Source organism: Rhinolophus ferrumequinum, assembly GCF_004115265.2.
Source record: "Rhinolophus ferrumequinum isolate MPI-CBG mRhiFer1 chromosome 5 unlocalized genomic scaffold, mRhiFer1_v1.p scaffold_110_arrow_ctg1, whole genome shotgun sequence".
Classification (NCBI taxonomy): Eukaryota; Metazoa; Chordata; class Mammalia; order Chiroptera; family Rhinolophidae; genus Rhinolophus; species Rhinolophus ferrumequinum.
Genome location: NW_022680355.1, coordinates 2,599,570 through 2,727,050, shown reverse-complemented (window position 1 = coordinate 2,727,050; position 127,481 = coordinate 2,599,570). Strand labels below are relative to the sequence as shown.

The window sequence follows — 127,481 nt, the reverse complement described above, 5'->3', positions numbered from 1 at the left end:
TCAGGTTCCTGATGAATATGAAGGACCATAGTTTATCATGTCACCGGAGAACTGACTAAGGATTTCAACAGATTTTTGAGTTAGTCACAGGAAGTGGCGGGGGTACCTGTGTAGTGAATCTCCACTCTTCCGCTCAGTCCTCCCTATTGCTTATTTCCAGTGGCACTGATAAATACTGTAATTGTCATTGCAAAGGGATTCTAATGCTATAGATACGCTCCTATTGCTTCAAAGTCTTTCTGTGACCGTGAAGAGATTTAAATGCTGAGCTTCACTGTGCTGCCATACTTGAAACTTCATTTTTTCTAAGAAAGCTGGTGTGGAAAACCCTCAAAGAAAGAAAATCAGCAAGTCAATTGTCTCCCTTATTCAGACTCTCTTTTACTAGTTTAAACCACCTAGATTTATTCTTGCGTTTTTATCTTCTTGACTCCATTTCTGTTTTTGTCCTGAAATAGTATTTATGTTTCCCCTTTTGTATCATGTACTGTTGATCACTTTGTAAGAGCAGTTTGATTTTTTTTTTTTTTTTTTGCTGGTGGATAAGTGTGTTACCTTTTGAATGGTTTCTGGTCTCAGGTATTAATGTACCCATCACAGGGATGGCATTACCATCCACTGAACCCATTTCAAGTTCATTTGCATTGTGCAATTCTTATTACTATATTTGCGAGCATATCTAAAAGGAGCATAAGATCATTAAAATTTGTCCTATACTGCATGATCAAAAATCTTCAGAAAATTCATTGGCTGTCTCAGGAGTACTAAATGCTTTCATCATATACTTGTCTATATTTTTGAAATTATTACACGTAAATATCCAATGACCTACTACAAACTAAATTAAGGAGTTACTAGAGCTGAAATAAATACTCTTAATTATAAGTAACCAATTAAATGTGAAGGGAGAAAAGTGATTTTTTATATTTAGAGTAAGTTGATCAGTGCTTGCAATTCACAGGGGTGCATATAATTGTTAAATTTTTATATGAGTAGTTCCTGGTGTTTATGAATATTTTTATCAAATGGTATACGCAGTCATTTTCTATTTTCAAAATTGGAGATTTAAGTGTGAGTTAGTTCACTTCCTACTTGCTCAAGGTTGTGTTTTTATAAGAGTAGTAATACTTTTATATCTGTAGTAATTCATGAGTAAAAACATTGTAGGCATCTGCCAAATCGTTTAACTTTTTTTTTCTATAGTTAATCACATTTGACCGATCTGTTCAAATTACGTACTAAAAAGCAACAGAAATGTGGAAATTTGTTTGCATTTTTTTCACTAAGCTTCATCCCTCTAGTCATACTCTTTACTGCACTTTTGATTTTTATTTGAAAGTGAGTTGTCACCTCCGGTTTAAACTCCACTCTCTGCTTTTTATCCCATTCATTCTATCCTTGCTGACTGTGTATTTTCTGGGAGTGGCATTTGCCTCTTATTCAACTTGGCTTTCTTTGAACGAATTTCAAGACCTACTAGGGTTGGTAAGCGGAATTAGATTTGGGCTACTGGGAAGTTAAAGAGGACTTGTGGCCATTTATGCAGAGCCTGGCATCCCGTGCTTCAGTAATTCTGCTTTCTGGTCATGCGGACAGTGAGGAAGTTATTGTTTCTGGGCAGAGTGGTGACACGCTCTGAGCAGGGGCTGAAGGAAGATGATTTAAATGCTATGGATGAGGTGGTTTGGAGATGGGAGAGCTGGAGGGAGAGGAAATGGACAGCAAAGTCCAGTTCTCTTCTTGCATGTTTTAAATTAAATTAAATTGAACACATTAATGAGAAGATAATAGAAGCGACTTATCCAGAGAATTCATTCTAACTAGTGCAGTCAAACAGTAGATAACAGATTAGATTAGGGCCTTCTCAGCTTGTTATGAATTTCTTAAGGAAAAGTTCATTTTATAGTTTAGACCTCATGAATGATTTTCTCTGAGAACCACACTTGTCCTAAAACTTCTTTTAATTAGCTTCTTTTTTTTTTTTTTCACTTTTCTGTTCAAGGCCTTAAAGAAAAAAAAAAAAAAGCCCCTGTGAATGCCACCCTCAGTCCTGGATGAAATGGGCAAAGAGAGCCAATCAGTGGTCTGTGTAATTCTAGAACAAATGTTCACATGTACTAGGGTGCCAAAATCATGTTCTGGGGTTTTGACGAAGAAACCGTCATGGGTGGTCCATATCGGGCTCTCTTTATCTGGCTATTAAGGTCTTCTGCCCACCCACAAAAAACGAACAAATCCTTAAGAAGAAATGTAAAAGAAGTCTCATATGTAGATGTAGATATAGATTTACCTAGATAGATATAGATAGTTGGGAATCAAGACATATTTGAAAATATATACACACCCAAGTATAAATGCATGATGGCAGCTATTGTATAATTGAAAGATTCGGGCGGTCCTCTAACTTAGCCAATAGCTTTAAATTTTCCTTTGTGAAAAGTCATAAGGGCGCCCACTGATCGTAACATAAGCAATTTGGCTTCTATTCCCGCCTCTGTGAAGTTGTTGGATGACTGGAATGGTCCAGAGAAGGCAGTGGCAGGAAGAAAAGACGGAAACACCCAGAATGATTAGCGTCGGTGGAGTGGCTCACAGCTCAGAATATTCCTGTCTGCTGATGAGCGTTAGCAGGGCCTGAGTGAAGCCACAGACCCTTAGTATATATTGACAAGTAGGAGGATGACCACTTGGGTCTTGAGATACTGGAAAAATAAAACCACAAAACTCTGACCAAGTAGGACCAACTTTACTGACTTTCTCCACTTTCTATGGCCAAAGATAATTAATTAAATTATAAATCATATAATTTATAATACGATTAAATTTATAATAATTTATAATACAGTTTTCCCACTTTCAATGGGAAACACTGAAGTAAGTATACAATTATTTATGTGAAGCATACAACACTGGTTAATTTTGTCTCATTTATTCTTTTTACAAATCTACACTACCTCCACAATTTATTTTTAGGATCATGGTTTCCAATTACATCTAATTTTGTATAGTTTAAGACTATCCCTAAGAGATTGCCTCCATTAGGGAAAAGCTGATGTATCTGTTCGCCTACAAAAACCCAAGGGACACAATATTTATTCACAGGACATATTGTTCATATTTGAAGGTGAGTTGCTCTGGGTTATACTCACGTAGGAGTGGGGCTGAGTGCAACTGTCACTTGGCATTCATGCCTCCTGCAGCCTAAGTACTCTTAGAACCAGATTCTAGAAAATGAGCTGCTCTTGGCCTTGGCCTAGTCTGGCTTTCTGTAACATCACCTCTCAGAATGCATGTGCTTTAGATTTTTAAGACAAAACAAATCAGGCAAAACAACAAAACGATCACAATTCTTATCACTGTCTTTGCAGTTGATCGGTCCGTTGCACAGCTTTTGAGCTGCGTCCCTGTAACATATCTTTCTCTTGAAGTTCCTTACAGTCTAATGGCAGCTGCTTTTAATTTCTTGGATTCTCCCGTCTACCTTGTATGACTGAGTTATCGTGACCATAGAGTAGTCCTCCCATGATCCATGGGGGATATATTCCGAGACCCCCGGTGGAGGCCCGAAATCATGAACCGTACCAAACCCTAGCTCTACTATGTTTTTTTCTGTACATACCTACCTATGTAAAGTTTAATTTATAAGTTAGGTGCCATAAGAGAGTGACAACAATAAATAACAAAATAGAACAGTGATAACAAAATACTATACTAAAAGTTATATGACTGTGAGCCCTCTCTTTCTCTTTCAAAGTACCGTACTGTAGTCACTCTTATTCTTATGATGAGGTGAGATGATGCAGTGCTTACGTGAGGAGATGAAGTGAGGCGAATGGCATAGGTATTGTGACACGCATTAGGCTACCGTAAGAGACACTTGAACACAAGCCCTGCAATACCATGACAGTCGATCTGATACCTGAGACAGTTGCTAAGTGACTAACGTGTGGGGAGAATCCACATTGTGGAGATGTTGGACAAAGGGATGATTCATGTCCTGGGTGGGACAGAGCAGGTTGGTGTGAGAATTTTTCATTGTGCTACCCAGAATGGCATGCAATTTAAACCTTAATAGTTTATTTCCAGAAGTTTCCATTTAATATTTTTGGACCACAGTTGACCTCCGGTAACTGAAAGTGCAGAAAGGAAAACCTTGGGTAAGAGGGGACCACTGCAGCTCAGAGGACTTGCCAATCTCTTACATTAAGTAGAGACAAAGGACCAAACATTCAACCCATAGCAAGCAAATATAAAATATCATTTCCATACTAGAGATTTCATCCTTCTTTTGATTGGTATAGCAAGAATTTGAGACCAACTTGAAGCCATATATTGTAACAGAGTCTTATGTAATATGCTAGTTACCATCTCCATCTGGCTATTTGATAATTTTCTGACAACACACTTGCCAAGCTAGCTTTCCAACTCCCTATCTTCTATGGAGAGTTTTGTGTTGAAATTTCCCCACTGAGTGTGGTTGTGACTTAGTCTCCTTCAGAGTGATTGCTCTTCTGGCTGACTATGCAAAGAGCCTTCTCTGGCGTGTTTTCTTGGTTGAAAGTCGTCATCGACAGTCACAGTTCTGAATAACTACTTCAGTGATTCTTAAATATGCTTGCAACTTGTTGACTTGGGGACTTTCCAGAGGATGGAACAAGTTCTAATGCTTCTTATTGGGTTCTAAATATGAAACTGTGTCTATCAAACTGCAGTGAATTGAAATGACCTTGCTAGGAAACTCTTTTCTTTCTTTGGAGGAGGGTAAAGTGATCCTTATTTTGAGTTTTGTCTGACGTTTTATATTATAGAAGAATACACATAGTCAACTCTCCTGGACAACTTTTCTATTCTTTCTAGTTTTGTCTAAATTTGTAATACTTATTGTTCATTTGATGCCATTTGTCTTAAATCTGACCCTTTAGCTTCCTTACTAAGCCTTGTGTTCTACTATCCAATTCATAAACATATACACTACTCAGTAGTCCTACAATATGCTAAGGTGAATGTTGACATTTCTTGGACTCTCTTATGCGTTGAGTGTCATTGTATTAATATGCCTTAACTCATTTAATCTTCACAACAGCCCTATGATTTAGTTGTTAGCGTTATTCCCATTTTATAGAAAAGAAAATTAAGTGTCAGGGAGACTACGTAACTTTCATAGCTACTAAACGAGGAAGGCAGAATTCAAATTAAGATCCATCTCATTGCAAAGCTTCAAGTTGTGATCCCGTAACTCCCAGCAGACCCTTTTTGTCAGGAAATCTACAATTCTTCAGTCAAAAGGGGTGTTTGTTCTGAAATACAATTTGGAGACCCAGAAATTATAGAAAAATAGGTGATCCAGTCTCAATTTTTTTACACTTTTTAATCTATTTCTCTAGATAGCCCTTGGGTTGGTTAATTTTTTTTTCCTGTTGTAAGAAATCTATTTCTGTTTAAGTGCCGCTGGAGTTGGAAATCATTGTCATGACTAAATTTTTTTTTTTTTTTTTTGCCTAAGAAGAGCCCAGTGTAGGGCTATGCTGCCAACGGGTGCTCAGTAAAGATTAATGGATGGCCATGCACGGGTGTGTGGGAGTCATGTGCGTAGGATCTGCTCAATTCTCCAAAAGAGACAGAAAGCATGTGGGGAAGGTGAAAATCACAGGATCATCACCCAATTCAGATCTTGGGTTTCTTTGTTTGACTTTATTGCTTAAGGGTCTCCAAGGTCCAGGTGCAGAAGAAATGGGAATATGGAGCCTGGTGTTTTCTTGAGAAATGATTGGGAAGTGCTGTGAAAATTAGATTTCAGTGTCTACTTCCAAAATTAATATCAACTAGGAGAGAAAACTTGGTTCTCTGATGAGGACTGAAGAGAGTCAAATATATTTTTTAATCGACACATTTTCTATTATTATATACATATAAAGAGGATGAGTAATATGCCATATCAGATGGTGTATTCAAACTGTCAGAATCAGGGCTGAAGCGTGAGTAACTTTCCAGAGAGATTTAAGCAGTGGAAAGTGGCAGTAACCAGCCATAAATTTATCTACTACCCAGGCATCCCTGTAAATCTTGGAGGAACAAAAAAGTCCCTCCCAAATTACAAGGGGGGACATTTCTAGAAGAAAGGACGGGGACCAATCATTTCAATGTCACTGAAAAACCAAATGTCTACACACTGCCTGGGTGTGTGCACTCAGTAGCACTGGGGTCAGCCATGGACCTGGGAGATGATGAATGATGACTTCTGAGCACCTTTCCAAATCTCAGGAGAACTTTAAGGCGTTACAGCCCTCACTAGCAAAGTCAAGTTTTGCTTTGGCATCCGAGAACATGGAAAGAGGAAGCCCTCCATTACTGGGACCAGTACCGTAGGTCTCAAGCTGGATGGGATGTGTCTATATTGCAGTGTAGAGGAAAGTTACAGGCATACCTCATAGATATTGTGGGTTTGGTTCCAGACCACCACAATGAAATGAATATTGTAATAAAGCAAGGCACACAAATTTCTTGGTTTCCCAGTGCATATGAAAGTTCTGTTTACATTATACTATAGTCTATTAAATGTGCAAAAGCATATCTAAATATTATTATATCTAAATATTATATATATATATATATATATATATATATATATATATATATATATAATAAGATACTTTATTCCTAAAACATGCTAACCATCATCTGAACCTTCAGTGAGTGGTAATCTTTTAGTTGGCAGTTGTCACAAATCTTCAATGTGTACAAAACACAATTGACCTGTGAAGTGCAATCAAATGAGTTGTGCTGTACTGGCATTGGATGGCCCTGAATCTGCTCACACCTCTGTGTCGCCATCTCAGCATCTTTAAAGTGAGCAGGTGACTAGCTTTCTGGGGTCAATTCCAACACTACCATTTCATGTCATCCATGATGGGTTTCTCTACGAGATGGGAATTCTTCAATGGGGAAACACATGTATCTTGAGGTTTTCGATGACAATGGATTTATACAATTCCACCTTTAAAAAAAAAAAAAAAACCTCCGTTTTTATCTCCCACTAAACTCTCTTGAGCTATAAAGGGGTTTTATCAAGTTTGATAATTTGGTGTATGAGAGAAGAGTTTATTTCATTAATACAGTACCCTCTATTGCTGGCACCACACTTTACTTTTCTTTTTCCCCCAAAAGGTGACTTTTGAGAAGCAATCCAGAAGGTGTATTAGGAAATAGGCATTGTGGCCAGGAGAGAACTTACTTGCAGCTTAAACATATGAAAATAAGGTAGCTCCTAGGAACAGAAGAAGTATTGTGAAATATATGTGTAATTATGCCCAAGATATAGACGCACATTTATAAATAATAAAATTGAAGGGTTTGAGAAGTAGGAAGGACTGTTTGCAGTAGCAGGAGCATCTCAGCAGCCAGGCAGAGAGATAACATGGAGACCTGGGCCAGGCTTAGTCATACTGCCTGACTCTCAGGGTTGATTCTCCCAGGAAAGACCTGAAGGAGCTGCTGACATTTCTCTTCAAAGAATCAATGAATCTTTGTTTCCTTCAGCCTGCTCATTTGACCTTATTTAGTTTTGAAACAGAGAAGAAGGAAATAAAGAATGAGACCAGTGGGGTGGGGTGGGGGTACGCAGAAAGAACAGAGAGGGAGGTGTTGTGCTGTTGACGCCACAGATAAGATCATCACCCGGGATGTTATGGTTTGCTTGCTGTAGTCTTATTTGTTTCTGCTTCTCATTTCACATTCTCGCCCTGATGTAATAAGTCACCATCTTCCCAGCCATCATCCTCGTATTGACAAGCAAATGTCACCCATGTTTGATTGACATCCATTGCTCCTGAATGCAAAAGTATGATTTACGAATCAATTCTACTTGTTTATTTCAAGCTGTTCTTGTGTGTCTTGTGTATGTGTTCCTGGGATAACTTGCTTAATATCTACTCGGGGGGCTTTCCATTAATATTATAAACCCAGGCTCTTCTGTCTCCTGCACTCCCACTGCAAATGTGGCTCTTCTTTCTCATATTTTTTCTACTTCCCCCATCCCCCAACATACAGGTAGGAAATGGGCTATGGAGCTTATAGGACTTGCCACATCTTAGGAAAAGATCTTGTCCAGTACTTGGTAAATGTTGCTTGCTTTATCTTAAGACTTTTGAAGGCATTTTGACAAGCGATAATTTCTCATGCAGGCAGCACCTTTAAGTAAATGCAACCTGAGGTCAATGGCTGTAGCTCCTGAAAGCTTGCTAGAATGTTAAGCCTGGAAGTGGAGTGCAGATGTGTACATTCACCACTTATAGCATTTGTAAAAAGAACTATACTCCTCCCCTTATGCGTTGGGCATTTTCATTTAAAATCATGGAACTATCCTTTGGCTTTCCAACACACCTTACTGCTCTCTGGATAACATCTTACTTCATTTTAGAAGGCTGGAGAGGAAAACCACAGGTTAAAAAAAAAATCCCATCTACCATCTGGAATATTCTAAAGGGCCTTCCTTATGTTAAAAGTGGCATTTTGAAAAACACCTGAAGCACTGATTGTGGGTGAGCCTGTAGAGAAATATTGTCAACCAAGCCACCCTCCTTTCAACCTTCTCCACCTTCCAACTGGCGCTGCTGGCAGTGGGGACATAGGGGACTTAGGTGTGACCCTTGTGTTCTGAAGGCTACTGCACATTTGTCTCCCCCCTGCCCCCCCATGTATGTCTAGAGAGAGCGCTGCCATCGCCTGGGTTCAGCAAGGGAGTAGTCAGGATCTCACTGTTCATCCATTTGCAGAGAGGGAAAAAAGAGAGAGAGAGAAAAAGAGAGAGAGGCCGAAAAAAAAAAAATCCCACATTGTCAGAGTAATGCCAAACTCCGTCTGAGTGGGATGAGCAGAGCAGATGCTGCAATGAGATGCCAAAGCGGCTCCCCTTCCTCTGTGCCTTGGGTGCCTATAAATTGCTCCGGCGCGCGTTTTCAGCCTCCTCTTCTCCTGGCAGGTGGTACCCAGGCAGAATTCTGCGTTCAGTCTCGCTCTCGCTCGGTTCCCGGCCGTGAGGCACTCGCCGCTGCTCGCTAGCTCCTCCGCTCCAGCCCGGGGTCTCCCAGAGCTACCCTGTGCGCTGCTCCACGCATGGGGGTGGCTGGCCCCAGCTTGCGCCTCCCGTGCGGGTCTTTGGGGGTGCGCGTCTATTAGAGTTGTGGTGGTTGCAAAGGAGGAAGAAAAAAAAAAGGCAGAGGAAGGGCCAACAGAGCGAGGGAAAGAAGAGGAGAAGGAAGCAGAAAAAGGCAACTTCAGACGGAAAGTTGGTGCGAACTGGCGCAGTCTGCAAAAACCGAAAAGTCGATCGCAGGCGGCGGCATAAAAGTGTGAGCGGCCCGAGTGAGCGCTAGAGGTGGCTGCTGGCTTTGCCCTCCTGGTGGTGGGTGGCCACCGGGAGCCACAGGTGCGAAGGGGCTCCTGGGCTCCCAGGAGGCGAGAGGGTGCCCTGCGCACCCCTCCCCCAGCCTCCACCCCCAGCTTGGGACTTCAGATCAAGTCACTTGGCATTCGAGCTCCCTCCCCAGCCGCAGCCTCAGAGGGGGGAGCAGGAGCAGCTGAGGAGCGGCCAGCGCGCACCCGCCCAGGGGAGTTGGGGTTCGCAGGGGGTTGTTTTCGGCTCTGAAGAGGTCCCCGCCCAACCTTCAAAATTTTGTCCAAAAGCAGACAAGAGGATCGCCCCGCGCTGAGCCGGCTGGTGGGCAGCAGGAGGCGCCTGATCGCCGCCGGGGCGCTGGGGGTGGTGATGGTGCTGCTCTTGGTCATCCTCATCCCGGTGCTGGTGAGCTCTGCCGGCACGTCGGCGCACTATGAGATGCTGGGCACCTGCCGCATGGTCTGCGACCCCTACGGGGGCACCAAGGCGCCCAGCACCGCCGCCACTCCGGACCGCGGCCTCATGCAGTCCCTGCCCACCTTCATCCAGGGCCCCAAAGGCGAGGCCGGCAGGCCCGGGAAGGCGGGCCCACGTGGGCCCCCCGGTGAGCCCGGGCCACCGGGCCCCGTGGGTCCCCCGGGCGAGAAGGGCGAGCCCGGCCGCCAAGGCCTGCCGGGCCCGCCCGGGGCGCCCGGCCTGAACGCAGCCGGGGCCATCAGCGCTGCCACCTACAGCACGGTGCCTAAGATCGCCTTCTACGCCGGCCTCAAGCGGCAGCACGAAGGCTATGAGGTGCTCAAGTTCGACGACGTGGTCACCAACCTCGGTAACCACTACGATCCCACCACGGGCAAGTTCACCTGCTCTATCCCGGGCATCTACTTCTTCACCTACCACGTCCTGATGCGAGGAGGGGATGGCACCAGCATGTGGGCTGATCTCTGCAAAAACAACCAGGTGAGTGCGGGCAGGCACGGGGAGGGCGGGGAAGGAACGCGGGAAGGTGCAGGCGAGAGGGAGGAGACCCCGGAAATGGGGTGGGAGCCCTGGGAGGAAGGGCGCGGCAGCCGGGCTCCCGGGAGCGCTGTGAAGGCGGACGCTGTTCCACCCTGGGGAGGCGGAGGTCCTAAGCCAGAGAGGGTTCCCTGCGCCCAGAGAGGGCGGCTCCGAGGCGAGGACCTAAATTCGTGCAAGCGAGGAAGAGCTAGACCCTTCAGGGACCAGAAGCCAGGAGCTAGGTCCCCTGCACAGTTTGTGTGCGTGGAAGTCCAAGAGCAGCAGGAAGCTACCCCGGCTGTGGGCTCCTCAACAGCTTAGAGAGGCTCAGAAGCTTTGGCGGGAATGGGAGTGTCCGGAACGGGCGTGCCAGGGCAACACACCCAAACCCCGGGGAGAAAGACAAGGGCTCCAGGGAGAAAGAAAGGCCCCGAAGGAGCGAGTCCAAGCAGGACCTTGGCACCTGCAGTCACATGGTCCCAGCAGTGTCTCAGAGCTGGAAACCCACGGAGAGTCAAATTCAGGGCACAAACTCCGGTTCAGTTTTCAGCGGAAGAAGAAGGGGGAAAGGTAAAGAGTGCTGATGACAAAGGGGAAAGTTGACGCTCACGAGTTTACACCCTAAAACAGGCTCCCAAACACAGAACTCAAACTTCGCTTACTGGAGTAGGTTCTAGGACGCACAGGCAGGTGGCAAGGAGGGCAAGAAGCCGAGCCCAGCCCTGCGGGTAGGGCCTCAGGGCCAGTGAGCCCCAGGGTGCCTGAGTGAGAGCGCCAGCTTTCGCTCGCACACCCGGCAGCGGCCTCGGCCTTGACTATGAAATAGCCTCAGATTAGCCCCGGGCCAGGAGGTTTTGCCCTCTTGAGCTAGTCAGTGCTGCCACAAGTGCCACAGGGCTACAGTTTTATGCAGGGGACCCTTTCCTGTTTGCTTGAAAAACTCGCGGTCATTGCAAAACCAAGGTGTGTGATTTCTTAGAAGAGGAAAATAATATTTGTAACTGCCTAAAAGTGTAATTTGACCCTCTGCACACCCTGAATCAGCAGCCTCTGGAGGCAGAGTTCTTGTAGCCTGAAGTCTGGAGTCTAGGCTGAGTTCTTGGGCTGGAACTTTGCTTACTGGGTAGCACAGGCGCGGCCCTCCCCCTGCCATTGCCAACTTTAATTTAACGGGCTCTTGGGCTTCAGGTCACTAGCCCCTTGAATTCACAACTTTTTAGCTAGAACATGGGTTTTTATTAAGCCGTATTAAAGCTGGATTTCTTCCAAAGACTTAATTCAGTGTCAGAATTCTTTGAAAAGGGAAAGACAAGTATTTTGAATGTACGAGAGCAAGAAAGGACAAAAAAATCCTGTCCTGTCCCTTCTCCTTGCTACCACACCTTCCTTCTAAAGAAATTTAGAAGTAGTAAGTCCTCAGGAATCGTGGAACAAAAGAGGAAAAGTGGCCACCAGGAGGCACTGATAGGGTTGTTTATTACAGTTATTATGCATGAAAATAATATTAAGATAAATAAAAATTAGTCACAGAGCACTGGGATAGTTATAGGTAAATGGATAAAAAGGGTATGACTCACTGTACCAATATAGAGCTATTGTGTCACACTTACAAAATGGTTTATGAACAGCCCCTCAGTAGGCAGCGATGAGGCGCCCATTTATTTACAAATTGGCTCTCTTCTGACTCAAAGGTTAGGTCTGGAAAATACTGTCACCCTGAAAAGATTGTTTTTTGAGGTATTCATTAAAATGGAATAAGATTCGAGTTTTATCAGCCAATGTAGAAACGTGCTCACATCTTTAAATATCTAGAAATTACAGTTGCATGAAAAAACCCAGGGAACAATACATTTAAATTAGTTTAAACATTGATGTCTAGACTGCTAAGCCCAGGTATGTTCCATTGATTCCGAGATCCCCATCCCACATATGTGTTCTGTGTGCATTTTGTTTTTAAATGAGCTCATTGTTTGGAGTGTAGACTGCTCCTTTGTATCATCCCAGCCTGTACATTCTTTGAGGATCAGGAAAAAAGAACAAGGCAGAATATCTGACCTTAAATGAGTAATGCTTTCCATTGGCATTCTTAATCTGCTGCTCTGCAAAGGTGTGCAACAAGTAATTCAGAAAAAATAAATATAGTAGCAAACAGTATATTTTCAAGTTCCCCCGTAGGCTATTTGGGGGAATGGTTATTACAATCTTACTATTAAGGAATTTTATCTCTAGTATAGAACCATTTTGTAGAGTCTGGTCTGCAGGCAGTTGCAAAGGAGAAATCTTATAAAAATCTTTCTTTATTACTATTAACTAAATAGTTTATCCTTGATTTTCAATTATGCTCTTCTCTCATCACTTCTTAGAATGGCAGTTTCCCCCTCTGAGCTGACCTAATTTGTTTTCATAAAACAGAAACTCAGAGATCCATGTCAGTGGAATACTCTGTGGTTTAAGTGGATTTGAGAAGCACAAAAATTAAACTAAAAATGCAGTTCACTCTAGAATAGAGGAATGCTTTTGGACAGTTACCGTATGAGGACCATTTTATTTATGCTTCGAGTTAACGCAGGATCACAGATGGAAACATCAAAGACCAGTAAATTAACATGATGCACCACTTAACCTTTTGTTTATGATTCCACAGAAGTACAATGAAAATGAAATTATGAGCACATCAGTAGCAATTAATTCAATTAGCAAATGTTACCATAAATATTGTCTCTAATGATAAACCCTCACTAATATGATAATGCTAAAGCTACACAACTTATTACATTGTCACAAACACATCACTGAAAGCAATGTGGTTCTCAAATTCCTCATGAAACCATCAACCTAAATTTAATCTTACCATTTGCTGACAGCCCATGATAGTGCATCTGAAAGGTAAAAACTGGACTCAAATAGCCTTACCTAGAAACAGGAAACATTTTTAATGTGTTTGTATACTTTTAGCAGAAAACCTGAATAAAAAATATTGCTATTGGAATACAGTCACTGTAAACTACGATAATAAGCCACTATAAAAAAAAAAACCTAAAACTAGCTCAAGATTAGAACTATATAACAATTAAAGACCAATTTTTACTCTAAGAATGTATTAGTTATAGCACCAGTGAACAAGAGATACAAGTATATTGTAAACAGTGAATAGTTTGTAGGTTGATATTCTTTTGTTAGCAAGATGAGTAAAATGTCAAATTCATTATCTTTTTAGGGGCCATGAAACATGCACTAAAGATCAAGCAGAATCTAAATACTTAACTTATGATATGAAAAGATACTGGCATACATTTAGGTAGAAATGGGTATATCGAGCTAAGGAAAGGATGCTTCGTATTTCCAGAGAAAACACTGAAATCAGTGTACACGCAGGAACCTGAAAATAGCCTCCAGGGTGGTTGCGTTACCTCCCTCAATAGTTTGATGGCTTAAAGGGAGAATCATTGGAAGTCAGTGAGCTGGAGACTAGAGCTTGAAATTTCAAGTTCTATTATACTTTTAGAGTATGAGCAGGTGAGCAGGCATACCAAAGTCATGCAAAGTATACTGGAATATGGCAGGTATTTAATGAGGAAAGTCTTACGGTACAGTATAGGTAAAAATCTTAGAGAATCACTTTCATTGAAAAGCAATCACACTGGCTTTATCCAACAAAGGAAGTGAAAACCGTAAGGGAAACTTCCAGTCTGTGGGATCCCACTAATGCCATTTACAGGTTTTTGTGGTTACCACTACTGAACAGAAATGGTGATATTGCCATGGGTTTGTGGTTATACCCTACAGAATAAAGACTACATTATACATATTTTTAAGATTATTGTCTCTAAATCAAGTGATTTTAATGAGTCCTTGTCTTCAAATGCCTTCATATAGAAAACAGTGTTAAAACATAATACCCATAGAATATATACTAAATGCCTAAAGCACTAAATAAAATGTGTCTGGTTTATTAATAATAGCTGAAAATATATTATGGATTGATGATATTTTGCTAATATGACTAATTATTATTTTGTATTTAAATTGTTCTCACCCATTAAAAATCCACACATAAAAAAATGTATCAGGTCAAAATAGCACTGGCTTCCTTGTTGATTTTTTTCCCCCTGGGAATTAATGACTAAATGAAATTTAATGAATCAAAGCACTCAACTCCTACAAATTGTGATTAACTCCTAGGAAATATCATGACATGAAATTGTATTATTACTTAATAGTCAAAAAAGATCAGCTCACTAAATTGGTGTATACATTTGAGTCAGTGCTTCTGAATGTAATTGAATGGTATATTGCTTTTATTATATTAGTGTCAATTAGCCCAGTGTTAAACAATGCTAAATCCTGTAAGTCCTTTTCTCCTTTTGCTATATGATATCCAAAAAGAAATTTTTAAAATGCTACTCAAATTACTTGACAAGTTCAGCAGTGTCAAAGAGCCTTCTCCTTTTTTAACATCTCAGCATTAATGTGAGAACATACCACATGAAACTTTAATTTGAAAACCTATCATTTACATTTTGAAAGACATGCATGGAAATTCTTGACTTATGTCTCATTTCCCTCATTTTGCCAAGTGATAAAATCTGGCATATTGTACCCCAACTCATGCATTATTACATAGTGCAGGTTTATAAAACCACTAAATCACTTGCTATGTTATTCAGGGAAATATCATTAGACGGGAACAGAAACAAGCCACAAACTAGAAGATATTTTACTGAAATAAATCAAATACAAGTCTGCCTACTGGCAAGTTTTTTCCAAGGCAGAATCAAAATACAGCTACATGGACATGAAGCCTAATTTGAGTTGAGGATATGACAGAATGTCCACGTTACTTGATATGATAGGCAATTTGACTGTTTGCAAATGTCTATCAACTCACTAATGAGATCACAGGCTCAACATGAGTGGATTTATAAGCAAGCTCCATCTTCAGAGCAAACCCCACATTTAGAACACTGAAATATAAAAGGGTGTTCAATGACATCATTCAAAACTTCTAGCAATTGGAGAGACCTCAAATCATGGAAATTTAGCTCCTTCTATAACTTTTAGATATGTTGAAATTAGGTTATTTAAGTGCACACATCACAATTAAGTGATAAAAAGGCACAGATAAGAAAAAAAAAACCTCTAAAAAATTGGGTGACATAGCTAAAGATGTTTAAATAAGTTAACCTATAGTAAAAGGGGCTTTACTTGAATGAGATTTTGAAAGCCCCAAATCAAAAGGCTTTCTTCCTCCTATGTAGCAGAGTTAGAGTAGTGCTATTTCTCTGAGTCTGTACCTACTGTGGGTCTCAATCTTCCAATAACGTGAGGACTACCTGAAGTTTCGATTGAAGTTATATATTCATCAACACCTGGTTAGAATATTGCTATTTGGCTTAAATTAAAATGCAAAAAAGTTTTTACTATAATATTATTTCCACTGAATGAAGGGACTGTGTATAGAGATGCAGGCAGTAGGACAAGTAGTGATTTAGGAAGAGAATACATTGATAGGCATTGTTTATAATATATCATATGAGGAGACTGCTGGCAAGATCCTCACAAAAGCACTATTTTCTCCTTTCCACTCCCCCTTTCCAATAACAGTTGAAACGGTTACAGAAATGTCCTTGCAGAGCTCTGAGGCCGAGGACTGTTTTGTGCTCAATTCTGGGCGATGGCAGCGCATCGGCTTCTGCTGCTGTGTGACTGGCAAAGAAGAAAACTTGAGAATGCTCTCTGACAGCTTCTAATTCTCATCTCTTCCACGTAGGTGCGTGCCAGTGCGATTGCCCAGGACGCTGATCAGAATTACGACTACGCCAGCAACAGCGTGGTCCTCCATTTGGAGCCAGGAGATGAAGTCTACATCAAATTAGATGGCGGGAAAGCCCACGGAGGAAACAACAACAAATACAGCACATTTTCTGGATTTATTATTTACGCTGACTGATAGTGCAGACACTAAGCTTAGGATTCTGAGTTTGGACACTGGATTCGTGTGGCTAACGTCAGTGCATCAAGGATCCCAGGGGAATGCCAGTTGTGGGGCACCTCAGTTGTGTATATGTGGGGCATTCCAAGGCTACCTGACTCACATCTGTATACTCAGAAACACTATGTAACAAAACAAAAAATATTAAAAGCAAGATAAACAGATGTGTGATCCACTACCGCCAAAGCAAATACTCCTTATTGTAAGTGTCCATGTGAATGAAATCCTATATAGATCACAAATTTTTATAGAAAAATCTAAGACACTGAATTATTTCTTCAATATATACGATCCTTTGGTGTACCGTGATCCTGCTGCTCTACCCATGTCAGCTTTGGTTCTTGTGAGTGTACCTACTTATTATACTTGGAGTCCGACATCCATAGTGTGTGGGAGAGGAATGATTTTACCCTGCAGAAGGTCTAACTGAAATGATGCTGCTTGTCCCCAAAGAAATGGTTTGCCTTGTACTCTTGTTAACTTTAGAGCTAGACCTGGGAAGGATTCAACTTCAAGCCTTAACCTGGAATTTTCTGGATGTGAGGGAATTCCCAAGCCTGTGCTCATTTTCCCGTTTTCTTTTTCTTAGGAACTTTCTTTTCTCTCTTTTCTGGTGATAATCTTTAACAACGGAGGTTGAAATTGTATCATAGGATTACCCTATATAAGTGTGAGAACGTGTAATTATGTACGGTATTTAGAAAATCCCCTATGTGTCCATTTTGTCCATAGAATGCATTTAGATCTACTTGGGAAGTCAGAGAAATTTATTCTGTAGTGTTAAATCAGGCTGAAGCTTTTGCCTTCTTTGGAACAGAAGATTATTCATAACCCAATGCACAGAGGTTTAATTTGAGCTACTGCATGAATCACCAAGAGGACACTAAGTTAGGCCTTCAAATAGTTACTTACTGTACGCTGTGGCCTAAGGTTATTCCAAAACAAACAATTTCACATACAACCAGTATGACAACAAAGTGTATATATTTTATACAAATACTTGCTAAATGTATGTGTGTGTGCATATATATGTACACACATACACACACATATACACATATATATGTTAGATGAAATATAATATATATATGGCTTCAGCCCATAGGCACAGTGGCTGGTGCAGCCTCAAAAATTTAATTTAAATAAAAATGTACGTGTACACACACATACCAACACACACGAATTATTTGATTTTGGATTGAAATATATTTTGGATGACAAAAAATATAGAGGATAGCAAAATTATTTAAATGACTTCTCTTTTAAGAGTTATCCAGAAAATTAAATTTTATTAGGTTAAAATGCTCTATACATCACATGTCTATAAATTAAGCCTATGGCTTCTCTATTACCCTCTGCCAATCAATACTTTTCACTGCATTCTGTGGCCGATGGTTAATATTAGAACTGCTGCAACGAAGTGGCTCTTCTTTCCAATGTTTATGAATTGTATGCATTTGAGTTTTCAATTTTTCCTTTTTTTTTTCTCAGGTGGATTGAAGCTGACAGTAAAGTAGATTTTGAGAGTAGTACTGCAAATCTGTTCTCTCTGGTTAAAATATACTGCCAAAAGTCATCTCTTTAAATCTAAGAAAAAAATTAAAAATGCATCTTGATAGATCCTAACTATCCGACAACTTCCACTATTACAATGAAAAATCTGTTCCCCTCTCCGCTGCCTTTGAAGACTCTTTGACAAGTAGATTTCAAAAACAGAGATTTAAAAATCTGCTTGTTTTAGTGGTGAAGGATATTTGCATTTTTTCATTTAAAAGAATTAGTCTGTTCTCCTGGCTCATTTCTCTTGGGTTCTTTCTGTTCTGATACACAGGAAGCTTGATCATCTTTGAGCCTCAGAAATATTTTTTATTTAGCAAACCTCACCTTTCCAAAAGAGTTATGCATGGTGTTCCCAACTGAAGGTCCTGTTTGCTTGGTTTAAATGCCTTTGTCTGAGTAACTGTCATGATTCATATGGTCAAAAACACTTAGCCCATTCACCAAGAATAATGACTAATTCTGTTTGGCCTTTCTAATATGTAAGATAACTCATAAAGGACTTGCAATGGACTTTTTTTCTATTCAACAGTATATACTTATTAAAGAAGAATTGATAACAAGGGTTTGGAGATTTTTTTTTTTTTTTTGAACAGCAGAGTGAAGATTCAGGCAAAAGATTAATTTATAAACAGCAGTGCACATCAATGGAGAGTTTTAACTAAGAGTTTGTAAAAAGGCTTTATTTACACAAAACATCAGGGCTGTATACCTTTTAAAGAGTAGGCCCTAGAATCAGACTGTCATTTCTAATACATACGACCTTTTCTTCAGATAAATAAGCATTATTTTCTCTGTTTAGGCCCAAAGAAAAACAAATAAAAGGTAAAGGAAATAAAGAGAATATATATATATATATATAAGGCAAACATTTTTCTTTTTTTGCATTATACATTATTAACTAAATTGTGGCCTTTGTTATTATAAATGTAATGATTCATTAAACTATATTATGTAATATATTTTGACTTTTATGATTGAATTTTTATAATTCAGTACTATATATGTGTCTGTGCCCCTTTATACAAATTTTTCAAAATACAACAAAATTTAGAGTAAAAATGGGTACCAGAAAGCCACAGGCAACACAATTGGTTTATTATAAGTATATATAGATGGGTGGACAGCATATAATTAACCTTCCACGATATGGGTAACATTGTGAATTAGTTGGTAATTGTCTTACAGTATCTGTTGGAAAAAAAAGTCTCAAAATTTAACTTCCCTTGCTGCAGAAGCTCTTTTAAAGTGCCATATTATTCATTAAACATTAATTAAAGAACAGCAGGATAATTAGTAGGATCATCAATATTACAAGAAACATTAGATTGCTCCAGAAGGGGGTAATTTAACTAGAAACACTTTAAATTTTCTCAAGTAGTGCAGCTGACAGATTAAGAAAACAAAACAAACTCTACTAAAGGGATATAGAGTGTAAATCATTGTTTGGAAATAGGTACTTCTGTATTTATTTTGTTAAGGCAAAGCAATAGGGCTCAGTGAGGCTCACTAACTCCCTAAAGGTGCAGATGTAATAGCCAGTTTCTGAGAAGGCAAAACTCCTAATTCTCATCAAAAGGAAATGATCCATCATTAGTCCTACTTAGCTCTGATTAATGTCTCACAGTGGGTTTGAAATCACTGAGACTGTTCTCGTTAAGCTTTATACACAAGGTGTGAATTCATAACCATCCTATTTGAAAGTTAGCCATTGCTTAGGGTTCTCTATTAGTATCTTATCAAGTGCGTTCTCGGTTATACCTCTGAGCAACATTTTAGGAACAATGTTGGTGAGTATGTGAGAATAGCCGTGACCTCCATATTTCATCAGCCGATGCTTCGTGTGTATGTCATGTGCCATCAGAATTCGATCTTCATAGCCCTCATCCACCAGAAGACGCACCCTGTGAATAAACGTTAACTCATTATACGGCATTTGTCTCACATTTACAATTCTCAAGGTGCTTTAAACTTCTTACTCATAAACCTATTGTGCTCGTCGTATGGCATGTGTACTGGGAGACCCTTAATAAATATTGTGTGTTGATGGTAAAGATATTACTGCATTGTGGTAGGAACCTGATCCTTATTCCATGCACACAGAAACTTGTAGCCTGTGATATTTTATAACAATGCCTGGCAATACTGCATAAAAGATAGCTTCTAACAGGAGGTGTCCATTTGAATGAATGGCCTTTCACTAAATAACTTTCTTCTGCATTTGCAGCCAGCTGTCCACTCTGAAATGCCTCTTGTAGTGGGCCCATTTTTCAGATCTCATTTTCTCTCCTTTTTTCCTAGCAAATAACATCCGTGACTATTTGTGATCAAAATGGGAAACAAAAGGAACCTTCATACAAGTGAAAAATTCTAGGAGTAAAGTCAGTTGGTTTGAAAGTGAAGGGCACACTGATAAGCTAGGCAGTCATTTTAAAAAGGTCAACAACAGTCCCTTTGTATTTTGAGCATTTGTCTCTTGAAGTCTATGGGAACTTTGACTTACTCTTGTAGCATTCAGTTGACCCATAAAAATTTCCATTTCAACAAGATTGTTGTACATAATGAGCTGTTCCTTTAAATTTAATGTCAGTTGACTAAAGGACTTTGCTATTGTCCAAACATCGAATCCTCTTTGCTTTGTTAAATGCTGTAATCTGTAGTGTACATCACCTCCGACAGCCACCATCTGTATATGTCTGGACTCTGGGCAGTGTCTGTCGTGACTTCCATGGGTCTCTGATGGCAGTGATGCAACTTGGAGACAGTGGCTCTTCTGTGGCATTTGCTAGATTGTCTTGTCAGACTCTAGATTCCCAAATGGATCTAGGTATCCTTTTTGCTTCTATAGTATTTCTTGGCATTTCTAGTGCATGAGTCATTTAATAGCTAGTATAGTAAGCAAAATGTGGGGCACTCCCTAAAAAACTCAAGCACAAAGCCCTGCCCTCTGAGAACATACATTTTAAAATAAATTATAAATTGAAGATTAGATCACGTGTTTTCAGGTCAAAGGGATACAGGTGCCGGAAAAGAAGACCCAACAAAGGCATTTTGTCTAAAACTCTGCATTCATGTCACATGCATCCCATGTGTGTCCCATAAGTACATGGAATGCTAATTGTGCCACCACAATTCTTTGCCTCCTTAAAATTTCTGTAATGTCCACATGTTCTGATGTGAAGTTACTTTTGGAACAAACTCTCCACCAGGAATTAACTAAGAGAGTTATGTGATCACTTATGAAGAAGAGAAAGAGTTGACTACATAGTACTGAAACTTATTGTGACAAAGCTTGCTCCACAACCAAAAAGGAGTATTACATTACAGGAAATTTTAGGGTACACTTTCCCCCTTATGTCTTCTGAGCATCCCCTCCAAGTTTTTGTCTCTTTTCTTTGAGGGTTAAAAAAAAGATATCTCGTTACTTACAGAGGCATATCATATGGATAAACAAATTCCTGAAGAAGGCCTTATGTCATAGCCTGAATTACAAAGTTATTGAATTGTGAAGTAGTATGGAAAGACGATAATGGGTAGGACACTCATTGGAAAATGGGAACCCTTAGAACTCATTAAGTCAAGAATCTGGAGACTAGTTGTCTCATGAGAAAGATAATGTTATATGGCTCTAGAAACAATTACATCCAGACTATCAAGAAAATTGCCTGGTCACTCCTAAAATGAACTCATCTGTCACGCTATGCCATTGAACGGAAGAACAGGAGTTCCAGAGATGCCGCCAGAAGGAAGGAACCACTACAGATGAGAAGACAAAAAATCATAGTAATTATAGAAATACAAATGAGTTAGTGTTTTGCAAACAAATATTAGAGAGAGACTGCAAAGTGTGAAAAGGAAGAGATATAATAAGATTTGAGAAATGGAGCATAAGATTGAAAACAGGTGTTAGACACAGAATTTCTGGTGCTGAAAACCAGAGGTAGGCAGACGCGTGCTTGTATATTATTGCACTTCAGAGCTTTAAGACCACTAGGGCTTAGGGAAGGACTGCCAATGAACGGTGGAAATGAAGTGCCCAAGAGGTGAGGAACACAGGCACTGGGACACACACAACCCAAAGGTCATTCAGTAACTACTGTGAGCTGACCTGAGTCAGACGATCTAACCCCTGGTTTTAATTTAAGGAAGATTAAGTATATATACATACATACACATATATATAGGTATACGTAAGCGCACATATATATATATACACACACACATAAACACATACACATATTATATATATATATATATATCCATACATCTAGAATGTTTACATTTGGTGCAATGAAATCTAACAAAATTAAATTCTTGTTCTTGAATTAATAACCAAAAGGAGCTGAGAACGAATAGTGGGGGAGCTGTTGGTCATCCTTCCCCCATATCGCCTGCATAGATTCCTTCTCTGCAGATCCCCTCTCTCTTATTCCAGAAGGTCTTGGAGCCTCGTGGAAGGCATAGGGGTACAAAAGATACACCTCACTGCCACAAAGGAAGCAGGTCCTGGGAGCTAACTTCCTGTTTCTAAGATGAATTATAAAACATGTGTTGGGGATATTCATCAGGAAATCATGGTTTTGAGATCATGAAAGATGATGAAAACCTACCATAGCACTCTATTTTAATTCCAGACAATACTCACCTGTGAATATGGCATAAGCTAGTAGGGCCCTAGGGAAAACTGCCTGCATTGAATGAGGCTTCTGGACAATAATTGGAATCATACAATTAAACAAAGAAATAATAAATCTATCAAACTGGTTTGAGTAGGAAAGAAGGAAGGAAGGACGGAAGGCAGGAAGGAAGGAAGGAAGGAAGGAAGGAAGGAAGGAAAGAAGGAAGGAAGGAAAGAAGGAAGGAAGGAAGGAAGGAAGGAAGGAAGGAAGGAAGGAAGGAAGGAAAGAAGGAAGGCAGGAAGGAAGGAAGGAAGGAAGGAAGGAAGGAAGGAAGGAAGGAAGGAAGGAAGAAGGAAGGAAGAGGAAGAAAGAAGGAAGGCAGGAAGGAAGGAAGGAAGGACGGAAGGCAGGAAGGAAGGAAGGAAGGAAGGAAGGAAGGAAGGAAGGAAAGAAGGAAGGAAGGAAGGAAGGAAGGAAGGAAAGAAGGAAGGAAGGAAAGAAGGAAGGAAGGAAGGAAGGAAGGAAGGAAGGAAAGAAGGAAGGAAGGAAGGAAGGAAGGAAGGAAAGAAGGAAGGCAGGAAGGAAGGAAGGAAGGACGGAAGGCAGGCAGGAAGGAAGGAAGGAAGGAAGGAAGGAAGGAAAGAAGGAAGGCAGGAAGGAAGGAAGGAAGGAAGGAAGGAAGGAAGGAAGGAAGGCAAAACAAAGAAAGAAAGACCTAGCTTCATTGGTCAGGACTTCAGAGCAGTTTGCTTATGTAGAGCTGAGTGTCCCCATTTTTACATAATTAGTGTAACGTTGATCAACTAGCTCTCTCTAATGAAAATAAACTGGCAGTATATTTTCCTGTGAGTGAGGTCATCGAGGGGAGCCAATACACAGGGACAGCGCAAGGCACACAGATATGAAGGTCGACTTCTCAGGGCAAAGATCCTCAGGCTGTCCCAGCTGTGGCCACAGCTCAAGTGCTTCCCCTCATCCCCAGGGTGCATATGTTCAATTATTGCTACTTGAGCCTCAGAGTTTCTGGACATCATTTCTCTACTCCAGTTGTGCTTCCTCCTTTCCTTTTCCACCAGTTTTCTACACTCATAACCATATTCTGGTCCTTGTTGTCATGGAGAACTTCCTCTCCGAAATGTCAATCTTCAGTTTCCCACTCTGACCACCAGTGAAATCTTTCTACTTTGTCACTCACCCTTTTCTACTATCTGTATTTATCCATTTCATTAAAGCTTCCGGTTATTTGGCCCTGCTGCATATTTTCCCATCTCTCTCTCTCTGTTTTCTTCCCTCCAGCTTGGACCTCATGACCTTCATGTCAACCCCTCCCTTATTCCCACGGCTTTGGACCATGTTTCAGACAGAATCTCAACCCCCGACCTCTCCAACTTTTCACTTTTTTGTTCCTACTCACAAAGCTTCTTTGCTCCTACTACCAAAATACAAAACATTTTTGAGAAAATAATCACCAAATCACGTGTGCCTTGGCCCCAATATGCAGCCATGCAGTCATGATCTCTAGTCTCCACTGGGTCTTCCACAGACAGTCCCTCGTCATATCTCTTTCATTCACTCGACATCCCTTTCCAGCCTACATCCTCCTCTGCAAGGTCCAGCCCTGCATCGACTCCTTTCTCAGGAGATGACTGTCTACTTCACGGGCATGTTAGAGAACATATGTATATAGAGGCTGTATATTCTCAGTTTCCTGTTCTTCCCATCCAGACATTTATCTGTATTCATCCCGTTACTTGCCTCTCCTCTTCTCATTTCAATGGAGAAAGTATCCCTCCTTTCAACCAACTTTCTATCTGCCTCCCAGATTCCACCTATTTGTCTTCTTAGGAGACTTGCTTTGTATCTCTTATCTCTCCAGATTTTTTAAAGTTAACATTGACTGACCACTTACCTATTCTGTACCAGACACTCAGCTAAAAACCTGGTATATTTGGTTTCAAATAAATTCTATAACAATGCTGTAGAATAGGTACCACTTACTTCCATGGATTCTCTCTCTCTCTCTCTCTCTCTCTCTCTCTCTCTCTGCTCTTGCTTTCAGCAACATAAACGTTGCTCAACTCCTAACAAAACCTTCCCTTGATCCTGTCTTGTCTTCTAGCTTTAACCCTACACCCCATTTCCCTTTACTGCCAAGCTTCTTGAAAGTAAAACCTCCACATTGTCTCTCTCTCATTGCCTACTTCTTCCTCAATCCTTTTCCACCAAGACTGCACTTACTGATTGTGAAATAAGAACCTGCTTATTGTGAAATCCAATGGATTCTTTTCAGTCTTTATCTCAGGTGTTATCCCACCTATTACAAGTGTTCAAGCCCTTCTGCTCTCAGCATTCTTCTTCACCAACTTCCATAAAAACGTGTTTCCCTGATATTCTTATCACTTTGCAAACTTCTCAACCTGTCCTTGAGTGACTGTTCCTATCCCTTCAACGTGTGTGTTCCCCAGGGCTCTGTCCTCATTCTCTTCTCTGAGTGATCTCATTTATTCCCACACTTCCAGCTATCACATACCAACCAACGATGTCTAGATTTACGTCTCAGTCCAAGTCTCGGCCCTAAGCTTCACACTCTTATCCAAGGGCCCCACTGGGTAGCAACACGGAGATATTCTCAAACTAAAGTCATTCTTGTCAATCTCAAGTCTCTTTCTCCTCCCAGGTTCCCTAACTTAGTTCAATCGATGTTCATATCACCATGGAACCAAGACAAACCCGGTAGCCATCTATCCTTGATTCCCCAAATCCTCCACTCGGTCACAGAGAATGACTTGTACAATTGTTTGCTTTCACCACATATTAGACAATTTCAAAAGGTTGGATTTTATATGATATTGGGTCTTTAGACATTATATTTACAACACGTAAGTTGCCATCAACCCTTTAGTGAATATTTTTAACAAAACATTTCAAAACCTCATTGTATGACATTATGACTTGAGCATGGTCAACCTGGGGAAGAAATTGCTTACTTCATTAGGGATAAGAAGAGGAAAATGTCGTTTGTTCTCTTATTGTCATGGCAGGGGTTGCGTGTTATCTGTGTTTCTTGTCAGCTAGCTGCCCATCTGCACTGAAGTCTCTGCTAAGCTTTTGCCAATTTAGGATGACTCATTTTCTTCTTGAAATAATATAGAGAGACTTTACTCCCTGCAACAGCGTTGATGTATTTTTTTCTGCAAGTCTCTGGTTCTGCCCGCTTATCGTTTTCTGAATCTTTGCTAATACCCACCCAGGTATGAACATCAAATGGGCTGGTAAAAGGGAACTATGAGAGATTTAATCATATTTACCTTCTAATTCTTTTATTGTCATCGGGCATGTCGATATCCGGGTTGAATTGGTAATGAAGGAGTTCGGTACCAAAGAGATCATATTCCAAGTAACAGCCAAATTGAGCAAACTCCAGTAGTTCCTTCTTATCAAGTATTGTCCTAGAGACAACAAGACAGATGTGTCATTATTATCGAGAGCCTCTTTTCCACACACTCAGATTAAACGTTTTCAACACATTATGCACTGAAACATAGTTTAAGTAACAGAACTTTTGAATTGGCTCTTACGATGTGACTAAAAAATATAAGTGCACTGTGTTACCAGAAATGAGAGAATTTACCCCTCCAAAAGGGAATTTCCCCTTTCAAAGTACTTGGGAACTATAGACATTTTAATGATGCTACCTACCATTACTCAAAAACAACTTTGTAATTCTTCTACAGAATTGTCTTCAGGATACGGTCCGTATGAGTTTGAAAATCCTTAGTGGGACTGCTGTGAACTGTGGAAACTATCCAAGACATCGGGCGTGGTGAATTAGGTGAGGAAGAGTAACCTGCATAAGACCTGAAGCTAAGGTAAGGTAACAGGGTCCTTTCTTGTGGAGATCATGACGTGGTTCTAAAATTCATTTCAAAGTCTGTGTGAATATCATTGCAATTTTTTTTAAAGGGGCGATACTCCGACAGACATTTCTGTTCTGGTGTGCTTATTTCTTTAAATACAATGCATTACTTTACAATGATTTTTGTGGATATCTTCTCATTTCAATCGAAGTCACAGTAAGAATGTCACTAGTTATGATGTAAAACTATGTAAATGAATGGGAAAGGAGAAAATTGTAAGTAAGTAGACAGTAAATAGCCAGAGGAGTGGAGTCTGGAGCAAGAGTAGATGATCTCAAGAAATTTCGATTATAACAAATAAAAAGGGATGCATTAAGTTAGCCCCCAAGATACCATGGTAGAAATAAAAAAGAAAGACAAAAAACACATTCTACCGAAAGACAACAAATCTGGAAACAATGTGAGGGGAAAATACACCCATTAGACATTGTGTAAAGGGAATTAAGGACCTAGAAAAAGGAAGTGATTATTTGGGAGCCAAGATTGGTCAGGAGAAGAGTTAGAATGTCAGACATTCATTGTCTTATTAAGCTTTAATCTGCTCTAATATACTATTACTTTGGCAACTCCATGATACGAGGATTAAAGCACTATTTTATGTCTATACATCTGCTTTTAAGAAACCAGAAGTATTTTCAAAGCCTTTCTTCCAAGCCATAGGAAGACCAATTAAGCCTTTGTGTGTCATGAGTGCAAGAGGTTTCTGCTGTCCTGAGATGCTTTCCGGGAGTTCACTATTGCCTTTCACTCCAAGCAATCGCATTGTAACTGGCTCCTTTTTATTCTATTCACCAATTTAGCATAACTTATAGCTCACAATGTTATTTTAGGCAGGGAAGCTAAAATATCTTTCCTTTATACTATAAAATACACATTAGTTCTGTGATATCTTCTATTAATACTACTCCTTTTCCATCTTCTTACCATGGAGACCATCTTTTGCCTCCAAAATTTCTAGGCTAAAAGTTTGTGTTTCTCTACTCGTATAGTAAACATATTCTGTTTTCCCCAATTAGCCATACTTAAAAACAAAATTTACACAATTAAAATAACATAAGGGGGAAGAGATGAGTTTAGTATTTTTCCTTTTGAGTCAATTCATTCAGTCTGTTAATTACCAATATAAGCAAGGTACTGGCAGATGGGCAGGGACTCAAGACGAGGAATGGTGGTACCAATAACAGGTTGGATAGACTCTTATTTATGCTCCTAATGCCTGTTTCCTTCAAGGCCTAAAGTCTTGAGACTAAGTTTCCTAAATGTGAAGTGATCTATCAAGGAATATATTCAATAAAAAGTACATGGTAAATGAAAAAAACATAGGAAAATCTTTGGTCTCAGATCCAACTGAAAACAATAAATAAAGTTGCTTATCATAATAACTGAACATGATGAGAACTTACTGTGTGTCTGCCAGCATGCTAAGTGCTTTATATAAATTTAGTATCTTACTTAATATTCCCACAATTCCATCACACTGTGATTCTACAGATGAGGAAACTGGGATTTAAGACATTAGATACTCGAGATAATCTGCTGAAGTATAAATTCATTTCAAGGCTAGAATCTACTCTCTTAACTATCATATACTATACGACTTCTTTCACTTAATATTTTGTACTCAAAAGATATTTTCCGTAATTGTATTGACTGTGCACATCATGTTTTTTCATTTTTATTTTGAAATTTAATTTCCTCCCCACCATACCCTCAAATTGAACTTTAAAAAATGGGAATTTACCATCAAAGGGGGTGATAAACCCCAACAGTAAGAAAGGATTACTTTGTGGAGGTCTGTAATTGCTAGTTCAGAGAGTAACCATCAGTTACTTCAGACAATGTGAATGACACTGTCAAAGGAGAAGGAACTATTAATCATGCCCAATGCTTACCTTCTTACTAGGAGCCTGGCAATGCTCTAAGCCTCTTACATACAAGGAGTAAGGGGCACATATTAACGGTCTTCTACCACCAGGTCAGACCTCTCTCCTGAAATCCAGTCTTGCATGTCTCTTTGCCTGCTTGTCATCTCCACTTGGGTGTCTAACAGACAGCTCAATTTCAACATGTCTCAAACTGAACCCCTCACCTGCCACCCTAAACCAGGCTTTCCAACACCCTTCCCTATCTCGGTTGATGGCAATTACCATCCATCCAGTTGCTCAGGCCCAAAACTTGTAATCACCCTTGACTGCTTGCTTTCTTTCATACTTCACATCTAGCCCCCAGGACAGACATTTGGCTTGACTTTCAAAGTACGAGCAGAATCCAGACAGGTCACCACCTCCCTGCCACCCTTCTGGTCCAAATCACCATCATCTCTTGCAGGATCCCTGCAATAGATTGCCAACTATTCTCCTCTCTTCTACGTTCCTTCTACTACAGTCTATTCAAATACAGCAACCAAAGTTTATCTTCATGCCCAAGTCAAATCAGGTCCCTGCTTTGCTCGGAACCCACCAATGGCTTCCCATCTCCCTCAGAGAAAAAGCCGAGGACTTCGAGTACTTGGTCTCTTTGGAGATGGTCTTACAACAGCCTCATCTAAAAGAGGAATGGGGAATGTGTAGGGATCCAGATCTCTAGATGTCAGTTATGTATAAATGCTACTTACACTATCAGTGTTATCTGAAGAATATCACCATAGGTAGAGGTATCTTTCTAGAGGAAGGCTAACAGATTCCATAAGATTTATCTACACATATGTTTCAAGAGTAACCCCTGGGAATTCTTATCCTGTGGAATGGCATATAGAAAGAAATGTGACTTTGAGGGAAACGGCCCCTCTGTAAAACACTTAAAAACTTTACAGTCATATGTAGGGGAGAAGATTTCTTCAGAAGAGAAGCAATTATTCTGCTTTTTGGACATTAGGAAAATGCAGTTAAAAAAAGGAGGCAGACAAATTTGCTATCATTAAGAATTACACACACACACACACACACACACACACATTTAAGTATTATTTTTTTACTGACATTTAGTCATATGACACCCTCTGGATAACTGAACATTAGTGTCTAGAAAATTAAGAAATGAATTCACTTAAATTCTCCGTACTGAACTACCAAATTGATGGGGAGAAAATAGTGTTAGTGATCATGCATATTTTTCATAGAGAAGTCCTGGAAAAGAAAAGAATTTGGAATTATATGTTAACGAGGGGTAGGAGGGGAGAAGCAGGTGAGGCAAGACTAGTAAAACCCTTAGTCATCACCAGGTATTGAGAGCAGCCCTCCCCATCTAATCCCTACAAACACTATATGAGGAAAGTATGATCGTCCCATTTTATAGATGAGGAAACTCTCAGAAAAGATAAGCAACTCAACTTCCAAAATGAGGAGTTGGGAACAAACCCAGATTGCGTTTGTCTTCAGAAGCTATGCTCTTAGATCGCTCTGCCCCTTTGGTGATGAGAGGATCCACCTACCCACCCACCGCCGTTCCATTCCTTCTCACCAGCACTTCCCCATGGAGAAATCCACCCCATTATAAAGACCTCTCGGAGCACCCTGCACCGTGAATGTCTAACAAGGTGACTTAACCACATGAAATTGGCATTCAGTTGGATGACTTCCAGGGACTGTCAAGGTGCGACTGAAGTTGCATTTATGCAAGTGACTTTTTTTTCACTTGGAGAAAGGATTGACCCCAGATGTCAGAATTGTACCGTGGGACAATGTACTCCACTTGACGTCTTTCAGATAAGGATTAAACAGAGGTCCTGCCCCTCCCAGGCATCAATGATCTCACAGCACTTCTCCTATGAGTGGAGGTGTCAACCTCAGCCCGTTCTGCTCATTCAATATTCTTTATCCATAATAATTATGTGCTTTCTTATTCCAATCTTCCCCAGGCTTTAAGGTAAGTATTTTTCACCTCTTGCCCTAAACAATCAGTGAGGTGATTGTGAGATGCAAAAGAGCCATTGCATTTCACACTGGAGAAAGTTCCTTCTTCAAGGTGGATGAAGTGATTGCAATGTCATTTGTAAAATATCCTGGGATTTCCCAGAAAGAAGAGAGATTTTTGTATGAAGTATTTTTTCTTGGCCTTCCTATTATATTATTTCTTCTGTTGCGTGTTTTGCACTTTTGCTCCTCATCTAATAAACAAATTCTCTCTATATAAAGAACAGGCATAAATTTATGACAAACATATTGCCCTTAGCTAAGAAAATGGTATCTAAAGTGATTTGGCTACCTTTATTTTCAGAATATGGTTATCATTTCCTAGTGTTTTCAGGCTGGCACTAAAAGGCAGGACAGTTGATTCTCTTTTTCATACCTCTTTATATTCTAGATCTTATCCAAGTGCTGAGGGGTTTAGTTTAATGTCAAAATGCACCCTGAGAGAGAGCAAGGAAGTCTGTGTGAAGTGATAACTTAGGCAAGGGTCTGCGGGTTATTTAGGTAGAAAGAACTAAGGAGCAGAGGAAAGGATGTGATTCGTGGGTGTGATCAAGAGGATAACAATGCCTTACATCTGTCTTGGGCTTTACGGTTTTAAAGAACTCTCAGACACATTATTTCATTTCATGCATCCCAACACACTCTCCTGAATGAATTCAGCAAACATCTACTCTCTTACACTGTTACCTACCATGTGCTCACCTCGGTGCTGGGAATACAGATACGAATAAGAAATGTAAAGTGCTGTCTGAAGGAACTTAAAGTCTAGGGAAGGAGATAGATATTTAAACTAACAATTGCCACTAAATGTGTTGAAGTCTTTTTATAGTACAAGTAAATACAAAGTATTATGAAATAATGAAAGGAGTGACTCATTTGAGGTGAGTCTTGAAGAAGACTATTCAGATAAAAGTTGGTGGCGTTCAAGTGTTGGGTGAGGGATGGACAATATTGAAAATAACCACCTGAGAGGCAGTAAAAGAGCTTGTTGTTCCTTAAGTAAGGTTGTAATTGTCAGAGCTAAAGTGCATGAGGGAAGAAGCATCATCCATTGCCCCAGCTATCCATCCATCCATCCATCCATCCATCCACCCATCCACCCATCCATCCGATATCCATCCATCCATTCACCCATTTCATCCATCTAATAAGAAGTTGTTGATCATCTACTTACCACGAGATATAAGCTAGAAAAACACAGACAAATAACACACAGTCCCATCCTTCAAGAATTGCAGTGTCAATGAGGGAAAAGAGACATGGAAACAAATAATTGCTTTGCAGACCTTACTCAGTATAATAATAAAAGCTCTACTAGGAATTGGGCTGGCACAAAAAAAGGAGATGGCAAACAGTGCTTGTCTTCTTCAGGAAAAGCTTTGTAGAGAATAAAACCTCTGATGAGCTGCATATTGAAGAAAGATTCTGTTGAGTAGACAAGGGAAAATGGGATATTCACAGCAGAGGGACTAACTTGTGTGAGAAGAAGCATGTGAGAACAATCAGCACAGAACACTCAAAGTCATGGTCAGTTTGGCGTTAGCCCGAATTTTGTGTGTGTATTAGAGACAATGGCAGATGAGGGGGAGGGATGGGTGTGGGATCAGAGAACCAAGATGTTTGGATTTTGTGCTGAGGATGAAGGGGAACAAATAAACGGCTGTAAATCGGGGTGGAGGGATGTAATCATATTTGCATTTGGAAAGCTCAAAATGGTGACAATGTGGAGACTAGATGAGGGAGTAAGGCTAAGGGAGTGGCTCCTGTTTGAAGACTACTACGATAGTGCAGGTGACAAACGAGGGCCTGAATTAAGTTGACAGCATAGGGATGGATAAGAGGGGTTGTATACTGAGCTCTTAGTGCGGCAGACAGGTCTTACCATGTGTGGGTGCAGGGGTGGGAGGAATCGAAGCTAACGTCTGGCTGGGTAATGCTGTTGTCAATGCGGAGAGCAGGGGAAGAGTAAGCCATGAGGCTCTGTCCCCATCCTGATAGCACTGGATAAGGAGAATTAAGCCTGTCTTGGGCAGTTGATTAGATATTGGCGTCATTAAATGATACCAAGAACGTGGGAGAAACAGGTTCTGAAACTCATAATGAACCGGTGAAATAATTATGCCACATCTTAACAGTATTCCATACATGAAGAAACTAAAGCTCGGGTCTTCTAAGTGATCAAGAACCCAGGTATTCCTACTCGTAGTCTAGTGCACTTTCCAGTATATTGCACTGTGACTTGGTTGCAGTTCATCTGCCATTCTTTATTTTTTTTAATTAAATTTATTGGGGTGATAATGGATAAGAAAATTATATAGGTTTCAAGTGTACATTTTTGTAATACATCATCTATCTATCGCATTGTGTGTTCACCACCCAGAGTCAGTTCTCCTTCTATCAGCCATTCTGACCTGTGAATTCCTGGGCCTAGAAGGGTGAGCAGTATGAGGGCAGCTCTAATTTGAGACCAGACTAGCAGAGCCTGAAACATGGAGAAACACAGAATATAGTCAATGCTAAAACTTATGAACTTGACCAAATACATTTTTTTAATTGACATTCAAATACACTAATAAATGGATGCTTACATACAACTGACTTATTCCAAACAATGTTGATTTTCAATGACTTATTATTATAAAAATGTATTGACACCCTTCACCACTGAATTCCTCAATATAAAACCAATGGATAGTTGTACAGTGTTATGGGGGGATTCTTTAATATTTTATGAGTTTTTCAACTACTTAAAAGATTTACTGAACTCACCTAGGACTATTCATGTAATAATCTAAAATGAATTTTAAAATATTTCTAATGCAATGTTCAGAAGAAATCAATACATAAGTTACTATAATTTAATAAAGTAAATGCTGATATAATTCTAAAACACTATTCATGTATATTATACTGCTAATGGCAGTTCCACCATAATTATAAAACCTGAAAAATTAATCAATAAATTTCAATTAATTTATTTTAATGTCAAAATAGAAACTACTAAATAAAATGAGGTAAGTTTTTAATGTGTGACCTCAACACTGTCTATGGTTAGAAAGTATAATTTGTTACTTCAGTGAAATATTTACCAGCTACTTTGGTTTCACTCAAACTCAAAACCTTCAATTAGAATAGTGCGTTGACATTAATACACAAGTTTATCACCAGTTATGTAGGTATTTTAAAGATTTATTCATCTTTTTTTTATAGGATTCTTTCTGAGTTAAGGCATTACTTTTATGGAATAATCTTTTCAATATTGGAGAGTAACTAGGAATGAAAAGTAATAGGAAAATAATTTAGATTGCCATGCATTGATTTTATTCTTCAGTATCTAAACACTCATCTTTCCCCTCATTTTCAGTTCTCTGACTGCTTGGGTCCATACCATACAGAGATGTTTAATGACATCATAGGAAAGGCTGATGTCATACTTTCAATATTATGACTTAAGTGTAGGCTTCAGCAAAAGGAACAGATGGCTGCAGGAGAGAAACCCCTTGTTTAAATTAGACTAACACCCGAAGTTGGCTCTGAATTGTGAAAATATAATTAAAATATTATTTTAAAATACATTTTGTTGTTTATACAGCTTTTTACCATATGAACTTTCCAGCTGCCACATAGCACAAAAGAGGCTGCGTTTTTCATGTAAGGCAATACACAGTTCAAGGAATGATGGTATTGAAGAGAGTGAAGATAAATCTCGTAGACATGGCAATCCGATTTGTTAAAATGTCACATTTCATGGGAATGGTGTCAGAGTCATGAAAAATTGCTTTAGAAGAAAAAAATTACTAGTGGAAGGTTTTGGTGTGTAAAATGTACTTGAGAGAATGCATGACCAGTGCCTGTGTTCGCCCTGACCTTGGGCTGGTCTGCCCAAATGTCTGTTCAAGAGTGCAGTTTGAGCTATTCAACAGATATCAATATCGGCATGCCTTAATTGTATTTTATTCGGCACTCATATACACATTGCAGAGCTTTTCTACATTTCAGTTGTCAAATATTTGTCTGGATTTTCTTTGTAAACAGGCCCTGAAAGGAAGTCCACGATAAATCATAAAGGAGGACATTTGCATAACACTTAAAAGGTTAAAAATAACTTTTCTTAACCCCTTTTGAGAGATGAGCAAAAAGTTGGAGGCTTATGTGACCTGCTCAAGGTCACGCAGCAAGAAAGTGCTGGTGGCAGAACTAAAATTAGGCCTGGTAACCCCAGCACCCCCTATTTCTCCATTGTCCCATGCAGGCAGAGACTAGTCACTGCATTCATGAAAGCATAGCTGTGGCAATGTCATCCCACAGTTTCAACCTGAAATGGATCCAAGGTGTGTGTTTCTGTCAGTGAGTACTCTTTGCAAACCATCGTAGGTTTTACGTAAAATCTAACCATAGTCAAACCCAAGAACGTATACCAGTAGCCACGATGACACGTTTGAAAGGTTTTTATTTCCTATTTTCCTATCATCTGCTGTAGTGATAACAGAAGAATTGTCAGTGGACACGAGTAAATGGAAATAACGAAGTGTTCTTAGTAAATATTGTCTTTGAGAAATGTTTCCTTGCTTATCAGGCTCCTCCTTTGTTGCCAGAGTGACTTTCTTAATTTCTCATTCTGTGGTTGGATCTAAGCCAATATGACTAGATAAATTGTGCACAATGTATATACTGTACAGTGCATACTATACATAATGCCTGCACATACATAACCCTAATAATAAACTGTTAGGAAAGACAGAACCGTACACACAGGATTCTAAATGTTTAAACCATTTCATGTGTCAAACATTCCAATTGTTCATTTGAAAAGTGCCACTCTTTAAATATATAAAAATGTTTTGCTCAATTTAAGTTTGCCAAAAATTTGCCTGGAATTGTTTTTGACTGATTTCATATTCAATAGTATTCACAGGAATTAAAAGTCTACAGTTCCGAGGATACCAGATAATCATTTTCTAGTGGCTTTTCAAAGACAATCTTAAGGTTAAAAGTCACCATAATTATAATTAAATAATCATTTTGAAGGCAGAGAATGGGTCTTGCTCTCTGCTACCTCCCAGGGTCTAGTTTATGGTAATTAGGCACAAAAATAAATATTTGTGGAAGTGAGGGAGGGAGGAAGGAAGGAAGAGGGGAAGGAAAAGAAGAAGGAAGGAAGCAAACGAAGGAATATTCCATTCATTTCATCTCATTAACAGCATGAAAAAAAATGTATCAAAATTGTATCCTTTGAGAGTTGGGCAGATTTGGCAGGAATCATCGGGGTAAAGAGAATAAAAGGTGTTGTTAGCCCATCATCTGTGTTCTCTCTTCTCCCCTGTCAGAAACACTTGGGTCAAATTCTTCCACCTTCCACATGGAGCAATTTTCAAAGAGATGTGCTATTTTCCTGTGCTTAATTTATTATTTTCCCCCTCCTCAAACTCGAAGCCCTGGATTTCCATCAAAGCCCTTTGGTTTGTTAAATAGATAACCAATTAGAAAAAGACTGAGGCATAGCACCTGTCTGATGCCTTCCTGGGGCCTCAAAATGTAATCAGTCAATAGTTAGTACCCAAATACCTTCCAGCCATGTTGTTTTACCCAAGTATCCTTGGTAAGGAAAGAATTGTGTTGTCATAAAAACACCTATAGCTACGCTACAGCATATTAAGGATGAAACGTCCTTGGAAATGGATCTCAAAAAGACTATCTGTGTGGTGTCTTCTTCAATCACATAATCCCTATTAGACTGAGGGCTGAGGCAGTGCTGTGAAAATATGCCACCTGGAAATGTGGGTAGAGTTTTAACAGGTAGTAAAATCAGAATAAATGATTAAAAGGTATAAAGCCTTTATAGATTAACAGCCCTAAAAAGAACACCTCAGTGCTGGTCTTCTTTTGCAATGAATGTTGACTTTGGGCAACTGTAACTGTCAAGGGCAGCCCCCTACGAGGTTCCCTCGGGTTAAATTCACAGCAGTCCACGGCACTTCCACAGGCCCATATTTCTTAAAGAGAACAGATGGTTAGGGGAGGGCCTAGACACAGAAGCAGATTTATCTTGTCAGGCTGTTATCTCCAGGTAAATGACCTTAAGCAGGTCACAAATGGTCACATGACAGCAGTGTGGTTCAGAGGTGTCCTAAGGTGATGGCCATTTGTTAACTCTTCCCTCTCGGGGTCCCAACTGCTCCTTTTGGACAGACAGGCATACAGCAGTTTTGTTGTTGTTGCTGCTGCTGCTGTGTGTGTGTGTGTGTGTGTGTGCGCGCGCGTGTGTATTTTAAGGTTAAATGCCTTATGCATGAATGCTAGTGAAGATTTATATATTTTCAAAAACATTTAATTGCTTCATTGTGATTGTAGACATCCTGGAATATTTTATTTTGTTTTCTCAACAATAAAAATCCTACATTTAAGTGGATAAATGAACGCTTTTACAGATAGTCAAGGCTGAGCGTCAGTCTGGCTAAAAGGGACTGCAGGGCACAGCCAATACCTTGACTGGTTACCTCACAATCACAATAGCCTGTGGGTTCAGAACCTTCTCCTTTAAGCCCGAAAAACATGGTGGGAGAAACAAAATGATTTTCTGTTTTTGTTTTTGTTTTCCTGGAGGCCTTGTTTTCAGGATGCTTTCCTCTTTGTATGTCATCTGTGCACTTTGTTGCATGAAATACATGCCCTTTTGTGATTTGTCCCCATTATAAAAGCTGAAGTCCTTGCCCGCTCAGTACAGATCAGATTGTGTGTGTAACCCAGCAGACCTCAGAGAGTCTGTGAAAGGCTGACCTAGTCAAACTTCAGCCTGGCAACGTCTTGCTGTGAACAGTCACATCAAAAGGCTAAAGTTGACTGCATCTGCCTCCCTGATTATTTTTTTCTGTTACTTTATCCAGTTTGTTTTGCCAAATGCACTGCTTTTTCTAAAGGCATTTTCCCCAGTTGCCTTTCTACTGAAATGTTCATACTTCTATGTACAGAGGATGCCCAAAAAATATAAACACGCTTTAAAAAAGGAAAAGACTGTATTAAAATTGTAATAATATATACCAATAACAAAAGATGAATAAAGTCACGTGTATACATTTTTTTGGTACCCCCAGTATTTCTTTGCCAGGTACCGGAACCCTGAAATATCCCTAATAGAGACACAGAATGGGGTCTAGAAATGGCCTCAGTATTTTCTAGGATGCACAGAGTTTGTATGATGTCAGGTCAACCTCCCCATTTCATCCGGAGACATTCTAGAGGGAGGTATTGACATGGTAGTCAATGAAAATCAGATAACGTAGCTTTATTGTTTAAAAGAAAGTACATACACATATGTGTGTACACATATATGTTTGATTTTATGAGCAAGGGACAGACATATATATTTACTTTATATTATTTTATGAGCAAGGACTAAACATTGTTTGTATTTACGTATGAGCAAGGAAGTTCTACTGTGCTAGGAATTAAGGTTTATTTGACAATTTCCAATGAAAGTGTATTTCTTTTTTGTGCCAAGCATAAGTTTTTAACTTACCTACATGTCTAACTGTAAATAGTGCTAGGAAGATTCTTCTTTAAGGATCATCACGAGCCGGTTTTAGCAGGATGGCAGACTAAACGTTCACAGAAAACCTTCCAGGCATAGTATATGTAAAATACTGACTACATGGAAGGGAGAGAAATCATAGTTTTAAATGCTTGGTTGAGCTGGTGGGAAAGTAAAGGGCTTGCTCAGGGGGCAAAAACAAGAGAGGAGAGAAAATGAGGAGTAAGGGGAAATCCAGAACTACCACAGTCCTTGGGGGTTTTATGGGGCCTGGTAACAGAAAGCCAGGGCCGGAATACGGTGGGAGAAATTGGACACACAGCCTCTGCCTGCACATAAAGGAACAACTCCTCTCACCCAGAGACAACACTCATGTGGGTGGACTAGGTTAAAACTGGCCCACAAAGGGAGTCTTTAGAGATTATATGTCTTTCTCAGTCTTGTCCTCTGGCAAATGGGAGGCAGGTTGAGAAAAACATCCCGCCTGAGAATCCATAACCCCAACCTGTACTCACTGAGTTTAGGGGCCAGAAATCACAGCACCTGTGTAGTTCTGAACGCCTCAAGTCAAAAGTTTAGTTTAAAAAGTCACAAGAAGACAAATACTGAATCATTTTCCTTGTACTCGTATGAGGTTCCTCGAGTTGTCAAATTCATAAAGAGGGATGGTAGAATGGGGTTGCCATAGGCCAGGGGCAGAGGGCATGGGGAACTGTCGTTTCATGGGTATAGTTTCAGCTTTGCCAGATAAAAAGCGTTCTGGAGATTGGTTGCACAACAATGCGAATGTACTTACTACTGAACTGTACATTTAAAAATGGTTAAGATGGTAAATTTTATGTTATGTGTATCTTAGCCCAATTAATTTTTTTTTTAATTTAGTTTAGAGTAATTCCAGGTTGCTAGTGCCCCTAACTGCCTACAAGAAATAAATAAACAAACAAAAAAACAGGAAAAAAAAAAGCAAAAAACTCCAAGCCAGACTCATGATAATTTCTAAGGAATCTAACATCACAATAAAAGAAAATTTTAATACAAGGAAATAATCTCACATTAATGAAAGCCAGAAGAATCAACAAACTATAAATCACAGTAAAAAGAATAGAAATTAGGTTTATTAATTACAAGGTAAACATTGTATGCTTAATATGTTTTAACGATTGAATTGAAAACTTGTTGAAGGAAAAAAAAAATTAACACAATTAACCAAGCAGATTTGAAAAGTAACACATAGAACTTACAGAAATAAAGAAGAAATAATAGTTCTTAGTATTATAAACCAAATTGATAGGCTAAGCAACAGATTGATTCCGCTGGAGAGAGAAGTGGTAAATGGGAAGACAGAATTGAAGAAGTTACAACTCAAAGATGCAAATGAATGGAAATATGAAGGAGATGTTAAGAGACATGGAGGATAGGTAATTAGATCCCACATATACCAAATTGCAGCTTATGATGCAAATATAAAGAAAATATGTGAAGCAATATTTGAAGAGAATGCCCAAGTTTTCGAGAAACAATGAAAGATAGATCCTCATCTCCAGGAATCCCAGCTTAGAAGTGACTGCAGTGTATTATTAGTCACATTGGTACTGTGTTCATTCCTTAATTGATTCAATCTAAAGGCTAATGTGTACCCTTTACAACATTGTTAGGCTTGCTCATAAAATTAACTGCAGGCAACATCTGTTTATATAGTCAGTTATTTTGCTGGCCCCTACATAGCTAATCATCCATAATCATTTGGTAGTTTGCTCTCCTTTGTACATAGTCTGCTTACCTGTCAAGGTGCGACATAACTGTTTTGGAGATGTCTGCACCTGCTTCTTGCAATACTCGGATAATCTGAAAGGGCGCACTTGGATTCCTTCCCGGATGAATAATAACAGGACAGCCAAGCTGAGCCTGGGCATGAGCTGTGGCCTGAAGAACCCTTCTTTCGCTCTCAGTCAGAGGCCAGGAGCAACCAATTTCTCCAATAACACCACACTTGATACTGGTTCCATCAGCTCCATGGAGAATTTCATTCATGAGGACATCAGTAAGCTAATGGAAGGGTGGGAATGAAAATACGTTACAGACTGCGGAATTTGTCAACATAGAGTCACCACAGCATGTGAATGAATTTATTCATTTAGTCATTCATTGTTTTCAAAATGTATTCATCATTTATTCAACTCATAATTGGTCAAAGAAAAAGGCATTTTGCTGGCCAGATCTCAAATTCAACAAGTTATTCTAAATCAAAGATTCAGTAATATCTCACTGTGATTATTCAACAAGAAAGTCATGGCTTTGGGGGGCAGCCGACTGACTCAGTGGTTAGAGCGCAGCGCTCATAACACCAAGGTCGCCGGTTCGATTCCCACATGGGTCAGTGAGCTGCGCCCTTCACAACTAGATTGAAAACAACGACTTGACATGGAGCTCATGGTTCCTGGAAAAACACACTGTTCCCCAATATTCCCCAATAAAAAAAAAAAATTAAAAAAAAAAAGTCATGGCTTTGGGAAGCTATAGGAAAAACAAACAAACAAACAAAAAAGCATGACTTAATGAAAATATATTCAACTGAGAAAAAAAAATCTGTAATTTAACCTTAAAAGCATCTAGAACATAAAAAGAGTGCCCTTGAATCTGTATCAACAGTACCAAGTAATTCTTTAATTCTCCCTTATTGATGCGGTCCTTTATCCTGCATAGCGTAGAAAGTTCACAGCACACAATACTCATGTTACATTTTTGGTCATGTGTAGCTACTGCTACGAGTGGCTGGAATACTGTGCAATAGCTGACATTGTGATAGTCCTCGGATAATACAAATATATAAAAAAAGGAAAGGCCTGATTAAAAAACAATGCAGATAAAATTTTGAAATAAAAGTGTTTTAAAGATTAAGTGATTCTTTGCAAAGACTGCAGCTTGACACGCTATGCCTATGAAGCAGGCAATGGAGGATACATACAAATATGTATAAACACATACCTGTATGTATAGAAAGAGAGCACATACACGTGCAAAAAAACGGCTTACTGTTTACTTGTTCTTTTTGTCCCTGAAAGATTTGCTTCTTCCTGCCCATTCTTGCTTAAAATCTTATTATGACAAAAACAGGGGAATGGATTTTCTTCCACCCCTCCTGTTTTGTAAAAGGCAAAGGAAACATATTCGCAAATGTGCCAAGTCTCTGCCTGCCAAGTTTCACCCTACAGTGAATTTTTATTGCTGGTTATTATAAAATCCAGAAAGAAAATTGAGGTTGTATAACTGAAGCTTATCATGGGAAACTGAGGTTTACAAACAGCCTGGGGCACCACCACTGAGCATGGATATGACATACCCTCATACGAATCTAAGTATGAACACGTTGAGGTTTTCAGTGACCAATCACTTTTTCGTTGTAAAATGAAATGTTCCCAATTTGAGTCTCAATGGGCAGATGTCTTTGTTAGCTAACAAATTTCTGTAGCATGCCCTGCTAGCTCGGAGCCCATGACATTTCCCAATGTGGATGACACGTGGGGATAATCCAACCTCTGAAGTTCTGGCTATTCAGAATGTATACACAAACATTGTTAAAGAACTTAAGGCTTTTTACCTGCTCCACTGACATGGCTCTGGTCTCTGCAGAGTGAGTTGCATCCACATAAAACCCAGCTCCGGATATGATATGAACGCCCGTCTCTTCTGCAAGCCACTTCAAAGTCTGCACATCCCGGCTAATCCCGGTGGTTGTGTTCTCCACCAAAGCCCCTCCACCTCTGGCTTTAAAATACAACAATTCTTCCTTGATGGCTTCCGTCTCCTGATTCAACTGAAGATTCTCTTTATGGGAATAAGGGTTTTTCTGTATCCAAAACAAATTTTTCATCATAATAGGTTCCTTAGAGGTAGCTTCGTGACATAGAGGAGGTGGGTAGTAACAGCAGTCAAAGGTCATTGTCAAATGTTCATGGCTCAGGGTGCGGCCCAGTCTGTTTGGCTCCACCAGGCCCAAAACAGTTTGGACTTTCCCACTTAAGGAAGACATTTCTGATGGTACCAGGAGATTCTTTAAAAAGAGTGTTTTCTGGAAAAAAAGAAAACAATAATCAGCAAATTTAACACACACATAAATTCTTTACATAGGGAATAGGAGGCTGTGAATGTACCCCTGTGTAAGAAAGAATCAATGAAACCAGAGATACGATCTCACTTATCATCCTGCGACAGTCAGAGTCTGTCCCTTGTAAATTGTGTAAGTTCACTGCAGCTCTAAGTGACATGCAAGGTGTTAAATGTCCCCCAACCACTTCCACTGGGACTCCTCTGCCTGATTAAATCCCCACCTCATCTACTGGAAATATGTCTTGATATTCAGTTCACATTTTTCTTTTGCTTAATTTTATCTCATTAGTCATAGCTATACTTCCTTGGATAATTCAGCAGTAATCACCATTAAAAAAAAAACTCTTCATAATCAATAACATATCAAAACCAGCCATGTATCAGAACTGTTTCATTTGTCATTTTTCAGCTAAATTAAATGTACTGGGGTTACTGATCTTCATTCACTATCCGACTGAACAAACTTCTCTTGAAGGTCCACCATGTGTCAGCAATCAGAGATAGAAAGAGGCATGAGACAAAAATCTCTCACCTTGATGATTTCCCAGTTTATTCCCCGCAAAATAACCGAGGGGAGCACGCCTAGGTTTACTAATGAAAAAACCACAACAAACAAGCCTCTCCACTCTAGATATTTTATTTTGTTTTGGGCACACAGTCAGAAATGTACTTCAAAAATAATTAAAAGCAAAATGCAATATACAGAGGATGTATTACAGAATTGTACTGGAAACCTATATAATTTTATTAACCAATGGCACCCCAATAAATGTAATTAAAACAGCAAAAACCCTTAGTTAAAATGAAAGCAACTGTGATTTATTGAAACTGAAACCTGCTGTCTTTAAAAAAAGAGTAAATACCTCTCTATTTATCCTCTATTCACTTTCATGTGTAACACAAATTAAGTTTTCCCCAAGTTTCCATCAGTGACAGCAAGAACCCCAATTCCGAATGAAACTTCATTCGAAAGTACCTTTCCTAAATGAAGGGATTTCACTTGGAGAGGAAAAAAAGGCACCAATGAAGGTGGCCAAGAGCAAAACCCCTGCCAGAAACCAGTGTTCCACACTGAGCACCCACCAGACACATTCAGAGGACGGTGACAAAAACTGACTGGGAACTGGGTAAAAGACAGTGCCTTTGGAAGCTCTCAAATTATTCCTTTAAAAGACATTCTGAAATGATGTTTCCCTATATCCCTTTGAAAGACTTCTCTGACTTTCTGAGCATCAGTTTTCTCATCTGTAAATTAGAGTAAAAACGTACATTTCATAGGCTTTCATAAGAATTAAATTAGGTACCACAGGTAAAAAGACCTGTTAAAGAATTTGGCACATACCGTGTTTCCCCAAAATTAAGACCTAGTTGGATAATCAGCTCTAATGCATCTTTTGGAGCAAAAATTAATAAAAGACCCGGTCTAATTTTACTATAAAACCGAGTTAATATAATATAATATAATATAATATAGGATAGGATAATATAATATAATACCTGGTATAATATAATACTGGGTCTTATATAATATAATATAAAATAATATAATATAATATAATATAATATAATATAATATAATATAATATAATATAATATAATACTGGGTCTTATATTAATTTTTGCTCCAAAGGACGCATTAGAGCTGAGCTGATTGTCTGCCTAGGTCTTATTTTCGGGGAAACATGGTAGCACACACTCAACAAATAGATTTGTTACACTAGTTCTAGGAGCTATCATGTATCTCCTAGGTTATTTCTTTTCACAAAGAGTGGTTGATTAGAAAAGAAGTCACGTGGGGGAGCAGTGGGGATAAGACAAATTTTTAATGGACAAAATGCCTACATAAGGCAAGGCAAGGGTTGGGGAAAAGAGAGCACTGAGTTAAAGGCCAGTTTGCATCAAGCTACTGCGATTATCTGGAACTTAGGCGTGTGATGCATATTGGCCCAAGATGTGCAAATGATTGACTTAGACTGTGTACCGGAGAACTTTAGCACTTGTGGCTGGCATGGCCATTCGTGGTTGGTTGACAGTACTCTTTGGCAAGCCAAGTTTCCAACATCTAAATAATTCACATGGCGGCCATGATGACAGAAGATGGCAGCTGTTTAGAGAATCACTGTAGCTGACTGTCACAACACAGGGCAATATTTTTCACTGATGGTGGCTAGGAACTACTTTTCAATTCTTTATTCCCTCTTACTGAGAGCAAGAGGTACATAACTAGTTCTTTTAGTCGATGAACTCACAGTACCATTAATAATCGATTCAGTCTTTCATGGCCGTTCGTTTGTTCTTTCCTTCCTTTTGGCTGAGTATCTTATAGATGTGTTCCTAGAGAGTCACTGGGGGCCAGAAGACTGATAAAAACACTATCACTTTTACTAGCAAACTACCAAACTGCATATTTAATTGACATACATTTGAAAGAGCAGTGTTGCTAAGTTTCAAGCTCACAAGCTGTGAGTCTTTGTGGGGGGAAAAATCACTTAAGAAATGTCACCTCTTCTGGGAAATTCCTCTAAACCCTCTCAGACAGAACTAGTTGGAGCTTCCTATGATCACACACAAGGTAACCCCTACTTAAAGGATAAGAAAAGATTAAGGAACAAACTGTAGCCAGCACGGCTCTAAGCTGGAATGTATCTTGTAGTGGGATAAAATATGTTTGTAGAGCTCATGGTTTCTGTGCAGCTAGGGAATACTCTTTGGTCCACACTCAGTCTGGAAGTTGTTTTCTTCTCCAAATACAGGCCAGCGTCTATTAAGGGCCTTCCATCATAGAGATGAGGGTTCCCTAGACACAGAGGACAGTAATGGACAATGAGAGCTGCAGTGACCCCCAGACAGGAGTGACCCCCAACAATAAAATGCAGGCTTCTGACATTTTGCTGAAAATCCATGGAAGCTTTGCTCAGCATTAACACGTCCAGCATTAATACAGAAGGTAGTGGGAAAGGAATAACTGGAGCTATAAACACGTGTGTCAAAGCTTTGTTGTACTTCAAAGCAGAAATCTGAGTGGATGGAGAGGCTGAGCATGGTCAGCAATTACTATTACAGCCTGGTCAAAAGATACAACCCTTCTAATTCCAATGGGTACAGACTCAAAAAAGAACATTAAAAACGGGGTGGGGCAGGGAGAACAATAAGAGAAGAGAATGAGAAAACAGTATTTCAACACTGAGCTAGAAACCAGAGACAACAGGTAGGATTTGTCAATTTTGAAAATATGGGCATAAATTCACTTTTATAGAATATATAGCAAATTTGCCAAAGTATTGAAAATTGGGTGGTAGGTGGGTAGTCCGGGGGCAATTTTAGTTTCACTGAGACTTTTGCCACAGCTATTTCACCCTGGCCATGCTGCTGAGAATTTTTTTGTCTACCTAGGCTGAATATCCATTTCAGTTACATTTCACCTTTCAGAAGGTAGGCCTTCCTGAATATTCTATGTATGAATGAGCGGAGTTTTGAATGCATTTTGCTGTCCTCCGTATGTCACAGACATTTACCCTCTTCCTGGCTCTGGTGCATCGGGTCCTATAGACCTGGTGAAAGATCCCTGCGGTGCAATTTTACATGTACTGGTCAAATTGGCAAGTTGATGTTTGGCAAATTGGTTTTCAGTTCACCTACCTAACAGGGGTGTAAACTCTAATCTCTATAATAAATCCCTGAGTTCATTTCATTTATAGTTGTTTTCTTTCCTGATCAAACCCTAACTGATCAAAAATGGGAAGGCATTCCAGAGTTTTATGCAGGAGGCGGTATGAACTGAATAATCTGGCAGCCCCTTGGAGCATGGACAGAAGGAGGTTCAGTGGGTGTTGCCAGAATTTGGGAAAAAAATCAGGTGGTGGCTTGTTTTAAGATGACACCAGTGGAGATGGTGAGGAAGCAGCAGCAGTTAAGAGGTACAGCAGATGGAAGTTTCTAACCGGTCTTGCTGGCGCTATAAAAGTTCCCCCACATAAATGGACGCCTAAGAAAAAAGTCCCGGCTGATGCAAATATGTGGGCACTCCTATTTTTTTAAGGGTTGCATCACACCACAGAGCGACGGTACTCTCTGAACACTGCCCTTAAAGCTGACTTTGATTTGTGACTGAAATATTTTAAAAACCACGTACTATTTGTTAAAGCTCTTTTGAATACTTCTGCCACATGCAGGTTCAAGCCTGTGACATGTGTCCTCTCAAACAGCGTGGGTCTGGTGGCGGAACCGCGGTGACACAAGGATTTCCTCCTTGCACACATTACATGTCCACTTGCTCAGATATTTATGGTTAAATGGCCCTACTGCATGGAGATTTATAACTTTTCATATTAAATATTGTCAAAAAAAATCAATAATCATGTTCTGGATAAAGAGAAAGAAATCCAACCACTTCAGTACACCGAACAATAACGGGCCCCAGCAAGTTCTTCCAGCTATGACATAAATAAAACAAAACCACTCAGAGATATGAATGAGCAGCTTGTATCTTGTATTGAAAGAAAAATGGTAGGTTTCATTCCCAAGCCTTTGTTTTTGTGTTGTGTTTTTTTTTCTCTCTGTGACTAAAGAAGTAGGACATACAACCTGGGGATATTTCCAAATTCCAAATAACAAATATACAGATGGTGGCCGAGATGTACCTAGGATGTGACACTCCTGGAAAAAGGCTTTCACAGACGGGTCTGCCAGGGGAAGGTGCCCTCCTCTGGGTCAGCTCAAGCCTTTCCTGCCCTGCACTCTTTGAGGTGAATAGTTCATCTAAACTGACAGGACAGTTAAGTCAAGTGATTTTTAAAGTCAGAAATCACATCGGGCTGCTCATTTGAAGGCATCAGGCTTGTGGCTTAACTGACTCTAGTCAAACCCTGTGCTAACTGGCCAACCCTTCAAGTCACACACACACACACACACTATAACGTTTGTTGGTCAATAGCATTAGTATGACGTTTAGGGCAACAGTGGACCACATATACGACAGCGGTCCTATAAGATTTTAATGGAGCTGAAACATTCCTACCCGTTAGTGATGTTGTAGCCTCCTAATGTGGTAATGCAATGCCTCACTCTCCTGTGTGTAGTGATTCTGGTGGAAACAACCCTACTGGGCTGCCAGTCATGGAAAAGCACAGCACAGGTAATTATGTACAGTACCTAATGCTTGATAATGATAATACACAACTGTGGTACTGTTTATCTAGTTGCTATACTTGTAATTGTTATTTTAGAGTGTACTCTTTCTACGTATAGTTTTTTAAAAAGTGTACTGTAAAACAGTATGCTGTGTCAGGCCAGCAGCAGCCTCCTGCATTTCATCTTTACTGCGTTTCTTCATCACATCATTTCTCTTGTGTTTTAGTCGCATGTCGTTTTGGACAGTCACATGCTGTACAGACTTGCAGCCTAGGAGCAACAGGCTGCACCATAGAGCCTGGGGGTGTGGTAGGCTGGACCATCCAGGTTTGTGTAAGTGCACTCTGGGATGTTCGCACGACGAAATCACCCTAATGTCTCATTTCTCAGAACGTATCCCCATCATTAAGCGGTACATCACTGTACTGGCTTCTTAAATTTGTTATCTGTCAACAAACTGAAAATGTTTTCTCCTTAATAAAAGAAAAGGTGAGAGGGAGGAGGAGGGGAAGGAAGAAGGAGAGTGGAGGGGAGGAGAGGGTGGGAGGAAAAAGCCACTCTCTCTACTCAGGTCAAAATTCAGCATTCCTCACCACATATAATACTGTGTTTCCCTGAAAATAAGACCTAGCTGGAGAATCAGCTCTAATGTGTCTTTTGGAGCAAAAATTAATATAAGACCCAGTATTATATTGTATTATACTGTACTATATTATATTATATTAAAGATCCAGTCTTATAGTAAAATAAGACCGGGTCTTAGATTAATTTTTGCTCCAAAAGACGCATTAGGGCTGATTGTCCGGCAAGGTCTTATTTTTGGGGAAACAGTAGTAACATCCAAGAGTTGGGACAAGTGCAGTATTGTCAAAACACTGTCTATGAAACTGACCTTTATGTGTTTCTTCACTTGGAAAACTGAGATCTAGCTCATCTTAGCTCTTCTCATTCTCACAAGAAGGTTACACACTCAGTACTGTGAGAATGTGTGATGTAAATTTGATGTTGCTACTCACATATAATCCTGGGAGTGACACATATACCACGCTGCTTTATACAGCAGTTACAACTTCCTTTTCTTCATAAAGACCTCTCCACATTGAAGTGAGTTCTCAGCTTTTTATAGAGAATTTTCTCTTCCATGGATTTCTAGCAATAGGTTGTCTCCTATTTTGAGCAAATTACACAGCTGGCCCTTAACTGTATTTAGTCATTAAAGAGCTTAAAATTTGTGTTAAATTCCTGGAAAATCACAAATTAATGTTTAAAACATACAAAACACCTATATTTCTCATACAATTTCACTTGGAAGGCTATTCTTGAGGTGGTTTGGTTTTGTTGAAAGAACCTTTAGTTTGGATCAAGAGCTCTTGGCTCTTCCACTAAGTAGCTGTGTGACTTTGGGCAAGTTTCTTGACCACTCTGAGCCTGTTTTCCCACTTGTGAAATGAAGGGGTTGAACCAGATGACTTCCAGATGACATCCATGCTTCTGTGATATCCTTTAACTGGAAATGGATAGTATTGACTTTCTATAGATTATTTACTCTCCACAAAGGCTATACTTTAAGAACAGTTTTTCAAATGTATATTTTATACAAGTGCATACATAACATACATGTACATGAAGAGAGAGTGAGAGAGAGAGAGATTGAGATTATATGAATGAATTTAAGTCTTAGATCCTTCTAAGTTTAAATGAGAACTGTAGGAGGGATGAATAACCCTGAACTGGGAGTCCAGGCTCCAATGTTCTCTAGCTGTGTGATTGTAAAAGCTTATAATTGTCACCCCAATAAACGTTAATCAAAAAAAAAAAAAAAAAAAAGCTTACAGTGAGTTAGTTTCCTCACTTGAAAACTGGAATAATATCTACTGCATAAGATTTGGAATGAAAAACAGGCAAGATGATACATAAAAGCACTACCTAAATTACCATGTTTCCCCAAAAATAAGACCTAACTGGAAAATAAGCTGTAGCATGATTTTTCAGGGTGCTCATAATATAAAATAAGCCCTAATGCGTCTTTTGGAGCAAAAATAATATAAGACCCAGTCTTATTTTTGGGGAAATACGGTAGGAGTTATTTTATATTACAAGCATCCTGGAAAATCATGCTAGGGCTTATTTTCCGATTAGGTCTTATTTTCGGGGAAACATGGTATAAATGTCCAGAATTACTACACTCCACACTTCAACTTATTTTCCAAATATTTTCTGAGTATCCTTAGGCAAATGAATCTAAACTTGTTCTTTAAAAAAAACAGTAAGGGGCTGAAGTCTCTGATCAAACTGAGGCTCTAATTTTGCTTATAAATGAATTCTTTCATATGAGGCCTGGGGTTGTTCAAAGCAGTTTGACTTCACGCTTGACATCTCAGCTCATTAGGTTTTTGGAAATGACCCACAGAAGTGATTACAGCTATAGGAGGTCATTGTTCTCTGTGGATAACTGGTATTGGGAGTGCCTTTTTAAATGAATGCACATAGTACAGTGTTAGCTGGTCTCCACGGAGGCCTTTCGGTGAACCGTGCCTTCCAATAGTCATGTCCTCATGGAGGCCCCTTCCACGCTGAACCTGAGCTCACCTGTGACTTGTTTTAACCAATAGAGTGTGACAAGAGGGATGCTACATGTCAGCTTGGGACCTAAATCTTTGGAAGTAGCTTCTGCTTTTGTGCTTTGGGGAACCTTGAGATGCAATGTAGGAAGTCCGGCTACCCTCCCATGTGGAGAAGGAGAGACCACGTGGAGAGAGATCCTACCTCCCCACCCGTCACCCTAGGGTGCCCACTGAACTCAGCCTTGTCAAGAGATTAGAAAAGTGAGTGAGTTATCTTGAACATTCTGACCCAGCCCAGATCCCACATGACTGCAGGCCCAGCTACAGCCAACCCGGCAGAGTCTCGCCCATCCGCAGAATTATGAGAGATAATAAATGGTTGTTGTTTGAAACTAGTGTTTTGGGGATGGTTTGTTACACAGCAAGAGATAACCAAAATATATGGAGACCAATGCTGAGCCACATTTAAAGGACTTGATTAAGATTTCAAATTAGGAAAATAAAATAAATCTGACAAAAAGAAGTCATAATTATAAATATGTCCTAATTCTTAGAACAAAGAATTAGTTGAATGTTGGAATTTTGGGGAGGACAAAATTATGTGATATGACATCCTTTACTTGACTCTTGCACACCAGTGATGAAAAAGGTTATTTTTGTAAATACATTTCATTTTTTTTTTTTTACCAAGGTCCTCTTATTAACCAATTGTTATGTAACTAAATATTCAGAAGCACTTACCCTGACACTTTCTGTGCCAGTTTTTCCTCTTGGGCTGTCAAGAGTCTAAGACTGTCACATCCTCATTGGGCTTCATATGTGGGTTAGGATTTCTCCAATGTTACTTTTATCAACTCCATAACAAACTGGATCTTCTAAAGAAAGTTTGCTTTGCAATCTATTCACATCTTATTACTTGATATTTATGCACGTTTATTGTAATCAGCCAGCGATGAAGAAAAGGATGCTGGGATGCTAGGCAGGAACAGAAATTAGTATAAGTAGGAGTGCTTGAATGGGGATTCACGTTTGAGTGGTCAGTTCATTAGTGCATCGATTTGGTTTACCTCTTAACTCAGGCCGGGGGCACATGTATTGAAGATACCATATAACGAGATTTAACCGTATCTCCCAGCACATGTCACATTGTACTGAATTGATCTGTTAAGGGATTTGACTCTGTTTAACTGTGTGCTCAGTGTGTGTGTGTGTGTGTGTGTGTGTGTGTGTGTGTGTGTAGGAGCGGAACGGGGGGTGGGGGTCTCTCTTTCATCCCCTATACTTACATAGTCTCTAGCATTTGGTTTCCATCTGTGAAACTGAACTGAGAGAAAGAAAGTACAGTTGATTCTTGAACAATGAGAGGGTTACGGGTGCCAACCGCCACACAGTTGAACATCCAAGTATAACTTTTGACTCCCCCCAAATTTAACTACAGTCATCCCTCGATATCAGAGGGGGACTGGGTCCAGGACCCCCACGGATTCCAAAATCCCCAGGTGCTCCAGTCTCTATGTAGAACAACGCATAGAGTCAGCTCTTCCCATCCTTGGATTCAACCAAACAGGAATTGAAAACAGTATTTTGGATCCAGGATTGGGAACCTAAGGATGTGAAAGTGAGATATGGATGGCCGACTGTATATTTATTGAAAAAAAAATCCATGTATAGGCGGATCCAGGTAGTTCAAACCCATGTTGTTCAAGGGTCAACTGTAATTAATTTGTGCCTTAATTAAAGAATGAGTGAAATAGCCAAAATTTCATTGTAAAATGAATAAAGTAAGATTTAGTATAAATCTGAAATGACAATAAGATGAAAGTTTCCCTTTTTTGTTGTTGAAGTTTGCAAGTGAAACGCACATGTAATATATAGAATCAGACTCCAAATCCAAATTTGTAGAATGAAAATATCCTACAAATAATTACTTTTCCTTTTATATACAAACATCACAGTCTAGTTGAAATTACACATTCTTAGTGATAGATGAAGAGCATAGTGGGTACATACATAAACTTCTCGTGCCTACAAATTAAACCTGAAGCATGGTGTATTTTTCAAAAAATAATTCCAGATGATACAACATAATGGAATACTGTATAAACTTCAAATAACTGTCCAAATACCAAATAACAATTAACTCAGATATTTATTTGGAAGTACTGCTGCCAGAGAAACCCCAAAACATAGTGGGAGAGAGGTATGCTTGATTTTATTTTCTCATGAATAGTGCTAAGGAATAAAATCATTTGCAATGTATAACACATTTAAGAAACTTAACTTGCACTTGAAACACAGGAAGCATCCAATAACCATTTGGAGTTTTTCATGACTAGAAACCTGGCTTCACACTTCAGGGAAAAAGCTGTCCACTTACATGCCAGCTTAGTCCTAAAAGTTAACAGACGCGGTTATGTTGTGAGGATCCAACAGAAAGCATCATTTAGGAGACACTTAAAACTACGTAATATAATATTGTCAATTATAGCTAAAGAAAAGACATCCAGCTGCTTACTGATTGGTTTGTGAAAAATAAGAAAGAGGGACCCTAGAGAGGGTGGTGGTGCAATGGCAGTCCATATACAATACCGGCAAAAATACACAATACTGGCAAAAATGCAAATTTGTCCAACTTTTCTGAAAAGCAGTTTAGCAGTCTGCACCTAGAGTCCTAAAACATTACTTTGCCTCTAGGAATCTGTCTTAAGGAAATCTTTAGACACGTGTAAGAAATATTTATGTACAAATGTTTCACTACGGCATTATTTAGAATAGAGACCAAAACAGCCTACAACATGGGCCTGTTTACCTATACGATGAAACATTATGCAAACGTTCAAGTTATATTTTCAAAGACTATTTAATGGTGGAGGAAAATGCCCTTACTATAACATAAGAAAAACCAAAATACAAAACTATTGAACGTATTATAAATTTATGGAGAGTGTATATAGCTACACATATGTAGAGCTTAAGTAGAAATATTAAAATGTTACGTGTGTCTTTGGGTGGTAGAAGGAGCAAAGATAGATACTTTTTTTCTTTGATGCAATTTAATGTATTTTTCAGATTTTTATGTTTATCTATTTCATTTATAATAAGTAAAAGGCAATAAAATGGGAAAAGATCAATGTTACCAGTATAAACCTATCTGATGCTTATACTAATATCACAGGTAAAATAATAGAATATAGATCTTGAACCCTCCAACTAAAATACACAGACAGGCAAAGGTTTATGAACTCAAGAGCTATTTCAAATCCTTCTTTATTATCACAGAATTGCTAATTTGCCAATCATGCCTGAGATTTGATGTTGTTCGTGTGCAAATATTTCTGATCAAATTACAGGTCTTTGCAGGGGCTCTGGTTCACTTTGATTAAATTCAGATTGTCTGACCAAGTCCTTCATGGACTGATCTAGATTCTAGTGGAAGTCCTGAAGCCCAGCGAGAATTCTGGCAAAGGTTCAGCAGCCTGAGTAATTTTTATCACAGTCAAACCACACAAGGACCAAGATCCCTCTATTGAATACGCTCCTGTATGGGGGTAGGCATGCAGATGGGGGTTGTCAAGGAGATGTTTCAGAGGAAAGAAATTATAAAGTATGGGTCATCATTTATTTATCAGTGAAAAAGAAGGAGCACAAGAAATAAATGTTAAGTAAAGATAGACCATATAAAAAGAAAACCGTAAAAAGAATCTTTTTTTTTTTTTTTAGGAGGGTTAACAGCATTTGGCAGTTTAGCAGAAAAACAGTAAGAAAGATAAAATAAAAACAGTTATCATAGATTCAATAAATATTTATCTGGCATCTCTTAAGTATAAGACTGGATGCTAGGCAAGTGTGGCCAATGGGATATACAAAGGTAAGAGAGAATGCCCACTCTTATTTGGAGGCTGGGAACCAACGGTGGGTGATGCCTTTGATTCGTTTACTAAGCTATTATTTACTGAGCTCCTACTGTGTATTGGGTACCACACAAAGCATGTTATATTTATCTCAAATGTGTCTGGGTTGGTATTCTATAAGGAAATTGAGGCCAAGAAAAGTGAAGAAACATATCTACAGTCACAGAGCTGGAACGTTGCAATTGGAATCTGGGTCTGTGTGGAGAATGCCAAAGATGGATTCTGGTCGGCACGTCACAGAGTTCTGCTGGGATTCAGCAGACCAGTTTAGCCAACGATTACAACAACAGCAACCTTACTGGGTAACTACTGTGAGTCGAGGACAGCACATAACAATTTACTTAGGTCACCATATTTAGTCCTCAGACAGAATTTAGACGACTGCATTCTCTACTCTTTTTCTGACATCACCTCTACCTAACTGCCCGTGTCAAAAAATAACCCAAGTTTCATCCAAGACTTCGGCCTCACTCCCACATACTTGTTTCTAAATGCCATACATCCCACCACTTGCTAGCTCTTTAATTCACCTTTCCCTCTTCATCCTCTTAACCACTGCCTTAGTTGGAACCACTGTCATCTCTCAGATGGATCACAGTAAGAGCTTCTAAACACGGGTGCCACATGCCTTTCTGATCTGCCTTCACCCTGCCTTACAGATCTGGACATATCTCTTGGATAGCCTTCATTCCAACCCTGAGAAACAAATCTGAACCTGGAGCCTGGTGGTACCCCTTCCACCCACGGAGGGCTCCGGCCATGTTGAACTGCCCATCCTTCGCTGAAGTCAACATGTCTGCATTGGTCTCAGGTCTTTGAATGTGTTTCTGCCTCTTTTTCCTGAGCTTACAAACCCAATCCACTCCCACACCGCTTCCCCAACCCTTTTCCTTTCCTGGCTAACTTTCACTGGACCTTCAGGGTGAGGCTTTGGCGCCATTTCTAATTAGAAGCATTTCCAGACGTTCTTCCTTGTTGTTTAAGCAATCTGGGTGAGATGCTGATTTTAGGTTCTCTCCTAGCACTTCAAGTTTAACCTTGAAACTCAACCTCGTACACTGTCTCTATTAGACTTTGAGCTCCTTCAGGGCAGAGCACATGTGTAACTTCTCAGTTCCCATCTTCCTGCAATGCCCGGCATATAGTGGGTACTTAACTCACATTTATATGCTTGCTTTTTTAATCAAGCTTTATTCCACAAAGAAATTGAGGTAACTCGCACAGAACACACATATGGTGAAGAAAACAAATATTAGAGCAGGAGCAGGGACATTAGAAATGGAAGAAAAATCAGGACCAGAAAGGAAGAACAGGTTAGCAAAGGACTAAAAAAATTGTCCTGGGATATTTATTTAATATATTTCTGACAGTAGATAATTCTGAGATCAAAACACACCCCTTTATGGCATATCACATAATGTCCCTAAGTCAAAACAGCTGAAAACTATGAAAAACCATGGCAAATGTTTTCCCCAACTTTTTGAGCTATGGATTTTGATACCATGTTTGGTTTTACAACTTTCCTGGATCTTTATACTCCTAGCTCTCAGATGGTCATGAACATGCTGTTTTAGGTTATTCATCTGTGCCCAACACAATACCACATAGGAATACATATGCTTTTTAATTTTTTTAAACTTTCCGTTACTAAATAAGAGTAAAACTCTAGAACATATAAAAACAACAGTAAGTGACTTTCTCTTCAAGGGCATTTCCTATCTGAATGGGTAATAGCCAATTATAAATCAGGAAACTAAAAATACTTAGTAAAATTACAGTAGGTGATTCATAGCAGGAACCATTTCTTTACAGGAGAAACACTAGATAATGGCTGTTAGGCTAGTTTTTTAGATGTATCGACCATCCACACTAATTTCTTTTTAAGGTGGTTTAATTTTTAAACTATCTTCCTTGAATCACAAAGAGCATTTCAGTTGCACGAATTAACTATATATCTAAAAGGTATTCCCCACAAAATCATCTCAGGTTCTTTATTTTGAAGACTGCACAGTAGACTCTCTTTGGAAAGTCTTGACTTTCGCTATCCTGCTTAACTAATTCAGAGTTTAAAAGAATCAGTGAGGTGTGTGTGCTTTCAGATTGTCAGGCCTACTCTGTTTCATGTAAAACACGGTAGTAGTTAGGCAGAAAAATGGTTGAGAGTCACTGTAAGGAAATCTCTTCCATCCTGATTCTAGCCCTTCTTGTCTTGTTCTGCTGATTTCCAAACACGGCCTGCTGCCTACCTGGACACCTGAATGACAAATGCCATCCATGCTTGATGAAAAGGAGAGTCTCACCTGTAACTAGTTTTTGTTCTGGTAACCACTTTAATCCCATGCCACCCACAGAGAAGTAGGTACCAACTGAGCTATGTTAGCAGTTGGCAAAGAAGCAGATATTCTTTAAGTGTCTGTTCAACCTATGAACAGTTTTCGTTCTGTCCCTGCTTCAGCTCCACACTGGGGGCCAAAAGCAGTCTGATGTTTTCATGAGCATCTTGGCTTCCTTATAGTCGTGTAACCAGCTAGTGTTATTCTCCTTGAAATATTGAGAAAAGCTGCTTTGATTTATAGGTTTGAGGGGATATCATGAGCCTTAAATTCTCAGAGCATAGGAAGGGAACATAAAGAAGTTGCTTTCCAGGCACCCACAGATTTCAGCTGAATACCTTTCACGTCAATGTGGCAAATGTTTGCTGAGGATCTACTATGTCCAAAGGAGGATACTATGGGAAACAAAGATGAAAAAGAAACAACCTTGCCCTAGAGAGCTGAAGAGCCACACCATACCCTCCCCCGCACCCTAAACACAGCCTGGCACATGGTGAGCATTCAATGTAGGATTGATATTTTTTTATATATTAGTGGGACCCCTATGATATAAAACAGAGTGCAGTAAATGTTAGAAAAGAGGTCCAAAGCAAGTGCATCGAGGCATGGCGTCTAGACATTCACTACTACTGGAGGGATTGGAAAGGCTTCCTGGAGGAGGTGACATTTCAGCTAGGCCACAGAACATTAAGAGAAATTTTACAAGGAGGCACTCTGGTGACAGGAACAATGGAGGGCATGTTTCCGGATTTGCAGAGTCTCAAACACAGGTTGTATGTCAGGTCCATAGTGGAAAACACAGACTCCTGGGCTGGCCCCGAAGGATGAGACCTGTATGAGGACGGGAGTGAAAAGAGCAGGATGAGTACAGACCCGATGCTGGAGACAGGAGGCCAGGAGATGATTTAGGAAACTAAAGCACTTTTCATTGTTCCTCAGGGATTTTAAGAGTAGGACTACATTTTCAGGGCGCAGGAAACCTAGAAGAGCACTCTTTCTTTTTCCCCCTCTTCTAACCTACAAAAGCGTTACAATGACAGCTGTATAAGTTACTTTTCACAACCATAGTTTGGAAACCAAATTGGAAAGTCCTAAAAGTTAACTAAAATCAGCACGACTTCACTATAGAGGGACCTCTTAAATGTGCTATTTATAGATGGGAAACAATTTAATCGAAACATCTACAACAATGAGAAAGTTCACGGTAATTGAACCGTCAACTCTCAAACCCACACCATGACCACTATTAATACAGCACAGTACGAATGTGTCTTCATGAAACACTAACTGTCGTGGAGTCTAGCTTCCTATATTGCTGGTTTCATTCCCTTCAAGAGATGATGGAATTTTAAAGTATTATCTACAATAAGAAGGCTGTGTGCTTCTCTGAAGAACAGAAGGCACTCTACACACTAATTAAATCTCCTAACGTCCCTGTGAAGTAGGCATGGGATCCGCAGAAGGTGAGTCACCGAAAAGTACCCAACTAGACGACTGGACCATAGGACATAGGATGATATCCACTTTTATTATTATTGTTCCCATTTCACCACCAAGGAAATGGGGGGATTATTCAGACAAGGATGATGGCCTAGCTTCCGTTTTCACTGAAGGCAGAACACAGGCTCTGTAGGCTCTGTAAGCATCCCTTGGGAGACGTTAAAAAACAGTATAAAAACCGTGATCTCTAAGGTTTCTCTTTGGAGAGTTGACTGACACTTAACAAAATGAGCACCTAAAATGTGCACTGAAGAAAATATACATCGCCCTTTTCTCACAAAAGAACACAGGACAAGAATCGTCTTTAGCTTTGATTGACTGGTTCCTCAGGAGCTCAGCAGGGTGCTGCCCACGGCTTCCTTCCCTACGCGCCCAGGAGAGAGGAGTGGGCACCAGTCTTAAGGGGGTCATATTGGGAGCAGAGTGGGTTATGCTAAAGACACAGTATAAATTGCAGGGCTAGACAAAATGGAAAGGAGTAGAAAACTAAACTAGTCCTGAGCCTTGGTTCTACCCTTTGGGTAATATTAATAGTACCGACTCTAAAGTCAACCTCTGTGAAACCAACACCTGTACACTTATCTTATATGAGCTAGTGGATAAACCAACTCCACTATTTATAAAGGAAATGAAAGGGCCCAAACCACTTTACCAGAGTGTGACACCACTCTCCCAATCTATCCACCTCCTGACATCCCAGAAAATATACTCATGGCTCCCAGGAAGCAGAGATCCCAGTGTGTGTGTGTGTGGGTGGGGGTGGAGAATCGTAAAGAAGATAAATGCTATTATTTAATAATAATCTTGTATCACTGAAGTCTGAAAAACAAATACAGATACAAATAATGATATCCTATGGCAGTATTTGGTTGTCAGAAGGTTGTATTCATCTAGAATATACTTAAAATTATTTAGATTATCATAAAAATGAAAACACAGAATCAAAAATTTTGTGGAGACTTTGTAGATCCTCACGTTTGAGAAACTGTTTTAAGATAGTGTTTATTAATGGGTCTAGAAAAGAAGACAACAAAGTTTGCCTAGTCCTAAAAGAGTGCGGCACCTGACACCAGAACCTCTTTTAGGGGAAGACTAGTATTTAATGTACTAAAAATAAACTTACAAAGAGCTTATTTTCTCTCCTGAAAACTGATTTACTGCAACAAAATCAGGGGCAAATTTGTAATAATTACACGTGGTGTAGAGGAATAATCACTCTTTCCCAATCTGAGATGAAAAAAAAAAAAATCTAATGGATTCTCTAGATTAAAACAAACTTCCAAAATTAGGAAAATTCCCTACAGCCAAATAAATGTTAACTAATTCCTTGTCACCTATATGCATTTAAACATAAAGGGGATGTGATTTCTTATATATTTCCCCATGAAAAATAAAGTGCCATAAAAGATTTAGAAAGATTTGTCTGGCACTGTATTTTAACTTGGTACCTTAATCATTGCTATCACCTGCTTCCTAAGAATTCACAGAAAGAACATATTTCAAATATTATTCAATATAACTATTTATATACTTGTATAATTGTGCAAAAGTTTCCTTTCTAACTGTCCTTTAACAATATTGCAGGTAGACCAAAGGAATATACTTTTAATCTTTGGATTAGATTTATATCTGCAACTTTAATAATGTTAATAAATTTCCTAAATTAAAAATAAATTTAAGTTAAATTACAAATCTGCTAAGACACATCACATTATTAAATAAGGTATGGTTTTGAATTAAGATGAATGGTTTTCAAGTAAGTAAAATATATTTATTAAATATTAATATGAATAATACTGTATTTATAATTAAAATAGGTAAGTTTCAGTTAATGGTAAATGCTATTTGATCTCATAATTTTTGAACTGAAAGGGTCTATGGAGATACACCACTTAATTCAATGACTATTTTTAGATGCAAACACTGAGTCCCTATTCTTTTGAAGGCCAGATTAGAACCCAAGCTCCCAACGGGAAAAATGTTTCTTTTATTTAACCATGTTGATATTTACTATAAACATCACATAAGTCATGCTCGTGTCCATTAATATGGAGGGACTATTCAGAGGTGGCATCACTCACTGGCCTAAGGAAGAAGCTATGATTATCTAGGACCGGAAAAGCTAACACCAACTCCACCGGTGACATGAAGAAGCAAGCCATTTAATTGCACTGTGCTTTCATTTTTCTTAATTACGAAAAATTACCTGAGTAATTTAGACTTCCCTCCTTAAATTGGTTGTTGCCAAAAGTGGTAATAAAAATAACTGTAAAGCATACAGCATATCTAAGTGAGAACTAAATACTTAATAAAAACAACTCATCTTCTCTATATTTAAACCAAGGAGTAATAACTACTTTGAATCATAATTAAGAGGGAGTATATATTAGCTAGTGTGTGTCCTATGTATATTAGCTAGTGTATATATTAGCTAGTGTATGAACAAGTTAATGCAGGGGTATATCTAACAAGTTTAATTGCTCCTAAATTTTCCTAGTTTTTCATAACCTGTCTTTAGGTTGACCTAAGCCATAGAGTAACTATCAGTTGAGAACAAACTACAACTCTTTGCACCATTCAATCGTAAACAGAGGGAAGTGTTAATAAGCTGCCCCATCATGTTGCTCTCAGAATCTGAAAAGTTGACTATAGAACTATCCTGTAACTGATATATGCGGGGCATAAATCCTGCCAAATACCGTTCCCTAACAGTAAAATATAGTGTCCTGGGTGACATGTAAAATCTTCCAGCTTGAGCTGACCTTTAAAAAACAAACAAAAACTTATCAACTGGATTCCCCTGAATAAGAAATAGATCTTACAACTGGGAGGGAGGCGAAGAATGAATACTTATGTTTTAAAAGAATTGTATAATGCACCTTTTTGAAGCAAAAAAATAATACACACCGGTACTATACACAGGAATAGTCTGAAAGAAAATACCGAGAGATGCTCATGCAGCTCATTTCTAGGGAGTAACATTTTTTTTTCTTCTTTGTGCTTATCTGTTTAGTCTGATTTTGGACATGGATTAATTCTGTTGTAGTTTTGAAAAGGTTACTTTTCGTGGGAAAAAAAGAATAATTTGCTTTCATCTCTTGGATTGAAGGAGGTAAGGTACAATCATACCCACTTCGAAAATGAAAACAAGAAGGCTTGAAATGTCAAGTGGTGGTAGTGATGGAAATGGGAGTTAGATCCAGGGTCCTTGTGTCCTGATCGTGGTTTGGGTTACTGAGAGGGCCAGCGGAGAGGGAGACAGTCTGGGGAGGCCCCTGAGCTGAGAGCTTTCACGCCTCTCGTAAGTACTAAAGGGCAGAGTAGTAAATGGTTTCTACCCAATCCTAAGCTTACACTTGGCATTCATTCCTTCCCCCCCGTTTTCATTTCTGGATTGCAGGTCTCCCCGTCTTAAATTTAAACAAGCATTGCTTCCAGTGTTTAATTACAATTTAATGGAAATACTACTTGCATTCCAATTAGCTTTTAGTTTTCACATCACGAAAAGTGCATCCAAGTTATTGTGTCATTATAATTTCATGTTATAATGGCTTCATAATGCAAGTCCCTGTAGAGTTCAATTAGTAGTTTCCTATGGTAATCGCCCATCACTATAATATTGTAATCACATAACACAGTCCCCACGTGCTTCCACTGCAATCATTTTGACATTGTAAGAGCATTTTAATAGTATTAGCATAGATTCTCCGGAGAAATCATCTCGTCACCGCATTACCATATAAGATTAATTATGATGGAGCCATGTTGTTATGACACGAAAGCTTAAAAAAAATGGCGCTCAGCAATAAAGCATTTCACGTCTCAAAAGGTCAGTGCATTTTGCAGTCAGGTTTGCCACACAACCCTTGACTGAATAGACGTTCTTTCACAGGATGTAAGGTTTTTGTTTTGGTTTGTTCTTTTTGTTTGTTGGCTTAGTACTCAAACCACAGTAATAAATTAGGTCAGGCCCTCTCTGGGGTATTGAAAGAAAAAGCACAGTGTGTTATATAGATGATGTATTACACAATTGTACACTTGAAACCTATGTAATTTTCCTGACCATTGTCAGCCCAATAAACTTTAATTAAAAAAAATAAAACGAAAGAAAGAAAGAAAAAGCAGACATGGTCCCTGTCTTCAAGGAGTTTCCAATGTAATCAGGTTTATAACAAATGATACACAGCGTGTCGGTAAATGCAATTAAGACTCTTGGGATAAACCAAGTCCTATGGAGAAACTGGTATTACCCAGATGTCAGAGCAACCAAACCATGTTTTCCTGAAGACAGAATGTTTGGTTAATAACTAAAGGGTTAAACATATTAAACATAAAGGCTGTGTAGCAGACATGGAGTGAGGGTTAGCAGGGTTCATTCACTAACTCTGGGGAGGAAGGAAGGCCACCAAAGACCCTAGTAGTGGACGGAGCCACAGCCCCCTGCAAGGAGGAAGCAAGAAGACAGGTTGTGGGCAGGAAACCTCTCTGCAGGGATCTCCACTGCCCTCAGAGCAAAGAGTGGAAGGCAGAGCCTCATTCTTTATTGCCAAGAAGAATAGGCAGAGATGTTCTCTGCAAGCATCAGATCAAGGGCTAGAAAAAAGAAACCCCAGCTCAGAAAAGCACTGCCCAGCCCTCAGTACTCGCCCCGGTTTAAAGCCAAGGTGTAAAATGACGATGTCGTGTCCATGACAAATAGCACACACTGCAGAGACTAGCAGGGTGGTGTGTTCATTTGAGGGGCCTCTGATCATCTGCTTCTCTCTGGGGACATCACAAGAGAATGGCAAAGGGATTATCCTAACTCTCAAGGTGTTCACAGCAGAGGAACTAACAACTGGCAGTTTCTCTGGAATAATTCAAGACTCGCTTGCCTTTTGGGTTGTGGCAAATCAGCACGTTCTGAGGGCTCACAGCTGCCAGTTTTCCCTTTCTCGACTCACACGTGCCTGTGAGATCTCAGCACTGCACCGTAGCTCAGTTTCCAAAAAGAAGAAATAACACTTGAAATTGGAACACAGAGGAATAAAGATATGCCCTTCTAGGGCTCACAGCTACTTTTACCAACAAGCTATGGAGCAATCTAAATTTATTACATAAGCAAAATGAGCTGTCCTGTCTTCAGAAGTTATTTTTAATTTCACAGGTGAAGTCTGCGGCACTCTCTACCCTATTGTTCCTTGACTTTTTGTTTAGTCATCCCATGAAGTTGAACTCTCCCTTCTTGGCCTGTTCTTCACGGTAACTCATTCATACATTTTTCATTATGCGTTCATGTTGAAATGTTTATTACAGTGGATATCAGTTTTATTATTATTTGCTCTGTTATCAGACATACAGATTAAAAATCAAGACTCTGCGATGCATGAATCCAAGTGCACTAACCATAAGAACAGAAATTTTATTATGTAAAATATATCTTGACACTTCTAAGAAAAAGATGATAGTTCTCCTCTCTTCTTCAAATGTATTCAAGGCAACAGACATCATTCCTGATAATAGTCAATAATCTCTTATTTGATACAAACAATAGTAGCTGTAAAATATCTTGGATGCCACCAAAAATGAATGTTAACTCTATCTCACAAATGGCAGAATGCACACAGATGTGACAACATACTGCTCTTATGAACATATCATGATGTTCCCGAGAGGAGGAATAGCTAGAATGTTAACTATAGAAATATTACCAAAAAGTTGATACGCTAAAAGTGCGTCTTGGGGCAAATCACCTAGTCTGTGGGTCTTTTTTCTCATTAACAAAACAAAGGAGTTAAACAAGCAGATCTCTAACGTTCTTTCCAGATGCACGTTCTATGATTCCGAGTGAAGAGGCAGTAAATGACCTCTACGCCATCTCAGCAGCAGCTCCTCCATTGGTTCATCTTGTTTAGACATAAATGAATGGGGACATACACGTATTCTAGAAAATCAGGCAGAACGTTTCTATACAAGGAATGTGAAACCTGCTGATATCTTTCTCTATACTAATTCTTCTTCTGATCTCACATCAGGGCAAATCATACTCTAACAAACCATAGTACAGTATTTACCATACTTTAAACTTCAGATTATTACTAAGGGATGAATGAAATAAAGAAAACCCAGATATTCCAGTTATTAGTTATTTATTATAACTCCTGATAGTACTTATGAATAAGAGTGAAATAGTATAAAATAAGGGTGGCCTTATTAGCCCTCAAATAAATAATGTGGACTGTGTAAGCTACTGAAAACACTTAACTGTTTGCCAAATAACAGCTAAAACAATCCATTACCTATGTGTATGTGTGTACTTACACAGTTTTAATATTTCCTAATCATCATATACAAGTACAGAAACTACTCTGAAAATTGTTTCATACCAACTTTACAACCGACAATTATTTTATTAATATTCTTTCATGGATGGTGAGATAAGTAAAAAAGTCGATAATCTGCTTGTCAGTGTTTTCAAGAAGGTGTGATATATATCTCACTGGTGGGTCAAGCCAATTTTAGGTGCTATTTATGCATTTTAAAATGTTTTAAACAAGTATTTATTTTTAAGCCTGTAATCTCATGGATATTATTGCTCAGGATGAGGCTGAAGTACAACAGTGAGTTGGTTTAAAGAAAAATGTTAAGTAATTAGTAATAAAGGTAGTACCTAGGCATAGCAAACACTCTTAAAGATGACACGAGAATGAATCAAATTTGACCAGTTTGATGAATATTAATGAATGATAAATTTATTCATTCATTCTATGAATATTGTACTGAGTTTGTAAAAATTAAAGGGCATTTAACATCTCTATAACGTCCTGAAACACATTTATGTTTTCTAGCCTATTAAAGGCCTAACTCCTATTCTGGGTGTAATATCCACCTAACTGGTCAGAAATATAATCTTGATTGCAAATTAGGCAGAGAAAGCCATTATCCAATTTTAACTCTCAGACCATTTTGTTGATCCTATAATTGCTGCTATTTTAAGTGATGTTAATTTAAAAATATAAATATGATATTATATGCTGTAAAGAATATGGATAGGGACATTATGTTCAGACATAGTATAGCCACTTAATAAGCTTTCTAGTTTTTATAGAATAAAACTCCACAGTTTAATACATCATTTTTCGTACATAAACAACAGATAAAGAAACTCCCCTTTAAAGCCAATGTTGTAAAATCACTAGCTAATATACAAATAATTACTGAAAACATACTTTAGCCTAGGTATTACTACCGTGGTTCCCCGAAAAGAAGACCTAACTGGAAAATAAGTCCTAGTATAATTTTTCAGGATGATATCCCCTGAACATAAGCCCTAATGTGTCTTTTGGAGCAAAAATTAATATAAGACCCAGTCTTATTTTGGGGGAAACATGGTAACACAAATATAAAAATAAAGAAGTGGAAACAGGTTAAAAAAAAAGTACAGCATCCCTATGTAATGCACTATGAAAATTCCACATAAAAGTCTTTTACAGTCCTAATTTGGTATATCTAAAAGCAAAGGAATTTAGAAATTAATTATTTTGACCTCACCGTAGCGAGAATAAGTAGTAGCAATGGTCCAAGAGGTATCCTGAATGCTAAAAACTGTATATGTTGTTCGACATATTTCAAATCAAACAATTAAATGAAATTCAGTAGACAAGAACATATAGAACTATATAGAATCTTCATGGAGATCATTTTAAACTTGGGTCTGATAGCTTGAAATATTTTGCTCTTTCTCTTGAAATACACTGATAGACGTAAAGTGAAAAGGCAATGGCTGGAAGGAATGAGGAAGGTCAAAAAGGGGCACGACAACTTGATTTGCAAGAAACTTCTCTCTCCCTGTACGGCCACCACATCAAATATGGCTGGAAGTCAAAGGCTCATTAATGTCAGTACTTAAAACGGCAAACTATTGATTACTTATGCACTGAGTTGCTCCAAAATATTTAGTTATGTGGGAGAAGAACACGTTGAAGATGTACTTTTCTGAATGAAAATGGGGCAAGTTTCAAGCAACACAGAAGCAAAAGGGAATGGATGTCAGGCCTTATATTTATGCAGAAATGTGAGCGAGACTCTAGAGTGAGGCCCAGGACGGTCCCTAATCCTACATGTGGAAGCTGGGAGAACATAAATAGGCAATGGCCGTAACAGGAAGGGCCGTTCCTCTGAAGTACGTTCAGCAGCAAACTTTTCTTGCCTACTGTCAGCCTATAAAGATCTTCCTTAAGCAGTGGAGGACGTTTGTGTAGAAAAGGATTGGGCAGAAGGCGTGAGCCAGGCATGGTGTGGTGAAAGCAAGTGCCCTCTTTTGAATTCCTGTGTAAAATGGATTTGTGCAGTGGCAAATGGAAAGTCTCTGAAGTTAAAGACTGAACTTGGAGAAAATGCAGCCTGGGAAGCCCTGTAACTGGTCGAAAGGCATTGACTCATGAAGTGATAGACACGCCGTACGCAAGGGAGCAATAAATAAAAACATGTGTCAAGGTCAAAACTAGCATAGACACTGTGATAGCCTTTCCTCAAGAAGGGTTTCAACAATTCTTTTCTGTGGAGTGACTGATAGGAAAAACCACATTCTACTACATATGCACGTTCTCTTACATATGCACGCCTACCTCAGCATTCAAATTTAATCTATCCTTGAAAATGTGATGGTATCAAATTTTGTGTTGCAGGAGGCTATCTATTTCATTCATTTCTTCTTTTTTTAAACTTATTAAACTTTTTAATGTGGACATTTTCAAAAGTTCACAAACGTAGAGAAAGTAGTATAGTGAACCCCTAGGTCTCCATCACCCAGTTTCAACAATAAATTCCAATTAAAAACAGTTTTTCAAGGGAAAAATTATGTGCAGCTCATTCAAAACTGTCAACCAATTATCCCCCAAATTATTAACCTCCGCCTATCTAACCACATAACAATCCTCTAAGGATTTCTGGCTATTCATTTACAACAAAAGACATATTTCTACAATTAAAAAGACATCATTATTCAAGTTTGAAGGTGTATTGCAAAGCTTAGCAAAACACAGAAAGTTTTCTAGAATCAACCATACCATGCATGGTAGATGCAGACAGGTAATGGTCAAACTAAGGCCTTTCCTGGTTTCACATTCCCAATATTTCTTCAAATGTAAGAGTTTGTCTCACTTCTTAGGCTCATCATCATCTCTCTTCAGATTCTTCTGCTTTGTTAGACATTTTCAGTTGATAATATGGAGGCAAATGATGACACATTTAAACAATGTGAGCACAAAATGTCGCCCCCTAGGGCGAAGCTGTGAATGAAGCTGACAGCGTAAGCTATGTTCTGTCACCCTAGCTGATGGCCCTCTGTAGACTAGTCATGGCAAGTGTTTGATTCAGAGAGGAAATCCCGGGTAAACACATTTGCAAGTTGTTATAACAAATATTTGGATAGTTGTTCAGATAACAAGGTATATACTTGATTATATGCATTTTACAAAGTTTCTTTAGTTTTTATCTAATTACTTCAATGTTTCAAGTCACAGCACAAAGCTCTCCTCCAAGAAATGTGACAGAGAAGTTCCTAAACTGAGTGGACCCTCCAAAGATTTGTAGCCATTGACTGGTTGCTCTGATTTGATGATCAAAGAAAATAACTCCGAAAACAGTAGTTTCCAGACACAAGTATTATTGTAGGTCAGTATTATGGGCTGAAATGTGTCCTCCCCAACAGTCGTATGGTGAAGCTCTAACCCCCAGGACCTCAGAAGGTGACTGTATTTGGAGATACGGTCTTTAAAGAGATGATTACCTTAAAATGGGTTTGTTAGGGTCGGTCCTAATCCAATCTATTTTGTGTAGTGATAGTAAGAGATCAGGACACAGACAACATAGAGAGAAGACTACATGAGGACAAAGGGAGAAGGCCACCTGCAAGCCAAAAAGAGAGGCTTCATGAGAACCCAATCTACCAACACCTTGATCTTGGACTTCCAGCCTCCAGAATTATGAAAAACTTAATTTCTGTTGTTCAAGTCATCCGGCCTGTGATATTTTGTTATGGCTGCCCTAGTAAACTAATACAGTTACTAATGGAGGCCATCTAATCCAAGCTACAGGAGTGGCCTTTAATGACACCTGGAGGCTCTGGGTTCGTAAAGTGAGTAGGAAATTTGTTGAAAGGGCTGGCCGGGCATATGCAAGATAATCCAACCCTTTTTGACAAATTTTGATGACAGTGAGGTGGTAGCTCAATGTACAGACTCAGAGTAAATAAATCATTATTGCAGTTATTTGTCAGGGCCTAACAGGAAAGCTTGCTGAAAAGTGGAGCCGATACCACGCAGGATGTCTATGGAAGCTGTGTGATGTGAAATACCCCTGAACTGGGGGTCCCACTTTATATTTCCATCAAACTTTTAGAATCCAAGACTGATAACATTTAACTTTTCAGTTGAAACTGTGAACATTCCTCTATATTGGAAAACTGGGAAGGATGCTGAAAATTAAAACAAACAAAATATATATATATATTATATATAAACATATATATATATAAACATATATTTTATATATATATATATAAGGCTCTCATTTTTATTTTGAAAAACACTATATATCACTATATATTATATAAATTATACATATATATGTATATATATATGTATATATATATATAGTGTTATTCAAAATAAAAATGAGAGCCTTAATACGTATTCCTATATAAAGATGGCAGTGAATGAGACATAGAATTGGGATGGCATAACCATGATGAATGACCTTGAGAGTTTATGAAAATATTTTAAATATTTCAGAAATCAATACATACATACTTTTGAAAATAGTAAGCCATATTAAAAAAGAAATCATTGTTGGCACACAGTCAGACTGAGGATTTTGTGGTTGCAGTGGACTTTCAACTGCACAAAGAAGCATTAAATGAACAACAGTATTTACCAATATTTTCTTTAAAGTGCTTTTCAAACACTAAATAATTACCCAATTAAGCTACTGCAAGATAAGCTGTTATTACTCTGGATTTAGTGAAAAGCACTAATAATTACTGTTTTAACAATTTCTGTGAAGAAAGGCTCAATGTTTACTGAACACAGCTGTGAGAACACCCCACCTTTTTAGTGAGTGGGGAACAGAAAAAAAAAAGGTTGATTAGCTAAGTGAATTCAAGGGAAGATAGAGGATGATTAAGAACTAAGAACCATGATGGGCGAAAACAGAGAATTTAATATGCGCAGTGGAGACCACAATTGACAGAAGGTTATTTATGAATACTGCCGATATTCAATGTTGCAGACTGACAATGGAGAATCTTTAGCCATGCCCCAAATGACATAATTTATCACACTCGTGCTTAGGGCAGTCATGTCCAAGCAATTTATCATCATCATATCACTCGTGTGAGTAAGAGAGGGGGAGAATTTTGATTGTTAACCTCTAGGGAGAGTGAATTTATAGCCAGCATCCCTACGCAGGCAGCATGGCTCTTTCTGCCCACAGCTAAATGCTCCCTGCTTTATTTCTGCTTAAGTCAGAGTAAATGAGTGAACACATTGCCTCCAGGACGTTGAGAGCAAAACCTAGTTCTAATACTCTTAGATCCAAAATAAGATAGCCAGGAAATCACATTTAAAATACTCTTTGAAGCGGCTTTCAAAAATAAAAAATAGTCAATGGTAAGTATGGATGATTCATTTCAAATGTCCTTTGGTGACAAAATAATTTCTGAAATGCATCCATTGATAACTACATTTGGGAAGAATCACATCTTAACAATGAAACTGTGAACATTCCTCTATGTTGCAAAACTTGGTAGGATGCTGAAAATTAAAAAATACATACACACACAGTGTTTTTTAAAATATAAATGAGAGCTTTAATTCCTATCCTCTCTGGGCATTGAAACTTTATGTATTTTCATTTTATGTCTTTCAACACTAGCTGCCCTTACAGAATGTAATTGAACATCTAAATGCCATTTTTGCCACTTTTGATTAAAATCATGAAGCTGACTTGTGCATTCAGGAAACAAGGGCACCTGCTAGCTCACCAACAGTAAGAGGAGCATTAGTTATAAGAGCAAGCCCCCTGCAGCACCTTCCCTCTTAGGATCCCAAGGTGTTTGGTAACCTGGAGACCAGTAATCGTTGCACACATGTGGCTCAGACCTTACCTGAGTACAATAGTCAAGATAGACTAGGGCATGCTGCATTAACAGACAGATCCCCAAATCTCTAGGTCTTTTTGATTATCTTGCACAACAAAAGCTCATTTCTAGCTCACGCTATATGTCTAACACAGAGTAACTGGGGGGCGGGGGGGCTCTGCTCGTTGTGTTCATCCCATGACCCACGCTGACAGAACAACCATGGTCTAGAAAATTGATGGTCACTCTGGCAGAGGGAAAGAGTATGCGACAAATCTCTCATTGGCTTTTAAAGCTTCCACCTGGAAGTAACACAGGTCATTCCACCTATATTTCATTGAGCAGAGCAAGTCACATGGCCCTGCCTAATTGGGAGGGGACAGGTTAACACTCATGCCTCCCATGCTGAGTATTCAGGCAGATACTGTTTTCATGAAACAGGTAGTCAGAACTACAGCGCCAGTATATGCCAGGTGGCCAGGTGGAAACAGGCATTTTATTTTTCTTCATTTTTTTTTTTTTTTAAGTGAGGGAGGGATGTGTATGAATGACAAGACTTTTGCTTTGTTTTATTTTTAATGCAAGTCTTTTTAGAGAAACCTGGACCATTGGAAAAATACTCTAAATAGCAGCTAAAGAATACAGAAGGAAGAGGCCACACTTGGTGTGTGAAAAATATATTGAACAACCATCTCAGGTCCTTCTAGTAACTGTAAAGTTCACAGGACTACTGAGCAGGACACAGCTGAACCAGGAATGCCCACCATGGTTACTGTGTAGTTCACTGGGGTATTTAAGACGTTTGAGGAAAATGGCTCCTCGTACAGTAATGCTTTAAAGCAATATGGCATCAAGGATGGGTATTTTTCCAAGGTCACCAGCTCCTGCCATGCTGTATATACAGTTAAGTATTTTGTCTTCAAGCTTAATTCCAAGAGCAACCTCTAACAGTCTTACATAGAGGTCCACTACCTAAGCCCAGGGATCTTATGGCCACACCCCACATCTAGAGGGGCACTAAGTATACAGCAATAGACTTTTCGAGCCTCTAAATGTTCTACTTGGATATATGTTGTCTTGTTCTTTGTTCCTATCTGGGTCAAAATTTAACTACTCATACTTTAAGTTGTATGAGATTGCATTTTCTCAGAAAAATCTTTTTCTTCAGCCATATTCAAGGTATTTTCTGCCCTTCGTGGGGAAGAGAAAGTTGTCTGGTGAAACTTACCTTTCAGTTACGTCACCTCCAGAATACACACTGTTCTGGTTCTCCTCCCACCTCACTCATCTTCCTTTGCTGGCTCCTCCTCCACTGACCTCTAAATGTTGGCCTCTTCCCAAATGGGTCCAGGGTCCTCTTCCCCTGTGTATCTATAGTCTCTTTCTGGGTCCTCTTGTGCATTTCCAGCAGCTTCGTATATTATGAAGAATGACTTCCAAATAATGAACTGTAGCCCAGATCTCTCCCGTGAACTACAGTATAGTATACCCAACAGCCTGTATGACATTTCCCCTTGGACATCTCAGAGACCTTGTAGTAGGCAGCCTCTCCAGTGGCCTCCAACAACTCTCTCTCTCCTGGAATTCACACCCTCCCACATTGTACCAGGGGAGGTCTGTGTGACCAATCACAGAGGTTATGGTATGTCATATCCACAGATCAAGTTCTAAAAAGATAGTGGCTTCCATCTTGGGTTCTCTTTCTCTCTCGGGTCATTTGCTCTGGGGGAAGCCATATCATGAGCAACCCCAAGGAGAGATCCATATGGCAAGGAACTGAAGTCCCTGTCCAATAGCCAGCTGTCAACAGCCATGTGAAAAAGCCCAAAGCTGGTCTTACAGCCCCAATCAAGCCTTGAGATGACTGCCGCCTTGTCTGACGGCTTGACCATAACCTCATGAGCGATCCTGAGCCAGAACCACGCAACTACTCCATGTCCAAACTTCAAAGCCACAGACACTGTGTGATAATCCACGTGTTGTTTTAGTCTGCTAAATTGTAGGCTAATTGTTTTAATGCAGTAATAGATATCTAATCCATACACCACAGACTTAATATGTACCAAACAGAACTTTTGATCTCACCTACCCCAATTCCCAATTTATTCTTTCCCTAGCCTTCACTTTCTTAACTCTTTTGCCATGACGGTCAGATATAACCAAATGAATATTTCCCTTTGTTGACTGCAGATGGAAACTTCCAGAAAGGAAGTTTAGGAAAGCAGATGTACATTTTTCTATGTTTTTGTGTTTTTCGAGAATGAATAGGAATTTTTTTATACATAAAAATATACACATACAAAGGAGCTCAAATTGTTATTAAATGCGTAGTCAAAATACCAACTTTTTCTTTTTTGTGGATTTCTGACACATTTTGAAAAACAACAACTTGAAATCAATGAATGCTGCGAAAGAGTTCATTGATATTCACATCTACCCAGTTTCTAAGCCAGCATGTTGAGAACCATCTCGATTTCTCCTTTTCTTTCACTACCAAATCCAATTAATCAGCAAGTTCTATGGAATCCAAACCCAAACCATTTTATTAAATCCATTCATACAACAAAACGTTTTCCTGGCGTACTCTGCATAAGGCTCAGCATCAGGTGCTGGAGAAACAGCAGTAACCAGAACATGCAAACCCAACCCTCATGTAGCTGACATTCTCATGGGCGGGAGTAAATAACAATTTACGACAAAATATAGTGTGTCCTCTGGGAGTAAGTACTATGGGGGACAGCTAAAGTGAATAGGAGGCTGGACAGGGAGTTTGAGGAGAGTTAGAACATTATTTTAAATAGGGTTGTCAGGAAGTCCCCACTGATCAAGTGACACTGAAAAACTCCACATTCTCTGTCTGTGCTGCCACTCCCTTAGCCTGAGCCATCATCGCCTTTCCTTTGGGCTTCAGCAAGTCCCCTGCATGTCACTCCCCTGCCTGCCACCCTTCAGTGGCTTCCCATTGCTATGAGATGAAGATCTATAGTCTTCACCAGGCCACAAAAAACCCTGCACGACTTGGTCCCAACCTGAGTCTCCAACTTCATCTGGAAACAATCACTCAAGCTCCACCCACAAACACCTTCTGGCAATTTCTAGAACATGCCAAGTTGTTTCAGGCCTCCTTTGCTCTTGCAGGTCCCAATGCAGGCAATGAACATCATTCGGTCCGAACTTATCCTTCTAAATCAGAAGGTCTTGGCAAGGCCCCCTTTTTACCCCCATATCCAAGGGGCTCTCTCCTCCCCCCACCCTCCATTTTTCTTCATCACAGCCTTCTGTTTACAACTGGGAGCTGTTTGTTAATTAACTTGTTTGTTAGCTCCTTCTGTGTTTCTTCAGGCTCCTCTGCCTTAAGCCAGAATACAGTCCAAGGGGAATCGCATCTGCCGGTTGTCTCTTGGAGCCCAGTGCTACCCAGGGACACAGCGCACATTAATTAAATGAATAAACTGACCCTTCCAGACCACCTGGTAATTTCAGCACCAAATGTGACGAGCAATATCATTAATTGATAAAAGCAGAATCTTATTTTTACAAATCTATAGATTTTTTAGGTCTAGTAGAGACATAGAGACCGATTACTTTCATGTGGCTGGGAAAGACAAGTAAGCACAAAGTCAGGAGCTGGCAGCAGATCTACGATTAGGCTCCTCTCATGGGTCCAGAGTTCTTGAAAGGAGCAATCTCTTCTCTTACTGCCTACTTGTGAAAAATAAAGTACAAGTGGCTAAGGGGTAAGAACACAGGTTGTAGAGTTCCAAAAACACAGATTTTTTTTTCCCTAAGCTTTCCAGGAGTGTAGCTTCATCCTCTGTGCCTTACCTTCCTCTTCTAACATAAGGATATCTTACTGCGCTGTGAAGATTAAATTAGAGCACACAGAGCTCAGAGAAGACCCCCTCGTGATTGGCTTTTACTGTCCAAAAATACAGGCTTGGGCATTCCTATTATGATTCTAAGATCAGGGCACGGCAATAAAATGTATTTTGCTATTTTATTCCAAAAATCCGTATTACATATATTTTAGTAATTTTTATAACGATCAAGCAACAGTTAGCCTCTACCAATGAAAACCTAATTTCATCAAGTAGCACTCTCTGCATTTCGTGTTTGAATTATCCTTTTTAAAAATTAGGTTGCTATCTTGCAGTCAACAGTCAGCAAGGTATCTGATTTTATTCTTTGCAGTGTGCACTGACTTTTCTTTTGGAAGGGGGCTGGTTATTTCTGGAATTACATCAGGCCTATAGGATAAGTGCTATACACCCCTGTCTATATAGAGTAAAATGTCACTGGACAAGTAGGTGTCACACGTCTTAGGGCTGTTTTCTTACTGATGTACATTCTGCATGGCAATGAATGTGATGATACTTTAGGAGTAAATGCTTGTCAGTTTCCTCCACTGTAGTGGAGATTTAAGGACAAATGGACCTTACACAGGGAGGAAGTTCTCATCTGTAAACGTGCCCCCCTAGGCGGTGTCAGTGCACCTGAGGTTTACCCCCAAACATCCCCAAATCGCAGCTGTAAATACCATACTCATATCTATAGGGAAGGCGCACCTAAGTGTGTTTGGAATATCTTTAAGATATAAGAACCATGAGACTGAAAAGTACAGGGCGAGGCTGAGGCCCAAGGCTTAGAGGTAGGGTTTCAAAACTTATTAAAGGAGAATGAGCATGAAACACATTCCCGGCCTCCCACCCCCACCCCAGCACAATTGCCCACCACCGCCCGGGGCATTTCAGTCAAGCAACACTGAGCGCTGGCCACGTGGGGCCCTCGGGCCTCGCCCTGCGCGGACTCTCGGCCTCAGGTTTCAGGCCGGAGTTCGCCGGACCTTAGTCCTTGGGGCAACCAGCCACCTCCAAGCCCAGGCCAGCCTCCTAGGCCTCGCGCAGCCTCAAGATCCTGGACTTTGCAGCTTTCCCCGAGCTCTCGGGGAAAGGCAGCAGCACGCCAAAGCGCGGGCGGTTTTAAGACTCCTTCCCCAGGGCCGACCTCCGCTGGGGCTCCCTGCAGGGATTAACGCGCAGAGCTCGGCCGCGACCTTGCTGCGGCGGATCCTTGCGTGGGACCCCACCCTTCCTACCGGGCCCACCGCTTCTGTGCCCGCTCCGGCTCCCGGGCGCCTTCCCTCGGGTCGCCGAGCGCTGCCTTCTCCCCTGGGACTCTCAGCAGAGACAACTTTCCGGACCTTGAACGTTTCCCCGCTCCCCTCCCACTTCACCTACCTTTTTAGTCTTCTCCCCGCCCCCAGGCCCCTGGGTTGTGTTCGGGTGTCCTGGCCACGCCCCACCCTGGCCTTAGGCCCCGCCCACGGAGCACAGCCCCGCCCCGCCCACCTCCGGGCCAAGTCTGGGCTCCAGCCTGCAGGGGCGTCCTGTGCTACTCCAGGAGGACAGCAGGCTTGTAGCTCCAAGATCCTCTAAGTGGCTGTGCTGGGAACCCACTTCCTCTGCACAGGAGCCTGTTGTAGATAATCCCCAAATATACTGGAAGGAGAGATTTCTCTTCTCTGTCTAGTTTGGCCAAGTCTATTGGGTTAGGGGCTAGTCCCCACGGGGAATGGGAAGCAGTTGCATTTACCTCCAATCCTGGTTCTCCTCCATAGAAAAACCTGGAACATGGAGGCTTTAGCAGGTCTCTTGAGTTTTCTCCAAGGATAACAAATCAGAGGGGCAGCATCGGCAATTGGGTGTCACGACTTGGATTTGGATCACCATCCTGGATACAGACAGCTCTGGGTTTGTTTATTCATCAGTTGTCTCATGTCCCTGGGCCTGAGGTTTCTCATGTTTAAAATAGAGCCTGTACCAGAGCCCTTGAACTAGTCCCAGCAACTCATGGGACTGAAGTAGGCTTACTGACTGTGGGTGACTCTGCCTACAAAATGTTGTACTAGAATCAGTTGCCATAATACAGAGCAATACCTTTAAGTGTCACAATCGTATCCTGGATTCTGAGAAAAAGAGGACGAGTACTCACATAAGTAGAACCTCCAGTTGTCATTTGAAAGGAAAGTGGACATTTAATAATAATAATAATAGTAATATTAATAATAATAGATGGTGTTTCCTGAGGGCAACTCTGCCAGGTTTCCTAACAGGTACTCTGTATGTGTTATCTTAATTTTTAGAACAACCTGCATGTGGTAGGATCTCTCTTTCCTCCGATTACTGACAAGAAAACCGCCTTAGAGAGAGAAGCGCCTGGATGGTTTGGTTGATGTTACTCCAAACCTTCTTAGTAGAGAGCGGGCACTTAGCTAGAAGGCTAGGAAACAAATTAACATATTTAAGTCAGAAAAAGAGGAGAAAAGGATATAAAGCTTTCATTTTGTGTTTTTGTTTTTTTCAGGAAGAAAAAGTCTAAGAAGTTATCAAGAAGTTGACTAGGAGAGGCTAGGCAGGGAGAAAATATTAAGGGAGAGCAGTGGTCCTTAAGGATGGTGGCTGCTTCAATACTAGGAACAGGGAAGGGGATACAACTAGGGCCCCGAGGTAGGAGATAGCAGAATAAATGTAGAGGTTAGAAAGTTCAGAGGGATGAGTACTGAGAGAGCTGAATATTACTAGGAATGGCTGGGGTTCATACTGAGATTGTATAATGAATAGGTGGATCAAGGGAACCTTCTAGAGTGATTTCAGTGCTGGCTACCACTTAGATTACATGTGCTGTAACCATGAAGCCGGATAAATGTGTACCTGACAGTGGTTGTTAAGGAGCGGCCTAAAAGTCCATTATTTATAATATTATGTATTTTACTAGTCCACGCTGCCAGACATGAAATAATACACCAGATTCATGTTAAAAAATGACTTCAGTTTTCCTTTATGGAAGTTACTAAATTCTCCACTGCCCACATGCACCCATTGTATAAGATTTGTGATGGATTTCACATGCAGGCTCTCATTTCTATGGCTTTACTCCTTAAAAAGAAAATGTTAGAGAGGAACTAGTCTAGATTTAATTTTTCTTTGGAAGAAGTAGCTTCAAAGAAACATCAAATTAATAGGCAGGAGTTTTATTTCAGGAGATTTATCAAACAATTGTGAACAGGTGTTTTCCAAAAAGGGGAGAGAAATTCATGCAAATCCAACACACAACAGTGAAAAACTTTGGTAGTCTATAGTACTTGAGTATATACTGTAATTTCATTTCGTATCGTGATTGTTAGGCACTACTGTTAGTTAAGCATCACATGCTGTCCTATTTAAAAATTATTGAAAAAAATAAATATTCTTTAGTACTGGCCCTCAAATCTACTCACCCTGAGGACAGGAAGATAAGAATGGATAAAAGAGATCTTTTATGATGTTCTGCTGTCAAAAATGATGAACTGGCATCAAACCTTGTACCCAGCTTCATTTTTCAGCCTTTTATGTTGGAAAAGCTTAACTTGGAGATACTTTTTTGAATCCTAGAATATCAATGCACTGTCATATGTGTGTGATGAAACAGTGAAGTTAAAAAATCACATTATTAAGGAACCAAAGGTTTCCAAATGAATCTCTTAGTTAAGGGTTTAGTTCAAATGCACTCTCATTTCCACAGTACCGGCTTTTCATTTTCATCGTGTCTTTGAATTTTGACAGTACCTGTACTCAGAAACACTAAATTGGAGGAGAGAATGCAATCAAAATGAAACATCCCAAACCCCTCGCTGTTTGGGTTAAATCTCTGGAAAGCACTCAGGTTTTCATCTCACCTAGTTAGTTGTTTAAATATTTACACAAAAAAGAGTCTGGAGAGGACAAAACGTAAAACAGTTCAGAAAATTTATAATAAGCAGCAGAAAAAAGGCACAGTGATGATGATATCATTTCGTAAATGGTGTTGCTGTCAGGTTTTAATTGTTATTTGGAAGTTAAAATTTACAGTGCTGCAGAGATATTCCTGCTTTAATTTTTAGTCATGGTGTGATAAATCATTCCCATCATTTCCAGGAAATTGATTACATACCAATATCACAAGAGGGCTAGGACAGAGCTTTCAACACACATTTTTCTACAAATTCCTAGTTTTTATATCTCCCAGAGAATACAGCGAAGTACTCAATATATTTTAATACTTCACTAGTGGCAAAAGAAAAATGAAATTAAAATTATTCTGTTGTTTTAAGATTTAAATATATATATGTATGTGTGTGTGTATATATATACATATATATATCTAACATACAATATTATATTAGTTTCAGAATTATACCATAGTTATTTAGCATTTATATACCTAAAAAAGTGATCACCATGATAAGTCCAGCAACCATGTGACACTGTACCATGCTATCACAATATTATTGACTATATTCCCTATGCTGTATATTACATCCCCATGACTTATTTGTTTTATACCTGGAAATTTGGGCCTCTTATACCCCTTCACGTCCCCTCCCTTTTAAAAAATTTTTCAATTACAGTTGCACTCAATATTTTATATTAATTTCAGGTGTACAGCATGGTGGTTAGGCATTTATATAATTTAAGAAGTAATCCCCCTGACTAGTCTAGTACTCCCTGGTACTATGATACATAGTTATTACCATAATATCGACTATTCTCTATGTTTTACTTTACATCCCCATGACTATTTTGTAACTACCAACTTGTACTTAATCCCTTCCCCTTTTTTCACCCACACCCCGAACCCCCTCCCATCTGGCAACTATCAAAATGTTGTCTGTATCTATGAGTTTGTAGTTCTGTGTTGTTTATTTTGTTCTTTAGATTCCACATATAAGTGAAATCACATTGCATTTGTCTTTCTGTATCTGACACTCCACTCAGCACAATACCCTCCAGGTTCATCCATGCTGTCACAGATGGCAAGAACCCATTCCCTCCCATGGCCTGAGCAAAATTCCATTATGTATCTATATATATATCTATTTGATATATATATATATATATCTATATAGATATATATAGATATATCTATATAGCTATATCTATATATATCTCTATATAGATATATCTATATACATCTATATATAGATATATATATATCACGTACTCTTTATCTATTCTTCCATCTACGAACACCGAGGCTGCCTCCACATGTTAGCCATTGTAAACAGTGCTGTAGTGAACATAGGGATGCACATGTCCCTTCAAAGTAGTGTTTTGGGTTTCTTTGGATGAATACCCAAAGTGGGATTACTGGGTCCTTCTTTATCTCTTGTTACAGGCTTTGTTTTAAAGTAAATTTTCCTGGTATAAGTATTGCTACACTAGCTTTTAATTTTTTTTTTTCGTTTCCATTTTCATGAAATACCTTTTTCCATCCCTTTACTTTCCGCCTGTGTGTGTCTTACAATCTGAAGTGAGTCTCTTGTAGGCAGCCTATGTAAGGGCTTTGTTTTCTTCTGCATTCAGCCCTCCTATGTCTTTTGAGTGGAGCATTTAATCCATTTACATTGAAAGTAATTGTAGATATGTACAGGAATAGTAGTATTCCTATTTTTGATCGCTTCTCTCTCTCTCTCTCTCTCTCTCTCTCTCTCTCTCTCTCTCTTACTTTCAATATTAAAGAAGTCCATCTAACATTCCTTTTAACACTGGTTTGGGGTGATGAACTCCTTTAGCTTTTTCTTGTCTGGGAAGTTCTTTATCTGTCCTTCGATTTTAAATGATAACCTTTCTGGGTAGTGTACCCTTGGTTGTAGGTCCTTGGTTTTCATCACATTGAATATTTTGTGCCAATCCCTTCTGGCCAGCAAAGTTTCTGTTGAGAAATTACCTGATAGTCTTATGGGAGCACTCTTATAAATTACTAATTGCCTTTCTCTTGCTGCTTTTAGGACTCTCTGTTTGTCTTTAACCTTTGTCATTTTAATTATAATATGTGGGCCTGTTTGGGTTCAATTTGTTTGGGACTCTCTGCACTTTCTGGACTTGTATGTCCATTTCCTTTGCCAGGTTAGGGAAGTTTTGAGTCACTATTTCTTTAAATAGCTTCTCAGTCCCTTTCTGTCTCTCTTCTTCTGTTACCCCTATGATGCAAATATTGTTACACTTGATGTTGACCCAGAGGTCTTTAAACTATCTTCATTTTTTTAAATTCTTTTCTGTTTCTTCTGTTCCGATTGGGTGTGTTCTGCTACCTTGTCTTCCAAATCACTTATTTGATCCTCTGCTTCATCTAGTTTGCTGGTGATTCCTTCTAGTGCAGTCTTCATTTCAGTTATTGTATTCTTCACTTTTCACTGGTTCTTTTTAATGGTTTCTAGGTCCTTTTTTTATGCTTGCTATCTCTTTGTTGAAGTTCTCATTAAGTTCCTTGAACATCCTTATAATCATTGTTTTCAACTCTGTATCTTGTACATTGCTTGCCTGCATTTAGTTTTGTTCTCTTTTTTTTGAGTTTTCTCCTGTTCTTTCATTTGGGATGCATTTTTTTGTTTCCTCATTTTGGCTGCCTCTCTATGTTTGTTACTATGTATTAGATAGATCTGCTATGTCTCCCGGTCTTGGCCAGGTGGCCTTATGTAGTACTTGCCCTGGCACAGTCTCCTAGGTCATTTGCTCCAGGTGCTCCAGGAGTGTCCCTTGTGTGGTTGTGTGTGCCCTCATGTTATAGTTGAGCCTTGATTCCTATTGGCACCTCAAGAGGTGGGATTGACCCACAGGCTGACTGGCTATGGGGTTTGGCCATGTCCACAGCTTACTAACTGCTGTGTAGGGGGCTTGCCCCCCCCACTGAATGGGATTCACTCCAGCGGGCTCTGGTGTCTGTTGTGACCACCCTTTGTTTGTGCATCTTGTGATGCTAATTGGGCGATACTCTGCTGTAATCTGAAGCCAACCAACATCCACGTATTTTTTTTGTGTGTGTGGCATCTTGGGAAGGGCTCCACTGCAGACCCAAGTCAACCACTGACTGTGACTGGCTGGGGACTACCTGGTAGGAGCTACAAAGTGATCCATGGTTGTGTGCTGCCTATGCTAAATCTGAAAGCATGTGGGAGAGGCCATGGAATAAACCGAGGACAGCTGCCACTGGTACCAGGCCTGGGTATCTCCGCAAAACGCCAGGACATTCTGAGGCCTGCTACCACCTAACAACTCCCTTAAGGTTCAGAAACTGATAAAGCCCCAAGCGGTATGTAAGTTAGGTGAGGCAGGGCCTCGGGGTACCACTAGAGTGGGAAGAGTTGTGGTCACCAGGTGAATGTAAACTCTGGTTTGAGCTTGAGCCTGGAGTGATTCAGCAAAAGTCTCAGAGCACACTGAGGCCATTTGCTGCCCACCTGGAGACTGTGGATCCTCCTAGTTTTCCAAGAAAGAGTGCAATATGGGTGAGGCTGGCTGCTCACAAGAAAGTGCCTCTGACATTGGGGGAGTTGAGTGGAGCCTGGTCTCAGCAGGAGCTCATCAGGCCAATCAGATTCAGGTTTGGCCTGTGGGGGGAGGGCTGAACAGAGGAAAGATGGTGCCCACCTGCCAGCTGCAGGGGAGAAGGCCCACACATGGAAAATGGTGACTGTCCTCCGTCCCTCACCTCGAAGCCTCAATCAGCCCCCTGTATGCCTCCAACGCCTCCCAAGTCACCATCCCTTCGCCAGAGCCAAGGGTGAGTGTCTGCAAGTGAGTGAGTCTGTGCATGCGCTGTTTAAGAGGACTTCTGGGTTTCCCGCAGCTTTCCATCCCATCTGTATGACCAGAATCCCCACTGTTTTTCACAACCAGATGTTGTGGGGGCACCTCTTCCTGGCTCAAGTACTCTGGGCTGGGGAGCCTGGGATGGGGCTGGGGTCTCTAGATCCTCTGGGGAGAAATTCCATGACTGAGATATCCCTCCTGATTCTTAACTGCCATACAGAGGTTTGGGAGGAGCCCTTTTCCTGTCTCCGCTGCTCCTATCAGTGTCAACATTGCTTTTTCTTTATATCCTTAGTTATAAAACTTCTGTTCAGCCAGACTTCAGATGGTTCTCCAGGTTGATTTTTCTGTAATTTAGTTGTAATTTTAATGTGTTCACCGAAATAAGCAGGCACAGTGTTTATCTACTATGCTATTTTGGATCTCTCTTCATTCAAAATTATTCTAGTTCTTAAGGGGCAAAATTGAAAACACATAATCCCCTAATTCAAGGAAGCTTTTATTGGGAACTATACCGTTACAGATTAATCATAACAACCTTTTGTAAATGCTAATTACAAGTATGTCTTTGATACTATTCTGACTTTACAGTCACTATGGAAAACAGTAGAGCAGTTCCTCAAAAATTAAACATAGAACTAGCAAATGAACCAGCAACTCCACTTCTGGCTATATATCCAAAAGAAGTGAAAGCAGGGACTCAGACAGATATTTTTACACCCATGTTCATTGCAGCTGTTATTCAAAATTGTCACATGGTAGAAATAACCCCAGTCTCCATTGATGGATGAATGGATAAGCAAATGTAGTATGTGCATACAAAGGAATATTATTTAGCCTTAAAAAGGAATGAAATTCTGATAATGCTACAAATTGGATGAACCTTGAAGGCATTATGCAAAGTGAAATAAGCCAGACACAAAAAGACAAATATTGTATGATTTCACCAATATTGAAGTGCCTCCAAGTAGTCCACTTCATAGAGACAGAAAGTAGAATAGTGGTTGCCAGGGGCTGAGGGGCAGGGGAATTGGGAGTTAGTGTTTAATGGGTACAACGTTTCAATTTGGGAAGATGAAAAAATTGTAGAGATGGATAGTGCTCACAGTTGCCCAACAATATGAGTGTAGTTAATGCCATTGAAATATGCGCTTAAAAATGATTTAAATGGTAAACTTCATGTTATGAATATTTTACCACAACAAAAAATATTTTTACTTTAGACAGTTGTTTGTAAATAACTTGTAAAAGGTTGACTTGAATTTGCAAAACCTACTACTCTCATTAGATTTGCTAGTATAAATAAAAGGTTATAATTTGAAATTATAGCATTAATTTTTAAAGCTTTTAAATTGAATTGCCTGTTGTTGTTTTTCTTGACTAGCTATTTCTTTTGGTATTTGCGGCAGAGAATCAAAGGTATTTAACAGCTAGGTGCTCACTAAACCCCGCTTTCCTCCTCCTCCTGGGCACATAGCTATACTACATTTCCCAGCCTCCCTTGCAGTTAGGTGTGGTTCTGCCACAGAGTGCCAGCCAATGGGATGGTAGAAGTGATCTGTGCCTTCCAGAACTGGCCCATCAAAAAACTTTCCACCCACCCACCATCCTCCACTCTTTCTTCATTCAGGGGCATGAGGGAGAGAATTCCTGGAACCTGGAAAATGCAGCCACAGTAGAGAAGGGGGCTGTATCTGAATGGTCATGTGGAGCAGAGCTATCCTACCAACCCTGACTATGAGAAAATGGGAGTGAAAAATTTACTTGTTTTGTCTTAAGCTACTGAGATGTGGGGATTATGTGTTATAGCAGATAGCCTACCCTGATTGAGGTAGTGTTTGTCCTGGGAAGAGAATTGGGTGGTTCTGTATGCAAATTGAAAACCACCTTCTTTTAGCCAGTCATTAAAACTAATATTAAATGGCTTCCATGATGGCTTCCAAATCCTTGACAGAATTGTTTAAGTGTTAGAGGCATCTATTAGCACACAATAATGTCATTATTGATCTCTAATAAATACAGTGTTAAGAGCTAACTTAAGCAGAATAAAATTAAACCCAAAAAAGTCAGCAGGGAAGCTGTTCATTAACTGTAAGTCCGAGCGTGTGTGTCTGTGAAGAATACCAAATGGTAGTTTTCTCAGTGTTGAAAAACAAAACAATGTGGACTCAAAGCAAACACTAAAAGGATGACTTGAATTTACAATTCAAATTACATGACATGTTTTTTTCTTTAAGTAATATGGATAATTGCTTTCATTTTAGGATCTTTTTAAAGTCATGTGTGCTGGGGGAGGGGTTTGACATGGAATTAGTTTAAGTTGCTATTCAGAAACCTTGTTGAAACACTGGTCTTAAATACAGAGGGTGCCAAAAAAATGTATACACATTTTAGGAAAGGAAAAAACTGTATTAAAATTACACTGATGGCAACCACTTTGAGCACCTCTTGTAATTGCAGAAGTCAAACATGACTTGGATTCATCTTTTGCTATCAGTACATATTGAGTATTACAATTTTAATACAGTTTTTTCCTTTCTTAAAATATGTCCATTTTTTTTTGGCACAGTATTTTGTACTGTGTAAGGAACACAGTCTTTGCAACCTTAGTTGCTAAAGAACTCTGCTTTGTGATTAGTTGGCAAAATTGTGTCACTTACTTAGTAAATATTTTTAAGAGAAGTAGCAATATACTAGAGTACATAAAAATATACTAAGGTATGTAAAAATCATGTTGTAGATAAAATAACGAAAGAAAAGAGTTTCCTTCAATCTTCTAGTTAGAATAAGGGGAGAAACCAGGGAATTCTGTGAGAACTGACCTCCTGACAGAGTGTGCTGGAAGCACCTACATTCTTATTGAACAAGGGAAGCCAGGCAGTACCCACCACGACCTGCAGAATTCTAACTTCAGTTCCCGGCTCCTCTACTTTCTTGCTGTGGGACCTCTTAACTTCCCCAAGCCACAGTGTCCTCATAGAAAATGACACTACTAGAAAATTACCTCACTCTGGCAGCTTGCTGGTTGTCCTTAAGATCTGTTCTCCTTGTTCTCCTTTTCTCTCACGTTAATACCCTGTTTCCCCGAAAATAAGACCTACCCGAAAAATCAGCTCTAATGTGTCTGTTGGAGCAAAAATTAATATAAACCCCGATATTATAATATAATATTATGTTATATTATATTATATTATTATACTATATAAGACCCGGTCTTATAGTACAGTAAAATAAGACTGGGTCTTATATGAATTTTTTACTCCAAAAGACGCATTGAAGCTAATTGTCCGGCCAGGTCTTATTTTCGGGAAAACAGGGTAATTTAGCAGGACCATGGACACCCAGTTAAAGAATGCACATTGCAGCCTCTCTTGCAGCTAGGCAGAGCCATGTGACTTAGCAGATTTGATACATGTCCTTTCCCACTGGGAGATGATGAGAATTGAAGATGCTGCCTTGGGACGAGAGATACAGTTTATGTGTTGAGTATGGCAGACACCCTGTACCTTCATAGGGTTTGCATGGGGCTTACGTGATATGCAGTATGAAAGTGTCTTACCTGGAGTCTTCAGAGCAATACTGAGAGGTTGGATAGACAGGAGGGGTAATTAGGGTTTAGGTATAGAGGAGTCAGAAACAACAAATAGAATCAAGTAAATCGTGTGCTTTTAGGTAAGAAGGTAGTTGGGCCTCAGGGTGCAGCACTCTATGAGATCACCCAAGTGAGTAGCGTCAGACATCCAGAGGTCAGGAGAAGGGCAGGAAAATCAAGTAGGAGAGTCTTGGGAAGGAGCCTAGGTGTAAGGATTTAGCGATATTGACCAACGTAGTGGCCCTGGCAATAATGCTAATAATAGTAACAAAAATAACTATCAGCTATCGACAGCCCATGTACCCATCTCTGTTCTCCTAGCCCTTTGTAAACATTTTTTTTTTTCGATTTTATACTTCCACAATCTCCATTTTGCAGATGTGGAAATGGAGGCTCAGAGATGTGAAGTCTTTTTGCTCAAGGTCTCATGGCTAATGAAGGACTAAGCTGAGATTCAAATCTAGGACTAGCTAAGAACTAACTACCCAGCAAATCAGTACTTAACACAGTACATAGTGAAGGGATCAATAAATGTCAGTTGTTATTATCTAGACAAGGAAATGAGTGTCTGGCACAGATGAGCAGAAGCGAGATTGGAGCTAATCTAGAGAATTTGTGAGGCCAGGCGCCTATATGTGATGTGTGTGGCGGACAGGGGTGGGGCATTGGGCAGGTGGGAGGACGCAGCAGGTGGTCCACTCATGACTAAGGATAGTTGACTCACATGGGAGAGTAAAGAAGTAAGGAGTCAGGGGACAGAGTCATTCCTAATTCGAGGCATTCTTCTTTCTCTTCAATTGTGTGAAGAAGGAACTGGTTTCTTTGAGAACAGGCGAGCTGGAAAGATAAGCTAACACTTTCCTTGGTTGTCACAGATTTTTTTCTTGGTCATCAGAGATTTTTAGAGCCAGAAAAGGATCTTAAAACAATTTAGTATCTAACCCTCTCCTCTTGGAAGGAGGCAAAGGACATTCGCAGGGATTTTAAAAAATCACCCACTGCTGAAGCGTAAGCAAACTCAAAAAGGTTTTTTAACTCAAAGAATATGAGGTCTCAGAGAAAGGTTTGAACTTTAGAGAAGCAGAATGAGTCAGAAAGGACCCCATAATCATGGCCCATATGTGAGATTAAGGGTAGAGTATGTGTTAATAATAACAAATGTAATGGGAAAACTTCTATATTAGGCTTTGGCTTTCTTTTTCTTAAGGTTCCTTAAGATAGTTAATTTCATTATTCTGATGTTTAAATGATAATAGGATGTAAGGATGGTGTGGTCGTTTTAATAAAGAACCGTCTGTTTTAACATAAGGAGCATAAATGTGTGGAAGTTTCAACCGACAGTCTTATTTGAATAGTAGGTACATGGTAATTTTAGTCGACAAAGAAGAATGTATTCAATAAATATTATGGTAGTTATAAAGCCTAGTAATAAAATACTCATGCACTTCTGTGAACCCACCACCCAACATTACCAATGTAATAGATGCTCCCTGCACACTCTTCTCTAATTTCATTACCCTCCCACTCACCCCCTCTCACAGACCAGAAGCAGCCATTCTCCTAACCCTTGTGTTAACTATTTCCTTGCTATTCTTAGAATCACCCAGTATTTCAGACACCTCCACCACCACCCTCTCCTGGGTGTAGGATTCTATAAAGCAGGGAAAGGATTACTACTACAAATCAGGGGTGCAACGTGACAGCAAATGACATATTTCTTAACACAGTTTTGCCCCAATTTAACTTGTCTTTAAAATGAGCTAACGGTGGTACTCTTTGCAAACAGAAAATAAGGCAGAAGTGACTTAGAAGTTCCCTCAACAATAGAATTACACATATAGAACACTAATAGTTAAATTCCATAATAAATGAATACACGTGACCTAATCTCAGCCTTGTAGGGATTATAATTCCCCAAAGGATAATGTCTACAATATTTACACATTGAGGAGACTATTTTAATGCTAATACTCAAAATTCTCCGGCATTCAGAGCATGAGTGTACAGAGGCTTAACCAAGTCAAAAACTATGTATTTGCAAGAAAGACTGTTTTGCATTAGGCAGATTTTGAAGGAAGGAGAAGACCTGGATTACTCCTTTCTGCTCCTTAAATCAGAGATCCCAAGCTTTCCCTGGTGAAACATGATGTAGCACTTCTCCCAAGGACTTCCTTTTTATAGGTGCGGTGTGGGGCGGGGAAGTTTGGCAGAGAAGATGAGAAGTTGATGGGCGTGGTTCTGTCCTCAGTGGCTTCCTGCTGGGATTAGGTAGGACAGGGCAGATCTGGAGAGCCTGGGCCTAGAGGGGCACCAGGAAAGACTTCATGTCCACTGCAGGTCACTTAGAGCTTCTGGCCTCAGTTAAGCCCATGGTACCCAAGGAATACCACTGACGGTAGGTGTTCCATCTTAATGGTGCTTCAGCTGTCCCACTAAACATCCTGTCCTGAGTCACTACATAAAATGAAACTGGTAACCAGAGACCTGGAGCCAATGATGATTTGAGATAAGAAGTCCTGTGACTTTGTCAGGTTGTGAAGAAAGAAGACAATGCAAGCAAGTTCTGGCTTTGTTTCTTTGCAGGCAGGCAGACAGGAAGGAAGGAAGGAAGGAAGGAAGGAAGGAAGGAAGGAAGGAAGGAAGGAAGGAAGGAAGGAAGGAAAGAAGGAAGGAAGGAAGGAAGGAAGAAATAGAGATAGAATTAGAGATAGAGAGAAAAGAAAGGAAAGAACGAAGGAAGGAAAGAAGGAAGGAAGGAAGAAGAAGGAAGGAAGAAGAAAGAAAGAAAGAAAGACAGAAAGAAAGAAAAAGGGAGGAAAAAGGCAACCATGTTAAATAACTTGTTTCATTATTTTGATTGGAGCAGTATTTTGGTATCAGTGGTCTGAAAGGAAATGTTGCTTGTGTCTTATTTTGCAGCGAATTTTGGTACATTTTATGTGCCTTTGGCCACGTGCTCTGGAAATGATGTTCCAGGGATAACACTGGCAGAGCTTTCAGAATGAAGATGTTGGTGGTTAACACATGCCTATTCTAACTCAGTTGTTTAGGTTGTGCTTCGTTTCAAAGCAGCGGTGTGCTATTCCTCTACCGGGCCCACAGATTGGATAGAAATCCCTTTGCCTTGGATGGAAGTCGTTTCTTGCCCATAAACTGCATGAAAACCTAGTCTGGCTCTACACTGCTCACACCTGACATAGCAGATGCACCTGCCCTCAGCGATCACTATAGTTCAGCTCAGATTCTCGATCCCAAACCAGCCTTTTTTTAAAGATGATTTCCTAATCACGGGGGGGACAGACAGAAAGGCCAAGAGGAAAAGCAGGTGGAAAAAACAGAATTTCAGATTAATCAGGGACCTATTTAAAAGAACAAGGTACGCTTACATCATTGATTATAGAAAACAACATCATTTTTTATACATCAGTCAAATTCAATATTTTAAAATAAATTCTGTAGGAATGAGATATTGCTTAGACCCCTTCAGAGATGGCATTATTATTTTTCTTCTGGGCGCAGGTGAAGTCCTGTAAATGTTTATTTCCCTACCTTTTTGCTTGCCTCCTTTCCTCTTTCAGATAGCAGGACAGCCTGACTTATCAGCATCCAAAACATTTCTGTCAGCATCCAGAGAATGCGGAGAAAGTGTTAAATGAGAGAAGTTTATGTCAGCCTGTGCTTTTAACCTAAGACTAGAAACCAAGAGGTGCACTAAATCGGAAAAAAAAACAAAATACTTGCAGGCTGTCATGCTAGTTAACAGTTGATAGGGTACAAACATCTTAGCACATCGTATAACAGGCAGATTGCGCCTTTTGACAGGCCGTAGAAACTTCCCATACAAATATTTCATTGTATGTGAGTGTTAAAAGTGGGAAACATGTTTTTCGGTGGGAAGAATTAAAAAAAAAACAACAACTCTCGTTATGGCAAGACACATTTTTTCTTCAGTTGGAAAAGGATGTAGTTCAAAGTAACAGTCCACACATGTATCATGTCTTCATTGAATAACGGTCTGACATGATATGCGCATCTCCCAAAATAAAACCTGTCACCACTTTCTCTGGAACTATATTCAGTTATGAGAGGTAGTGTAGGAAAGTTGCTTTTAGGTTCAAGAGAATCCCTAATTGTTTAAAATATCTGAGAACTTTCATTTTAAAATTAGAATGGTGTTCACATGTTAGTTCAGAGGCTTGACTGAAACTTCACTTTGCGGTAGCAATTAATATCCCATGGGAAACTATTATAGGTACTTTCCCTAGGATGTGAGTCTGTTTTTGTAACTTCTGTTTTTTAATTACAGTTGACATATTATTTTATATTAATTTCAGCTGTATAGCATAGGGATTAGACATTTATATAATTTAGGCAGTGGTCCCTCCAATTAGTCTGGTACCCACCTGGCACTATACGTAGTTGTTTCAATGTTATTGACTCTATTCCCTATGCTGTACTTTACATCCCTGTGATTATTTTGTAATTGCCCATTTGTGGTTCTTAATCCCTTCACCTTTTCACCCAGACCCCCAACCCCTCCTCCCATCTGGCAACCATCAGTTTGTTCTCTGTATCTGTGAGTCTGTTTCTGTTTTGTTTGTTCATTTATATTGTTTTTTCAGATTACACAAACAGGTGTAAGTCAAGTCATAAGGTATTTGTCTAACTTATTTCGCTTAGCATAATACCCTCTAGACACATCCTTGTATCTTGATACAAATGGCAAGATTTCATTGTTTCTATGGCTGAGTAATAGTCCATTGAATATATGCACCACCTCTTCTTTATCCAATTGTCTATTGATGTATACTTAGCTTGTTTCCATATCTTGGCTATTGTAAATAGCGCTGCAGTAAACATATAGGTGCATGTATCTATTCGAATTAGTGTTTTGGATTTCTTCAAATACCCAGAAGTGTCATTGCTGGGTCATAACATAGTTCTATTTTTAATTTTTTGAGGAACCTCCATACTGTTTTCCATAGTGGCTGCACCAATCTGCAATCCCACCAACAGTGCACGAGGATTCCCTTTTCTCCACATCCTTGCCAGCACTTGTTGTTTGTTGATTTATTGATGATAGCCATTCTGACAGGTGTGAGGTGATATCTCATTGTGGTTTTAATTTGCATTTCTCTGATGATTAGTGACATTGAGCATCTCTTCATATGTCTATTGGCCATTTTTATGTCCTCCAAGGGGGTGAATCTTAAACACTCATCCTAAGAATACGTTCAAAATACAGAATTTAAAATTGTGTGGTTTTGAGTAAAGCAGGTCCTCAACATCATTCCACTCAATTTTGTTTTCTTATAATATTGATGAGAAAAAACAAAATCGATTCCTAGCTGGGGTCACTGTCTGTGGAGTTGGCATGGTCTCCCCACACCTGCATGGGTTTTCTCCGGGGACTCCCATTTCCTCCCACATCCCAAAGATGTGTACATGAGGTTCATCGGCGTGTGTGTGTGTGTGTGTCGCAGTCTAAGTGAGGGTGGGTTGTGTGAGTGGCGCTGTAACGGAAGGGTGTCCTGTCCAGGTAGGTCCCTGCCTTTCTCCCTGAGCTGCCAGGAGAGGCTCCAGCCACTTGTGACTGTGAACTGGAATTAAGTGAGTTGGAAAATCGTTCTTGCTTGTTTTTATGAATCTTTCTTAACTGTATGTATAGCTCACATGTATTTCAATGTTTAATATTAGAAGTGTTTCGGGTCTTCATTTAGAAGTTTGCTGTTGTTTTTGTTACCAGATATAGGCTGTAGTAACTTAATTCTTGTTTTTTCAATTAGCTTGTGGTAAAATTGGTTTCATTAGGTATTGTTTTATTTAAAGTCATAGTTTCCAACAACCTATTGATGACAATAAGTGAGGGCTTACTGTAATGGTTTTAAAATAGTGAAATGAACCTATTTTCCATAGAAGAAGAAGTTCAAATGTGATTGATGTTAAACTCCACAGCATTGGAGAGTCACAGTATATTGACTATTGGGCTTTAATTTTGTATTCCTGAAGATCCCCACTATTTTGCAACTGTAATTATAGTTGTTTCTATTTGACTGCAGAAAGAATTACATTCAAAGGGCTTAAAAGTAAAGAGGGTTATCATGGCTTCTAGGAATAAGAAATAGTGATTTTTTTTTTTACCCGCCAGGAACGGTACTCTTTGGCAAAAAATTTCCATGAACAAAAATTGCCTGTAATGTCTTCCAAGATTTTCCCTATTCACTTCCATTTGAGTCTGTTTGGTGATTGTCACCTGTGCTCCCTGGACTCTTCATTATGCCCTCTCTCGTAGCGCTGGGATCTGTAGTAATTCTTACTGAGTAGTGCTCCCCCTGAGTTCACCTGCCTGGCATACTCCTCAAGCCTGTGCTAGAATCCCCTAGGCATCACTCTTGGTCTTTCAATCACACCGAAATGTAAGTCCCTTGTCACTGCAAGTTTCTGTTCTCTAAAGCTAATTATGTTGATGGAAAAGAAATCCATGCTCAAGTATTCATGAATGATAATGGGCTCATGAGTTGTCCATCTAGTTCGGACATTTGCATACTATTAGGGGTCATCTGGGAAAGGTGAGTTTTCTAATCTGAGAAATACCAGACAAATACAGTACATTGTAAAAAAAAAAAAGGAAAAAAGTCTCCCGTGGTCAATCACATTTGGAAAATACTGCCTATTTATGTCCATTATTGAAGGTTAATAAAACTTTGTAGTTTTCCCAAGCACAGGCTAAATTCTACAGTAAAGAGAGCTATTTGTTTAAACCTGAGGCTTTCCCAAATTTATGGACATTGAAGAACCTATCTGTGTTTATGGTTTTTTCTTAATATAACACTTATTAATGCTCCATGTAGAACACACTTTGAGATATAGTTCCTCAATTCAAAGCAGTGATTTGTATGATGGTGTGAATTTCAGATTACAGGGTGGCACCTTGGGTAAGCATTTTGCAGTCAGAGTTTTTCAATATTCCTAAAGTCACACTGTGTGAGCTGCCTTGGCGATCTATGAGTAGTTGATTTTCTTATTCTGCTTACTTTAATAGATGATCAGTTCTAGTTTTACAATAGCCAAGACATGGGAACAACCTAAGTGTTCACTGAGGGATTAATGGATAAAGAAAATTATATATATATATAAAATTATATATATATATATATATATATATATATATATATATATACATATATATATCAAATATATATATACAGAGGGTGCCAAAAAATGTGTACACATTTTAAGAAAGGAAAAAACTGTATTAAAATTGTAATACTCAATATATACCAATAATAAAAGATGAATACAAGTCACGTTTGACTTCTGCAATTTCAAGAGGTGTTCAAAGTGGTTACCATCAGTGTAATTTTAATACAGTTTTTTCCTTTCTTAAGGAATGTGTATACATTTTTTTGGCACACACACACACACACACACACACACACACGAGGTCAGACAATTAAGTTCACGAACTTGTTACAATGATATTAGTAACCTTTTTTGATATCAGAGGGATTATTCATTATGAATTTGTACCAAGTGGACAAACAGTTAACCAAGTTTACTATTAAGAAGTACTGAAAAGGCTGCGTAAAAAAGCTAGACGACCTGAACTTTTTGCCAACAATTTATGGCTTTTGCATCACCACAATGCACCAGTTTGCAGGGCACTGTCTGTGAGGGAGTTTTTAGTCAGTAAACAAATAACTGTATTGGAACACCCTCCCTACTCACCTGATCTGGCCCCCGATGACTTCTTTCTTTACCAGAAGATAAAGGAAATACTGAAGGGAAGACATTTTGATGACATTCAGGACATCAAGGGTAATACAGCAACAACTCTGATGGCGATTCCAGAAAGAGTTCCAAAATTGCTTTGATAGGTGCTGGCGTTGGTGCATAGCTTCCCAAGGGAAGTACTTCGAAGGTGACCGTAGTGATATTCAGCAATGAGGTATGTAGCCCTTTTTTTTAGGATGAGTTCACCAACTTAATTGTCAGACCTCATGTATATCATGGAATGTTACTCAACAATAAAAAAAGGAAATCTTGCCATTTAATAGACTGATGGTTGTCAGAGGTGGCGGGTAGTGGGTTGGAGAAGTAGATGCAGGGGTCAAAAGCTACAAATTTTTAGGTATAAAATAAACTGAAATAATAAAACAATCCCCATGACTTTACGGGGATGTGATATGTAGCATGTTTGCTATAGTTAATAATATTTTATTGAATATTTGGAAGTTGCTAAAAGAGTAGATCTTAAGAGTTCTCATCATAAGAAAAGAAATTTTAGCTATGTGTGGTGATGGATGGTAACTAGACTTACTGTGGCAATCATTTTGCAATCTGTACAAATATTGAATCATAACATTGTACAACTAATATAATGTTATATTAGATCTCAATAAAAAAGAAAAATAACAGCTTTTACACTGTTTTCTATTCTCCACCCTCTTCGTATAGTTGCTGAAGTTAAGCTTGTAATTTCTCCTTCTTCTTCTTCTTCTTCTTCTTCTTCTTCTTCTTCTTCTTCTTCTTCCTCTTCCTCTTCCTCTTCCTCTTCCTCTTCTTCTTCTTCTTCTTCTTCTTCTTCTTCTGTGCTTCTATCTTTTTAATTCTGTTCACGGGAACCAAGAATATTCTTGATATCCTGTTTTCCAAGACAATGTACAAGCTTATTTCCTTTATTTATTTTCTCAAGGAGGTTACTGGATGACTGTATCCATCATCTGGGTGCTTGTTAAAAATGGAGATTCCTGGACTTTTCCATAATTCTTCTATAATATATCAATGTTTCTGGGAGGGTAGCCACAAATACTGAATGTACAGGAGATTCTTGTGCATACTGCATTCTGAGATACTTTGCAACCTACAACGAGCCTATTTTCTAGATGACAGAGAATGAAATAAGTACAGCAGTCCGCCATATTCCTTTGGGGATACCCTTTGGGGATCCCCAGATCCCCAGTGGATGCCTGACACCTGGGATAGTACCGAATCCTCTTGATACTATGGTTTTTTTCCTGTACATACCTACCTATGGTAAAGTTTCATTTATAAATTAGGCAAGTAAAAGCCTAACAATAATAATGGATAATAAAATAGAACAATTATGACAATACTGTAATAAAAGTTAAGTGAATATGGTCTCTCTCTCCTTCTCCCTCTCTCTCTCTGTCTTTCTCTCTCTCACACACACATAACCAAGAAGACTACTGAGTGACTAATGACGAGAAGCTTCTACAGCATCTACAGTGCGGAGACGTGGGACAAAGTGATAATTCAAGCCCCGAGTGGTTCAGAGCAGGACGGCTCGAGATTTCATCATGTCACTCAGAATGTCAAACAATTTAGGAGTTGTTTATATCCTGGATTTCCATTTAATATTGTCAGACTGTGGTTGATTGCAAGTGAGTGAAACCGAGAAGAGGGAAACTGTAGATCAGAGGGGATGACTGTAGTTAAGAGTATGAATAGGCATTATACAATCAAGTCCTTGCATTTTTCCTAAAAATCAGGACCTCTGATCACTTTGGAATGAGTCTAGGCCCAGCCCCTCTCACAGTAAAAAAGCCTTTCTTTAATTGAGAAAGTATGAAATGTAGGCAAGAGCTAGGCACACCAAGACCTGACTATAGCAGTGTCCTTTTATCCCTTCATTTACCTGGATTTTAGGCATCTCATATGTAAGGTGAGATAGTTAAGAAAAACAATCTCTAAATTCCCTTTGAGCAATAATAAATAATATATCACTCTTTTTCTCCAAGGAAGCATAAAGTTGAGTCAGAGGCTAAAATAGAAATGAACATACAAGTTCTCTTAAACAACAAATACTGAAGTTGTATGCCATTTTACAGCCAAGTTTCCTTCCTGTGTTTTTCTTTAAATAATGTAACAGTATTACACATCAGTGGGAAAGAAGAAAATATGGCTACACACACATCAAGTTGACTGCATCTCAGAAAATAATACTGAATGAAAAAAATCAACTTGCAGAAGAATTCAGACAGTGATCCCCTTTATATCAACTCAAAACATTCCATACTAAAGTACGGATTGAAGATATAAACATATACACCAAATTACAAAGAAAAGAAAGGGAATGAGAACCCAAAATCCAGGGTAGTGGTTCCCTCCAGGAAGGAGCATATGACATCATGGAGTGGCACCTGGGAGCCTTCCAAGGTGCCCTAAACACTCTATTTCTTATCGTGGGTGGAGTCTGCATGTTTGTCAAATTTATTGTGTTCATCATATCTTATACACATAATTATTCTTTGGTATCCATTCAGTGTTTAATAAAAACAATTTTTAAAAAGTCAAGAACATGCATATCTTATATAGAGCAAATTTTTCTCATGTGTTGTGTTTCCCCACTATTCCTTTACAGATTTCCATGTTTAAGTAAATAGACATTTTATGAGAAACATGAAACAGAACCTTGTACTTTGGTAGTTCTTCATATAAACACAAAATAGCATCAACAACACAAGGTAAGAGAACATCAACAAATATGTAACATACCTTTGCTTAAAGTAAACCAGAACTCTATAAACACGGCCTGTGTGAGGTATGCAGTTCTGCAAACAGAGACATGTGGTGCCAGATTTCCAAAGCATCGTGCTGTAGAGCTATCATTAGCTTCTTACTTTTCAATAACACAAATTCCTTTTGTTCACAAGTATTAAAAATGGAAGGATCTTGAGATTATAATGCTAAGCGAAACAAGTCAGACAGAAAAAGTCGGGAACCATATGACTTCACTGATATGTGGCATATAAAACTGAAAGCAACAAACGAACAAGACAAACAAAGAAAAACGCACAGACACAGACAACAGTTTAGTGGTGACCAGAGGGTAAGTGGGGAGGGGAATGGTAGATGAGGGTAAAGGATCAACTAAATGGTGATGGAAGGAGAACTGACTCTGGGTGGTGAACACACAGTGTGATATATACATGATGTATTATAGAATTGTACACTTGAAACCTATATTATTTTACTAACCAATGTCCCTCCAATAAATTTAATAAAGATTAAAAAAAAATAAGGATCACTCTTCCTTATCTCCTTGGTCACAAATGCAATAATTCCTTTTTAAATATTATTATCCAGGCACCACTAGCCTTCCAAACAACACCACGTTGTCTGACTGTTGATTTTGGATTTCTTGGCCACACTGTTGAACCCAGGAATCTCTCGCTAGTAGATAGATGACTTTTGTGGCTTTAGAAAATGTTAAATGAATCCTCATGCCCATTTACTGTAGTTGGCCAGGCTTCTCATCTCATAGGAGATAAAATATCTAGTGAGGTAGGGAACACAACAGGGAGGTCTAAGATTTTAGAACATAGGGACTTTACCCCAAGTCTAAATACTGTCAACAAAGGCCACTGTGTTCCCCACTATACAAACACACTCTACCTCACTCCTGCTTTCACCAAATCCTAGGCATGGTTCAGATCCTGGAGGTCATAGCCATGTGTGTGCATGTGTGTGTGTGTGTGTGTGTGTGTGTGTGTGTGTGTGAGAGAGAGAGAGAGAGAGAGAGAGAGAGAGAGAGAGAGAGAGAGAGATCTTCCTTAAGCACATATCTAACTTCTATCCCCCAGATTATATAAAAAGAAACTGATCTCATCTCTTATGTGAGTACCTAGTACAAAAATTTACTTCTCTGAAATTCAGTATATAATACCAGTCATAATTAAAAATATAGTTAGAAAAGAAATTATTCACTCAGTTGGTTTTGAGGCATGCACAATAAATTTTGGGGTCGGTCCTATTTGCGAATGTTGCAGGAATGCATTTAAAAGGCAAAATCAAGGTAGCTCACAACCATTTATCCTAGAAAATGCAAAAGAAAGCCATATTCTTTCATATATCTTGTTGCTATGGAAAGTTTCACAGTCTGGATATGCACTCTAAACTGTTTTCAAAAATGGAGCAGACCATGCAATAAAAGTGAACTTCATCGTTATTTTAACATTTAAAAGAGAGATAGCATTTGATCATAAAATTTATAGGATTTCTCTTCTATTAAGATGGAAAATAAGTGTCTCTATTTGTAATTTTTATAGAGGCAAGATCTCTTTTGTAGTTGTTCGAAAATAGAGTGATAAAACTGGATATAACATACAAGACACCTAAAAATGAATGCAGAGAGAGCCATACATAGCAGCTGAAGAGAGATGGCTGAAAAGATGTGCACAGCATACTGACGTTTGGAACCTCACGATTCGGTGAGTTATTATCAGATGCACATTTGTTCAAACTGAAATGAAAGCAGAGAAACATTTAAGTGTGTAGAGAACAAGACAATATCTTGTAGGAGCCCAACCTTCTGTACCAGTCAAATTAAAGGTCCGCGTGACAACATGATCAAAAGCAACTGACATTTCTAACATAAATAAGATCTGAAAATTTTGGTGGAACTGCTTATACTTCTATTCAGACTCCCTGAGAAAGACCCTATTAAGTCAAACTAAATTGTACCAAGTGCCTTAAAGAGGTTCCTGTCTGTTTTAATTTTCCTGACACGACTCACTGAGGCTTGGTCTAATAGTGATTGTATAGAACTATTAGAAATGCGTCTGATAGAAAAATGCAATTGCCAGGTACTGCTCTATTATTTTGATGCTACACAATAATTTCACGACTATTGTTACATAAAGAAATATATTGGCCTACCAGTTCAGCCTCTAATTAAGCAACAATGAAATTTTATACTGATGCTGGATTTAAAGGGAAGATTGTAAATGCATTCATCTTTAAACCTTACCTAATTATCATTCATGAACCATTGTAGACATAAAGAAATCCACTTTACAAATGGATTTAACAATGCAATACATTTTGTATTATTTTTCTGAAATCCTAATTCTAAATTGTTTTTTTTTTTAAGTATTGACCTTCCCTTTAAAAATATGGATTAGAATGACTTTATATGCAACTAAGACATTTTCAGGCACTTTTTTTTTTTGCATTGTTACAAAAATAGGTGCCAGAGAAATGTCAGTTCATTAGGAATTAGTTTTGATTTTGAAGTGATGAACCAATCAGAGAAACGCTGAGCAGGTAAAACATTAATCTAAAGGAGATAGGGAGTTCTTTTACAAACAGGTGACGGCTTCCAAATTAGCTAGAGAATCCATGAAAATAGCTAGTGAAACATAAGGAAACAAAGGATTGATCACAGCTATATCCCTTGATTCATGTGTGTCCATTTTAGGCATACGTAGTGTTTTCTTTCAATACCAGCTATTTTTACTTCCATCTTTATTCACCATATTTTCTGGCCCTGATCATCATAACCGTTCAACTGCCTGCAAATGCCCAAGTGATCTGTACCCACTTGTGTCGTCTTTCCTGACCATGCCTTCATTCCCAATACTGGTGGTTTTGATTCCTGTCCTAGTTGATCAAACCGTATTGCAACTCCCACTGGCCTCCAGTTATTACCCTCAAAATATTTCTTTGTGTCTACGCAATATATGAGGTCTGACAATTAAGTTCGTGAACTTGTTGCAATGATGTTGCTAACCTTTTTTTGATATCTGAGGGATTATTCATTATGAATTTGCACCAAGTGGAGAAACAGTTAACCAAGTTTACTATTTGGAAGTGCTGAAAAGGCTGTGTGAAAAATTAGACGACCTGAACTTTTGGCCAACAATTTATGGCTTTTGCATCACCACAATGCACAAGTTTACAGGGCACTGTCTGTGAGGGAGTTTTTAGCCAGTCAACAAAGAACTGTATGGGAACACCCTCCCTACTCACATGATCTGGCCCCCAATGACTTCTTTCTTTACCCAAAGATAAAGGAAATATTGAAAGGAAGACATTTTGATACATTCAGGGCATCAAGGGTAATACGGTGACAGCTCCGATGGCCATTCTAGAAAGAGTTCCAAAATTGCTTTGAAGGGTGGACATCAGCGCATAGCTTCCCAAGGGGAGTACTTCGAAGGTGACCATAGTGATATTCAGCAATGAGGTATGTAGCACTTTTTCTCGGATGAGTTCGCCAGTTCAATTGCCATCTCATACATCCAATTTTATAGGCTGTCATGAAATAAGTATCCTCCAGATCCTGGTAGGGACTTAACATACAGTATCACTTCACCAATAACATTGCTATAGGGTAGATATGTGTTCTCTCTCTCTCTCTCTCTCTCTCTCTCTCTCTCTCTCTCTCTCTCTTTTTCCATATTAAAAGTCAACACCCGGAAAAGAAAATGATTTGCCTAAATGTCTCATGGCTTCTAAGTGGCAGAGGCAGGATTTGAACCCAGGGCTCACTAACTTTGCAACAAGTACTGTATAGAGGCCTTACAGCAATTTGGTAGAGTTGTCAGCCCACAGCACCTAAGAAAACAAAGTGACCTGTACAAGGGCCATCTCAGGGGAAGGAAAGGGTGAGCTGCTAAGGGTAAGACGGATTAGCACCTTTGGAAGTGAGACCTGAGATATTTGAGAAGCTGGTGGTGATATCAGATGAATCTTATGAGGTATCTGAGTGGACAACAGGCTACGGATCAATGAAAAGCAAGACAGTGTTCAGGGCAGTGGTTCTCAACTGGGGGTGATTTTGCATTCCTCCCTCCTCCCACCCTGGGAACACGTGGCAATGTGTAGAGTCATTTTTGGTTGTCACAGCTTGGAGGGTGGGTGCTACTAGCATCTAGTGGTTCGAGGTTGAGGATACTGCTAAAAAGGACCTCACATCAAAGACTTATCTGGCCCCAAATGTCAATGGTGAGAAACACTGGGCTGTGGTGAATTGAACGTGTCAGAGTGGAGAACATTTCTCAGTCTGGTCCATTTTACTCCACTGACTTGTCTTTGTGGGGCCAACTGTTTTCACTTAATTATTTCCGATGAATTGGATCGAAATTATTTTAGAATGAATGAAACAAGTTTCTGCTTGTTTGTTTCTGATAGGCTGAGAGCTGATCTGCTGTTCTCTATAAATGCAAAGTAGTTACTAATCTCTTCTTTCAAGTGCTCTTTCACCTTAAGGACTTTGGAGTAACTACTAACAAAAATAGCTCCCTGCTTTGTCCGTGATGGACGGAGTAGCCTCACTCTTCCCATTGTTTTTAAACCAGAGGTAAAAAGGGCTTTTTCTACTGTTCTGTTTGTGTCAAATTCTCTAGCTATCTGGGATGCTCTTACAGCTGGTGACAGAGAACAGCTTCTCAGAATGTGATATCACACTCTCCAATCTTTAAGTGGAGGCACTCCCTCTTCGTTCTCTGTAGGTTTCTTTTCAAAACAGCATAATGAAATCATGCCTCTCCCTCCAAGATGGAATCTTAGCTATAGCAGCGTATTAGCAGCTCATATATTCATCAGAATGTTGTGTGTGGTTTTTTTTGAAGATAAGATTTCTTCTATGCCGAATATGAAAAGGCGTTTTCATGCTATCTCTCTGACTTATTCTGCCGTGCTTTTTCCCAGTGCCTGTCCACATTATTCACAGAAATATCTGCACTTCTTTCTTTTTAAATAGTGTGGCTTTTAAGCTGGGCAGACCCTGGCGGAAATGATCAGGGAGGATTTCATAGAAATATTGCTTTTCCAGCACCGTTTTAGTTCTTCCTCCTAACAGATTGAATGAGACCAGTGTTTATCCTCTCCCGGCTCCATAGCCCAAAGAATGTTTATGATCCTTCTTTATCAAAATCCCCTCCTCTGGAGAGCTTGAAAGATGAATCAGAAATAAAGGTTTTTGTTTTTTTCTTCCATTTCAACCCTTGATAGGCCATTTAGTGCTAAAGGATACAGATGATAATCTTGGGTAGAGAACACAGCAGAAGGACAGAGGGGACCAGTCCTTGGCTGCGATCCCCTCCCTCCCCACAGGCTGCTGCCTTCACGAAGCAGTCACTCAGCTGCATGTCCCTGGGGGCTTCAGTGTCCTCATGCCCTAGAAGTCATGTGAGGCGCCCCTCTGGCCTTCCTCATCTCTATACAAGGTACATGATGCTCCATGGATAACGGTGGGGATTAGTTTCAAGATTATCAGAAAGATCAGCTAGTTAATGACTATTTACCACGCGCTCACTTATAACCAGAGTAATGAGGCTCATACCCAGTTGTTCACGCCCAAAGGCTGAGGCCTGCTCCAGACCGCACCCAGTGTTATTGTCATCATAATTAAGTGCAAAAGGACAGAAGCCATGAACAATATTTTAAGGTTCTAAGAGGGAGAACACTGTACTCCTCAAAACTTTCTTATTTTGGGGTAATCCCATGAACTAAAACTGCTATGAGGGAACAAAAACCCACTCGTGAAGCAGTGTCTCATTTGCTTTCCTGTAGAATTCACCTCTCCCTGCATTGCCCTCCTACCCGCCTCTCCCCCAAAAGATTTGCTCTAATCTAAACAGGCACTCTCTCTACCTATGATGTTTCCTCTTTGCTTGATTTTTCTCTAGCTCTGTCTCCCCTTTGTTCTTCTGAGATTTATTGAGTACTGATTACACACTAGGCTTAAACATTCTAACAGTTCCAGAAAGTAGGTACTATTATTAGCTCTCATTGCACAGATAACAGACTGTGATGTAGCAACTCGCCCTGGGCCAGACAGGGAGTAAGTGCAGACACTCAATTTTGAACCCCTAGCGTTTAACTTCAGATTCAATTGTGTCTATGCTATCTGCTTATTTGACCGAACCAGAGAAATGAATCAGTATTTGATAAACATCTTGCTCTCTGAACCCTCCTGCTCATGATTGCTATGGGGACCTAGAAATAGCATAAGCCATGTCCCTACCCTCACAGGTTGTTAAAGATCACCCTACTAATGGATAATTCTTTGTTGTTTAGTGAAAAGAACTGAGGCCTGGCTGAGAGTAATGAGTCATGAAACTGGAATCAAAATCAAAATTTAGGAAAAATATTGAGTTGTTTTCAAAAACAAAGTGCAACATAAATGAATTCGTTATAAACTCATACTTAACATTACGTAAAAGACACACAGAGGCTCGTGACGGGAGCCTAGCTTCCTTGCCATTCCCTTTGAGGGGATGGCAGAGAGAGAGAGGCTTGAAGTAGCCTTTCTTTTCTACTTCCCAAGATGCCTTTCCAGTGGTTTCAATGTTTTATTTTCTGGGAATTCAGGGGGACCCTGGGTTACTGTCTATTGCTTCTTACACATGTTTTCCCATGATGCTTAAGTGAAGTGACTTTTTTTTTTTTTTGCTTCTTTAGTTCTTGGATAAACTTTCATTTTCCTTAGAGAAAATTGAAGGCTCCTGTTACTAAAAATAAGAGAGATGAATCGATATTTAAATGTATTAAATAAAAACATTATCCTTGGCTGAGTGTGAGAATAGCAAAACATAAAAAATGCCATTATAATATATTCCACTTCTCTTAATTTGACACTAAGCTGATTGCTTTCCTTTATACACAGTCAACATCAGCTCACCAGAAGGTTGGTAGTTAAAAAACAAGCTGTTAAATATTAAAGCTGTATCTATGTAATTGAATGTTTTGGATATGGCTGTGTTCTAAATATATGCTATTAAAATACTGTTCTACAAAGATATTTAATTACTGACATCTAATCATGTTACTGCTGTTTCTTTAACCATGCAAAAATATGAAGTGCTGGAAAGAAAACAGTTTCATTTTCAACAGCAGCATTTGTTAATCTCAGCAATAAAACCAAACTCAAATCTCCAAATGAAATCATCCCATTTTTAACGACAGCACTTCTGGGTTTGGTAGTCCTTGTGTAATGCTAAGAAAGATGACTATACTTACCGAGTTAAAATATTCCCACAAATAATGCATGCAATAAAAGTTAATTAGGTTCATTTATTACATCAAAATAAAATCTGAACTATGAAACTCACAAGGAGAATTTCATAGTCAACTATAGAGCCTTATTATAGATGTTTATGACCATAACATTTTTAATACCATAGACAGTTTGGGAAGACGTTAATGAGACAATTAGATAATAATAATATCTTTCACTTGTATAGTGTTTGCACAAATTCACAAAGATGACCTCATTTTATTAAAACAGCAGTGCTATGGATTAGTTAGGCACGGAAGATATTGTTGTAATTTTACATATGGGGAAATCGAGGCCACAGAAATGCATGTGACTTTTAGCTCATATGACAAGTGGCAAAACTGGAATTATTACTCAAGGTTCTTAATGTCAATTCCTGAGAATTAGAAACTAGGTTCAATGTTAGTAGTTCTATAATAGTGGTTTCTGATGTTCCATCTTACAGTTTCTTAAAATGAAAGGGATATCGTTTAAAATGCTGTGGCAAAAATGACTTGACCAATCAATATTTTCTCTCAAACTAAACACGATGAAAGTTCTAACTTCATGCAAACACCATAGATAGTGGCTTTGTTTTTTTGTTTGTTTGTTTTTTAAACTACAAAGCCATCTTTGTTGAAAGGTAATACTTCAGAAACAAAATTTACTTCCTGACTTTTGTGCTTTTCCTCATTTCATTTCCTATTACAAATAGGTTAATTTCTATCAAAGAGAACTGAGTGACTTTCGCCTTAATGTCTGTGAATGCATTCAGAAAAGGCAAGTAGGAAGTAGAAATGATGCATCTTGAATCCTGGAATAATTATCTAAGGGCACCTTAGAAATAATTTTCTGTTGAGCACTGACAAGACGATTCAGTCCATATTCATAAAGAAGGAGTTAGGAAATTTGACATTTGATCATTTCTTAGGAAATTAGATACACCCCTAGCTTATCTCAGCTCTCTTAAGATACCCAAAATAATTCAATTAACCACCTTTATCATTTCATGGCTGGATTAGAATATTAGCCTACTCAGCTGAATAGTTGGTGTTCAACTGCCACGATGGTTGACTATGTGAATTCAGCTTTCTGACTATGTGAATTCAGAATGATTTAATCCTACCTGCCTGGATCAAAATTCTGATTTAATCTTCCTCACTTTCTAGACAAGGAGTCAGCAAATGTTTTATGTGAAGGGCCAAATAGTGACTATTTTAGGCTTGCAATATTCACTATTATATTCACTATTCACTTGCAATAGTCTCTATTGCAACTATTTAACTTTGCCACTAACTCACAAAAGCCGCTAATAGGTAAAGACATGGACACAGCTGTATCCCAATAAAATTTTATTTGCAAAAACAGGTGGCCACGGCTGTAGTTTGCTGACTCCTGATCTAGACCAGTTGTGTTTTGTCGTTCTGTGATTATCTACGAAACATTATGCCAACATGCTGAATTTATTGCGTTTTTCCAACCATTTGTTTTGGTGTCCATGTAGATGTGAAACTCATTTATTCTATTTTATAGTCAAATAATAGTGTTATAGTTAAATGGCTCTTACTAATTTTTGTTTGTTTTTCTTAGTTTCTTTTCCATAAGCATCCAGTTTGATTTACTGAACAAATGCTAAGTAACAAACAAAATTCCAGGCACTGGAGAAACAATTTAAAGACCCAGGGTACCTCCCGTGAGAGACAATAGCCAGTCAGGGTGACCTTTATAAATAAAATGTACCCAAATGTTATGCAGCTAACATGGGCATTTGACACAGGAGAGTAGTGCTTCAAACTGAGATGTGGTAGACAGAATAATACCCGCACCCCCAAAGAGGTGTCTGTCCTAATCCCCAGAATCTGTGAGTGTGTTACTTTATATGCAAAAGGGACTTTGCAGAGGGGAATAATTGAAGGATCTTGAGATCCGGAGAGTAGCCTGGATTACCCAGGTGGGCCCAATGTAATTAGAAAGGTCCTAATGAGGGAAAGAGGAAGTCAGAAGAGTCAGTGAAAGGAGGGAGACGTGAGCACAAATCAAGAGTGGTTTGAGGGAGGGGCCAAGTGCCGGGAAATGCAAGCAACCTCCGGAAGGTGGAGACAACTGGGAATGGGTTTTCCTCTGTCACCTGGCCTCCAGAAGGAATGCCATCCTGCTGGAACCTGGATTTTAGGACGTCAGACCACCAGAACTGTAAGACAATAAAGTTTTTGTTGTTGTGGCCACAGTAGGAAACTAACGGTGGGGAAGAGTTTATTTCTCTGAGGTGGAGTAGGGTGCAGAAAAGATCATGGGAGGTGGTTTCTGAGCTGTGTTTTGGAAGATAAGTCAGCGTTCTGGAAGCAGGAAAGGGTTGGAGACGCAAAGACTGTTCCTGAAAGTGTAAGAACAGACTCGGAGGCCAAAAAGAGCTTGTTGTGTTTGGGCAGTTCTGAGAAATTTGCTAATTCAGCGTCGAGGTTATGTTCCGGCAGGGCTGTAGAGAATGAAGTAGGATGTGTGTGGAGGAGAAGGGGGTCATTTATAAGCTATTATGGCGGTAAAGTGCTACCTCCTTCTTTCACGTGCCCCAAAGCCCTCAATGTCATGGCTGGAAGAAAGGGGATCAGCCCAGCACCTCTACTCACTGTCACTGAAATTTGGTAACTAGAGGCCTCTGCTGTGTCCCTCAGTGTTCCCATCTTGGCTGTCTCTCTAGTGCATGGTGTTACCACAGACTCAAAGGGTCCGCTTGCCCGCGCGCATCCAAGCCAAACAAACCATGAACAAGAGATTGTAGCAAAGGAAGTAAAGGTTTATTTAAGGAGTTGGTACCAAGCCGGGACACAGAGATGAGCTAGTGCTATCAAAATCCTGGCTCCCGGATGGCCTCTAGTGGCCAGGTCAATCACACAAGGGAACAATCAATAATCATGGTTACTAGGGGAGCTGGGGTCGTGGGCTCTACTGATTGGTTGGGGCTAAGACTGGAAGAAATTGATCATGGTTCCAGGTCCTGGTGTCAGTCATAGCATTGTTCTACCCGGTTTCCAGGGGATGTGCATGGAGCTGTTCTGCTTTCCTAAGTCCAGAGCTAAAACATAACAGGAGGCCGTGATATTATCTTTGACTAAAACCTTATTCTAGTTGGAGGCTTGGTTATTGTATCTTGGTCATGGTTGATAGACCTGAAGCTTTATTTTTAAGTGAGTTTGACGCTGACCAGAACCTAATGTCCTAAGGGCTTAATGATTAAAGGGAGTGGACATATGGTATTAGTGCAGGTAGAAAAAGCTGGTTGGAAGAATGCAAGTGAGTCATGGTTCTATCAGGCTAAACAAAGATAGTTGGATTAAAGCAGAATGCATGCTAAAGAAAGGAAGTTCGTGTGTAGTTATAATGGGAGAGAAATGTTGCAAAATGTATATTCTGAGCTTAGTGTTTATTGACAAAACTTTTTTGGACTGGAAAATAAACTCCTTTTAAAGAGCCTCCCCTAAAAGAAAGATGGCCAGGTGGCAGGAGAATGCGTGCACGCTGAACTGCCACTACTGCTTTGCTCAGAGCAGATCGCTGCCCCTTAGGCAGAAAACGTAAAAAGGTTTGGTGGTTTTAATTAACTGCATTGGCAGGTATTTACAGGTACAACTTATTAGCTTTGCTTTGTTGCGCTTCATAGATGTTGCATGTTTTACAAATAGAAGGCAAGACCCTACATCAGCAAAAAAGAGTACGACCCACTTGATTGCAAGACTTGCCTTATTGAGGTGGTCTGGAACCAAACCAGCAATATATTTGACGTATGCCTATACTAAAAATAACCACGTATCTTACACTGTGTTCATGTATGACATATGTGTATACCCTGCCAAGAAAAAAAAAGGCAGTCTGGAGTTTTGGTCATGTGTGTAGAGATAAGTTTATTTTTAGAGAAAGATACCTCTCTGATCATTGATTATTTCTGCATCTGTCATGAAAGATGTATTCAGGTCTAATTGACCATTTGAGAAATGACTTTTCCCTGATTATACTACTTAAGAAATGAAAGAGTATTTGAACTTTCGCATTTCAAATCAGGGACCTGGTCCCAGGAAAACATTTTTAAGTGGGAACAGCTCTGATTTAGGCAGATATCATCAATATAGGAGGATGAAGAAAAAGATAATTTGTGTTTAACTCGGGTATATGCTCACTTTTCCTTCCTAAAGCTGGAGTTATGCTTCCCAAATTTTAGATCAGGGTGAGGTATGGGAGGATAAGCTTCTTGAAGGCAAGAATTGTATCTTTGTTGCATCTTCCACAATTTCTTTCCTTTTTCTTTTTCTTTCTTTCGTTTTTTCAATCAGCATCCAAAAGCTTATTAATCACAAGGCATGCTCTGGGGTTTTTGTAGCCGTGGCTGGCCCTACGGCCTCTGGCGCACTCGAAATTCCGGCCCTTGGAGCGCACGTAGGGTTTGGTGTCATTGTGTGGGGTTCCAGGAGCCTTGCGGAAATGCCTGTACACCTCTCGGCCCTTGTGAGGACCAGAGAGAAGGACAGTGCCACAGCCCTTGGGGAGTCCAGGGTAGGCTGTCGAAGGTGAGGATCTTCCCCTGGGTTTGAGGTTGCCGCTCCAGGCACGGCTGCTCACATGAAGGGCATGCACCTTCAGTTTGGGACCCTCCTGTACATGCACGTCATCCGTTAGAGTCCCTACAACCAAAGTAGTTTTGCCCTCCCGGCCAGGAAGCTTCATCTTCCGGATCATGCGGGAAAGGAACAAAGGTGGCCAGTTGGTGTGACTCATGAACAATCTCTTTATCACCACCTGGTTGAAGGTGAAGTTGGTTCCTCTGGCCAGAAACCTGTATAGCTTGACCAACAGCCTTAGGTAGACGTCCTGGCTGTTGGACAACTTGCACCGAACCTTTCGGTTTTTGTTGTGACAGATGTCACCTCCCATGATGGCACCCACCTGCTCCATCAGGTCCAGAAAGGCGCAATTTCTAATACAGTATCTTATACACTTGAGGTGTTTAAGACAATGAATGAGTGAAGAAGTGAATTAATAAAGAATGAGTGGATTTCTCTACTTTATGCTGGGAGAGTTGGAGTGAAAACAAGAATAGAAATATCAATAGCATGTTACCTCTCTTGCTTACTGCCCTATTTTCTTTTCCAAATTATCTTGTTGAATTGGACTTCTTTTTCCACTTGTCTACTTCCCTGTTAGAAGACTAGCATTCTCTTTTCTAGAGACTGGTGAAAAAAAGACCATGAGGTTCACACGAGGTTCATAGGGCTTTAAACAAGAATTCAGTCCAACCCTAGCAAACTATTGAAATTCTGATCTCTTTCCCCATACATGTCTGTGCTGTACTGGAGGATATCATATTGCTAAACTTGTAATAAGAGTCAGTCATTCTGATAAATATAAATTATTTATCACTTACTTCCCATTTTATGGCCTTGATGGTATTTAGAATTATATTACCCAGTATCATAATGCTCCCTTTCCCACTTCTCATGCTATTGAGCCCTTCTGATAAAGGGACAGGTTGGCAAATGCAGCATAAGAGTGACAGGCTTTCAAACAGATAGATGACGTGATTGTATAGTTTAATCCCAGCCACTTACTGCATAGAAGCCTTTATGAAGGAGAAAATCACATTAGCTATTTTTCCCTTTCAAGGATCGAAGCAAAGGAACATTAGTCTTCTATGATTGAGGTATTGGTTTGATTGGTTGGCAAGAATGCAGCACCCTTCACCAACGTGGCATATGTAGCATGAGCTATGTGGGTTGTTAGTCTCCCATAACAGCTTGGTAAAAAGCTCTCAGATAGTTCAAATCGGGCACTGTCTGGGAAGAGGTCCCCTGGCAGCTAGCTGAGCATCTAATTCCAGGGGGAGAAATATGAGTGTTCTAGGAGACTAGAGATCAATGTAGAGTGGCTTGCTGAGGTTGTTAACTTCAACACCCTCACAGTTGACCTTCACAGCCCAACAGCTAGATTCCTGGAGGTGAACAGAATTGCACAGAAACCAGAAAGAAAAGCAAAAAGAAAGTAGAGGGGTTATCTGATTCTGTAAGACTTAGAGCGAAAGCCATTCACTGCCAAAGGTGCCTGAAAAGACAGTGAATGAAAAGACAGTCTACCTTAGAAGACGCGAAAGCAAACAGAAACAAAACTGGAACTGGAATTTCACCAAGTGTTTGAAGTTCTCCTAAAGCAAGGTCAACAGAGCCAGGGTTCAAGAAGATCATTGAGTCAGAGATAGGAAATAGCAGCTAAAAGAGGTCGGCAGCTGAATATGTAATTCAGGTGGACACTACAATCGGGAACAGGAAAGACGTTCACACTGTTAGAACCAAGAGAGATACATTAATTAGAGAGGAGGTTGTGGCCACAAGACAAGAAAAATGAAATAATCAATATATCAAGGGGAACTTGTTTGCAGTGATGGATGTAACATCTGGTAGGTGGTGACCTCCTGTAAAGAAACCAATATTGATAGAGTCAGAGAGTCATTTGGGGATATTTAAAAAGGGGGTAGGGCCAGAAAACGTGCCCTCTCTAAATGAGTAGACTGCAGTGCTTTGGAGAAGTCAGTGAAATCTTATCATGGGATAGATTACATTGATAAGCAATCTTGGGATTTATTTAGACTGAAACGTATTTGTTCAAATTAGTCCTTCTTGGCACAATTGTGCTTCCGTTTCACTTCCATTTATTTTATTCTGCATTCTCATAGCAGGAGGAAATGACCAAATCCCCTGGCATAACTGTTTCTTAATAGAGTAGAAGCTCTATGAGGGCAGGGGTTGGGGTTGGATTTGTTTTTCTGCTGTACCTCTAATGCTTAGAATAGGGTCTGGCACTTAGTATGCGCTCCATATACATTTATTGAACGTCTATGTTCCCCTTTTGTTTTTAATTCCCACTCCTAGGCGCTTTCAGCTCACTCTGTTCAACTTGCTGCTAAAACCTTTAGCTAGGTAAGATAAAAGAAATCACAGAAACCCTACTATGGAGTTTAAAGCACCTCATATCTGTCCATTCCCATCTCCAAAGAATATCATTAGAGAAAATCCATTTTGCAGCAGTTCTGACTGTGTCATCATTTCATTTGCGCTTGATTCCCTTCACAACAGGGAGCTCACTTCCATACAGGATTTTTCCCTTGTATCTTTGAAGATATTTAGTTGTTTCATTGTTGTTGTTTTTACAGTTAATATGTCTTGTTACAACGATCACAAACTCATGGTCTTGTCTAGCACCAACTGAATAAGTTTACGGACAATCCATGTTTTGAAGAAAGACAAGGCTTTGTTTCCCCCAAGCTATCGTATGGCCTATATACAGAGGGTGTCAAAACAAAAATGTATACACACTTTAAGAAAGGAAAAAACTATTAAAATTGTAATACTCAATATATACCGGTAACAAAAGATGAATATAAGTCACATTTGACTTCTGCAATTACAAGAGGTGCTCAAAATGGTTACCATCAGCGTCCAGACACTTCTGATTACGGCGAACTGCTGCTTGAGCAACGTTGACCAAAGTGTCCACTTGTGTACATTTTTTGTCACCCCAGGCATTAATTTATAGACTCCTCACCACCTTAGCAATTCCTTTTTGGCTACATGGAAATTTGAGCCTGTATCTTCTTAAAATCATGCTCAGAAATGAATGTGTTCCAAAAAAATATAGTTCAAATAGCACAAAATAGAGTAGAACTGTTCTCTTCCAAGAACTGAACAACAAAACAAAACAAAACAAAAAACATGCACATACTAAGAAGAGCAGTAACAGTATTAACTGTGTTTTACTATTGGCTCAAACAAACCTTGTATCCATGACACTCTCCTGAAACAGTCCTGGTTTTCTTTTCTTTCCACTTACGCTCATCAATTCCATGATCTTACTTGTTTTTGGTTCTTGTTTCAATCTGTTGGAATTACTTTGCAGCTTAATCATACTTTCTGGGCATTTATTCCTTCCATGTTTTGCATCATCTGCATATTTGTAAGCATGCTTCAAATGTCTTTGTTCCGATTATTGGCAACAAGGTTGAATGTGTCAGAACAAAAGAGTGAGCATTTTGTATTTCTAACAGAAACCTTGTTTCAGGCTTTCGTGGCTGGTAATCCACCTTCTTCAGGAGGATTGTGTCCCTCCGTTCAATAGATCCACATTTCAGCTAACATTAAACCATCTTATCCGCAGTATATAAAGAGATACCTGACCTTGCTGAAATTGTGATACGGGCCTGAATGGCAAGCTATTTATCTACAATTGTGATAGACCTATTGAGAAGGAAACTGTACAAACCAGACGCTTGTCTCTTACCATGGAAGAGAAGGGTAGTACTGGCAGTAGAAACTTGGTCGTCTTCTGAGCCAGGCAGGAACGTATATGGAATCCTAAAAAATATCTGATCAGTTGTTTATTTCAGGTTCAATCTGTAAGCAGGGGTTCTTAAAGTAACGGATTCAGAATCACCTGGGTGGGGCAGCATATTAAAAAAAAAAAAGCAGAATCCTGGACTCCATGTCCAGAGGGTGATTTAATGGGCTAGGCCAGGCCAAGGAGGTTCTGTTTTCATCGAGGTTCTTTAGGTGGTTCTGATGTGGACGGATGACAGAAACATGTGGATAAATAGTCATACTGAGTGTGTAAGGAAAGCATCAGTGTTGGTTCTTGTTCATTCGCTCCCCACTCCCTCCATGATGAGACCTTCCCCCTGCCACCTTTGCAGACGGCTCCTTGCCCTTGACTTTCATGTTTATTCCTCAACATTGATGTTGACCCGTCCTGTGATTCGGTCACTTGCAGCCTAACTTCCTAACATACCCAAGTATAGTTACACATTGGATATTAAGGCTGAAACCAAATATGTTGCTAGCAGCTTACTCAGGCCTCTTACCAGCTTCCAGGTAACAGATTTTAGGATGGGTTACACTTTATATAACTTGTAAGCAGTGTCATTAGGTGGTCGACTTCTCTGCATTTACTTAATGCGAGTTCCAAGATAAGGCCTGTGAGCCTGGTGACAATATATAATACCATTTATTCAATGATTGCTACGGGCTCATTATCTTCTATTTATTATCCTGTTCAATTGTCATGCAAGAGTAGATGCAGGATTTATGAGGCCAATCTGGATTTTATTCCAGTTGGGAAACTAGGCTTAAGGAAAGGAAGAAAAAGTACAAATACAGAATCAGGTACAGGGTCTTAAAGAGATCAGGCAGGTGAGCAGTCTTGGAGGTTAAGCTTCGTTACTTTCACTGTGAATCCACCCGGGCCTTCAATGATGCTAAGACATAGGCGCATGTATAACCCGTGGCACAACTGAAAACACTGACACTTAGCAAGTCTGAGCACCTTGCTTGGGGTCACTCAGCCAAATCTGGGAGCAGTGGGACTAGAACCCAGACGCTTCACTCACAGGCTACACTCCCTCACGTCACCAGCCACCATGGACCTCTTCACATGAAAAGTGCCCGAGGCTCCCAGCTGCCCTGGACTTTGGTGGCATCTTGTTTTAGGATGTTCCCGCGCACCCTGAACTGGGGACAAGGAAGGATGAAGACATTTGAAGTGAGAAAAAGTACCAAGTGGACTAGAAAGACAGGGCTCTGGGGTGAGGTTTACAGGTGGTGTGTTCTGCCTCCATCCCTCTCGCCAATTTCTCCAAAGATTCACAAAATGATGGGTCTGAGGAATTAAAAACAACTTTCTTTTATTTGCGTTTTGACTTCGTGAAAGAGTTATAGAACTAAGTTAGAATCTTATTAAGAATATTTAACATAAAATCTTGACAGAAAGATTGTTAGTGAATGGAAGCGATTGGTAACTCAAAGTTTTTGAGAAACTGACATGCCAAGCATGTAGTCCGCAAAGCGAACCCATGGCATAGACTCACACATCTCAGTTTCTTCAACAGACTCGGAGATTAAGCAAAGAGCTCAAATCTATACTATTATCACAGCAAAGAAGAGGTTGCTATTTATCTTAAAATGCAGCCATTTAAAGTAAAAAGGATTTCTGCAAAATGCAGTGTCAAATCCGCATTTATTTTAATGCAAATTAACACAAGATAGTGTTTTTCTGAAAAAAAATTATTTTCACAGATACAAAATATGATTTATCCTATGTGGTATAGCACCGTCGAAATTCTTTAATTGCAGTCTATTTAAGGAGTTAGTTAAAAAGAGTTTGAAGGCCCTGTTAACACACAATACAAAAATGTGACAAGAACCTAAGAGAACAGACAATTCCAACTTCTAATTGTGAAATCATTCTGTGTTTGGGTTCAGTGCAATTTTCAGCAAGCTCATTAGAGTCTGTAAGGGACAGGCTCTACCTAGAACCCACTGCACGCAGCACCCCTGCGAAGCAGTCTGACTGCCACCTGCGCCTGTCCTGTCACATGGTGCTGCGTGTCAGCCTCTGACCTAACAAAGATGGGAACTTTCCATGAGGACATAGGAAATACCTCTCCTACAATCTGTAGAGAATTCTCCCTAGATTGTTCTCCACACCAAATGCCCCTTTGAAGGTCTTAGAAGGCACAGAGGAATAAAGTAGGCGTTTGCCTTACAACAGGAAATGAGTGCAGATGGTAACTTCCGCGTGGAGCAGTTCAGTTTGACCTCAGCTTTGTCAGTGCAGAATTGCCAACTTCACACCAGAGTAGGAAACTGTCCATATTTATGTGTATTTATTTCTGGGTTCTCAATTCTATTCCATTGGTCTATGTGTCTGTTTTTCTGCCAATACCATCCTGTTTTGATTAGTGTTGCCCTGTAGTACAAGCTGAAGTCGGGGAGTGTGATACCTCCAGCAGCGTTCTTTTTTTCCTAGGATTGCTTTGGCTATTCGGGGCCTTTTGTGGTTCCAAACAAATCTGATGATTTTTTGTTCTATTCTTTAAAAAATGCCATTGGGGTTTTTATGGGGATTGCATTAAATCTGTATGTTGCTTTGGGTAATATGGCCATTTTAACTATGCTGATTCTTCCAATCCATGACCACCGAATGTCTTTCCATTTCTTTGTGTCTTCTTCAATTTCTTTCAAAAATGTCTTATAGTTTTCAGCATATAGGTCCTTCACATCCTTGGTTAAGTTTATTTCTAAGTATTTTATTCTTTTTGCTGCAATTGCAAAAGGAATTTTTTTTTTAATTTTTCTGAGATTTCATTGTTAGTATATAGGAATGCAATGGACTTTTGTACATTGATTTTGTAGGAAAAAAGAGTAGGAAACTGGATTTCTGGTCTTGTTTGGGCTGCTGGGGAGTTAACTTATACTCTAGAGGTTATACAGTACAGGTACATATTTTCTTCTACATTTTCCCCTCATCCATCTTTTAATTATTCTCTTAGAGGATATCTCAAACACAAATCACAAATCTATGTTGGGGCAAGATAGCAGAAAAATACTTAAATTAGATACCGTTCATCCCGTTATAACCTATACAAAAGTATTGTAAAATGCAACAGTTTGTAATTATGGTAGGATTTCAGTTTAGGCTCCCATTACTTTCTCTAACATTTTCAAAGGATCACATTTCCCTGATTTTCCTGCCACTATGTTGCTAGTGAAGTGGCTTCCTGATTTCAATCCAGTTAGTTGTATTTTTGCTAGCATCCACCAGTATCCTTTCCTGGGGTTGAGCAGGTCTTATTCCCAGAGTGCTGACGGCGACCACCTGAGCAGAGGCATATGCACCCAGTCAGATTCTGGGGTGTGGGGTGGTGGCGATGTGTGTGTGTGTGTGTGTGTGTGTGTGTGTGTGTGTGTATACACTTGCATACGTGTACATACTAACAGCCTAATTGGCAACAGCAGCCTGTTCCAGGGAGGCATTCCTTTGAAGATTATCAGAGAGGCTTCTTCCATGGCTCAGAATTTTACCTTGCACCTCTATAGGGTGAGAGCCTCTGATTATTGCCATGGTGATCAATTTGTCCCCCTGGGAACCAGTCTATGCAGGCCATTAGATAATGCTGAGAATCTTGGAGAGAATTGCATTTCTGTATGAAAGGAATCCCTGTGGACGACCAGCGCTAGGTTTAATTGGGCTGTATAGTTAATGCTGACTGAGAGGGGACAAAGGGTCTGCGGAAATAGTCACAGAGGCGACCTGACGGATGGCTTAGTCATATTTTGCTCCATTGTCCTTTCCTTCCCTTTTAAGATATTTAACAGGAAGAGGCGAATCTCGGTGTTTCAGGGCCAAAAGCTATAGGCTACTTGCAGGTAATGGATTTGCAGATAACAAATAGTTGGGACATTTTCTTGAGTACAGCATATATTTAGGTCTTCACTGACAGGACACCTGAAAAGTAATTGTTGCCTCTTGGAGACCAATTACTAGACATCAGCCCGGCTGGAGACCACATGGCCTCCCTCCTCAGTTCTGGCTGAGATTTGGCCAGAGAGAGCTCACCATTCATAAGTACCATTTGGGTCCTTAGGAATCTCACCCCTATCTTTGTAGACGTTACCCAGCCAACCCTGTTCTCCTACCAGAAAGTGGACTGTGGGTTTGTCGTGAGCGGCTCGAAGGGCAGTCACCACATTTCAGTCTCTTCCTGGAAGTCAAGGGGACGTTAACTCCTCGGCAGGACCGTATGTCCCTGAGTGGTACTCATGACATGAGAGGGAACAAAGTCCCGACACACAGGGTCAGATAGAGTGAGTAACACAGCTTTATTTGGGAACCAATGTCCCTCCTGAGGCCAGTGCCCTGGTCAGCACCATAGGTCAGACAAGATAGAATAGAATTTAATAACGAACCAAGTCCCAGAGTCAATCGAGATGGAGAAGGTCCCTGGTCTGGGAGAGACAACTGGGCCCCCAGTGAGTCTGAGGCGAGCTGGTCTTGCAAGGAAGAACTTCGGAGAGTCCCAATATCGCACCATACACCTCGCAGAGGGTCTTAGCCCAGTTGCACTACTCATGGCACTGCTTTCGAGCTCTGCTTTTATCCTCTTTTCCTTGGACTTGTTTACTTCTTAGGTGATAACCAGAAGTTGTTTTGTGAACGTGTTTACCCCCTCAATATTGTTACGCTCAGTTTCTCACATAAACATATTTACTTTCATATGTATGCTCTACACATAAACGTGTTTACTGTCACTTCCCTCTTACCAATCCCTACTAGTACACAACTTGTTTTGTAAACCTAAATCCAAAAACAACCTTGTGTATACACAACTAGTAAACCACTAGCAAACCAGCCTCAATCCCATCACAACCTATTTATAGTCTATTTGATATGCTCTGTACAGGGTTTGAGGAGCCCGGCCCTCTGTGAGGTCTTACTGCAGTCTTCAGACTACAGGGGATTTCGGGATGGAAGCTTTAACTGTTAATGAGCGCTTCAGTGGGCTCATAGGCTTGGTGGTGAGATGAATTTCTCTGCCTTTAGGTGTAGCTTTTCTACGCTGTATCTGTAGGCCCCGAAGGAAAAGTTGTCAGGTGGTACAGCCAATTGGAGGAGGGGGTAAGACTAATATTAAAGTCTTTTTCCCTTAAATCAATGCACGTGATGGTCCCAGGGTTGCATCTGCCTTGCTGCTCTTTTTTTCTGTTCAGATTTTCCGATTTCAGTGTGGATTGGGCTGGTCTTACATAATCCCAACTATGCCTACTCCTGTGTTCACATGTTTTGTTTTGTTTTTCCCACTGGGGATTTCCATGCCCAGAAAAAAAGAAAATAAGATTGTCAGCAATGAAAAGCATTCCATTCTGGAATATTCTAATCCACAGTGCCAAGGCCTGCCCTCCGAATGTGGATTTTTGCAGTTGTTTTACCTCCATGTTCCTTGATATCTTCTGCAGCCCATGGTTTCCACTTATCTCTGGCACGTACACAGTGGGTCAGGCACTCACACACCCACTTAGGCCAGCTGCTGAGGCCCTGCCTCGACCCCTCTCTTTGCCAGGACACTGAGCTGTTTCCTTTTAACCCATCACTAGAAATGCTCTTGAATTCCCTCCTTCTCTCTTCAGGCCTCTCAGAGATGAGAATAGAGCTTTCTATTTCCTCTCACAGTGAGAGTGTTAATCTCAGTGGCTACTTTCTTTGAAGCCATCTAGATTATGTACACCCTAATTTAAGTAGCTACTCAGTGACATATTTTGGACCATTTCTGATTATTTTTTCTTATTCTGTATTCCTATACATGACAATGTTTGTCAGCTGAACAAAACAATTAGCAAATTATTATGTACTTCATGTGTACCAAAGTGATGTGCTAGGTAAAAACTAAAAAAATGAAAATTTCACACACACACACACACACACACACACACGCAGACACACACGCGCACACACACACACACACCAAACAGAACCTCCCCATTCAAGCACGATTGACATTTTTTAGATGCTTCTGGAAGGTGATGGTGATGGTTTGTGACATTTGGGTAACAAATCATACCTGCTCAAATGTGATTGAAAAATTACCTACTTTATTTGACGGCCTTAACAGTTTTTGAATTGTGGATTCTGTTGCTATTACTTATTCTCTGTTATCCAGAAGTTTCTCTCATTTTCTTTAATGTATGTAAAGTTTTATTATTGCTCCTAAAGGTCCAGTTTTCTTGACTTTTTCCTCTCCTTTCATTTTCTGAGATTTTTTCTTCCTAAAACTTAATTTCTGTTTCATATTCATTTCCTGTAGCTTCAGTACTTCCTGCATAATGCTTTTGTCATCACTCAGCAACATCTTTCCATCACTTCTCTATATTCAGGTTGCCATAGCATCCTCTCTTGATGCAGGCACTGTGAGTAGCAGAGGGAAAAAAACAAATTCTTCACTCATTAATCACTTGCTCAGTCCCCAAGTCAACTGAGCCCGTAACAGAGGTTAATCATGAAGCAGATGTCCATCCATACGGGACAGTGCTCATGGACAGCGGTCACCAATGAGCCACCTCTGCATCACGAATTTCTGTTGATGATTATTCACTTTTCAAGTAAAGGTCAACCATTTGGTCTAGGTTAAAAGTCTGGTTGAGCAAAGTTGCAGAAAGTGATGAGTAGGTCAAAAAATGGGTCAGCAATGTGGTAAAAATTAGTTTGCAGTAATCCCGGATTTTTGCACTCTTCAGTACCGTTTTTTTGTTTGTTTGTTTTAACATAACTTTCTATTTCTTGGTCAAAGGATTCTTTGTACTAAGGGTAGTTTCAGATCTCTCAAAAGTTTCACTTCTAAAAATTCATTAGATCACATTTAAGTTCTCTTAACCTTATGAAAATCTCCATTTGATGAAAATTTCGTCACTTTTAAAAGTTAATTCCATCAATTTTCCAAGTCATTCCTTTGTCATCTTAGGTGACATAAACTACTGTTATGCAGTCTTCTATAGAGAAATGTGTTTGCATCTCTGTGTGAAGTCTTTGTTAATTTCTATTGAAATTACTTGCAATATTAGGATGTAGAAAATAGTTCGTCATCCTTTTTTTAAAGCAATCTATATAAGGGATGAGACCATATTCGTTTTAATACATAGCCTTAAACACTGTACCCAAAACTTACAAAAAGAATGACTTGAATGGATAAGAAGTTGAAATCAAGATGGAGTGAATGGAGGGCAGCTGTTTGAGTAGAAAATCTGAGGCATAGTATGTCCATCAGACAAAAAAAAGGGAACGATAAGGAGAATGAACCCTGAAATCTAGCAGACATGGTCTGGAGTCTTGGTTAAAGCACATTAGCTGTGTGACCTTGGGCAGATAAGTTAACTACTTTTTTTGTTCTTTGCATTTATAAAATGGAAGTGATAATAATACTTCATAGTCTTATAGGGTAGTTCTGAGGAATCAATGAGTAGAGCATTTTAGCAGTATGCTTGGCACATAGCACTACTAAATGTTTCATTTTGGGGAATTATTATTCACTCTCTGCTGTTGTTTATGCTTAGATAAGAGCCTCTTGATTTGTTTAGACTGCTCATTAGGCATAGAGGATACAACTTGAGAAAAAGTGAGAGAGATCTCAGTCCTGAGCTAGACATGGAGCGCCATTTTCATTGACTCCTCAGTGAAATTTAACCTAAGCTAAATCTTGATTAGCCTCGAACAAACAGGTTTTAGAGTGAAAAAGGAACTTCCCCCCATGTCTAGAAATATAAGCAGTGTCAATATAAGCAGAAATTGATATTGAAGTGTGTGTGTGTGTGTGTGTGTGTGTGTGTGTGTGTGTGTGTGTTTGCAAGAAATTATGGTGAAGAAAACACTGCACTCAGTGCAAGCTTTGGGGTTTGGTTGAATTGTGTTCTTTCAGGTGGGACTGGGGACTGGGAGTTGTGTAGCACCTGTAAGCATTATATCTGTAATATACATATTTGGTATTGTAGCAAAAATTATTTTGTATAATTTTGTAATAGTCTCATAGGATGGGTTACAGTGGTTTCAAACCTGCTGCCAAACAGCAAGGTGTGATTGACAAATACAATTGTATATATTTAGTTTGTTCAGTGTAATTTTTTTAAAGGTGTACAGTGTGATGATTTAATATCTACCACACAAGTTTATTAAGCATCCATCACCTCCCATGGTGATCATTTGTGTGTGTGTATGTGTTAAGAACACTTAAGATAGACTTTAGAGTGTTTACAAATAAATTGCTTTTGAATTTCAAAGTTCGGAAGGCATGAGCTTTCTATAATAGTTTGTCACAGGTTCCAGTATTCCTACTGTGTCACCTTTCACCGTGTTCCCCTGTTCCTCCAATCTCTGATTGAAGTTGTGAATTTAGTGACACACAGAGCAGTTTTAATTTATGTGGTGGTGGTGGAGTGGGATCCTTTAGTCTAAATCCAAGCCCTGAAATTTAGGGAGCCCTACATAATTACAAACACCTACCACAGATACATACTTGTGCTCACCACGGCACAGCTGCGTCCATAATCCTGCTTGGCTGCAGTGGGGTCTAAGAGCCTTCAGGCCCCAGGGAAAATGGACCCACAGTTTCTGCTCTCTCACCTTGAAACAAAAGGCGATTTCATTGAATACCCTCTGAGTTCTGTGGGTTTGCCGACTTTGGAGTGCTGGGTTGGAGAAAAGGATGAGGAGGTTGGGTGGGCTTTGAACAGTGGAAGCTCTTAATTGGGGGAATAGATGTTGTTACCAAATCTTTCCTCTATGATGCCATGAATACAATTGATTCTTGCATAACATGTGTAATTTCCAGTAGAACCTACAGTCCAGTTTTCCTTCCTTTTCTAATCCATGGTTTTGGAGGTAGTCACAAACTTTTGTAATATTTGCAATAGTTGCAGGTGTTGGCAGAGGAAAATGTTGTGACACTAAATAGCTCATCCCACTCTTACATTTGCATATATGTAGGTCTAGGTGTATGAAACATGACATCAGTTCTTTACAATGGCAATTAAATGAACATTGAACCCTGAAATCAGTTGTTTTATTTTAAATATATTTAATGATATTTAATTGAACTATCAAAAAATGAATATATTATTTTGCTTAAAATTTTATTAAATTTAATCAAATTAAAATTTTTGCTATACTTTAAATATAATTAGTATTTTCTTTATTTTAGCTAATTCTATTATAGAAGGAAATATCTTTTAAAAAAGCATATGAAAAATGGTTTTGGATTTTTTTACATTTACATTAATTTACATTTTGGATGAAAATTATATTCAAATGTCATTTAAAATCACTATAGTAAACAATTCTTTAGGTGATTATTGACAATTGAACAAAAATATACTTATCTTTATCATAACAGCACTAATTGTTTATTTTGTAGAAAGGAAAATAAGAAAACTAACGTACAGAATTATTTATATTTTGAGTTATAAGTTTTTATCTTATTACTCATTGGCACCCCATCAAAATATCTTGACATAAACAAAAACAATTAAATTTAGGCATTTGCTATTTTACTGATTTTCAGTGTTACAGAAGCCATAGCTTTACATACATTTTTTCATTTTATTATTTTGAAGGTATATTTGTTCAGGTGGAAGAACATATTTCATAGTTTTCAGCCTGATTTTTTAATGTGTAAATAATTAGACAAGTATAATTACTTTATGACTGCTTTTTTCATCTTAACTCTTATAATTCAAATGCAAAGGGCAGGTGTAGACTGAAGCAGAGGGAACGGAATGTCTGCAGGAAGACAATTACCCTCGTTCCTCCTGAGTTCTAGAGATGACTATAGAAAAGAGCTTTATGGCCACATTATAGAATTGCCTCATCTGTACTGATTTCACAGAAGCTGACACATGCATCTCTATGCCAGTTCATTGTGGTCCCATGTTCCAATTCCTTGATCTCAGAAATTTCTGTAGCAGCCCTTGTCTATAGAAACAGAGCCTTTGCTAGTAGACTGTGTCAAATCCTGATCTAAAGAACAAAAAGGAATTCGAGGGTGGAATTACCACCCACTCTTCTAAAAGAAAAAAACAAAAAAACAAAAAATGTGGAATTGATGTCATATTGTGGGAAAAATTAGATACATGTAAAACATGTCATTTTTGCTGAAAACCGTGCTTACATTTTTGGTCATTTTGGGGATGAACATATTTATGTACTATTCCTCTATAAAAATGTTATGCACTTAACTGATATTTAAATGAAAAGGGAAGCATTACAGATGTGTTAGTAACTGTCTTCTCATGAGGTATGCATCACACTGTGATTACGTGAATTCAAGATAAAAATATATTCAAAGTGCATTCTTTACAAAATTCGTATTATAATTTGTTCTTTTTTTTTTTTTTTTTTTCTTTTAAGTACTTTAAAAGTGAAAACAGGGCTTTTTTGGTACTCCCCCAAAAAATACATCTGTGAAAATGTGACTGTGTCTGTGCTGAGGTTGAAGTTGGCTGAGTTTTTCTCACCTTACTCCATGCTGTCAGTGAAATTAATCTGCAGGGACCAAAGGGCAGGCCATGTGACTTGCCGTTAGGGAAAAGTCATGAACTTTTCTGCCTAGCACCTGAGAGCCAGTGCCTTTCTTTCCTCCTTTGCTTCTCTCATTCTATTCACAAGGGGGCAGGGAGCCACTGAACACCTCTGGGAAGGGAGTTGATGCCTCTCAGTGAATTCTAGATCCCTCCTCTTCCCCCTGCAATAAATAAATAAATAGATAAATAAATAAAAAGAAAGAAAGGCATGACCTTCAGCAAAACTAATCCTTTAAACCCCAAGGAGCTGCTGCCTTTACAGAAGCATGTCCCTGCCGCTGACTGTCTTGAACCATTGAGTAGCTTGATGTTGCTGATTTCTCTTGTTTCTTGCGACCTCCAGGACTGCTGTCCAGGAAACTTCTGGGATAAAGACCTGAGTAGTAAGCTCTGTCACTCCCATACAGGAAGGAGCCTAACTCCACCTCTCTAGGGGTCCCCTTTGCAATGCTTGGATTTTTTAATAGTCGCCAAAGCCCTGTTGGCCTGTGGTACTGGCTCTCTCAGACCCCCAGAAAGAATGCATTATAAAGATTCAGTGCCTTTTTACATTTTTAGGTGACTGGAAACTACATATAAGTATTAAAAGTAAGTGTAATTATCGGTGGCCTCTCATGAAATTTGTCTATGTGTGTCCGTACGATAAATTGTACGTGTTGGTGATCAACGCAGACAAGTAGTTGTGTGCAGTGATCCAAGCACTTAACTGGTCACCAGGGTCCCCTGTATAGCTTTTCAAACTTCAAATTCCTGGGCCTACTGTTGACCTACCAAATAAGAACTGGGGCCAGCGAGAAGGATTTGGAAGAGTTGGAAGTAATGCTGTATCTATTCCACTTGCCTCTCCACATCTATGCTTCAGCCTTCTCCACTCTGCTTATCTGTACAAACAGTATCACTGAGCATCCTTGCCTTCTGGATTCCAGCTGTGTTCAGCAAAGGCGGGCCCTAGCAGAAGACAGGAGGGAAAGAGGAGAGTGAGTCTACCATGTTTTTCCGAAAATAAGACCTAGCCGGACCATCAGCTCTAATGCGTCTTTTGGAGCAAAAATTAATATAAGACCTGGTATTACATTATATATTATATTATATTATATTATATTATATTATATTATATTATATTATATTATATATTATATTATATTATATTATATTATATTATATTATATTATATTATATTATATTATATTATACCCGACCAGGTCTTATACTAATTTTTGCTCCAAAAGATGCATTAGAGCTGATGGTCCGGCTAGGTCTTATTTTCGGGGAAACACGGTATGTATTTATTCCCCCTACCCTCACCCCTCCCTGTAGATTGTTTCTCACTGGTAACGGTTCTCCCTCCTGAAGGTTCTATCAAAGCAAACCTGTCCGTAGTTTTCTCTTCTATATGTCCTGATAGCCATTCCTTTCTTGTCCCTTTGGTTTTAAGGTGATAACCCTCTGGGGTACTACACTCTTATGGTCTTCTTATATGTATTCTGCCCATATCTCTTAAATATATTCTCTTATTTAATAAAAAACAAAATCCTCTATTAAATTCTCCTCAAAGTATCTAATTTGAGTATGTCATCTCATTTTCGCTAGAATCCTAGTATAGAGTTTCAAATATCCATCTAAAATTTTCAACATCTCTTTGTTCCTAGAGCTAGCTAGCACATTGATATACATCTTATGAATACATTGAGTTTATTTAGAATGAGTTCTCATTCTATATATGTTTATAGCTAGTGATTTTTCACAATTTTGATTTTTGAAAATAAAATTTATTGCACCCGTTTAAGTGTATAATTTGAGTTTGAAAAATGTATATGCTTGTGTAATCAGCCCCCAAATCAAGTTAAACAATATTTTAATCACACCGAAAAGTTCTCTGTGTCCCTTTCTAGTCTATCTCTTTTCTGCCCCAACCCCAGGCAACAATGGGTCTGCCCTCTGTCTCTATGGATTAGTTTTGCCTGTTTAGAATTTTATATAAATGGAATATGCAGTATGTACTCTCTTATGTCTGTTTTTCCACTCATCATGATGTTTTCAAGATGCACATATTGGTGTGTCTGTCAGTGGTCTGTTCTTTTATTGCTAAGCAGTATTTCAATATATGCGCATACCCCAATCTGTTTATCGATTCTGCTATTAATGGACACGAGTTATTTCCAGTTTTTTGCTATTATGAATAAAGCTGGTAGGAACATTATTGGATATCTTTTTGTAGATACTTGTTTTTATTTCTTTTGAGGAAATATCTGAGAGTGAAATTACTGGTTTGTAAGGCAGGGATATGGGTATATGTTTAGCTTTAACTGACATCTTTACAATATTGATTTTTATAATCCATCAATATGATATACTTATCCACTTATTTAAATCTTGTGTAATTTCTCCCTATAATGTCTTGTAGTCTTCAGAGTAGAAATCTTGCATATCCTTTCTTAGATTTATCTCCAACTTATTTTATGTCTGTTGATGCTATTGTTAACTAGCATAATTTTTAAAATGCCACTTTTTATTTGCTGCTCGTCTTTAGAAACACAATTGACTTTTATATATTAACCTTGGAACCAGTAACCTTGCTAAATTTAGTTACTAATTTTAATAGTTTTATTTTCTTTTGCATTTTCCATGTGTGGAAAATTATGTTAACTAGAAATAATAAACACTTATTTCTTACCTTCTAATTCTTATGCTTTTTTTTTTCCTTATCACACTGTCAAGAACCATATGATTTTCAATAGACTTATAAACAGGCATCCTCATCTTTTTCTCAATTTGGGGAAAGCTTTAAATATTTCACAATTAAATATGGCTTTGGGTGAGACATTCTTTATCAGATTAGAGAAGTCCCTGTTATTCTTTTTAAGTGTTTTTTTTTGTTGTCGTGAGCAAGTACTGAATTTTAGCAAATCCTTTTTTGGAACTTATTTAAATGATTGTCAGTCACTTTTTACGGTTTTGTTATTTTCAGACTCACTAATTTTTTAAGAACCTACTTTTATTTTCTGTCTTACCATCACTTGGATAATATAATTTGATGTTTTCTTACATTTATTTCCATATTTTCCTTAAAATTCCCTATCTTTTGGTATCCTGAGTAAAACAAAACAAAACAAAAAAAGAATATTTATTTAATTCACATATTATAATTTTTATAAACCAATTGAAACCACTTTCACTTTTCATGCTTTTTTAATGGATAACACCCCAAAACATATGTTTAAACTTTCCAATTTACTTATATTTTCAATCTGTTACAATCTGTATGTGTTGTTTTATTTCCTGTGAGCCTACAACTCAAATAATGATTGTACCTAATTTTAGAACAAATAAAGTTAACAAAAGAAGTGTGAGCTATATGTGGCCAAAAATAGAGAAATAATACTTGGTAAAAATAATCTTTAGAAAACGTATATGCACAGTTAGTTCTTATGTGCTCAAAATGCGAAATTCTTTGACTTTTGGGATCAATCTGATGCTTATTGTTAGAGGTCACATTCCCTAGTGAACAGGCTCTGAGATGGAGATTAGATTGCAGGAGGTTTATTAGGAACCATACCTGTAAGGGAGAGAGGAAAGCCAAATTGCATCAGTGAGGAAGGCAAATTGGGATGCAATTATAACAGATATCTCAGTGATTTTTACAGGAACTCCTAAAGCTCAGGTGGTCTTCAGAGTCATCTCACCTTGAGACGTGGGTTCAGGATTATACTCCTCTCTGGGTCAGTCATTGTGGGCTGCCCTCTGGAAGGGCATGTGACCTTGGACCAAGGGCAGTTCCTGGAGAGAGACTGTGCTAAGAACTCAGTCACCAATATTTCCAAAAGCCAGGGGATGAGGGTCTGAATCCTAAAGGTGAGATCTGGACAACGCCCCACAGCACCCATTACACTTCTGTGTTTAAGAAGATATGATATTAGACCAAATGATTTAGAATCGGGTTAATCCATATGTTTCTTTTCTTTCTTTTTTTTTTTTTAATTTATTGGGGTGACAATTGTTAGTAAAATTACATAGATTTCAGGTGTACAATTCTGTATTACATCATCTATAAATCCCATTGTGTGTTCACCACCCAGAGTCCGTTCTCCTTCCATCACCATATATTTGACCCCCTTACCCTCGTCTCCCACCCCCCACCCCCCTTACCCTCTGGTAACCACTAAACTATTGTCTCTGAGTTTTTGTTTCTCATTTGTTTGTCTTGTTCTTTTGTTGTTTTTGGCTTATATACCACATATCAGTGAAATCATATGGTTCTCTGCTTTTTCTGTCTGACTTATTTCGCTTAGCATTATACTCTCAAGATCCATCCATGTTGTCACAAATGTTCCTATATCATCTTTTCTTACCGCCGAATAGTTTTCCATTGTGTATATATACCACAACTTCTTTATCCATTCATCTATCAAAGGATATTTTGGTTGTTTCCATGTGTTGGCCACTGTAAACAAAGCTGGAAAGAACATTGGAGCACACATGTCTACCCTAAAAATCTGAAAACATTTATACATTTATACATAAATAAATATGTTTCTTGATGATATTTTGATTTTGCTTAGTGTCCTACAATGCAGTTTCAACTGTGCTTGATGGGAAGAGAAGGAATTTGGAGATAGAAGGCTGTTTTTGAGTTTCTCTTTTGTACTTGTAGGTAGGATCACTTAAATCTACATCTGTTTTCAGTGAAAAAACAATGTATCTTAAAGTTTAAAGGCATCAGAAATTATATGGTAAGCTGTTACCTTATACCTTCTTTTTGTGTTTTTTGCTAAAGAGCTTTCAATAGTCATTTGCAGATTTACTTTAGCTTGTCACAAACCATATCCCATGGAGTGACTTTCAAAATATTTGATTGCAGTGTTTTAGAAGCATGGCAGAGTGGATGATTCTGAGAACCCCTGAATAGATTAATTAATCTCACATAGGCTTGATTAGCCCTAAAATAGATAGGAGTGAACAGGCAGTGGCTCTTTCAATAGAACACCTACTTGAACCCCATAAAAAGCTCTGCCCTTATGATTAGCTTTACACTTAGTTTCAAAGGAAAAATGGGTCTTTACATGAAGACCAAATGGACTCTGCAAGTTGATATTATTACTCTTCATTTATGCATTTTTTTCACCCAAACCCAAATGTTAATGTAAACAAGAAGACAAATGACATAATGCTAGCTCGTGGGTTTCTAATTTGCAGGGAAAATGCCCTCTAAAATTTTCCTGCTGAAGATTGCGTAATGTCTTTTCTTTAAGGTCTAATCTTTTCCTTGTCACGTAGAGGCAGCGATCGCTCTTTTCCAATAGGACATAGATGGTCTGCTTTCTCCTGGTGAGGCATAGATTGTCAATTCATAAGCGGTGGCTGTTTGGGGCTGAATTTTGATTTTCTCTGGACTAAGGTGGACATTATTCCTGTGGCTCATCCTTAATAAAGGCATTGAACATGGATGTTGGAACTGGGTGCAGAGGATGGCGTGCAGTGGGAAAACATATCTGGAATTAAATAATGGCTACTAGTCAGTCTGTAACCTCTGTGATCCTACACGAGTTTCGAGATGTGTTAACATCTCCTAAATACTCCAGAACACTCCACTGTGCTGCCATGTCTCCTTTCCTCTCCCTGCCCCTGAAATGACATCATGCAATTTCCTCTTCTGTGCAAGTTAGTTAATAGTTAAAATTCAGTCAAAATCAATTTGTGAATTAGTAAACACCTTGTAATAAATAACACTTCCAAAGTACATGTTTTTTGGATTGATCTAACATCATTCAGTAGGAACTGCCAATATCATTTTATGTTAACTTCTGTCATGTTTAAATGCTTTTATAGGCTAATGGGGCAGTTTGTAATTTTGTTATACCTATGCTATTTCTCAGACATATGGCACATAACAGATACATAAGATGTTCGTAAAGGTATTTGTATCGAATGTTCACTGAGGATCTCCTCTCTTATTGCCCTCACACACAGACGCTACCCTGGGAGATGAATGTGC

The 127,481-nt window shown here is 39.3% G+C and overlaps 3 protein-coding genes across 5 annotated transcripts; 1 reads left to right on the top strand and 2 right to left on the bottom strand.

Moving 5' to 3' along the window:
* The first annotated feature begins 8,964 nt into the window (after nt 1-8,964).
* C1QL3 (complement C1q like 3) lies at nt 8,965-18,787 on the top strand. Its single transcript, XM_033100779.1, has 2 exons — nt 8,965-10,351; nt 16,161-18,787. Exons 1-2 carry the CDS (start codon nt 9,764-9,766, stop codon nt 16,338-16,340), a joined length of 768 nt encoding a protein of 255 aa, XP_032956670.1. The 5' UTR covers nt 8,965-9,763; the 3' UTR covers nt 16,341-18,787.
* Nucleotides 18,788-18,816: 29 nt separating this feature from the next.
* Nucleotides 18,817-74,860, bottom strand: PTER (phosphotriesterase related). Of its 3 annotated transcripts, none has more exons than XM_033100777.1 (5): nt 74,815-74,860; nt 41,513-41,983; nt 39,695-39,960; nt 25,867-26,007; nt 18,817-19,843 (listed from the first exon to the last, which is right to left on the bottom strand). In XM_033100777.1, exons 2-5 carry the CDS (start codon nt 41,942-41,944, stop codon nt 19,633-19,635), a joined length of 1,050 nt encoding a protein of 349 aa, XP_032956668.1. In that variant the 5' UTR covers nt 41,945-41,983; nt 74,815-74,860; the 3' UTR covers nt 18,817-19,632. The 3 variants fall into 3 exon arrangements, with proteins under 3 accessions (XP_032956668.1, XP_032956666.1, XP_032956667.1); XM_033100775.1 differs by lacking the exon at nt 74,815-74,860 and adding an exon at nt 74,673-74,785; XM_033100776.1 differs by lacking the exon at nt 74,815-74,860 and adding an exon at nt 50,457-51,068.
* Nucleotides 74,861-106,877: 32,017 nt separating this feature from the next.
* LOC117019111 (60S ribosomal protein L18-like) lies at nt 106,878-107,483 on the bottom strand. Its single transcript, XM_033100520.1, has one exon. It carries the CDS (start codon nt 107,481-107,483, stop codon nt 106,878-106,880), a length of 606 nt encoding a protein of 201 aa, XP_032956411.1.
* Between the last annotated feature and the right edge of the window lie 19,998 nt (nt 107,484-127,481).

Bases quoted from the DNA above. Each gene is read 5' to 3' on its own strand.
- PTER (XM_033100777.1), bottom strand. From the start codon at position 41,944: ATGTCTTCCTTAAGTGGGAAAGTCCAAACTGTTTTGGGCCTGGTGGAG. The intron at 39,961-41,512 runs GTAAAAAGCCTT...CCCTTCCATTAG, and splicing joins GAGCCATGTCAGTGGAGCAG to CTTACTGATGTCCTCATGAA. The intron at 19,844-25,866 runs GTAAATATGATT...GTTTATTCACAG, and splicing joins GACAATAAAAGAATTAGAAG to GGTGCGTCTTCTGGTGGATG.
- LOC117019111 (XM_033100520.1), bottom strand. From the start codon at position 107,483: ATGGGAGGTGACATCTGTCACAACAAAAACCGAAAGGTTCGGTGCAAG.
- C1QL3 (XM_033100779.1), top strand. From the start codon at position 9,764: ATGGTGCTGCTCTTGGTCATCCTCATCCCGGTGCTGGTGAGCTCTGCC. The intron at 10,352-16,160 runs GTGAGTGCGGGC...TCTTCCACGTAG, and splicing joins ATCTCTGCAAAAACAACCAG to GTGCGTGCCAGTGCGATTGC.